Source organism: Oncorhynchus gorbuscha, linkage group LG21 (assembly GCF_021184085.1).
Source record: "Oncorhynchus gorbuscha isolate QuinsamMale2020 ecotype Even-year linkage group LG21, OgorEven_v1.0, whole genome shotgun sequence".
NCBI classification, from domain to species: Eukaryota; Metazoa; Chordata; class Actinopteri; order Salmoniformes; family Salmonidae; genus Oncorhynchus; species Oncorhynchus gorbuscha.
The window spans coordinates 16390286-16534464 of record NC_060193.1 but is presented as its reverse complement, the minus strand read 5'-3'; the positions used below and the strand labels follow the sequence as shown (position 1 = coordinate 16534464).

Sequence of the window (144179 nt, the reverse complement as noted above, 5' to 3'; positions counted from 1 at the left end):
GATCCGGGTGAGTAATGTTCATGGCTAACGATCCGGCAGGGAATGGATGTCAGGTCAGAGCTTTTGAAGGGGAGAGGTGATGATCAGGACAGGTGTGCAGATTACTGATGGGATACAGGTGCGGGTGAACATCGATCCCCCAACAAGCTAATTCGCCCGTCAACCAGACAGGGTGCGTTCCAGGACACCGGAAACACACTCCAGGACAGAAACACAGGCAAACACAGACTCAGGAAGCGGGATTCGTGACAGTACCCCCCCTCCGACGAACGGCACCGGGCGGACTACCTGGAGCGTCAGGGTGGAGGCGGTAGAAGTCACGAAGCAGGTCGTCATCAAGGATCTGACGCCAAGGAATCCAACTCCTCTCCTCTGGACCATATCCTTCCCAATCCACAAGATATTGGAAACCTAGACCCCACCGTCTGGAATCCATTATGCGGCGCACCGTGTAGGCAGGACCACCTCCGATCATCCGAGGAGGAGGAGGACGAGGAGGAGGGGGCAACAGAGGACTGAGGAGAACCGGCTTGAGGCAGGAGACATGAAAGGTGGGGTGTACTCGAAGCGTTGCCGGCAATTTGAGTCGGACCACAACAGGGTTAATGATTCTCTCCACTACAAACGGACCAATGAACTTTGGTGACAGTTTCCTCGACTCAGTCCGTAGAGGAAGATCCCGTGTAGCCAACCAAACGCTTATGGTATAAGCGGGAGCAGGAATACGGCGACAATTCGCCTGGATCTGATACCGGTCAGAAACTCTAAGGACGACCTTCCTGGCCCGATGCCAGGTCCGGTGGCAACGACGAATGTGGGCCTGGACAAAAGGAACCGAAAGATCCCTCTCCTGAGAAGGAAACAAGGGAGGTTGGTATCCGTACAGGCATTGGAAGGGGAACATCCCAGTGGCAGATGAAGGAAGGGTATTATGGGCATACTCGACCCAGTGTAATTGAGATGACCAAGAGGTGGGATCAGAGGAGACAAGACAACGCAGCGTGGACTCCATCTTCTGGTTGGCTCTCTCCGCCTGACCATTAGATTGTGGGTGAAATCCAGAAGTGAGACTGACTGTAGCTCCAATGGCCAAACAGAAGGATCTCCAGACAGCAGAGGTAAACTGAGGACCACGGTCAGAAACAATGTCAATCCATGGACCCTGAAAACATCCCTAACCAGGATCTCGGACGTCTCCGTGGCAGATGGAAGCTTGGAGAGAGGGACAAAATGAGCAAACTTGCTGAATCTGTCCACAATGGTCAGAATGACCGTGTTCCCAACAGAAGGGGGAAATCCCGTGACAAAATCCAGGGCCAGATGCGACCAAGGTCGCCGAGGAATAGGTAGGGGGTGAAGAAGCCCAGAGCTGGGCCGATTGGTACTTTTGTTCTGAGCACAAACAGGACATGCGGCAACAAACCTCCGGGTATCTTCTCCCATGGCAGGCCACCAAAATCGTCTGTGCAGTAGCGTCATAGTCCGAGCAACGCCAGGGTGACAAGCTATCTTGCTGGCGTGGGACCACTGAAGAACAGCAGAATGGACCGACACAGGCACGAACAACCGACCGGGTGGACCGTTACCGGGGCCGGGCTGCGTCCGAAGGGCCGCCATCACATCCTCCTCAATCCTCCATGTAACGGCTCCCACAACAAGGTTCTGGGGAAGAATCGTCTCAGTCTTGGCCCCACTCTCATCCGTCTTGGAGAACATCCGGGACAAGGCGTCCGCTTTGCCGTTCTTCGACCCAGGTCGGAACAAGAGTAGAAGGCGCAGGGATGGAGTTTACCGTCAGTGGAGCTACGCTGGGACCGGATGGCGCCCACCCCCACATCAGACGCGTCCACCTCAACAACAAACTTACGGGAAGTGTCAGGTTGAGAGAGAATCGGCGCGTTGGTGAATCGGCTCTTCAAGTTCAGAAATGCTCGGTCTGCCTCAGGAGTCCAACAGAAAATTCTGGTGCACGACATCAGAGCAGTTAAAGGGGCGGCCACCCGGCTGTAATCACGGATAAACCTCAGATAGAAGTTTGCAAATCCCGGGAATCTCTGGAGCTGCAATCTCGTACCGGGCCGGGCCCAATCCCGAACCGCCCGATCCTTCTCTTGGTCCATCTTGATCTCACCCCTGGAGATGATGTACCCGAGGAAGGATGTAGTGTGGGCGTGAAAATCATACTTCTCTGCCTTCACAAACAGACGGTTCTCCAATAACCGCTGCAGGACCTGCTTAACATGCTGGATGTGGCTGGAAAGCTCCTTGGAGAAAATCAGGATGTCATCCAGGTAAACGAACACAAACAGACCGATCATATCCCTCAGCACGTCATTCACCAAACTTTGGAACACTGCTGGAGCGTTGGAAAGTCCAAACGGCATCACCTGGTACTCGAAATGTCCCATAGGTGTATTGAATCCAATCAACCACTCGTCCCCCTCTTTGATCCGAACCAGATGATACGCATTGCGTAGATCAAGCTTCGTAAACACAGTAGCACCCTGTAAAGAATCGAAAGCGGAGCTCATCAAGGGCAAGGGGTACTTGTTCTTGACCGTAATATCACTCAACCCCCGATAATCAATACACGGTCGAAGAGAGCCATCCTTACTCACAAAAAAACATCCAGCTCCCAGGGGTGATGACGAGGGACGAATGAGACCTGCAGCAAGAGACTCCTTTATGTAGGTCTCCAGGGCTTCCCGCTCAGCTCGAGAAATACTGTATAACCGTCCCTTGGGAAAGGCAGCTCCAGGGAACAGCTTAATTGTACAATCATAAGGTCGGTGGGGAGGAAGTGACTGAGCTTTCTGCTTACTGAACACCTCACCCAACTCGTGATATGTTTCAGGAACCAGGGACAAATCAGGAGGAGCAAACTCACTGACCTGACTGGGGACAGCATGAGAACAGGCAGTCCTGAGGCAGTGAGCATGGCACTCAATGCTCCAACTAGTTACATTACCAGTCACCCAATCGAACAAAGGATTGTGTTCTCTTAGCCAGGGGTATCCAAGAACCAGAGGAACATGGGGGGGAAGGCAAAATGAAAAAAGAAATAACCTCTGAATGATTCCCCGACAACAACATCTTAACCGGATCAGTCCTCATAGTGATCCGTGCCAGACTACTGCCGTTCAGAGTGGTTGCTTCAATGGCTTCCGGTAATTGCTCCTTGGAAAGCCCCAGCTGTTCCACTAAGTCGGCATCAATGAAGCGGGATTCGTGACATAGATGACTTGTTTTCTGAACAATTTGCTCAACAATTAGTTGTTTGTGTGGATAATATACACATCACACCTTAAGCATTGCACTAGAATTGTATTGTTGGTCAAAATTTCATTTAACTTGTAATGAAACAGTATACCTGTTCTGCCAAGTCTGTCTCTATGCCAAACCAGACCATAGCGTCAACTCTCATACCCTATACGACATGCTCTACCAGACTGGACCATATCATATATACACTGAGTGTACAAAATATCAGGAATTCCTGCTCTTTCCAAGATATGGTAGTAAGTGCCGGGCGCACCGGTTTGTGTCAAGAACTGCAATTCTGCTGGGTTTTACATGGGCCAGCACCCCTGTGGAACGCTAGTGTAGATATACATTGCTGGGGAAAACCTACAATCACAAGTCCATCATCACCCATAGTACAACAGTGAGGCCAACACGGATGTTCTCATGATAAATGTGTGAATTGGACCACTTTCTTATTCTACTTAGCATTCGAAATGTAATGAGTACTTTTGGGTGTCAGGGAATATGTATGGAGTAAAAAGTAAATGATTTTCTTTAGAACTGTAGTGGGGTTAAAGTAAAAGTTGTCAAAAATATACAGTACCAGTCAAAACTGGTTTATTTGTACTATTTTCTACTTTGTAGAATAATGGTGAAGACATCAAAACTATGAAATAACACATATGGAGTGATGTAGTAACCAAAAAGTGTTAAATAAATAAATAAATATTTTATATTTAAGATTCTTCTTTGCCTAGATGACAGCTTTGCACACTCTTGGCATTCTCTCAGCCAGCTTCATGAGGTAGTCACCTGGAATGCATTTCAATTAACTTCTTGCGTCGAGCCATCCCGGATCCGGGATCGTGAATACAGCCTCAAGCTCATTACCATAACGCAACGTTAACTATTCATGAAAATCGCAAATGAAATGAAATTAATCTATTTGCTCTCAAGCTTGGCCTTTTGTTGACAACACTGTCATCTCAGATTTTCAAAATATGCTTCTCAACCATAGCAAACTAGCGTTTAGCGTTTTGCGTTAGCATTTAGCGTTAGCATTTAGCATTAGCATTTTGCGTTAGCATTAGCAGGCAACATTTCACAAAAACCAGCAAAAACATTCAATAAATCATTTACCTTTGAAGAACTTCGGGTGTTTTCAATGAGGAGACTCTCAGTTAGATAGCAAATGTTCAGTTTTCCTGAAAGATTAGTTGTGCAGGAGAAATTGGTCCGTTTTCTGCGTCATGTTTGGCTACCAAAAAAAAACGAAAATTCATTCATCCAAACGCCAAACTTTCTTCCACATTAACTCCATAATATCGTCTGAAACGTTGTTTAGAATCAATCCTCAAGATGTTTTTCACATATCTCTTCATGATATATCATTCCTGGAAGTCTCCTCTCTGTCTCAATCACATGGATGAATGCGAGCAGCTTGGAGATTACGCAACCATTTCAACAGAGGACACTGGGCGGACCCCTGGTAAATGTAGTCTCTTATGGCCAATCTTCCAATGATATGCCTACAAATACGTCACAATGCTGCAGACAACTTGGAGAAACGGTAGAAAGGGCAGGCTAATTTGTGGCGCTTTCACAGCCATATAAGGAGACAATGGAAAACAGAGCCTCAAAAATCCTGCTCATTTTCTGTTTGAGGTTGCATCTTGGTTTCGCCTGTAAGTTCAGTTCTGGGGCACCCACAGATAATACCTTTGCAGTTTTGAAAACTTCAGAGTGTTTTCTTTCCAAAGCTGGCAATTATATGCATAGTCGAGCATCTTTTTGTGACAAAATATTGCGCTTAAAACGGGCACGTTTTTTTATCCAATAATGAAATTAGCGCCCCCCTAGCTTCAGTTGTGTCATGTTAAAAGTTCATTTGTGGAATTTCTTTCCATCTTAATACATTTGAGCTAATCAGTTGTGTTGTGACAAGGTAGAGGTATCAGGTTTGAAGGTAAGACCCAGATACAGACTGTGTCAGAGTTACAATGTATATTACAGCAACAGGGAAGGCAAACGACAGGTCAAGGCAGGCAGATGTCAGTAATCCAGAGGTGGGGCAAAGGTACAGCACGGCAGGCAGGCTCAGGGTCAGGGGCAGGCAGAGTGGTCAGGCATGCGGGCTCAGAGACAGGACAGGCAAGGGTCAAAATCAGGAGGGCGAGAAAAAGAGAGACTGGGAAAAGCAGGAGCTGACACAAAAATGCTAGCAACAGACAAACAGAGAACACCGGTATAAATACACAGGGGATAATGGGGAAGATGGGACTGGATGGGACTGGATTGAGTGACTTCACCTGTAGTTCACCTGTAGTGTATAAAATCTTAAAATCTGTACTTTCTGGAATTAAACGCTCTTACCTGACTTTTAAGACTGGTCTCGATCTACTTCATACATAATTAATGAACTTACACCTCATTAATGAATTAGAAACGAGTGCGAATTTGGTTTTGGCTGTAAAACAATAAGGAATTTAGAAATTCCTCTATCACAGACAAACAGAGAACACCGGTATAAATACACAGGGGATAATGGGGAAGATGGGCGACACCTAGAGGGGGTGCAAATGATAAGTTCATTAGAGTTACCAGCCTCAGACATTGCAGCTCAAATAAATGCTTCACAGAGTTCAAGAAACAGAAACATCTCAACATAAACTGTTCAGAGGAGACTGTGTGAATCAGGCCTTCGTGGTCAAATTGCTGCCACTGTGTCTTTCTATTGTCTCGGCCTTAGGCCTATACATCATAGTGTCAAGGCATATGAACAAACAGGTTATAGAGCAAACAACGCAATGATCACAACACATAGGTTGTAATATGGCTTTTTTTAACCTGGCTTGTCTTCCACAGTGATTCTACCCACACACTGCTACGCTTTTAGAAACGTAAAATATAGGATAAGGCTGTCAGGATGGGTAATGTACTGAATAAGTACACAATCACTACAAATAAGTACCCTGCAAGAAACACTTCATTTTATAGCTAAATCCTGTGCAATTTAACAAATTAACCCATATGGTATGTTTTATTTTGGGGATAAGTGATAGCAACAACATTGACTGGAGATATATTTTGAACAGTGCACATTCATTGTTAAGTAATTAGAGCCTATTGAGCTTAGGCTGTAATCTCTCAGACACCCAGTGCATCCACAAAGGATCCCAACCTTTGTCACAGTTTTTAATTAATTGGCTGAAGCTGAGAAGAAGCATCACAATAAGTTGGTGAGTTTAGTGGTAACCTGCCCATTTGTAACACGTGAATTTGTTGTTACACTTTTTAAATTAATTAGTGACTTTTTAAAATGACTACATTACATGTTGTTATTACATTGTACCTATGAGTTGGGCTAACAATTAAGATGTTAGTGGTAAACTTAAGTTGTTCAAGTAAACTACAATACTTGTTACAGTGTAATTACACATGTTACTACACCGTAACAATGACCCCTTTAAAGTAAGTGATACCAAATGGCCCTTCAAATTGACTCAGATAAATGGCCCTTAAACCTTGTCTAGGACAGGAGACCAATGATGGAAAGCTACTGAAGTGGACGCAGAGTTGCAGTGAAGCTGGATAGACAGTTTAAAAACTTTTCAGAGTTTGGCTTGAATAAATGACTGTATTTCTCTTAACTATTGCTGGTTAGAGTTGGAGCTATTGTGATGGTGTGTCCATTAAAATACAAAGAGGAGGTTGCATTTAACAAGTGATAAAGGACAAGTGTGAGGAATTTTCCTACAGATACTGAAGCTACAGGTAACTGCCAAAATAAATGCATGGTATATTCAAATGTCAGACATGATACTAATCATGTCATTGCTTCATTGGATGGACATACTATAGACCAAGTCAAAGTGTACACATATTTGGAAGTGTGGGTTGATGACAAGCTGAGCTTCACTATTCATGTGGATAACTTTAATGAAGCTCAAGATGAAAATAGGTTTTTATTACCGGCATAAGGCTTGTTTTTCTCTGGAGGTTAGGAAGGAGCTGGTACGATGTACATTTAGTGATGTTATATATATGCAGGCCTCAGCCACTACACTGAGTGTACTTGACTCAGTATATCATGCGGCCCTCAGGTTCATTAACAGTGAAAACCGTCTAACACATCATTGTGATCTCTACAGAGCCGTTGGCTGGTGTCAACGGGTGTATAGAGGCGAAGTCAGGTGAAGGAGAGTGATGTAAACAGGCGCACTTGTCACGTTCTGACCTTAGTTCTTTTGCTATGTCTTTGTTTTAGTATGGTCAGGGCGTGAGTTGGGTGGGTTGTCTATGTTCCTTTTTCTATGTTTTGGAATTTCTGTGTTTGGCCTGGTATGGTTCTCAATCAGAGGCAGCTGTTCATCATTGTCCCTGATTGAGAACCATACTTAGGTAGACTGGTTTCACTTTTGAGTTGTGGGTGATTATTTTCCGTGTTAGTGTTTGTTACCACACGGGACCGTTTCGTTTGTTTCACTTTGTTATTTTGTATTTTTGTAGTGTTCCGTTTGTCTTATTAAAATGGACACTTACCACGCTGCAAATTGGTCCGACCTCTCTTACTCCTCATCAGAGGAAGACGACGAACGTTACAGCACTTTTATTTTAGTAGCAAAAAAGAGAGCAGTACATAAATCAAATGCGCTCAAAACACGGAACATACAAAAATAAAGCGCGTAATAAAACACCACAAAAACATGAAACAATTACACACAAAACATGATGGGAAACAGAGGGTTAAATACAAGTAGATTGATTGGGGAAATGAAAACCAGGTGTGTATGGAAACAAGACAAGACAAATGGATATATGAAAAATGGCGCGGCGTTGGCTGGAAAGCCGGTGACGTCGATCGCAGAACGCCAATCCGAAAAAGGAGAGGAGCCGACTTCGGCGGAAGTCGTGACAGCTGGTCGTCATTGACCTTGCGTAGGCTTAAACACAGGAACACACCGATTTAAAAGCCATCAGGGGTAAAATGGCACTTTATTATTTTTTAATCAGGCCAGTAAATAAATATAAATTACGGTCCCATTCTCATTTGTACCAAGAATTAGAACAGGTCATGGTAGAAATAGTTTTAGTTCCTCAGCTTCATGGTCCTGGGACTCTCTCCTGAACATTTTAAAATGTGATTATGTAGTCACATTGATGGAGTTTAAACACTTGATTGATGTAAATATCATAGAAGACTGTAATTGTCTTTAGGACAGCTGTTTTTTAGTTATGATATCCCTGTTGTTTTGACGTAATATATAATTGTTGCACTGTATGTGTGCTTTGTTTCATGTTGTGTTAGTGTATGTAAGTTGTTTTGTCTGAAACTTTATTCCCCCTGACGCTGTTGAACCAGGTCTCCCTTGAAAAATAGATTTTATCTCAATGAGAAAAACCTGTATAAATAAAGGTTAAATGAATGTAAAAATAAAATAAAAAGGAAGGACCAACATAAAGTGTTATGAAGTGTCTTCAATGCATCAGGGCGTAGATTCTACATGTGTCAATGAACAAGAGTGTTTCCCTGCACACAGACACACACAAACAAACGAACACATACTTCCCTAACATAAGACCCTTATCAGTTTGGCAGCTCTGACGACTTTGTTAATTAAAACCAGTTAAGCATTAGGGGGCGCTATTAAAAATTTTGGATGAAAAACGTTCCCGTTTTAAACAAGATATTTTGTCACGAAAAGATGCTCGACTATGCATATAATTGACCGCTTTGGATAGAAAACACTCTGACGTTTCCAAAACTGCAAAGATATTGTCTGTGAGTGCAACAGAACTGATGTTACAGGTGAAACCCAGATAAAAATCCAACCAGGAAGTGACGCATTTTTTGAAACCGCCTCATGCCAATGACTCCTTATATGGCTGTGAATGAGGTACGAATGAGCTTACGTTTTCCACGTATTCCCCAAGGTTGACGCCATTGTGACGTCTTTTTACGCATTTCCATTGAAGAATAGCCGTAAGGGACCATATATAGCAAGTGGTCACATGGTGTCTCCCGCAGAAAATCTTGTGTAAAATACTGAGGTAGCCATTTTTCCAATCGCTTCTTATGAGAAACCAATTGCCTCGACGGATATATTATCGAATATATATGTTAAAAACACCCTGAGGATGGATCCTAAACAACGTTTGCCATGTTTCTGTCGATATTATGGAGCTAATTTTGAAAAAAGTTCAGCGTTGTAGTGCTAGCATTTTCCGGTAGATTTCTCAGCCAAGCATGATGAACAAACGGGAGCTATTTCACCTACAAAAATAATATTTTTCAAAAAAAGGAACATTTGCTATCTAACTGGGAGTCTCCTGAGTGAAAGCATCCGAAGTTATTCAAAGGTAAATGATTTAATTTGGTTGCTTTTCTTATTTTCGTGAAAATGTTGCCTGCTGCCAGCAGAGCCTAGCATAGCACTATGCCATGATAAAGTTACACAAATGCGTGTCTAGCGTTGGCTGTAACGCATATTTTGAAAATCTGAGATGACAGTGTGATTAACAAAAGGCTAAACTTGTGTTTGAATGTATTTAATTTGCGATTGTCATGAATAGGAATAGTTTCTAGGGGTATTTATGTCCGCTGCGTTATGCTAATTCGTTTGAGGCTATGATTACGCTCCCGGATCCGGGATTGCTAGTCGCAAGATTATTAAGCCATCAAGGACAAGCATCTCAACCATTCTTGAAAGTAGTGGGTGGTTTAGTAATGCTTCCAATGAAAGACTAATAACCTATGTGTCCTTGGAAATAAGAAATATCAGTGTTATCCATAGGTATTGGCAGCAATATTGTTTGAGTCACAGAGATGTCACTGGCGGGATTTGAACCCAGGTCTCCCACAGAATCTCCCACTAACATCTTAATTGTTAGCCCAATAGGAAATATCTTATTATGAATCGCATCTGCTACAGTAACACAGTGAAATAATTTAGTGTTATAACACTCTTCCATTCATTGAACTGAGTTGGTATTTATTGAGTCACAGGGACAGTCAGTGGATTTTCCTCGCAAGGCCACACACACACAGACAGACAAATTACTTAAATTTTAGGTTGTTGGGGAGTGTTTAAACAAACCATGATTTAATAATGCCAGGGCTTTTCTTTCCGACATGGTGGAATGTGGATATTTAAAACATAGCACCCTTTGTGCAGCTGATTCATAAGTGTTTAGAAGTAGAGAACAGTGTTGCAACATATGACTCCAGAATTGTTTATTTAAACTTTATTTAATTATGTCACGCCCTGATCTGTTTCACCTGTCTTGGTGATTGTCTCCACCCACCTCTTGGTGTCTCCTATTTTTCCCCTTTAGTCCCCAGGGTATTTGTCCCAATGTTTCCTGTCTCTCTGTGCCAGTTCGTCTTGTTTGCCAATCAACCAGCTCCTATTTTTCCTAGTCTGTTTTTTCTCTAGCCCTCCTGGTTTTCACCCTTGCCTGTCCTGACGTCGAAGCCGCCTGCCTGATCACTCTGCCTGTTCTGACTTCGAGCCTGTCAATCGCCTGGTACTGTTTGAATTCTCGCCTGTCCCCGACCTGCCTTTTGCCTACCCCTTTTGATATAATAAATATTGGAGTTCAACCATCTGCCTCCTGTGTCTGCATTTGGGTCTCGCCTTGTGCCCTTATGAACTAGGCAAGTCAGTTAAGAACAAATTCTTATTTTACAATGACGCCCTACCCCGGCCAAACCCTCACCTAACCCGTATGACACTGGGACAATTGTGCGCCGCCCTATGGGACTCCCAATCACAGCCGTTTGTGATACAGCCTGGTATCGAACCAGAGTCTGTAGTGACGCCGCTAGCACTGAAATATACCGTGACGAGATCCTGAGGCTAATTGTGAGACCCATTTTTTAAGGCATCTGTCTCGTTGTGTAAATGATTGGAGACAGGCGCAGGAAGACGTAGTAGGGGGTTTTAATACTTCACCCAAAAATACAACATACCATGAAAAGGCACAGGGACGAAGCACAAAACAAGCACGTATACAAAAACACAGGTATGTAACCCAAATAAAACAGTGAGGGTAAACCTCTAATAAATAAACAGGACACGTAATAACAATTGCACAATACACACAGCTTGAAACCCGAAACAACAAAGCATAGGTACTTAGTTGGCCAACAGACATGGGAACAATGACCGACCCAGACAATGCTGAACAGAGGGCAAATATATACACTTACTAATCAGGGCTTCCAGAACTGGTGCATAGAATGAGCAGCAGAACATGGGGGAACCGTGACAGTTTCTGTGACCAACTGATGCATATCTGTATTCCCAGTCATGTCAAATCCATAGATTAAGGCCTAATAATTTATTTCAGTTGACTGCATTTCTTATATGAACTGTAACAGTAAAATCTTTGAATTTGTTGTACGTCTCGTAAATATTTTTGTTAGACTATTACATGCCTTTGCTGATTTTTTTTTTTTTACAGTTAGCAACCCATTTAGAGACCGCCACCGTTCTTTTTGCTCATGGCCTATGAAGGCATTTTCAATTAAACCGCTCTTCCATGTTCTGCAGAGGTGATGGATATTGGTTTCTGTCGTACCTGTATCAGCGACAGAATGAAATTACTGGAACGGCAGTGACAAGACTTGGATAGTTTCTATGAGCGATTTGATCAGAAATACAATGAACTGGGAAAGGCAGAACGCAAAACTCATAGTTAACAGCCGATCAGAGTAGAGTGGGGGAGAATCTACTACAACATACTGGACAATATCAATGTTCAGATGCGAGCCAGGTTTTACCACCTTGGTGAACTTCATTTCCTTGGCTTAATGGACTGCAAAAAAATGTCACAAAAGTTCAACACCAGTAAACAAGAGCCGTTCAAAATATGACATAATATAATAATAATATATGCCATTTAGCAGACGCTTTTATCCAAAGCGACTTACAGTCATGTGTGCATACATTCTACGTATGGGTGGTCCCGGGAATCGAAACCCACTACCCTGGCGTTACAAGCGCCATGCTCTGCCAACTGAGCTACTGAAGGACCAGACATGTACTTAAGGCTGGTCTTGTCGGAGTGTACAGTTCACAAATGGTACAAGACAAATCACCTGGGCAGCTCATCAGATTTTTGTTCCAGCATGACCTGACAGTGTCTGAGGCGGTACAGGGCTCAATAGAAAGTGCCTTCCCATCCTCAGACCTCAACACACGACACTGGTTCAGTGTCCATACAGGATGGAAGGAACGTGTCTCATAAAAAGGAGATTCTAACAATGAAAAGTGGTGAGTTTTTTGTGAAATTCTCTGGTAGAGAAGGGCTGCTGTTCAGACATGCATTATGTGGGAGGGGAGAGAGGGGAGGTGGGTGGGTGAACACTAATGTTACCAGATGCATGACTTGGCGTGCTTCCCCTCAACTCTGGTATGTGGTCTTTCAAGTCACTTTCACAGAGCTCAGACCATATAATATGTCTCTTTCCATGATGCAGCAGACAGAATCTAAACTGGAGACGAGAAGAGCAACTCAGCAAAGAAAACTGTTGAACTCAGAAATTCACTGCAACTGAAGAAGAAAAAGAAGAAAACTGTTGAACTCAGAAATTCACTGCAACTGAAGAAGAAAAAGAAGAAAACTGTTGAACTCAGAAATTCACTGCAACTGAAGAAGAAAAAGAAGAAAACTGCAGCTGGCTTACTGGTCTACCTTCTGATACAACAGTCACACTGCAACTACAGTCTACAGAGTCAAGATCATCATGAATACTGCAATGGCTGTTATCGTTCTTCTGGTGTGCTCAGACATCATCTGCATGATACAAGGTAACTGGCTTAAAAATCTGTCTGTAGAACTTTTGATGACAATTAGTATTATGTTTTAGTATTTAGTAGAACTTTTAACTTATACTGAGTGTACAAAACATTAAGGACACGTAGGAAGCTTTGTAGTCAAAATTGGCCAGCGTCCCTGTGGAACACTCTCAACACCACTTCCTGACAAATTGAGGCTGATCTGAGGGCAAAAAGACAATATTAGCAACGTGTCCTTAATGTTTTGTACACTCAGTGTATATCTAACTATAGAATTGTGGACTATGGATGTGAACGATGTTATTCATTTCTTGACACTTACAATAAAGCTTTAAGTCCGGGATACAATCCGTATAACATTGTCGATGTTACCTTGTTGGCTGAGATCATATTTATGGTAGAAAAAAATATAAATTGGAAATTACCTTTGAATCTCAAGCTCACTGTAACATGGTTTCAGATCTAATCCCGCCTAAAACTAGATTAGGGGATTGTTTATGAATGTAGAGGGAGACTAAAGTGTTTGTTTGACTTTCTGTTTTTTCTCTACAGGGAGAACTATACAATATCCTCGATGCCGCTGTCCTACAGTACATACAGGGGGGGGGTGAATATCAGTTTAATCAGGAAACTGACCTATTACCGTCCTCGCTCGCACTGCTCTAAGGAAGAAGTCATGTGAGTTTTTATACCATACTGTGCCGTACTGTACTGTAATGTAAGAAAATTAGATGCACGCATTCCAAATATATTTCAATTATTCATTTAATTAAACATCTCCCTCCCTCCCACCCACTCTTTTTCTTTTTCACCCCCCCCCCCCCCCTTCTCTCTCTCTCTCTCTCTCTCTCTCTCTCGCTATCAGTGTCACACTGAAAACCAGGGGTTCGCTCTGTCTCGACCCAAATGGGAATTTTGCCAAAACACTGATTGAAAGACAAATCAAAGTGTGAGTTTATGGATGTTTTATTGCACAGGCTATTTTATGAAGTCAGAATGATGTTATTATTTGGAGTGATGGTTGCTGATAATGGACCTCTGTAAGCCTATGTAGATATTCCATTCAAAATCATCCATTTCCAGCTACAATAGTCATTTACAACATTAACAATGTCTACACTGTACTGTCTACACTGTGCTTTTCTTTCAAAAACAAAGACATTTCTAAGTGACCACAAACTTCTGAATGGTGGAGTACATATATTTATCATTTTTATTTCATTTGATAAAAATGCTGGGCAGGTCCAGTTATTTTGGCTACCATGGTTATTCACCCATAGGATGACAATGCCCCCCATCACAGGGCACGACTGGTCACTGAACGGTTTGATGAGCATGAAAACGATGTAAACCATATGCCCTGGCCGTCTCAGTCACTAGATCTCAACTCATTTGAACACTTATGGGAGATTCTGGAGCGGCGCCTGAGACAGTGTTTTCACCACCATCAACAAAACACCAAATGATGGAATTTCTTGTGTAATAACGATGTTTCATCCCTCCAATAGAGTTCCAGACACTTGTATAATTTATCTCAAGGCGCGTTGAAGCTGTTCTGGCTCGCAGTGGCCCAACGCCCCATTAAGAGAAAACTATATTGTTGTTTCCTTTATTTTGTCAGTTACCTGTATTTTCCTCTAAATACATATGGTTTGAAGCTTCACAGGGTAGGGTACAGTATCGATTCTTCCATAAATAGTACACTCTCTATTCAGAAGAAAATGTATGCTTCCATAAAGCTTAACAGAGTACACTCTCTATTCTGACCAAAATGTATTCTTCCATGAAAGTTAAGAGTACACTCTCTATTCTGACCAAAATGTATTATTCCATGAAAGTTAACAGAGTACACTCTCTATTCTGACCAAAATGTATTCTTCCATGAAGCTTAAGAGTCCACTCTCTATTCTGACCAAAATATATTCTTCCATAAACCTAAACAGAGTACACTCTCTATTCTGAAGAAAATGTATTCTTCCATAAAGCTTAACAGAGTACAGGATCTATTCAGCCATAAATATAGTCTGCCATGAAGCTTATGGATTCTAACATGTATCTCAGAGGGTTAATCAGCACACCTTCTCTCCTACAGAAATCAACAGCGTCAGAATCAACGTTCCATTGAGACTCTCTCCCCACATACCACCACTAGCACTTGATCACTCTTTGTCTGGCACTGGAGGCTGTGCCAACCTGCAACCCCTCTGCTGGCTTATCTTTGAAGTGGGGTTGGCCCCAGTCAAGTCTTGAATGGGTGACCGTAACCAGAACAAGTGGTGTTGGAGTGTCAGTAGGGGGCACTGTTTCCTCTGCTCCAAAGATATGTCAATCAATGAGTCGGCACAGTGATGGGGACACTGACCTAGAAAGTGGCTGTCCTTTTAATGTGTTTATTATATGTAGGTATTTATATTTTATATTTATACAGTATAGACCTGAAGGAATAATGTAATAGTATTGTTGATATAAAACCTGTATTTGATGTATTTATAGTCATGTATTCTTTTTTCAAATAAAGCAAACATTTATGGGACATAGATTACTTGTTTTCTCAACAATCTGCTCAAAAACTAGTTGTATGTGTACTTAATAAAAAAAAATGATATATACATATCACACCTTGAGCAGTGCTCTATGGCTGTACTGTTGGTCAAGCTCATTTAATTAAACTTATAATTAATTATAACAGCATACCTGTTTTTCCAAGTCTGTCTCTGCGCCATATTATAACATATCATCAGCTTTCATACCCTATATGCCATGTTCTACTAGACTGTACCATATCATATATACACTGACTGTACAAAACATTAGGAACACATTCTTAATGTTGAGTTGGACCGCCTTTTGTCCTCATAACATACTCAATTCATCAGGGGCATGGACTCTACAAGGTTTCCAAAACTTTTCACAGGAATGCTGGCCCATGTTGACTCCAGTGGTTTCCACAGTTGTTTCAAGTTGGCTGGATGTCCTTTAGGTGGTGGACCATTCTTGATACACATTGCAAAATGGTGAGCATGAAAATCCCAGCAGCGTTGCAGTTCTTGACACACTCAAAATGGTGCGCCTGGCAAATGCTACCATAACCCGTTCAAAGGCACATAAATATTTGTCTTACCCATTCACCCTCTGAATGGCACACACACAAAATCCATGTCTCAATTGTCTCAACCCTTAAAAATCTGTCTCCTCCCCTTCATCTACACTGAAGTGGATTTAAGGGATCTTAGCTTTCACAGGGATTCACCTGGGAAGTCTATGTCATGGAAAGAGCAGGTGTTCTTAATGTGTTATACACTCAGTGTATATACCATACTACCATATCATACTATAACCCACACCACCATATCTATCATATCTCATCTTATACCAAGATGGTATAAGTCAGACGTCCTTGGTCCTAGTCTTGTCGTGTCCCGTGTATATATATATTTACATCTTTCTTTACGTTTTATATATTTTCTTTTCCAAAAACTCAACTTCAAAACACTCTCCTGCAACCCACCTCACCAATTTATTAAAAAATATATATTATTTAACTCAAATCTGAAATCCACAAAAGAAGCTAGCCATAAGCTAGCCAGTTTACTGGCTAACGTTAGTATTCAGCTAACCACGGTTTGTGGTCATCAGCCTTTAGCTCGAAAAGCTATCGCCAGTTTTGTACAACGCAACTCAGACCAGAACATACCGGACCTATTTTTCTCTCCATATCCCCAGATTTCAAGCTCTGGCCATTTACACCTGGATCTCGCAGCTAGCTAACTGCTATCCGTGTGACTATTGGCTTACCTCGATCCCGGAGCAAACATCAATTATTCCGGAGCTAGCCAGCTGAAGAGTTTCATCAGCCAATCCTGGGCTACAATCACCTATCCGGACCCGTTTTACTGCTGATGCAGAGCCCCACCGGGCCTTCACGACTGCACTACCGACGTTATCTACCCGAAGGAGTTACTGACCCCTCCGTCGTGACGTTACCTGAAAGCCCATCTGCGGCCCGCTGCTATCTGAATAGGTCTATCAGACAATTTATCTTGGGTCACTATAACTATATCTATTTTGCCAATTGGATTGGTCCCCTCTACCACACGGAACCCATTGATCTACCGACAGAAACACACGAGGTGGCTAAAAACAGACCTCCATCCTATGCTAGCTTGCTACCGATGGCCCAGCTAGGTTTCTGAATCGCCGTTACCCCACAACATTTTCCGACAAGATAGAACTGCCAAAGGGGGCGGATTTGCAATCTACTGCAGAGATAGCCTGCAGAGTTCTGTCTTACTATCCAGCTCTGTGCCCAAACAAACAAAAAATCCACATCTCCAGAAACAAGTCTCTTACCATTGCCGCTTGCTATAGACCACCGTCTGCCCCCAGCTGCGCCCTGGACACCACATACGAATTGATTGCCCCCAATCTATCTTTAGAGCTCATGCAGCTAGGCAACCTAAACTGGAACATGCTTAACACCCCAGCCACCCTACAATCTAAGCTTGATGCCCTCAATCTCACACAAATTATCAATGAACCTACCAGGTACCACCCCAAAGCCTTAAACATGGGCACCCTCATAGATATCATCCTAACCAACTTGCCCTCTAAATACTGCTGTTTTCAACCAAGATCTCAGCGATCACTGCCTCATTGCCTGCATCCGTAATGGGTCAGCGGTCAAACGACCTCCACTCATCACTGTCAAACGCTCCCTGAAACACTTCAGCGAGCAGGCCTTTCTAATTGACCTGGCCGGGGTATCCTGGTTATTAAAAAAAAAGCCTTCCTCACCATCTTAAATAAGCATGCCCCATTCAAGAAATATAGAACCAGGAACAGATATAGCCCTTGGTTGTCTCCAGACCTGACTGCCCTTAACCAACACAAAAATATCCTATGGTGTTCTGCATTAGCATCGATCAGCCCCCGTGATATTTCAGAGAAGCTAGAAACCAATATACACAGGCAGTTAGAAAAGCCAAGGCTAGCTTTTTCAAGCAGAAATTTGCATCCTGCAACATAAACTCCAAAAAGTTCTGGGACACTGTAAAGTCCATGGAGAATAATAACACCTCCTCCCAGCTACTCACTGCCCTTAGGATAGGAAACACTGTCACCACCGATAAATCCACTATAATTGAGAATTTCAATAAGCATTTTTCTACTGCTGGTCATGCTTTCCACCTGGCTACCCCGGTCAACAGCACTGCACCCCACACAACAACTCGCCAAAGATTTCCCCATAACTCCCTCTCCCGAATCCAGTCAACTGATGTTCTGAAAGAGCTGCAAAAATCACCCGGGCTAGACAATCTGGACCCTTTCTTTCTAAGATTATCTGCCGAAATTATTGCAACCCCTATTTCTAGCCTGTTCAACCTCTCTTTTGTGTCGTCTGAGATTCCCAAAGATTGGAACGCAGCTGCAGTCATTCCCCTCTTCAAAGGGGGGGACACTCTTGACCCAAACTGCTACAGACCTACAGTGGGGCAAAAAAAGTATATAGTCAGCCACCAATTGTGCAAGTTCTCCCACTTAAAAAGATGAAAGAGGCCAGGATTTGTCATCATAGGTACACTTCAACTATGACAGACAAAATGAGAAAAAGAAATCCAGAAAATCACATCGTAGGATTTTTAATGAATTTATTTGCAAATTATGGTGGAAAATAAGTATTTGCTCAATAACAAAAGTTTATCTCAATACTTTGTTATGTAACCTTTGTTGGCAATGACAGAGGTCAATAGTTTTCTGTAAGTCTTCACAAGGTTTTCACACACTGTTGCTAGTATTTTGGCCCATTACTCCATGCAGATCTCCTCTAGAGCAGTGATGTTTTGGGGCTGTTGCTGGGCAACATGGACTTTCAACTCGCTCCAAAGATTTTCTATGGGGTTGAGATCTGGAGACTGGCTAGGCCACTCCAGGACCTTGAAATGCTTCTTACGAAGCCACTCCTTCATTGCCCGGGCGGTGTGTTTGGGATCATTGTCATGCTGAAAGACCCAGCCATGTTTCATCTTCAATGCCCTTGCTGATGAAAGGAGGTTTTCACTCAAAATCTCACGATACATGGCCCCATTCATTCTTTCCTTTACACGGATCAGTCGTCCTGGTCCCTTTGCAGAAAAAGCATGATGTTTCCACCCCCATGCTTCACAGTAGGTATGGTGTTATTTGAATGCAACTCAGCATTCTTTGTCCTCCAAACAAGACGAGTTGAGTTTTTACCAAAAAGTTATATTTTGGTTTCATCTGACCATATGACATTCTCCCAATCTTCTTCTGGATCATCCAAATGCTCTCTAGCAAACTTCAGACGGGCCTGGACATGTACTGGCTCTATCTCTACTTTGCACATTCTTCCACTGCAAATCTACTATTCCAGTGTTTTACTTGCTATATTGTATTTACTTCGCCACCATGGCCTTTTTTGCCCTTACATCTCTTATCTCACCTCATTTGCTCACATTTCATATAGACTTATTTTTCTACTGTATTATTGACTGTATGTTTGTTTTACTCCATGTGTAACTCTGTGTTGTTGTATGTGTTGAACTGCTTTGCTTTATCTTGGCCAGGTCGCAATTGTAAATGAGAACTTGTTCTCAAATAAAAAATATATAAAAAAATATCATACTATATACAGTGCATTTGGAAAGTATTCTGACCCCTTCACTTTTTCCACATTTTGTTACGTTACAACCTTATTATAAAATGGATTAAATATTTTTTTTCATCATCAATTTACGCACAATACCCCGTAATGACAAAAGTGAAAAGAGCTTTTTACACGTTTTTGCAAATTTATAGAATATAAAAAAACTAAAAAAAAACAGAAATATATTATTTACATAAGTATTCAGACCTTTTGCTATGATACTCAAAATTGAGCTCAGGTGCATCCTGTTTCCAATGATCATACTTGAGATATTTCTACAACTTGATTGGAGTCCACCTGTGGTAAAATCAATTGGACATGATTTGGAAATGCACACATAAGATCCCACAGTTGACAGTGCATGTCATAGCAAAAACCAAGTCATGGTTTGGCACAGAGAGATCTTTGATGAAAACCTTATCCATATTGCTCAAGACCTAAGACTGTGGCGAAGGTTCACCTTCCAACAGAACAATGACCCTAAGAACACAGCCAAGACAATGCAGGAATGGTTTCGTGACAATTCTCTTAATGTCCATGTGCAGCCCAGCCAGAGACCGGAAATTAACCCGATCAAACATCTCTGGAGAGACCTGAAAATAGCAGTACAGTGTCACACCCCAGTGTCACACCCCATTCAACCTGACAGAGCTTGAGAGAATCTGCAGAGAATGGGAGAAACTCCCCAAATACAGGTGTGCCAAGCATGTAGCGTCATACCCAAGAAGACTTGAGGCTGTAATCTCTGCTTCAACCAGATTAATTTGTAGTTTTGCTCGTCTTGCTTACCAGATGTCTGAGTGAAGAGACGACAGTGTTGTTGCAAGGTTACTCTGCATCAGCAGCCTAATTGGTGAGACAAGTGTTTCTTTATTCTGTTCCTGAGGACCCAAATGGGTGCACATCTTAGTTTTTGAAGCTAGCACTAAAAACTAATCAAAGCTTTGATGATGATTTGATTAGTGGAATCAGGTAAGTAATGCTAGTAGTGCTGAGATGAAGGTAGACTTTAGGTGGAGTCAGAGGGGCTTAACAGGCATGATACACTAGCACAGGATGCCATGTGGTGAAATACCGCTTCCCATTAATTTCAATGGAAGGAAAGCAGTGAGAAGAGGAGAGGGCAGGGGACCTTTGGGTGGTGCAAAGGTGGTGTGGAAGGCAGTGAAACATACACTTTTCCTAACTTTATGCAAATCACCAGCAGCGACGACCAATCATATCGAGTGGTTCCCATGACAAATTTGACACTATGCGACTCAAGGCTGGAGACTTTCATTAACAAAGATGGCTGACAAAAATACTAGGATGGAAGCAAATGTAAGTGATTATAATGTCATAACGAATCATGCAAAAAATGTACATTTGACAGGAATATGTTAGTTAATGTAGAGACAAACAATTATGCATATTTTTTTATCATGATAATTAATGAAAATCACAATTTAGCAAGCTAGCTGACTAGCTAACATTACTCAGCTAGCTGGCTAGATTTATGGGTGTTGTGACATGAGTATGACATTGTCATTCTGGTTGTTTAATGTTTTAGAGACTCTTGAAACAACCAGCACACCAGGCTGTCATCTTCTGAAATAGTGGATGTAAAGAATCTAGCTAGCTAAAGCATTTACTGCAAATTGAATGTGCAATTTTGTAAGCTTGCCTTGCTGATATTTGCCATGCAATGCAGATAGATGAAATAACGTAGCTAACTGTGTTCTTGCTTATTGTGCAGTGGAAGATAAAAAATACCTGTATGCCTATGGATGTGTAGCTAGCTATCTAGCCGATCTGTGTGGACCCAAACGTTTGTTATACATATTAGTTCAGAACCTAGCTATTGACCTCAGCTATCATAGCCAATTGTATCAACTTCAAAACAGGCTGAATGACATTAATGGAGCCTATGGATTGAGTAGAATATAATATAACTGTCATGTTTGTTGTAAGGATCGGACCAAGGCGCAGTAGTGAGTAGAGTTCCACATCATTTTAATAAATCGAAACTCACTGAACAAAACAACAAACCAAAACTAAACGTGAAGCTACTGATGTGCACTAAGGCAAACTATACATAGACAAGATCCCACAACACAAATGAGGAAAATGGCTACGTAAATATGATCCCCAATCAGAGACAATGATAAACAGCTGTCTCTGATTGGGAACCATATCAGGCCAACATAGACATACAAAAACTTCTAGACATACAAAAACCATAGACATACACAAACTAGAGTACCCACCCTAGTCACACCCTGACCTAACCAAAATATATAGAAAACAGAGATATCTAAGGTCTGGGTGTGACAATAACTCTGTGCCAAGCATGAAAGTCATATATACATGTTGTTATTGCTATGCATGAGATCCCCACATTGTAGCCTGTAGCTTTAATATATTCACTGATCATGTACTCTACCTTGGCAAATAAAGGTGTGTGGAGTAAAGGTGGTCTTGAGTTTTTTTTACCTCTGGTTGCACATGTGACATGCTGGTAGAAATGAGATAAAACACATTTAAGTTTGCCTGTATTAAAGTCCCCAGCTACTAGGAGCGCCGCTTCTGGATGAGCATTTTCTTGTTTGCTTATGGCCTTATACAGCTGATTGAGTGCAGTCTAGCACAGACTGGAATATGTTCCGGGATTCATCCAATGGCATTGAGGAGTATACCACCTCAGTCATCGTGTTCATCAATAAGTGCATCGACGACGTCGTCCCCACTGTGACCGTACATACATATCCCAACTCGAAGCCATGGATTAAAGGCAACATCCGCATCGAGCTAAAATCTAGTACTGCCGCTTTCAAGGAGCGGGAGAATAATCCAAAAGCTTATAAGAAATCCCTCTATGCCCTCAGACGAACCATCACACAAGCAAAGTGTCATTACAGGATTAAGATTGAATCCTATTACACCAGCTCTACACTAGTCAGATGTGGCAGGGCTTTAAAACTATTATGGACTACAAAGGGAAACCCAGTCGTGAACTGCCTAGTGACACGAGCCTACCAACGAGCTAAATGCCTTTTATGCTCGCTTCAGGGCAAGCAACACTGAAGCATGCATGAGAACATCCGCTGTTCTGAACGAGAGTGTGATTAACGCTCTGTCATACTATCCAGGTCTGTTCCCAAACAATTTGAGCTTCTACTTTAAAAATCCACCTTTCCAGAAACGAGTCTCTCACCATTGCCGCTTGTTATAGACCCCCTTCAGCCCTCAGCTGTGCCCTAGACACCATATGTGAATTGATTGCTCCCCATCTGTCTTCAGAGTTCTTACTGTTAGGTGACCTAAACTGGGATATGCTTAAAACCTCTTCTGGATCGGACCCTTTCTAAAATTTTAGCCTGAAATGACATACCCAAATCTAACTTCCTGTAACTCAGGCAAGGATATGCATATGCTTGGTACCATTTGAAAAGAAACACTTTGAAGCTAGCGGAAATGTGAAAGGAATGTAGGAGAATATAAAACAATATATCTGGTAAAAGATAATACAAAGATAAAAACAACCGTTATTTTGTATATTTTTTGTCCATCATGTATTATTCCAGCCCAGCTGCAATTTAGATTTTGGCACCTAGATGGCAGCAGTGTATGTGTAACATTTTAGACTGATCCAATGAACGATTGCATTTATGTTCAAAATGTTGCATCAAGACTGCCCAAATCTGCCTAATGGCTTTATTAATAACTATTCATGTTCAAATCTGTGTACTCTCCTCAAACAATTGCATTCTATTATTTCACTGTAATAGCTACTGTAAATTGGACAGTGCAGTTAGATTAACACGAATTGAAGCTTTCTGCCAATATCAGATATGTCTATATCTTGGGAAATGTTCTTGTTACTTACAAGAATACATCACAATACATCAGCACAAATCAGAATGAGCAGCAGTACCGGGGGACTCCGTGACACCAATGGTGACTTTAAAACAGTTGCAGAATTTAAAGGCTATGATAGGAGAAAACTGAAGATGAATCAGCAACATTTTAGTTACTACACAATACTAACCGAATTCACAAGTGGAAACAAGAAAGCCTGTACAGAATACATATATTCCAAACATGTCCTGTTTGCAACAAAACACAAAAATTATTCTCGGGACTGAGGGGCAGCTCGGGACTGAGGGACAGCTCGGGACTGAGGCAGCTCGGGACTGAGGGGAAGCTCGGGGCTGAGGGGCAGCTCGGGACTGAGGGGCAGCTCAGGACTGAGGGGCAGCTCGGGACTGAGGGGCAGCCCGGAACTGAGGGGCAGCCCGGAACTGAGGGGCAGCCCGGAACTGAGGGGAAGCCCAATACTGAGAGAAAGCCCAGTACTGAGAGGAAGCCCAGTACTGAGAGGAAGCCCAGTACTGAGATGAAGCTCAGGCAGGTAGTAGTCTCTGGTAGATCCTGGCTGGCTGGCGGATCTGGAAGATTCTGGTTGACTAGCAGATCTGGAAGAGACTGGTTGACTGGCAGATCTGGAAGAGACTGGTTGACTGGCAGATCTGGAAGAGACTGGTTGACTGGCAGATCTGGAAGAATCTGGTTGACTGGCAGATCTAGAAGATCATGGCTGACTGGCGGATCTAGCTGGTCTATGCAGACTGACAGCTCCTTGCAGACTGATAGCTCTGGCCGCTCCATGCAGACTGACAGCTCTTTGCAGACTGACAGCTCTGGCTGCTTCATGCAGACTGACAGCTCTGGCTGCTTCGAACAGACTGACAGCTTTGACTGCTCCATGCAGACTAACAGCTCTGGCTGCGTCATGCAGACTGACAGCTCTGACTGCTCCATGCAGGCTGACAGCACCCTGCAGACTGACAGCTCTTTACAGACTGACAGCTCTGGCTGCTTCATGCAGACTGACAGCACCTTGCAGACTGACAGCTCAGGCTGCTCCGAACAGGCAGGAGGCTCCGGCAGCGCTGTAGAGGAGGAAGGCTCTGATAGCGCTGAACAGGCGGGAGACTCCGACAGCGCAGGAGGGAAGGAAGGCTCTGGCTGTGCTGAACAGGCGGGAGACTCCGACAGCGCAGGAGGGAAGGAAGGCTCTGGCTGTGCTGAACAGGCGAGGCGCACAGAAGGCCTGGTGCGTGGTGCTGGAACTGGTGCTACAGGATCGAGGACACGCACAGGAAGCTTGGTGCGGGGAGCTGCTACCAGAGGACTGGTGTGTGGAGGTGGCTCTGGATAGACCGGACCGTGCAGGCGCACTGGAGCTCTTGAGCACCGAGCCTGCCCAAGCTTACCTGGCTCGATGCCCACTCTAGCCCGGCCAATACGAAGGACTGGTATAAACCGCACCGGGCTATGCACCTGCACTGGAAACACTGTGCGCTCCATAGCATAACACGGTGTCTGCCCGGTCTCTCTAGCCCACCGGTGAGCACAGGGAGTTTGTGCAGGTCTCCTACCTGGCATAGCCATACTCCCTTTAAGTCCCCCCCCCCAATATTTTTTTGGGGCTGCTTTTCGGGCTTCCAACCGCGTCGCCGTGCTGCCTCCTCATACCAGCGCCTCTCCGCTTTAGCCGCCTCTATTTATTCCTTGGGACGGCGATATTCTCCCGGCTGCACCCAGGGTCCTTTTCCGTCTAATATCATCTCCCAAGACCAGAAATACTTATATTGCTGCTCCTCACAATTAACAGAGAGAGTACGTCTGACTCCTGACTCAGCCACTCTCTCTCTGCGCCCTCCCCCAATAAATATTTGGGGGTTACTTTCGGTTTTCGCTCTGCGCCGCCGTGTTTTTCTTTTTGACTCCATTCGCCTATAGCCCTCTTCGCACTGCTCCAGCGAATCCCAGGCGGGCTCCTGTACTCTCTCTGGGTTGGCCGCCCACCTGTCTATTTCTTCCCACGTCGTATACTCCATGCCTCTGCTGTCTATAACGTCTTCCCTTTGCTGCTGCCTGTTAACACGCTGCTCGGTCCGAGTGTGGTGGGTGATTCTGTAATGTCGTTCTTCGTTTGTCGAAAGAGAGTCGGACCGAAATGCAGCGTGGTAGTTACTCATGACTTTATTTGGAAAAAGCGACACATGAAATAACTATTACAAAATACAAAACAACAAACGGAACGTGAAACCTATTACAGCCTATCTGGTGAAACTTCACAGAGACAGGAACAATCACCCACGAAAACAAAGCGAAACTAGGCTACCTAAATACGGTTCCCAATCAGAGACAACAAGAATCACCTGACTCTGATTGAGAACTGCCTCAGGCAGCCAAGCCTATACAACACCCCTAATCAGCCGCGATCCCAAATACTACAAACCCCAATACAAAAATACAATAACATAAACCCATGTCACACCCTGGCCTGACCAAATATATAACGAAAACACAAAATACAATGACCAAGGCGTGACACACACATATTCAAGCATGGTGGTGGCTGCATCATGTTATGGTTATGCTTGTCATTGTCAAGGTCTAGGGAGTGTTTAAGGATAAAAATAAACAGAATAGAGCTAAACACGGGCAAAATCCTAAATAAAACAAGTTTGTTTCCCCTTTCAGCAGGACAATAACCTAAAACACAAGGCCAAATATACACAGGAATTGCTTATCCAAGATGACATTGAATGTTCCTGACTTGAATCAGCTTGAAAATCTATGGCAAGACTTGAAAATAGCTGTCTAGCAATGATCAACAACCAACTTGACAAAGCTTGAATAATTTAAAAAAATTAATGTAAAAAGTCAAGGGGTGTGTCACGGCTGTTGAAAGGAGAGGGCCAAGGTGCAGCGTGGTTAACGTACATTTTCCTTTTAGTAATCAAAATGACGCCGGACAAAACAGTAAACACTACAAAAACAAACTGTGAAGCTCAAAGGCTATGTGCCCTAAATAAAGTCAACCTCCCACAAAGATAGGAGGGAAAAAGGGCAACCTAAGTATGGTTCCCAATCAGAGACAACGATAGACAGCTGTCCCTGATTGAGAACCATACCTGGCCAAAACATAGAAATACAAAATCATAGATGACAAAACATAGAATGCCCACCCCAAATCACACCCTGACCAAACCAAATAGAGACATTAAAAGGCTCTCTAAGGGTCAGGGTGTGATAGTACACCCCCCCAAAGGTGGGGACTCCGGCCGCAAAACCTGAACCTATAGAGGTCTGGGTGGGTATCTATCCACGGCGGCGGCTCAGGTGGCTCACCCCTCCACCTCTGGCTCACCCCGCTTTGGTGACTCGTCTGGTGTGGGTGACCTCGCCGCCGCCCCCGGACTGGGGACACTCTCTGCGGGCCCCGGACTGGGCACCCTCGTTGTGGGCCCCGGACTGGGCACCCTCATTGCTGCAGGCCCCGGGCTGGGCACCTTCATTGCTGCGGGCCCCGGAATGGGCACCCTCATTGTGGGGCCCGGACTGGGCACCCTCGTTGCTGCGGGCCATGGACTGGGCACCCTCGTTGCTGCGGGCCCCGGACTGGGCACCCTCATTGCTGCGGGCCCCGGACTGGGCACCCTCGTTTTTGGGGCCCGGACTGGGCACCCTCGTTGCTGAGGGCCCCGGACTGGGCACCCTCGTTGCTGCGGGCCCCGGACTGGAGGAGCACGGGGAGTTGGCTCAGGTCTCCAACCTGACTCTGCCACACTCCCCGTGTAACCCCCTGAAAAAAATATTTTTTGGGGCTGCCGTGTTCCCTCATAACTTCGCCTCTCAGCTTTAGCTGCTTCCAGTTCCTTCTGTGGACTGATACTTCCCACCAGGATATCTTCCCATTTCCAAGAAAGGAGGGAAAAAGGGCTACCTAAGTATGGTTCCCAATCAGAGACAACGATAGACAGCTGTCCCTGATTGAGAACCATACCCGGCCAAAACATAGAAATACAAAATCATACATAACAAAAGATAGAAGGCCCTCCCCAAATCACACCGTGACAAAACCAAATAGAGATATTAAAAGGCTCTCTAAGGTCAGGGCGTGGCAGGGTGTGAATACTTTCTGACGGCTAATCGCATTAGCCTAAGTTAGCTCAAGGTACGCCTGAAGATACCATGGTGATCTGTACAAACAATAGTATGCAAGTATAAACACCATGGGACCACGCAGCCATCATACCGCTCAGGAAGGAGATGCGTTCTTTCTCCTAGAGGTGAACGTACTGTGGTGCGAAAAGTGCAAATCAGTCCCAGAACAACAGCAAATGACCTTGTGAAGATGCTGGGGTCAAGGGTCGATGTGCAGCAGTTGGGACGGAGTCAGGTGCAGGACACAGAGGATGAGTAATAATGGACTTTACTCAAATACGACAACAAAATAATGTCCATGCAGGGTAAACAATCTAGCTCACAAAATGTAGCGACAGCATAACACAGAACAAACATGCACAAAACCATGAGGGGAACCAGGAGGTTAAATAAGGAACATAATTATGGGAATGGAAACCAGGTGTGTACAATGAAGACAAAATAAATGGAAAATGAAAAGTGGATCGGTGGCGGCGTGGAAACCGGTGACGTCGACTGCCGAATGTCGCCCGAACAAGGAGAGGGACCAACTTCGGCGGAAGTCGTGACAGCTGGAGAAAACAGGTACAAAAGTATCTATATCCACAGTAAAACGAGTCCTATGTCGACATAACCTGAAAGACCGCTCAGCAAGGAAGAAGCCACTGCTCCAAAACCGCCATAAAAAAGCCATACTACAGTTTGCAACTGCACATGGGGACAAAGATCATACTTCTTGGAGAAATGTCATTTGGTCTGATGAAACAAAAATAGAACTGTTTGGCCATAATGACCATTGTTATGTTTGGAGGAGAAGGGGGAAGCTTGCAAGCCAAAGAACACCATCCCAACCGTGAAGCACGGGGTTGGCAGCAACATGTTGTGGGAGTGATTTGCTGCACGAGGGGCTGGTGCACTTCACAAAATAGATGGCATCATGAGGGAGGGAAAATTACGTGGATATATTGAGGCAACGTCTCAAGACATCAGTTAGGAAGTTAAAACTTGGTCGCAAATGGGTCTTTCAAATGGACAATGACCCCAAGCATACTACCAAAGTTGTGGGAAAATGGCTTAAGGACGACAAAGTCAAGGTATCAGGTACAAAGCCCTGATCTCAATCCTATAGAACATTTGTGGGCAGAACTGAAAAAGCGTGTGTGAGCAAGGAGGCCTATAAACCTGACTCAGTTACACCAGCTCTGTCAGGAGGAATGGGCCAAAATTCACCCAACTTATTGTGGGAAGCTTATGGAAGGCTACTCTCTACTATTATTTTTCAGATTTTAAAAAAGTGGTGATCCTAACTGACCCAAGACAGGGAATTTTTACTAGGTTTAAATGTCAGGAATTGTGAAAACTGAGTTTAAATGTATTTGGCTAAGGTGTATGTAATCTTCCATCTTCAACTCTATATTCGACTGTATATGTGTTTACATGAAAATTTACAATACCTTCAATTTTGGCTTTCGAGCGGAAATCGCTCAGTTCTGGCTCAAGTATAAGACGCATCTCAATAAACATCAACCTGTCAGTAAAACAGCAATGCCAACACTAAGCTAAAGAGACAAACAAACCCAATCTGACAGTTAGATCCATTTGTAGTGTTGCTTGCCTCACTTGCCAGAGGATGTCTGAGTGAAGAGATTTTATGGTTGCTGATTTCAGGGTCACAATGGTTTGACCAACATGATCGCACAACGAACGCTCACATCAGTCGAAAATCACAGCCAGAGAAAATATATTTTTTTTAATCATATTTTCCCTGACAAGCTGGTCTCTACTTCAGACAAGCCCTTCAACTTGACTCAGAGAAATGTTCCTGCAATGTTTTCCAGGACACGAGACGAACCATGGAAAGCTACTGAAGTGGGCACAAAGTATATACTTCATTGGCGGGGAAGTTTCAGGTTACGTCCAAAATGGCACACTATTCCACACTAAATGAAAATTCCACTCTCTGTATTCTGAAAGGCACTAAGTGCACTACTTTTGACCAGGGTCCATCAGAGAAAAAGCAGCCACCCACTTATATCTGTCTATGGAGAGAGAGAGAGAGAGAGAGAGAGAGAGAGAGAGAGAGAGAGAGAGAGAGAGAGAGAGAGAGAGAGAGAGAGAGAGAGACAGAGAGAGAGAGAGAAGAGACAGATACAGGGACAGAGAGAGAGAGAGAGAGAAGCAGCAGCTCTCTCTTCTATTTGCTAAAACACATGATTACCAGAAAAACCAGGGCACCCACATCCGACAACAGAATCATCATTGGAGACCCATAGTACAGCAGCCTCCCACAGTGCTGCATGTAAAAGGATATCACCATGAACACTGCAAACATAACCATTGTTCTGCTCACCCTCCTGGCAATCTTCTCAGCAACTGAAGGTAAATAATCATCCATTTATCACTTAATATTGTATACGTAATTAACAATTCATTACTGCTATTTTACTATTTTTATACTAGTGCATGATAGTTTATTACTTTGTTGAATTTATAACCTGGTTACTTTCATTTGAAGTTTTCGCAACTGACTCTTTACATGACAGTGTTCTTATGTATGTGTTATTATCATGTGTATACAGTGTAATAACTATTGTAACTACTACTCATTATTACACTGTATATACAGCAGTAACCCTTAACCTAACTCTAACTTTTGATATCATCATACATCATTCAAGATAAAAAAAAAGTGAAATCTAAATAAGAAATGTAAGACAAACCCATTGTGCTTTCCACCCTACCTCTCTATAGGGAAAAGACAGCCACGGGTTCTACACTGCCTTTGCCCCAACGTGCAGACTGGTCGTATTCCGTTCAGGAATCTGAAGAGAGTGCTGCATCTCCCTCCTCGTCCGCACTGCTCAAAGACTGAAGTCATGTGAATAACTCCCTCAACTTATAAATCAACATAATTGAACATTTATAATCAATAATGTGTTTGATTATTAATCGTTTTTTTTCTCAGAATAAGTAAAAAGTACAAAATACATTTTTTAAAGTTTTGGAGTCAGTCCCTCAGCTATGGAACGTCGTTTGGATCGTTGCGTGTCAAAAAAGACAAGTCAAATAACACTATTCGACATGTCAAATAAGCTTGTTGACCAATCAGGACACATCACATAATCATTTAAAGCATTCATATTTTTTTACGTAGTTATTATACATTGATTACACTAGCACTCGTATTTCATATATCACAACGATTCATTGATACGTATGCTATGATGCTGGTATAGTTGTCTCGCGCACCTACAGTGCTGGTCATTTAAAAAAGAAAGCTAGCTCGCTCATGGATGCAAACAATGTTCTTCCCCAAAAACATAGCAAAACGACATAATCTGTTTCAGTAGGTATAGTTAGCTAGCTAACTATATAGCTAGGTGTCATCATCTAAAATAACTAAATTCATAAGACAGTTCTTATTTGATTAATGGTGGTCGGACCATCTATGTGAAGCTAGCCACAATAAGGATTAGCTACAATGTTGACTTTGTGGTTTGCCTACAAACTAAAGGTTTGTCACTGACAGTGATGCAAATGAAAACAAATAGTAGAATTATGCCATTATTGAGTAGATCCTGATAAATGAGGTTGGAATGTTGTTCAATAAAATCAACAAAAGACAATAATTTGTTAATTTAACAAAAATCTGTTGAAATAACACTGGATGTATTATACTTTAGAATTGCATTAGGGGCATACTTATTTCACTGTACAGCCTTACCTATGGATTGTGGATCAATGACATGGGTTATCAGTCTACTCAGTGACACCCAGAGAACATTAGCGTCATAGCTCTTATTACGGGACTCTGAAACAACTGAATTCAGCCACATTTATTGTCAACCCATGTGTATTGAACACTATTCCCAAGTAAAAACCATACTGTGTGGATGTTTTGGAGTCTGATAACTCTGAGGAGGAAGTTGGGAAAAAATATCTTGGGTAGAATGATATCCCATTTCATTGATCCCCAATCCTTAGGTAAAGCTGTACAGTGCAAAATGAATGTCAATACACACAATAGGCTGACTGGGGAGGGGATTTCACACAGTCACAGTCCCGCGACAAGAGGTACAATGCTAGTATTTGTATAAACCCTTCCCAGATGTGTTCTGTGGGTGTCACTGAGACGGATACCCCATTTCATTGCTTCACATTCGAACCTTTTCAACATTATCTACTCTAAATATGGCAAGATTCCAACAATTAACTTTTATTTTGAAGGCATTCAAAATTCCATTACTGTTCCTAATCCTTATTGCAGATAGCTTCATAACACATACCACAGTCCGGTCGAACGTCATTAGCCAGATGAAGCTAGCTGGCTGCTTATAAAGTTGGGCAACAGGGTTAAGTAGCTGGCTAGCTATTTATTTTCATTAACTGAAGTTCAATTTCAATAGGCGAACAACAAGTGGCAATCTAGCTAATACTTACTCAAAAGGATTCCTAAATCATTGCTAAGAATAATGAAAATGACTGCAGTTGTAGGCTGGTTGTGTGGTGCTAGCTAGGTACCAAGCTAAAGCTAGGTAGCTAAGCTACCTTAGGAATTGCGGTCGAACAAATAGTTAATGCTTTATTACCAACGCGGTATTGTAAACACATAGTTTGTGGCCGGTGTTTGCTTGTTTGCAGACCTTTTTTGTACAGCTTTGACAGTGCTACTGGTAGTAGTGGTGCCGCTTGGCAAATTCAGAACACACAACATTCCATAATATAACTGATATTTGAGTGTCAAATTAAAAGCTTATTTAACAGGTCAAATAGTGTTATTCGACACATCAAAAAAGTGTTATTTGATGGGGAATTTTTTGACACGCAGGGACCCAAACAGTGTTCCATACTCAACAGATAAATCAACACATTGATAGTTGACCATCAGGTTAACTAAGTGTTGAAAACATGAAAAGTAACTTACAATTTTAAAAAAGGTGGAGGTTTAAGAATTTGCTCACAGGAACACAGAACAAAGGTACTGGTGCATTCCTTACCTTGAAAGAAGTCTCTGGAGTACAAACAATCTCCCTTTAATTATTTTAGTATCACACTCAAAAATGGACGTCAACTCTGCCTGGACCCAAATGACCGCCCGGTGAAGATTCTGGTGGCGAGATCAACCAAAAGGTAATAGATAGCAATCCAAACAAACTTCTGCTATTGCCTTTTCTTAGCGAGATCATTCATTTGTCCCAGATCTGTTTGTTTTTATGCCAAGAAAGCAAAACAGCACAAACTGATCTGGGACAAGGCTAGACAGATCATGGTTAATGATCAACATTTAAGAGAGACAGTCTACTTCATGAGTGTCAAACATACGGCCGGCAGGATTGTTTTTCTCAAATGTTTTTGTTTTTGTAGCTTGTTTGAGCAGGTTAGTGTTTTTTTGTCATGAATCTTGTTCTGGAGGCAGCTCTGCAGAGGCCACTGGGCACACACTGGTTGAATCAACGTTGTTTCCATGTCATTTCAATGAAATTGCGTTGAACGAACGTGGAATAGATGTTGAATTGACATCTGTGCCCATCTAGTGGGAGGTCACTAGATGGCATAGCCACAACGTCATTAAATCTGATGTTAATCCTTACCTTAACCCTAAATTTAAATTAAGACTAAAATCAACAAAAAAACGTAATGCATTTTACAACTGTTAGGTTCTGAACAAAGAGAGTAAATACTCAAATGCATATATTTATAACCTTCTAATAGGCACGGTCAACTCCTTACATGTCTAGACAGCCAATACATCTCTGAACTTAACCCCTCTAGGGTCAACATCCAGTGAGATTGCAGAGCGCCAAATTCAAATACAGAAATACTCGTGAAAAAATTCAGAAAACAAAACATATTTTACATAGGTTTAAAGATTAACTTCTTGTGAATCCAACCAAGGTGTCAGATTTTTAAAATGCTTTACAGAGAAAGCATACCTTGCGATTATTTGAGAACATAGCCCAGCAGACAAATCATTACAAACAGTAACCAGCCAAGTTGAAGAGTTACACAAGTCAGAAATAGAGATAAAAATGTATCCCTTACCTTTGATGATCTTCATATGGTGGCACTCAGAAGACATTAATTTACTCAATACATTTTCCTTTTGTTCGATAAAGTCTCTTTATATTCAAAAACCTGTTTTGTTTGCGCGTTTTCTTCAGTCATCCACAGGCTCAAACGCAGTCAAAACAGGCAGACAAAAAAATCCAAATTGTATCTGTAAAGTTCATAGAAACATGTCAAACAATGTTTATATTCAATCCTCCGGTTGTTTTTAGATGATCTATAATAAATGATTTATGATATTTCAACCGGACAATAACGTCGTCAATATAAAAGGTAAACAAGAAAGCCACTCTCTCGGGATTGCGCATGAAAAAGCTCTGTGACAAGGTACGGTCCACTCATTCAGACAGGTCTTACTCCCTCATTTATCAGAATACAAGCCTGAAACCATTTTTAAAGACTGTTGACATCTAGTGGAAGGCGGCTTAGGAACTGAAATTTGAGTCCTAAGTCAATGGATACTGTAATGGCATTGAATAGAAAACTACAAAACCCCAAAAACACTTCTTCCTGAATGGATTCTTCTCAGGTTTTCGCCCGCAAAATCAGTTCTGTTATACTTACAGACACTATTTTAACGGTTTTGGAAACTTTAGAGTGTTTCCTATCCAAATCTACCAGTTATATGCATATCATCTCTTCTGGGCCCGAGTAGCAGGCCGTTTAATTTGGGCAGGCCTTTCATCCAAAATTCCGAATGCTACCTCCTACCCTAGAGAAGTTCATTTGTTCCTCTCACTGGTGTAGTCATAGCCCTGCCGTATGCTAGAACCTTTGTGGGCGTGGAAGTGTGTGAGATAGGACTATAGTAGGAGAGTCGTAGGGGTGGGCCCCTCTCCCAGAGGTTTCTTCTCACTTTATCTGTCAACTTGACCTCGAGATGGATTCCTCGCTCCTCCCTAGTTCCGCAGCTGGCATCCCTTATCAAGAGACTATCGCCCTTCACCTCCCTCCTTAGAAACATGGAACAGAATCCAAATCCCTATCAACCCTTCATTGACCCCAACAAATACATTCCTTATACATGTAAAGTAATCAATATGTTCTAGTATGGTAACATGAATAGGTATATTTCAAGCTAGAATCCAACACAAAGACAATTTTCACTTTGCAGCTGGCCTATCTTAGGGGAAATCGTTCAGTTCTGCCTAGTTTGACTTGTCTGTCTTTTCTCTTTCCCAGAATGCAGGAAAGTAAACATTCTAAAGAGGTTGGAAGCACTACTCATACCCCGTAACACTTGTTAACAAAATGGTGAACGTGATTCAACAACCTGTGTCTTGGACTGCCGGCCCAGCGCTCCCTTCTGATACAATTCATTGCATTGTAGGGGATGTATGGGCATTTTGCTCTGCGAAAGCTTTCACTAGACAACTTGCTTCTTATGAGCGGAAGTGTACAATGTAGCACATTTTATATCTATTGCTTGTTTTTATTATATGTTTATTACATATGTTATAATACACATATGTTTATTATATGTTTACCTGTGAAGGACCCAGGAAGGGTCAGAGGGATGAGTCCTTAGAAGAGAGCTGCATACAGTAGGTAAATGAAAAGAGTTCCTTATAAGAGGACTTTTAGACCTTAGATCAAAGTGTTTGTCCATGTTATATTTATGCTTTCACTTCATTTCCAAGCAAGCAAATAAAAGCAACATATTCATATGTGTTGACTGTATTGGTATATTTATGCTATTTCTATTTAACCTTTATTTAACCAGTAAAAACCTGTTGAGACACAGTCTCTTTTTCAAGTTAGACCTGGTCAAGAAAGCAAGCAATCAACACAACATTACAAAATGTAAAACATATAACACAAACAGCACACCAGCACCACACTTATATAATGTTACATTTTCAGTGAAACCTTTGGAGTCCAGAATATAAGCTCCATACTAAAGATAATGGCAGTGTAGTGTAGTCTCAAATGGAACCGTATTACATTTATAGTGCACTACACAAACAATGATTGGCTAAAAACAGGTCAATGATGGTATTCCGCTGTGGCCTGCTCGCTCCGGGCGTAGATCTATATCTTTGGTCTTTTCTCCGTGCCTCTTCTTTTTTGGGGTTCTTGGTTCTGGTCTGATTCTGGAGCGGGAAAAGTGTATAGGAGGAAGGGAGATGGATGGGGGTGGAGGAAGATATGTCCATCGGGCTGGTGCTGGAGGGGGAGCGATGTGGCGGCAAGGCTGGACAATGGAGGCTGGAAAACGGAACAAAGGTCCCGGGGATCGAACCCACTACCCTGGCGTTACAAGCGCCATGCTCTACCAACTGAGCTACAGAAGGACCTACTAATTTTGTACATAATGTTGCTGCTACTGTTTCTAATGAACGAAAATAACTTCTGGACATCAGAACAGCGATTACTCAACTCGAACTGGAAGAATAATTTTTCATTAACAAGTCCGACACAAAGGATATACTGCTTTCTCAGGTACAGGCCCAAATCCCCGTAATTTGCGTGAAGAAAATATGGAAAAAAAGGGGGTGGAGGTCAGACTACCTTCTGAGAATTCGTAGGTGAGTGAGTAAACTCCCACTGCCATCCGTTCTATTGGCCAATGTGCAATCATTGGAAAATAAAATGGATGACCTACAATCAAGATTATACTTCCAACAGGACATTAAAAATGAATATCCTATGTTTCACAGAGTCGTGGCTGAACGACGACATCCTTCTACGCTGGCTCAGACGCTTGTAGGATGTGGCAAGGCTTGAAAACTATTACGAACTACAAAGGGAAACACAGCCGCAAGCTGTTGTTGTTGTGAGCCTACCAGATGAGCTAAATGCCTTTTATGCTCACTTCGAGACAAGCAACGGTGAAGCATGCATGAGAGCACCAGCTGTTCTGGACTGTGTGATAATGCTCTCGGAAGGCGATGTGAGCAAGTCCTTTAAACAGGTCAACATTCACAAACCCCTGGGGTCAGATGGATTACCAGGATGTGTACTCAAAGCATGCAAAGACCAACTGGCAAGTGTCTTCACTGACATTTTCAACCTCTCCCTGACCGAATCTGTAATACCTACATGTTTCAAGCAGACCACCATAGTCCAAGTTCCCAAGGAAGTGAAAGTAACCTGCCTAAATGATTACCACCCGTAGCAGTCACGTCGGTAGCCATGAAGTGCTTTGAAAGGCTGGTCATGGCTCACATCAACAGCATCCTCCCTGATACCCTAGACCCAATCCAATCCACATACCGCCCCAACAGATCCACAATCTCACTCCACACTGCCCTTTCCCATCTGATCAAAAGGAACACCTATGTGAGAATGCTGTTCATTGACTACAGCTCAGCGTTCAACACCATAGTGCCCACAAAACCAATCACTAAGCTAAGGACCCTGGGACTAAACACCTCCCTCTGCAACTGGATCCTCGACTTCCTGACGGGCCACCCCCGTCAGGAAGCAACAACATGTCTGCTACGCTGATCCTCAACACTGGGGCCCCTCAGGGGTATGTGCTTAGTCCCCTCCTGTATTCCCTGTTCACCCACGACTGCGTAACCAAACACGACTCCAACACCATCATTAAGTTTCCTGACAGCACAACAGTGGTAGGCCTAATCAGCGACAACGATGAGACAGCCTATCGGCAGGAGGTCAGAGACCTGGCCATGTGGTGCTAGGACAACAACCTCTCTCTCAATGTGAGCAAGACAAAGGATCTGATCGTGGACGACAGGAAAAGGCAGGCCGAACAGGCCCCCATTATCATCGACGGGGCTGTAGTGCAGCCGGTCGAGAGTTTCAAGTTCCTTGGTGTCCACATCACCAACAAACTATCATGGTCCAAACACATCAAGTCAGTATTGAAGTGGGCACAACAACACCTCTTCCCCCTCAGGAGACGGAACAGATTGGGCATGGATCCTCAGATCCTCAAAAAGTTCTACAGCTGCACAATCGAGAGCATGGTTTCATCACCGCCTGCTTTTGTAACTGCTCGGCATCTGACCGTAAGGCGCTACAGAGTGTAGTGCGTACGGCCAAGTACATCACTGGGGCCAAGTATCCTGCCATCCAGGACCTATATACTAGGTGGTGTCAGAGGAATGCCCTAAAAAATTGTCAAAGACTCAAGTCACCCAAGTCATAGACTGTTTTCTCAAGTCATAGAATGTTTTCTACCGCACGGCAAGCGGTCCTGGAGCACCAAGTCTAGGACCAAAAGTCTCCTTAACAGCTTCTACCCCCAAGCTGTAAGACTGCTGAACATTTAAACAAATTATTTACAGTAACCCCCCCCCCCCCCCCCCCCACCGCCATTTGTTTTTTACACTTGTGCTACTCGTTGTTTATAATCGATGCATAGTCACTTCACCTCTACCTACATGTACAAATTACCTCGACTAACCTGTACTCCTGCACATTGACTCGGTACCTCTACCCCCTGTATATACCCTCATTATTGTTATTTTATTGTGTAACTTTGTAATATTTTTTACTTTAGTTTATTTAGTTTATTTATTTACTTCTTAACTCTTTCTTGAACTGCACTGTTGGGTTAAGGGCTTGTAAATGTGCATTTCACGGCAAGGTCTACACATGTTGTATTCAGCACGTCACAAATCAAATTTGATTGGATTTGATGAACAGGAACGACATACCTCTGATCTGACCAGCTGGGTCATATCTCATTTACCCAGGACCAATAACCCAGCACAATAGGCAGGGTTGTGGAGTAACGGATTACAAAAAAATATATATATATATATAATACATTACGTTACCAGCTAAAATATTGTAATCAGATTACAGATACTTTTGAAAAACAAGATGATGACGTTGATGATAAGTCAGAGACCACTATGATGACACACAAACTGTGTTTGATGGATCGCAGGAAAAGAGCAGGAATAGGCTTTTGCAGGCTACAGTCCAAGCTATGTCTTCCAATGGTGCGACTGCTGTCGGTATCCAAATATTATCCAACTTGAATAAAGGCTTGGAGGTAAGGATGACATCAGTGGTGTCGTCCACGGTGACACAGATATCACTTATTATTGATATCTACATAGCGCATTAATGTGAATCACACTGCTGCTCTCTTATTTAGCTATTTGCGCCTTACGTGTTGTGGTTGTTGTGGATGGTGGTTCACAAATCGAAGTGTGTATTTCAACCCAATAATGGTTGAATTCAAGCAATTTAAGATGCTAATCAATCATTGTTTTTGAAACCAGTGGACAGCCAGTGAAAAATGTGTCCTTGCAACAGCTGCAGAGTGCGGATCCAAGCCTATGGAATAAAAGTAGGGCTTTTGATGCTCAATCTAATTCAAGCTGATAAAAAATCATATTTATAGGCCTAATGGACACATGCTCAAACTTGCACACTTTTGATAAACTTAAAGTGGCAATCTGTAGTTTTTTATGTATTTATTTTTTATTTAACCTTTACTTAACCAGGTAGGCCAGTTGCGAACAAGTTCTCATTTACAACTGCGACCTAAACAAGATAAAGCAAAGCAGTGCGACACAAGCAACAACACAGAGTTACACATAGAATAAGCAAACCCATAGCCAATAACACAATATAAAAAAATCAATATACAGTGTGTGGAAATACATCCATTTTTGGATTTATAAATTATATATTTATGTATCCATTGATTCTTGAAGAATATAACTTATAAATGCCTCGTGAGCTTAGTTCAACTGTCACACTCCATGAGAATCCAGAATATAAGCTTGTTTTACTCCAATCTTCGTTAACATTGTGTAGCCTCATAACATGGTTAAAACAAGACTTTTTATATAATAGATGGTCAGTCCTTGCATCCATAGCTCTGTCTATTAATCGGAGAGTGGTTACATTTCTCCAAGACCATCCCTCAGCTTTTTTTTACCAAAACAGGCGGGGTGTCCGTTTTGTTATTGTTTCATCTGTGAATTTGCCCGTTAAACAACTGCATATTATCAAGATATCAAAGTGTCACCAACAAAAAGGTCAACAAAAGGCCTATAGCAAATTGCAGCATATGGAATTCATTATTCACAAGAGCGCAGCATTTAGTTTTCAACTCAAATCAATGAGCCCAATCAGTCCTCCATGACAACATTATAATAAACAACAGAGTAGGGGTGGCTAATAAGTCCTTAGTTTTGGGGTCATGCTCAGGTTAAACAACTTGGCTAATCTATACTTCCATATTTGAGGCCTTGACCTGTGAAGACAATGTCTCACACAATACCCGTAGCAGCAGCAGAAGCATGTGGTTTACTGTTTATGGTCATGACTAAAGACAATTAGGAAAATTCATCACACATTGTATCCTCATTTGTATTTTTTTTACATTGTATTTTGTTATATTATTTTGATATTGAATACTGCAATGTTGGCTTGCAAGTTAAGCATTTCACTGTACTTTGTGCATGCACAAGCATTTCTCTACTCCTGCAATAACAACTGCTAAACATGTACTTTATTTGACCAAAATAAAACATTTCCCAAAACACATAGGTCTTGGAATGTTACCATATGTCTTTCCCAAGAACAAGACTCACTGTGAGAACATTGATGTACTGTAGAATGAGCCAAGAATTACTTATTTTAGTGTTGTGAGAAGGACATGCAGAGATCAAAGCTTAGGGCCAGCTGTTCATACACAGATTCATTCATTTAGCCTAGTCCAAGATTAAAAAGTTATTTAAATTGAGATTCTCCATTAATTTAAGCCATGCTTTATAGCCCCAGACTAGGTTTAGGCTTCATCTGTCTGGGAAACGAGCCCTGTATGTTTTACCCTTTATGTCTCTATATTCAAAACATACTGCAGAAAGTGTAACAGAATAATCTCGTAAAAAGTAAGGACATGACCCAACTGTCTCCCCAGTTTAACGAAGTTTAGGTTCCTCTTTTTAATAAATGTTTTATAAATATTTGCACATTAGTTTATTTGATCTGACACCTTGTTTATGACTGCAACAGTTTTGGTGTGCTGTGTTTTTCTGCACCTTTTATATCATGTGTAGCATACACTACTACTGCTTAGTGTCTCCAAACCTAAAAATGTCCGCTGCTCTTTCCACAACCTCCCTGCCTTGCAGGTACACGAGACATACCAGTTCATGACTACATTCCGGTAAACATGATGTGAACAAACACAAATGAAAACCACACACACACACACACACACACACACACACACACACACACACACACACACACACACACACACACACACACACACACACACACACACACACACACACACACACACACACACACACACACACACATGCTTGTGACAGGCACTTATTTTTTTCTATTTAAAAAGTTTCATTTAGGTTTTCTTGTTTTTCAAATCAACAAACAAACATTTCACATTCAATACAGAGTCAATGTGCGGGGGAATAGTATGTACATGTAGGTAGAGTTATTAAAGTAACTATGCATAGATGACAACATAGAGTAGCAGTGGTGTAAAGAGGGGGTGGGGGGCCCTAGTCTGGGTAGCCATTTGACGAGATGTTCAGGAGTCTTATGGCTTGAGGGTAGAAGCTGTTTAAAAGCCTCTTGGACCTAGACTTGGTTCTCCAGTACCGCTTGTCATGTGGTAGCAGAGAGAACAGTCTATGACTAGGGTGGCTGGAGTCTTTGACAATTTTTAGAACCTTCCGCTGACACTGCCTGGATGGCAGGAAGCTTTGCCCCAGTGATGTACAAGGCTGTACGTACTACCCTCTGTAGTGACTTGCGGTCGGAGGCCGAGCAGTTGCCATGCCAGGCAGTGATACAACCAGTCAAGATGCTCTCGACGTTGCAGCTGTAGTACCTTTTGAGGATCTGAGGACCCATGCCAAATATTTTCAGTCTCCTGATGGGGAATAGGTTTTGTTGTCCCCTCTTCAAGACTGTCTTGGTGTGCTTGGACCATGTTGGTTGTTGGTGATGTGGACACCAAGGAACTTGAAGCTCTCAACCTGCTCCACTACAGCTCCGTCGATGAGAATGGGGGTGTGCTCGGTCCTCCTTTTCCTGTTGTCCACAATCATCTCCTTTGTCTTGATCACATTGAGAGAGGTTGTCCTGGCATCACACGGCCAGGTCTCTGTGTGAAGGTTAGTACCTTTTAGGTAGGGAGCTAATGATCAACCATGTATGACATTCCTGGGAATGTGTAAACTTACATTTTTTATTACCATATCATTTTTGTATGTTCTCTATAGTTATGCACTTGGGAATGTATTAATTGACCAATTCAGCCACTTGGATACATTTGGGCAAACTTGTGAGGGACACCTGAAGACTTGAGTCAAAATATTATGTAGATTTCTCAGTCTGAAACTTGACACACACAATGTGTAACGGCTTTCTTTCTGGGAAGGAGAGGAGGACCAAAACGCAGCGTGGTTGAAGTTCATGGTTCTTTAATAAGAGACACTTAACATGAACAAACTACAAAACAATAAATGTGGCAAAACCGAAACAGTCCTATCTGGTGCAGAAAACACAAAGACAGGAAACAACCACCCATAAAACCCAACACAAAACAGGCTACCTAAATATGGTTCCCAATCAGAGACAATGACTAACACCTGCCTCTGATTGAGAACCATATCAGGCCAAATATAGAAATTAGACAAACCAGACACACAACATAGAATGCCCACCCAGCTCACGTCCTGACCAACACTAAAACAAGGAAAACACAAAAGAACTATGGTCAGAACGTGACACAAAACGCTTGTGGACAACAACTAAATTACTCCAAGCTTCCGATTTTAATATAATTTAATATTTTGCAAAAAAAAAGAGATTGTTTTATCTTTTACCAGATCTAATGTGTTATATTCTCCTACATTAATTTCACATCTCCACACACTTCAAAGATTTTTCTTTCCAAATAGAATCAAGAATATCCATATCCCAGCTTCAGGTCCTGAGCTACAGGCATTTGGGTATGTTATTTTAGGCAGAAATTGAGACGAAGGGCCCGATCTAAAACGCTTTCTCCTCAAGGGTTTTTACATGACATATTCTACTCTGATTTAGCCACTGTCTCCTCTATTCCTGAAACTGAGTTGTCTCTTGAACAATTCTCCTCCATATTTATTCCTCTGGCAGATAAACATTCCCCTTTTAAACAATTCAGAGTCGAAAGGTAGATCTAACCCTTGGTTTTCCTCGAAGCTATCTGAGTTCATTCAGATGACAATTCATGCCTGGGCCAAAGCAAGGAAAACTCTGTAGTTGACTAGAAATCTTTTGCATAAATGAGAAACATTTGTACTATCTCCATTAAGAAATATAAATCAAGCTACTTTTAAGCTCTATCTCTGACTGCTGGTGATCCTTAAACATTTTGTAAAACAGTAAATGCACTGAAGAGTAGAATTCCTCTTCTTCCTTTCCTAAGCAAGTTTTGTCTGACTCTGGCATCATAACTGAGAAGAATGGTATAAGTGATGCTTTTAATCATAATTTTACCTCTGCTGGCTTTTTATTTGAGAGAAACGGTGGTTTAATTCAGGGGTTAAAAACAAAATGTTCACTCGGTCACCCCTTCCAGCTTTGGGGGGACATCCCTGCTCCGTATCTATTTCTATGGGCACAAGCACTGTTCATGACACAAACTGTTCACACCCCTCTTGTTGGCGGATACTTTGTTTTCCAGGTTTTAAAGCTTATTTCCTGCAAATCTACACATTTTGTCATGAGGTGCAGAGAAAACCTTCCCATTTTAAAGCTAATTTTCTTGCAATGCTATACATTTTGCCGTGTCTATTGTGTATTCCTGTGATATTTAAGTGACATTACAACAAAATCTATGGGCTATAATGTTAAAAAACATTATCTAACATGGGCTAGTTGACAGTTCACTAAGGCAGCGGTCTCCAACCTTTTCTAGCATGAGAGCAACCTTTTTTTTTATCTTTATTTAACTAGGCAAGTCAGTTAAGAACAAATTCTTAATTTCAATGATGGCCTAGGAACAGTGGGTTACCTGCCTGTTCAGGGGCAGAATGACAGATTTGCACCTTGTCAGCTCAGGGATTTGAACTTGCAACCTTTCGGTTACTAGTCCAACGCTCTAACCACTAGGCTACCCTGCCGCCCCAAATGCTAACAGTTGCGAGCAAAAACATAATATATAGCTTTCAAACAGACATATTGATCTCTTTTCCTCTCCACTGGTGCTGTAGTGCACTATGTCTGTTTTCTGTTTTCCCAAATTCAGTTTTCTCAGGGTTTTTTTCTCCTGGTTTTAGATTTTTTCATTTTTCACTCTCAAAATTACAATTGCTTATAGAGAAACGGTGAAATTGGATGTTCTGAGTCCATGTCAATGCTTAAATCACATCTGAATGCCATTTTGGGGGTCTGGAAGAAAACAAACAAATTCAGATACCACTTTAATTGCGCATCTGGCCCTTTAATTGTGAATCTAGCAAGTGAGGAATGTGCTGTAAGGCCTACCTTCAAACTCAGTGCCTCTTTGCTTGACATCATGGGAAAATCAAAGGAAATCAGCCAAGACCTCAGAAAAAAAACATTTGACCTCCACAAGTATGTTTCATCCTTGGGAGCAATTACCAAATGCCTGAAGGTACCACGTTCATCTGTACAAACGATAGTACGCAAGTTTAAACACCATGGGACCACGCAGCCGTCATATCGCTCTGGAAGGAGACGTGTTCTGTCTCCTAGAGATGAGTGTACTTTGGTGGGAAGAGTGCGAATCAATCCCAGAACAACAGCAAAGGACCTTGTGAAGATTATGGTGGAAACAGGTACAAAAGTATCTGTATCCACAGTAAAATTAGTTCTATATCGACATAACCTGAAAGGCCCCTCAGCAAGGAAGAAGCCACTGCTCCAAAACGCCATAGAAAAGCCACACTACGGTTTACAACTGCACATGAGGAAAAAGATTGTACCTTTTGGAGAAATGTCATTTGGTCTGATGAAACAAAAATAGAACTGTTTGGCCATAATGACCATCCTTATGTTTGGAGTAAAAAGGCGGAGGCTTGCAAGCCAAAGAACACCATCCCAACCGTGAAAAACGGGGGTGGCAGCATCATGTTGTGGGGGTGCTTTGCTGCACGAGGGACTGATGCACTTTACAAAATAGATGGCATCATGAGGGGGGAAAATGATGTGGACATATTGAAGCAACATCTCAAGACATCAGTCAGGAAGTTAAAGCTTGGTCGCAAATAGGTCTTCCAAATGGACAATGACCCCAAGCATACTTCCAACGTTGTGGCAAAATGGCTTAAGAACAACAAGTCAAGGTATTAGAGTGGCCATCACAAAGCTCTGACCTCAATCCTATGGAACATTTGTGGGCAGCACTGAAAAAGCGTGTGCGAGCAAGGAGGCCTACAAACCTGACTCAGTTACATCGGCTCTGTCAGGGGGAATGGGCCAGAATTCACCCAACTTATTGTGGGAAGCTTGTTAAAGGCTACCCAAAACGTTTGACCCAAGTTAAACAATTTAAAGGCAATGCTACCAAATACTAATTGAGTGTATGTAGGTCGCTCTGGATAAGAGCGTCTGCTAAATGACTTAAATGTAAATGTAAATGTGATGGCAATCACATTTGGAAACACCCGCTTTAGCTACAGAAAGTCAACATACGAGAATACCCCTAGAGTCTGCGAGAGCGGGGGAGGAAGATGACTCATCGGCTGACAACATGGTAACGACTGGACCGGAAACGACTCCGGTACATGGAGGTTCCACTGGATTTGTGATACAGTGTATGATTGTCACGACTTCCCCCCGAAGTCGGTCCCTCTCCTTGTTCGGGCGACGTTCGGCGTTCGACGTCACCGGTCTTCTAGCCATCGCCGATCCACCTTTAATTTTCCATTTGTTTTGTCTTGTCTTCCCACACACCTGGTTTCAATTCCATCAATTACATTTTGTGTATTTAAGCCTCTGTTCCCCACATGTCCTTGTCCGGTATTGTTGTATTGTAAGTGCCTGTGCACGTTATGTCTGATGTGCGTTGAGTTTTGTACCCATTTATTGATTGTTCTGTTTTCCGGTGGTTTTTATTATTAAACTGCTCCATTGGAAACCCAGTATTTTCTCTCTCCTGCATCTGACTTCTCTGCCGCCAGTACGCACCCCTTACATACATGACAAGTGAAATAATCTGTCTGAAAACAATTGTTGGAAAAGTGACTTGTGTCATGCACAAAGTAGATGCCCTAAACAACTTGCCAAAACAATAGTTTGTTAACAAGAAATTTGAGGAGTGGTTGAAAAATTAACCTAAGTGTATGTAAACTTCCGACTTCAACTGTATCTCAATGTCAGAAAAGGCTTTCTCTGTCTCTTATATTTTTCCGTGTCACTGAATCAATAAACAGTTCATCAGCATTTGACATTGATTTCATCTTCACTCTGTGCGTGTACTGTTTTTTCTCTGCACACTTTTGCAAAGTGATTCCATTTTCCACATTTAGTACAATGTTTGCCTTTAGCTGGGCAGTTACCCTGTTCGCCATTCACTTTGTATCCACAGTTTGGGTTGTTTTGAGTCTGTCGCTCTGTCTCTCTCTGTTCTGAAGCTGCTCTCTGGTCACCTGGAGGTGTGCTTTGATGTCTGCCTGACTGCATGCACTGCTTGTTCATGTGATGCGCTTGTGCTGCTGCCCGAAATGGTTTTCATCTGAACATGTGTTAGATCTTGAGATCTGGCTCAATAGCTGTCAATGTCAATAGCTTTTTCCAGCGTTACCTCAGGCCCAACATTCAAAAGTTTCTCTCTCCCTCGCGGTGAGTGTATTCCAAAAACAATACGGTCCCTGACCATCTCATCCTTGTTTTCGTGAACACAGTCTTTCACAGTCAGACACAGCTCTGTCACAAACTGTTCAAACGATTCATTAGCTCCCTGTACTTTCTCATGGAATTTGTACCTAGCGAAAATCATATTGGTCTTCGGCACAACATAAGCTTCAAAACGATCGTAGTGCGTTTTCACTTTTGTGTAAGTGTCCATGCGTTGTAAATATCTTACCCTTTTCACCGATCCAGAGGAGCAGTCGGCTGCACCTTTCCTCTTCTTCTCTGTCCTTCAGAGGACCCGTGAACATTAGTTCCAAATGCTGTTTGAACTTACTCCATGCATTTGGTAAGTTTGTAGACTCCCAGACATTCGAGGTGAAGGAACTCCAGCAAAATCCATCTTTTAGTCCTTTTACTCTGACACCATATCTTGTTTTGCATGCTTAGTACAAAATAATAAAATGCAGTACGACAGGATATTTCTAAAGTAACTCTTTATTAGCCAGCTATAACAGGCATGTTCACGTGTCTCATACCATGATCAACTGACCATGACCTGACCACCTGGGAGGTCTTAAACAATCATAGTGCAGTATGATACGGAGGTAAAATGCATCCAATTACAATTCAGTATGTTTACACACTCGCTCCAACTTCCGGGTTGGAGCGAGTGGTCGCATCGGCACTTCGCTCCCGCGGGTAGTATAACTTTTTCATTACACTTCATTATATTTCATTATAGCACAACGGTTTGATTTGTCTAATCTTAGCAATTTCTTCTCAGCTAGCTACATAGCCGTCTTTGTATCAAAGATAATTGCGTAATTATCGTATTTCGCCGTCCTAACGTAGTCTTCACTAGCCAGCTAGCTAACGTCCACTGATTAGCTGCACTGGGAAAACTATTACACTCAACTGAACGACTTGATTAGTGTAGTGTTAGCTAGCTACATAGCTGTCTTTGCTGTCTTCGTATCTTCGTATCCAAGATAATTTTGTTGTTTAGGTTTAGAGTGTGTAGTCTTAGAGTGATTATCTTAATTTACCGAGGTTAGCTAGCCAGCTATTTGTCGTCCTTAACGTAGGAGACTCTGCTAGCTAGCCAACGCTAGCCAACGTCTTCTGAATAGAACTCAACAACCCGGTCGCATTCACAGGTAGTATCACATTTTCACTTCATTTCATTACAGTACAACGGTTTGATTTGTTTGATCGTAGCTAGCTACATAGCTAGCTACATAGCCGTCTTTGTATCAAAGATAATTGTGTAGTCTAGAGCGATTTTCTAGGTTAGCTAGCCAGCTATTGTCGTTCTTTTAACGCAACGTAACGTAAACAACACTGCTAGCTAGCCAGCTAGCCCCGAATAGCAACACTGCAGAAACTATTACACTCAACGGAACGACTTGATTAGTGTAGTGTCAACAACGCACCCACTGCCAGCTAGCCTACTTCAGCAGTACTGTATCATTTTAATCATTTTAGTCAATAAGATTCTTGCTACGTAGCTTAACTTTCTGAACATTCGAGACGTGTAGTCCACTTGTCATTCCAATCTCCTTTGCATTAGCGTAGCCTCTTCTGTAGCCTGTCAACTATGTGTCTGTTTATCCCTGTTCTCTCCTCTCTGCACAGACCATACAAACGCTCCACACCGCGTGGCCGCGGCCACCCTACTCTGGTGGTCCCAGCGCGCACGACCCACGTGGAGTTCCAGGTCTCCGGTAGCCTCTGGAACTGCCAATCTGCGGTCAACAAGGCAGAGTTCATCTCAGCCTATGCCTCCCTCCAGTCCCTCGACTTCTTGGCACTGACGGAAACATGGATCACCACAGACAACACTGCTACTCCTACTGCTCTCTCTTCGTCCGCCCACGTGTTCTCGCACACTCCGAGAGCTTCTGGTCAGCGGGGTGGTGGCACCGGGATCCTCATCTCTCCCAAGTGGTCATTCTCTCTTTCTCCCCTTACCCATCTGTCTATCGCCTCCTTTGAATTCCATGCTGTCACAGTTACCAGCCCTTTCAAGCTTAACATCCTTATCATTTATCGCCCTCCAGGTTCCCTCGGAGAGTTCATCAATGAGCTTGATGCCTTGATAAGCTCCTTTCCTGAGGACGGCTCACCTCTCACAGTTCTGGGCGACTTTAACCTCCCCACGTCTACCTTTGACTCTTTCCTCTCTGCCTCCTTCTTTCCACTCCTCTCCTCTTTTGACCTCACCCTCTCACCTTCCCCCCTACTCACAAGGCAGGCAATACGCTCGACCTCATCTTTACTAGATGCTGTTCTTCCACTAACCTCATTGCAACTCCCCTCCAAGTCTCCGACCACTACCTTGTATACTTTTCCCTCTCGCTCTCATCCAACACCTCCCACACTGCCCCTACTCGGATGGTATCGCGCCGTCCCAACCTTCGCTCTCTCTCCCCCGCTACTCTCTCCTCTTCCATCCTATCATCTCTTCCCTCCGCTCAAACCTTCTCCAACCTATCTCCTGATTCTGCCTCCTCAACCCTCCTCTCCTCCCTCTCTGCATCCTTTGACTCTCTATGTCCCCTATCCTCCAGGCCGGCTCGGTCCTCCCCTCCCGCTCCGTGGCTCGATGACTCATTGCGAGCTCACAGAACAGGGCTCCGGGCAGCCGAGCGGAAATGGAGGAAAACTCGCCTCCCTGCGGACCTGGCATCCTTTCACTCCCTCCTCTCTACATTTTCCTCCTCTGTCTCTGCTGCTAAAGCCACTTTCTACCACTCTAAATTCCAAGCATCTGCCTCTAACCCTAGGAAGCTCTTTGCCACCTTCTCCTCCCTCCCGAATCCTCCTCTCCCTCCCCCCCTCCTCCCTCTCTGCAGATGACTTCGTCAACCATTTTGAAAAGAAGGTCGACGACATCCGATCCTCGTTTGCTAAGTCAAACGACACCGCTGGTTCTGCTCACACTGCCCTACCCTGTGCTCTGACCTCTTTCTCCCCTCTCTCTCCAGATGAAATCTCGCGTCTTGTGACGGCCGGCCGCCCAACAACCTGCCCGCTTGACCCTATCCCCTCCTCTCTTCTCCAGACCATTTCCGGAGACCTTCTCCCTTACCTCACCTCGCTCATCAACTCATCCCTGACCGCTGGCTACGTCCCTTCCGTCTTCAAGAGAGTGAGAGTTGCACCCCTTCTGAAAAAACCTACACTCGATCCCTCCGATGTCAACAATTACAGACCAGTATCCCTTCTTTCTTTTCTCTCCAAAACTCTTGAACGTGCCGTCCTTGGCCAGCTCTCCCGCTATCTCTCTCTGAATGACCTTCTTGATCCAAATCAGTCAGGTTTCAAGACTAGTCATTCAACTGAGACTGCTCTCCTCTGTATCACGGAGGCGCTCCGCACTGCTAAAGCTAACTCTCTCTCCTCTGCTCTCATCCTTCTAGATCTATCGGCTGCCTTCGATACTGTGAACCATCAGATCCTCCTCTCCACCCTCTCCAAGTTGGGCATCTCCGGCGCGGCCCACGCTTGGATTGCGTCCTACCTGACAGGTCGCTCCTACCAGGTGGCGTGGCGAGAATCTGTCTCCTCACCACGCGCTCTCACCACTGGTGTCCCCCAGGGCTCTGTTCTTGGCCCTCTCCTATTCTCGCTATACACCAAGTCACTTGGCTCTGTCATAACCTCACATGGTCTCTCTTATCATTGCTATGCAGACGACACACAATTAATCTTCTCCTTTCCCCCTTCTGATGACCAGGTGGCGAATCGCATCTCTGCATGTCTGGCAGACATATCAGTGTGGATGACGGATCACCACCTCAAGCTGAACCTCGGCAAGACGGAGCTGCTCTTCCTCCCGGGGAAGGACTGCCCGTTCCATGATCTCGCCATCACGGTTGACAACTCCATTGTGTCCTCCTCCCAGAGCGCCAAGAACCTTGGCGTGATCCTGGACAACACCCTGTCGTTCTCAACCAACATCAAGGCGGTGGCCCGTTCCTGTAGGTTCATGCTCTACAACATCCGCAGAGTACGACCCTGCCTCACACAGGAAGCGACGCAGGTCCTAATCCAGGCACTTGTCATCTCCCGTCTGGATTACTGCAACTCACTGTTGGCTGGGCTCCCTGCCTGTGCCATTAAACCCCTTCAACTCATCCAGAACGCCGCAGCCCGTCTGGTGTTCAACCTTCCCAAGTTCTCTCACGTCACCCCGCTCCTCCGTTCTCTCCACTGGCTTCCAGTTGAAGCTCGCATCCGCTACAAGACCATGGTGCTTGCCTACGGAGCTGTGAGGGGAACGGCACCTCAGTACCTCCAGGCTCTGATCAGGCCCTACACCCAAACAAGGGCACTGCGTTCATCCACCTCTGGCCTGCTCGCCTCCCTACCACTGAGGAAGTACAGCTCCCGCTCAGCCCAGTCAAAACTGTTCGCTGCTCTGGCCCCCCAATGGTGGAACAAACTCCCTCACGACGCCAGGACAGCGGAGTCAATCACCACCTTCCGGAGACACCTGAAACCCCACCTCTTTAAGGAATACCTAGGATAGGATAAGTAATCCCCCTCACCCCCCTTTAAGATTTAGATGCACTATTGTAAAGTGACTGTTCCACTGGATGTCATAAGGTGAATGCACCAATTTGTAAGTCGCTCTGGATAAGAGCGTCTGCCAAATGACTTAAATGTAAATGTGAATGTGAATATTACAGACACCATACACGCTGTCTGTCATCTGCCCAGTACTGTTGAAACCAGGATTCATCCGTAAAGAGCACACTTCTCCAGGCCATCAAATACGAGCATTTGCCCACTGAAGTCGGTTACGAGGTATAACTGCAATTAGATCAAGACCCTGGTGAGGATGACGAGCACGCAGATGAGCTTCTCTGAGACAGTTTCTGACAGCTTGTTTTTTTTTTAAATGGTTTTGCAAACCCACAGTTTCATCAGCTGTCCGGATGGCTGGTCTCATACGGTCCCACAGGTGAAGAAGCCCAAAAAAACAGTTTTTGCTTTTGTCGTTATGGGTATTGTGTCTAGATTGATGAAGAAGAAAAAACGATTTAATCCATTTTAAATAAGGTTGTAAAGTAATCAAATGTGGAAAAAGTCAAGGGGTATGAATACTTTCAGAATGCAATGAATATTAGAGAGTGTGTCTTTAAGCGATCAGACACTGGCCAAGAGGTTAAGATTGGGGCTGAGATTATATCCAAGTAAATTATAACAATGTGGAGTTGATTTCCTGGTGTTTTTACTGTCTTTTATGTCCTACAATGAAAATGTTTAAAAAAACATTTGTATTTATTATTTTTCTACTTGAAAACTTTGTGAGCCAAATGAAACCACACGTGGGGAAAATTAAACCCAAAGGCTGACAGTTGGGAAACGTTGACCTACTCCTTGTGTACTTGGGTAGACCTGAGAGTATTAGACAGCTGTAAGAACTATTGCAACAAAATCACATGGCCCATCGGAAGAAAAGATGGATCAAAAAGAAAAAAGCCCATTTCCTGTTTGGAGTGAAAACAGTATGAACATCCAAAAGATTATCCACCTTCAACTTCCTAAGAAACTGATTCACATGGGTTTCCAAAAGATCGGACTGATTTGATATTAATGTGCCAGACAAAGCAGCTCTAATACCACCTGGAGAGTAATCACGAGCCGACAAACCCCTGTTTGTAACTTTATGGCTTTTCTGCTCTGACAAGCAGTGTTGGAGAAATGTAACCACTCTCAAATTCACGAACAGAGCTATGGATGCAACAACTTTTATTTGATTTATTTCAACTTTATTAAACCAGGTAAGCTAGTTGATAACAAGTTCTCATTTACAACTGCGACCTGGCCAAGATAAAGCAAAGCAGTGCGACACAAACAACAACACAGAGTTACACATGGAATAAACAAACATACAGTCAATAATACAATAGAGAAAGTATATATATATACAGTGTGTAAAATGAGGTAGGATAAGGGGGGTGAGGCAATAAATAGGCCATAGTGGCAAAATGATTACAGTATGGCAAATTAAACACTGGGGTGATAGATGTGCAGAAGATGAGTGTGCAAGTAGAGATACTGGGGTGCAAAATACATCAAATAAATAACAATATGGTGATGAGGTAGTTGGATGGGCTATTTACAGACTGGCTATGTACAGGTGCATTGACCTGTGTGTCACAACTTCCGCCGAAGTCGGTCCCTCTCCTTGTTCGGGTTGTGTTCGGCGGTCGACGTCTTCGACCTTCTAGCGATCATTGATCCATTTTTCATTTTCCATTGGTTTTGTCTTGTCTTCCTACACACCTGGTTCCAATCACATTCATTACATGTTGTGCATTTAACCCTCTGTTTCCCATCAAGTCCTTGTCAGAGATTGTTTGTTTGTATGTTCGTGTATTATGTATTGGTGCGCGACAGGTTTTTGTACCCACTTATATTTATATTGTATTTTGGTTTTGGAGTTTTTGTTAAGTTTATTAAACGACTCCATTTATACCAAGTTCGATTCTCCTGGGTATTTGTAGTTGTCCACATATTCTAAGTCAGAACCATCCAGAGTTGTGATGCTGGACGGGTGGGTAGGTGTGGGCAGCGATCGTTTGAAGAGCATGCATTTAGTTTTGCTTGCGTTTAAGAGCAGTTGGAGGCCACGGAAGGAGAGTTGTATGGCATTGACTCGTCTGGAGGTTAGTTAAGACAGTGTCCAAAGAAGGGCCAGAAGTATACCGAATGGCGTCGTCTGCGTAGAGGTGGATGAGAGAATCACCAACAGCAAGAGCAACATCATTGACGTATACAGAGAAAAGAATCAGCCTAGGGATTGAACCCTGTGGCACCACAATAGAGACTGCCAGAGGTCCAGACAACAGGCCCTCCGATTTGACACACTGAACTCTGTCATAGAAGTAGTTGGTGGACCAGACTAGGCAGTCATTTGAGAAACCCAGGCTGTTGAGTATGCCGATAAGAATATGGTGATTGACAGAGTCGAAAGCCTTGGCCAGGTCGATGAATACAGGTGCACAGTATTGTCTCATATTGATGGCGGTTATGATATCATTTAGGACCTTGAGCGTGGCTGAGGTGCACCCGTGACCAGCTCGGAAACAAGATTGCATAGCGGAGAAGGTACGGTGGGATTCCAAATTGTTGGTAATCTGTTTGTTAACTTGACTTTCGAAGACCTTAGATAGCCAGGATAGGATAAATATAGGTCTGTGGTAGTTTGGGTCTAGAGTGTCTCCCCCTTTGAATAGGGGGATGACCGCGGCAGCTTTCCAAAGTTTGGGGATGTCAAACAACACGAAAGAGAGGTTGAACAAGCTAGTAATAGGGATTGCAACAATTTCGGCAGATAATTTTAGGAAGAGAGGGTCCAGATTGTCTAGCACTGCTGATTTGTAGGGGTCCAGAATTTGCAGCTCTTTCAGAACATCAGCTGGATTTGAGTGAAGGAGACATGGGAAGGCTTGGGCGAGTTGCAGTGAAGGGTGCATGGCTGTTGGTCAGGGTAGCCAGGTGGAAAGCATGGCCAGCCGTAGAACAATGCTTGTTGAAATTCTCAATTATTGTGGATCTATCGGTGGTGACAATGTTTCCTAGCCTCAGTGCAGTGGGCAGCTGGGAGGAGGTGTTCTTATTCTCCATGGACTTTACAGTGTCCCAGAACTTTTTGGAGTTAGTGTTACAGGATGCAAACTTCTGTTTGAAAAAGCTATCCTTTGCTTTCCTAACTGCCTGTGTTGGTTCCTAACTTCCCAGAAAATGTGCATATCGCGGGGGCTATTCGATGCTAATGCAGTACGCCACAGGATGTTTTTGTGCTGGTCAAGGGCAGTCAGGTCTGGAGTGAACCAAGGGATATATCTGTTCCTGGTTCAACATTTTTTGAATGGAGCATGCTTATTTAAGATGGTGAGGAAAGCACTTTTAAAGAACAACCAGGCATCCTCTACTGACGGAATGAGGTCAATATCCTTACAGGATACCCCGGCCAGGTCGATTAGAAAGGCCTGCTCGCTGAAGTGTGTTTTCCCCATTGTGCATTGTGGGATCTTGTTTTTGTGTCGTGCCTGTGAGCACTCCAGACGTCACGTTTCATGCTTGCTCTTTATTTATTTTTGGTGAGTTACATTTAAATAAACATGTGGAACTCTATGTACGCTGCACCTTGGTGTGTTAAAAATTCTTGATGCACCCATCCCGTTAGCGGGATCATTTACGTCAATGTTCGCTGAATTGCAGCGTGCCAAATTCAAATTAAATTACTAAAAATATTAAATTTTCATGAAATCACAAGTGCAATATAGCAAAACACAGCTTAGCTTGTTGTTAATCCACCTGGCGTGTCAGATTTCAATAAAGCCTTTCGGCGAAAGCATACCAAGCGTTTATGTAAGAACATCTCTCTCAGTAGACAAAATATTATAAACAGCTAGCAGCCAAGTAGATTGGTCACGAAAGTCAGAAAAGCAATAAATTAAATCGTTTAACTTTGATGATCTTTGGATCTTTGCACCCAAGAGACTCCCAGTTACACAATAAATATTATTTTTGTTCCATAAAGATTATTTTTATATCCAAAATACCTCCATTTGTTTGGTGCATTATGTTCAGAAATCCACAGGCTCGAGCGGTCACGACATCGCAGACAAAATTTTAAAATAGTATCCGTAATGTTCACAGAAAAATGGCAAACATTTTTCATAATCAATCCTCAGGTTGTTTTTTCAATATATAATTGAAAAAACTTTAGCTTCTTCAATAGGAGAGAGAGAGACAATGGCTAATTGAAGCTGCTGCGCAAGCAAAACTCTGGGGACACCCAGCTATACACTTTCTTGCTCATTTTTCAAAATAAAATAATAATAATAATAATTTATGCAATTTCTCAGACGCTTTTATCCAAAGCGACTTACAGTCATGTGTGCATACATTCTACGTATGGGTGGTCCCGGGGATCGAACCCACTACCCTGGCGTTACAAGCGCCATGCTCTACCAACTGAGCCTGAAACTATGTCTAAAGACTGTTCACAACATGGGGAAGCCATAGGAAAATGAATCTGGTTGATATCCCTTTAAATGGAGGGAAGGCATTCAATGGAACATGGAGCTTTCAAAATAGAGGCCACTTCCTGGTTGAATTTTCCTCAGGTTTTCGCCTGCAATATCAGTTCTGTTATACTCACAGACAATATTTTGACAGTTTTGGAAACTTTAGAGTTTTCTATACTAATCTGACAATTACATTAATATTCTAGATTCTGGGCCTGAGAAATAGGCAGTTAAATTTGGGTACGTTTTTCATCCAAAAATCAAAATACTGCCCCCCACACTCAACAGGTTAATTCAACACACGATCGTGACCAGTGGAATAGATTAAAGGCATAATATACAGACAAGGGTATGGTAAGATGTGAATACAGTAGGGGTAAACCTGTGCATAGAGTGACGATGAAAGAGATATTGTCTCTAGAAATATAATTTAAACCAGGTGATGTCACCGCATGTGTGGGAGGTGGAACTAAAGCGTTAACTAAGGCATATTGAGTAGGGCTAGAGGCTATTTTTTTAACCTCTATTTTACTAGGCAAGTCAGTTAAGAACAAATTCTTATTTTAAATGACGGCCTAGGAACAGCGGGTTAACTTTGATCTCGTCCCGAGATGGCATAGCAGTTCAGACGTCTTTTGTCCTCGTCTTGTCGTGTCCTGTATATATATATATTTACAACTTTTTTCACGTACATTTTATTTTTATTTTTACATCAACTCATCTTCAAAACACTCTCGTGCAACCCGCCTCACCAATTTATATTTATAAATAAGTATTATTTACCTCAAATCTGCAATCCTCCAAGATGCTAGCCAGAAGCTAGCCAGAAACTCCAAGAAGCTAGCCAGAAGCTAGCCAGAAGCCAGCCAGAAACTAGCCAGAAGCTAGCCAGGAGCTAGCCAGAAGCTAATCAGAAGCTAGTTCAGAAGCTAGTTAGCTTCTTTACTGGCAAATCGTTAGTATTCAGCTAACCACGGTTTGTGGTCATCAGCTATCGTTTAGCTCGAAAATCTATCGCCAGTTTTGTACGGCGCAGCGCGGCTCGGAACGGAACATACCGGACCAATTTTTCTCTCCATGTCCTTGGATTTCAACTGCTCTCTGGACATTCATTCCCGGATCTCACAGCTAGCTAGCTGCTATCCGTGTGTCTATCTACTTTCGTCGATTCCGGAGCAAACATCAATTACTCCGGAGCTAGCCAGCTCCGTCAATCACTCCTGAGCTCCGTCATTTACATTTACATTTAAGTCATTTAGCAGACGCTCTTATCCAGAGCGACTTACAAATTGGTGCATTCACCTTATGACATCCAGTGGAACAGTCACTTACAATAGTGCATCTAAATCTTAAAGGGGGGAGAGGGAATACTTATCCTATCCTAGGTATTCCTTAAAGAGGTGGGGTTTCAGGTGTCTCCGGAAGGTGGTGATTGACTCCGCTGTCCTGGCGTCGTGAGGGAGTTTGTTCCACCATTGGGGGGCCAGAGCAGCGAACAGTATTGACTGGGCTGAGCGGGAGCTGTACTTCCTCAGTGGTAGGGAGGCGAGCAGGCCAGAGGTGGATGAACGCAGTGCCCTTGTTTGGGTGTAGGGCCTGATCAGAGCCTGGAGGTACTGAGGTGCCGTTCCCCTCACAGCTCCGTAGGCAAGCACCATGGTCTTGTAGCGGATGCGAGCTTCGACTGGAAGCCAGTGGAGAGAACGGAGGAGCGGGGTGACGTGAGAGAACTTGGGAAGGTTGAACACCAGACGGGCTGCGGCGTTCTGGATGAGTTGAAGGGGTTTAATGGCACAGGCATGGAGCCCAGCCAACAGCGATTTGCAGTAATCCGTCAATCACTCCTGGGCTGCAGTCACCTATCCGGACCCGTTTTACTGCCTACGCGGAGCCCCACTGGGCCTTCACAACTTGACTGCCGACGTTATCTACCCGAAGGAGATCCGGCTGGCTCCTCCGTCGCGACGTTACCTGAACGCCCATCTGCGGCCTGCTAACCGTTAGCTGTCTTACCGGCTGCTCTCAGAATAGACAATCGGACAATTTATTTATTTTTATTATTATTATGTTTCTTCTTGGGCCTCTATAACTATATCTATTGTTTTTTTTTGTTTTTTTGTGTGATTTGGACTAATCCCCTCTACCACACGGAACCCCACTAATCTACTGACGGAACGCAAGAGGTGGCTAACAACAGACCTCCATCCTATGCTAGCTTGCTACCGATGTCCTGGCTAGCTGTCTAAATCGCCGTGACCCCCAAACCAACCCCTCCACTCACTGGACCCTTTTGATCACTCGACTAAGGATGCCTCTCCTTAATGTCAATATGTCTTGTCCATTGCTGTTCTGGTTAGTGTTTATTGGCTTATTTCACTGTAGAGCCTCTAGTCCTGCTCACTATACCTTATCCAATTTATTAGTTCCACCACCCACACATGCAATGACATCTCCTGGTTTCAATGATGTTTCTAGAGACAATATCTCTCTCTTCATCACTCTTCATCACATACCTAGGTTTACCTCCACTGTATTCACATCCTACCATACCTTTGTCTTTACATTATACCTTGATGCTATTTTATCGCCCCCAGAAACCTCGTTTTACTCTCTGTTCCAGACGTTCTAGACGACCAATTCTTATTGCTTTTAGCCGTACCCTTATTCTTCTCCTCCTATGTTCCTCTAGCGATGTAGAGGTGAATCCAGGCCCTGCAGTGCCTAGCTCCACTCCTATTCCCCAGGCTCTCTCTTTTAATGACTTCTGTAACCGTAATAGCCTTGGTTTCATGCATGTTAACATTAGAAGCCTCCTCCCTGAGTTTGTTCTATTCACTGCTTTAGCACACTCTGCCAACCCGGATGTTCTAGCTGTGTCTGAATCCTGGCTTAGGAAGACCACCAAAAATTCAGAAATTTTTATTCCAAACTACAACATTTTCAGACAAGATAGAACTGCCAAAGGGGGCGGTGTTGCAATCTACTGCAAAGATAGCCTGCAGAGTTCTGTCCTACTATCCAGGTCTGTACCCAAACAATTTGAACTTCTACTTTTAAAAATCCACCTCTCTAAAAACAAGTCTCTCACCGTTGCCGCCTGCTATAGACCACCCTCTGCCCCCAGCTGTGCTCTGGACACCATATGTGAACTGATTTCCCCCCATCTATCTTCAGAGCTCGTGCTGCTAGGCGACCTAAACTGGAACATGCTTAACACCCCAGCCATCCTACAATCTAAACTTGATGCCCTCAATCTCACACAAATTATCAATGAACCTACCAGGTACCCCCCCAAAGCCTTAAACACGGGCACCCTCATAGATATCATCCTAACCAACTTCCCCTCTAAATACACCTCTGCTGTTTTCAACCAAGATCTCAGCGATCACTGCCTCATTGCCTGCATCCGTAATGGGTCAGCGGTCAAACGACCTCCACTCATCACTGTAAAACGCTCCCTGAAACACTTCAGCGAGCAGGCCTTTCTAATCGACCTGGCCGGGGTATCCTGGAAGGATATTGATCTCATCCCGTCAGTAGAGGATGCCTGGATATTTTTTTTAAATGCCTTCCTAACCATCTTAAATAAACATGCCCCATTCAAGAAATTTAGAACCAGGAACAGATATAGCCCTTGGTTCTCCCCTGACCTGACTGCCCTTAACCAACACAAAAACATCCTATGGCGTTCTGCATTAGCATCGAACAGCCCCCGTGATATGCAGCTGTTCAGGGAAGCTTGAAACCGTTATACACAGGCAGTTAGAAAAGCCAAGGCTAGCTTTTTCAAGCAGAAATTTGCTTCCTGCAACACTAACTCAAAATAGTTCTGGGACACTGTAAAGTCCATGCAGCTGCCCACTGCACTGAAGATAGGAAACACTGTCACCACTGATAAATCCACCATAATTGAGAATTTCAATAAGCATTTTTCTACGGCTGGCCATGCTTTCCACCTGGCTACTCCTACCCTGGTCAACAGCACTGCACCCCCAACAGCAACTCGCCCAAGCCTTCCCCATTTCTCCTTCTCCCAAATCCATTCAGCTGATGTTCTGAAAAATCTGGACCCCTACAAATCAGCCGGGCTAGACAATCTGGACCCTTTCTTTCTAAAATTATCTGCCGAAATTGTTGCCACCCCTATTACTAGCCTGTTCAACTTCTCTTTCGTGTCGTCTGAGATTCCCAAAGATTGGAAAGCAGCTGAGGTCATCCCCCTCTTCAAAGGGGGGGACACTCTTGACCCAAACTGCTACAGACCTATATCTATCCTACCATGCCTTTCTAAGGTCTTCGAAAGCCAAGTCAACAAACAGATTACCGACCATTTCGAATCTCACCATACCTTCTCTGCTATGCAATCTGGTTTCAGAGCTGGTCATGGGTGCACCTCAGCCACGCTCAAGGTCCTAAACGATATCTTAACCGCCATCGATAAGAAACATTACTGTGCAGCCGTATTCATTGATCTGGCCAAGGCTTTCGACTCTGTCAACCACCACATCCTCATCGGCAGACTCAACAGCCTTGGTTTCTCAAATGATTGCCTCGCCTGGTTCACCAACTACTTCTCTGATAGAGTTCAGTGTGTCAAATCGGAGGGTCTGCTGTCCGGACCTCTGGCAGTCTCTATGGGGGTGCCACAGGGTTCAATTCTTGGACCGACTCTCTTCTCTGTATACATCAATGAGGTCGCTCTTGCTGCTGGTGAGTCTCTGATCCACCTCTACGCAGACGACACCATTCTGTATACTTCCGGCCCTTCTTTGGACACTGTGTTAACAACCCTCCAGGCAAGCTTCAATGCCATACAACTCTCCTTCCGTGGCCTCCAATTGCTCTTAAATACAAGTAAAACTAAATGCATGCTCTTCAACCGATCGCTACCTGCACCTACCCGCCTGTCCAACATCACTACTCTGGACGGCTCTGACTTAGAATACGTGGACAACTACAAATACTTAGGTGTCTGGTTAGACTGTAAACTCTCCTTCCAGACCCATATCAAACATCTCCAATCCAAAGTTAAATCTAGAATTGGCTTCCTATTTCGCAACAAAGCATCCTTCACTCATGCTGCCAAACATACCCTTGTAAAACTGACCATCCTACCAATCCTCAACTTTGGCGATGTCATTTACAAAATAGCCTCCAATACCCTACTCAACAAATTGGATGCAGTCTATCACAGTACAATCCGTTTTGTCACCAAAGCCCCATATACTACCCACCATTGCGACCTGTACGCTCTCGTTGGCTGGCCCTCTCTTCATACTCGTCGCCAAACACACTGGCTCCAGGCCATCTACAAGTCTCTGCTAGGTAAAGCCCCACGTTATCTCAGCTCACTGGTCACCATAGCAGCACCCACCCGTAGCACGCACTCCAGCAGGTACATCTCACTAGTCACCCCCAAAGCCAATTCCTCCTTTGGCCGCCTTTCCTTCCAGTTCTCTGCTCCCAATGACTGGAACGAACTACAAAAATCTCTGAAACTGGAAACACTTATCTCCCTCACTAGGTTTAAGCACCAGCTGTCAGATCAGCTCACATATCACTGCACCTGTACATAGCCCATCCAACTACCTCATCCCCATAGGGTATTTATTTATTTATCTTGCTCCCTTGCACATTCATCTTCTGCACATCAATCACTCCAGTGTTTAATTGGTATATTGTAATTACTTCGCCACCATGGCCTCTTTATTGCCTTACCTCCCTTATCTTACCGTACACACTGAAAATATACTTTTTTCCACTGTACTATTGACTGTATTTGTGTTTATTCCATGTGCAACTCTGTGTTGTTGTATGTGTCAAACTGCTTTGCTTTAGTCTTGGCCAGGTCGCAGTTGTAAATGAGAATGTGTTCTCAACTAGCCTACCTGGTTAAATAAAGGTGAAATATATATTTTTTAAAGGCTGAGTATAGCCCACGAAGATCTCCTCCACCACACGAGGACAAGGGGGGTGCAAAACCAGACAGGAGGATCACGTCTGTGACTCAACCCACTCAAGTGAAGCACCCCTCCTAAGTAAGGCATGGAAGAGCACTAGTAAGCCAGTTACACAGCCCCTGTAATAGGGTCAGAGGCAGACAATCCGAGTGGAGAGAGGGGAGCCGGCCAGGCAGAGGCAGCAAGGGCAGTTCGTTGCTCCAGTGCCTTGCCGTTTACCTTCGCACCCCTGGGCCAGACTACACTCAATGGTAGGACCAACTGAAGAGATGAGTCTTCAGTAATGACTTAAACGTTGAGACAGAGTCTGCATCTCTCACATGGATAGGCAGACCATGCCATAAAAATTGAGCTCTATAGGAGAAAGCCCTGCCTCCAGCTGTTTGCTTAGTAATTCTAGGGACAATAAGGAGGCCTGAGTCTTGTGACCGTAGCTGTCACGATCATTGGAAGGATACTCGGACCAACGTGCAGCCTGATCTGGGTTCCACATCTTTATTTATTGAAAGTAAGTGAACCACATAACAAAACAATAAAGAAACGTGACGACAATGGAGTGCTGACGTACAACTACACATAAACAATATCCCACAAAACACAGGTGGAAAAAAGCTACCTAAATATGATCCCCAATTAGAGACAACAATTACTGTACCAGCTGCCTCTAATTGGGAATCATACAAAATCACCAACATTGAAAACAAAACTAGGTCCCCACATAGAAATAATAAACTAGACTAACCCCCCAGTCACGCTCTGCCCTACTCCACCATAGAAAATAAGGACTCTCTATGGTCAGGACGTGACAGTAGCGTACATGTAGGTATGTACAGAAGGACCAAATCGGAGATACATGTAGGAGCAAGCCCGTGTAATGCTTTGTAGGTTTGCAGTAAAACCTTGAAATCAGCCCTAGCTGGTTTATTTAGTATTTATTTAGTGCTTAATCCGTTTATTTAGTGCTTTATCCCAGTATCCAGAGAGTAGAGCATTGCAGTAGACTAATCTAGAAGTGACAAAATGTCACGCCTTGGTCTTAGTATTTTGTGTTTTCTTTAATTATTTGGTCAGGCCAGGGTGTGACATGGGTTTATGTTGTTGTATTTCGTATTGGGGTTTTTGTATTATTGGGATTGCGGCTGAGTAGGGGTGTTGTATGGGCTTGGCTGCCTGAGGCGGTTCTCAATCAGAGTCAGGTGATTCTCGTTGTCTCTGATTGGGAACCGTATTTAGGTAGCCTGGCTGTGTATTTCGTGGGTGATTGTTCCTGTCTCTGTGTAGATTCACCAGATAGGCTGGAATTAGGTTTCACGTTCCGTTTGTTGTTTTGTATTTTGTATAGTTATTTCATGTGTCACTTTTTTTATTAAAGTCATGAGTAACCACTACGCTGCATTTTGGTCCGACTCTCTTTCTACAAACGAAGAACGACGTTACACAAAAGCATGGATTATAGACGTCTATGTTTGGTTCAGATTTTGTTCGGTCTGGACCAGCCTTTATTTGGCCCAAACATAGACGTCTATAAATCACTTAATTTCAAATGTCTTTCAGAAACAAAAATTGGCCTGATTTCAACATTATGAAAATACGTATTTTTAAAATCCGTAAAATATTCAGATACAACGTCCTGGAAAATATGTATTTTATATATACGGAAAATACCTTTTGACAATTTCATTCAGAACCTAAATTGAACCTAACTGCAATGTCTGTAAATAAGTATTTTAGACGTCATTTCAACGTCATTTTGCTTACTGGGAATATTCTAGTTTTGCCGGGGGTGACAACTTTTGTTCTCGCCTATTGCGGACCTGTACAGGAGCAAGTGGAACAGAAAATAATCTCGTACAAAATAAGGGGAAGAATAACAGATTGGTTGTAGATACATAACTGTACTCCAGTACATACCTCAGATATTACCCTTCTCCGCAGGAACAAAGGCATGCTAAACAGTGCATTCGGAAAGTATTGTTTTTTCCACATTTTATTACGTTACTGCCTTATTCTAAAATATATATTTTTTAAATCCCTCATCAATCTACACACTATGCTCCATAATGACAAAGTAAAAACAGGTTTAAAGAAAATTCAGCACATTTATAAAAATACAAAAACGGAGATATCACATTTACATAAGTATTCAGACACTTTACTCAGTACTTTGTTGAAGCACCTTTGGCAGCGATTACAGCCACAAGTCTTCTTGGGTATGATGCTACAAGCTCGAAGTTTCTCCCAATCTTCTCTGCAGATCCTCTCAAGCTCTGTCAGGTTGGATTGGGAGCGTCGCTGCACAGCTATTTTCAGGTCTCTCCAGAGTAGTTTGACCGGGTTCAAGTCCGGGCTCTGACTGGGCCACTCAAGGACATTCAGAGACTTGTCCAGAAGCCACTGCTGCATTGTCTTGGCTGTGTGCTCAGGGTCGTTGTCCTTTTGGAAGGTGAACCTTCACCCCAGTCTGAGGTCATTAGCGCTCTGGACCAGGTTTTCATAAAGGATCTCTATGTACTTTGCTCCATTCATATTTCCCTTGATCCTGACTAGTATGCCAGTCCCTGCCACTGAAAAACATCCCTGATGCTGCCACCACCAAGCTTCACTGTAGGGATGGTGCTAGGTTTCCTCCAGACGTGATGCTTGGCATTCAGGCCAAAGAGTTCAATCTTGATTTCATCAGAACAGAAAATCTTGTTCCTCATGATCAGAGAGTCCTTTAGGTGCCTTTTGGAATACTCTAAGCTGGCTGTCATGCGCCTTTTACTGAGGAGTGGCTTCCGTCTGGCCACTCTACCATAAAGACATGATTAGTGGAGTGCTGCGTAGATGGTTCTCCTTCTGGAAGTTTCTCCAATCTCCAAAGAGGAACTCTGGAGCTCTGTCAGATTGACCATCAGGTTCATGGTCACTTCCCTGACCAAGGCCCTTCTTTCTTGGTGGTTCCTAACTTCTTCCATTTAAGAATATTGGAGGCCACTGTGTTTTTGAGGACCTTCAATGCTGGCAAAATGTTTTGGTACCCTTCCTCAGATCTATGCCTCGACACAATCCTGTCTCAGAGCTCTACGGAAAATTCCTTTAACCTCATGGCTTGGTTTTTGCTCTGACATACATTGTCATCTGTGGGACCTTATATAGATAAGTCCCTCTGTAGCCATTGATTTAGCTTATTCTGGGTTTTTTTTAATAAGAGGGTTAACATTTAGTAAGCCTCTAGACTTCTGATCCTTTGTAATGGTTATGCCTAAATATGTCAGTTCTTCTTTTACTGTAACGGTTTTCTTCTATCTCCTCCTCTGACGAAGAGGTGTAGCAAGGATCGGACCAAAATGCAGCGTGATGATGATTCATTATATTTTAATGAAGGAAAAAACTATGCATGAAGAAACTACAAAACAATGAAATGTGAAAACCGAAACAGCCCTATCTGGTGCAAACACAAAGACAGGAACAATCACCCACAAAACACTCAAAGAATATGGCTGCCTAAATATGGTTCCCAATCAGAGACAACGATAAACACCTGCCTCTGATTGAGAACCACTCCAGACAGCCATAGACTTTGCTAGAGACCCACACTAAGCCACACACCCAATACCCAACAAAACCCCAAGACAAAACACACCACAATAAACCCATGTCACACCCTGGCCTGACCAAATAAATAAAGACAAACACAATATACTTCGACCAGGGCGTGACAAATACCATAATATGAAGGTGTCACACAATCTTTGACAGCTATGAGTTCACATTTATTCATGTTAAGATATAGACCAGACGCTCTGGAAAAGGATTGTATCACATTGATCGATATGGGAATTTGGTTAGCATCTTTCAGAAAAAGTGCAGTATCATCAGCCAGCTGGCTTATAATAATTTATTTACCAGCTATGGAAATACCTTGTACATGACTATTATTTAAAGAATTTGCAAGAAGTTGGGTGATTAATCAAAACAGGTACGGAGAGATAGGACTGATGTATGTATGTATTCTGATGTAATTCCATCAACACCTGGTGATATATTGTTCTTTAGATGTTTGATAGACTCTATAATCTCTTCAACTTTGATGGGTGCATCACACTGTTTAGATTCTATATCACTGATAGAGTGAACATTATTCAGTGAGTTAAAAAACATATCTGTGGATTCCTGACAATACGTAGACCTATACAATTTTCTGTAAAAATTGCTGCAGTATTTAGCTATTCATTTTTGGTCATCTGTAATAACACCATCAATGTTTAACTTATGGATAGTGTTATTTTTAAAGTGACATTTCTCAAGTCTAAAGAAATAGGATGAATTCTCTTCTCCCTCCTCAATCATTTTTTTCCTAGATCTAATACAGGCTCCTTCTGCTTTTAATTTATATATGTTATCCAGTTTATTTTGTAACTCAATTAGTTCCATCTTCTCCTCCCCCTAGAGGTCAGCTGGGGACCTTTGAGAAAGGGAAGTTATCTTAATGATCACCTTTTCCTCCTCAGCTCTTCTGGTCTTAGCAAGATCACTACCATATTTTATAAGGTATTTGGACACCTCAAATTTAAAGAGCTCCCAGTTCTTGCAATAAGATTTTTCTTCACAAGCCCTTTCCCAAAAGTGTGAGAGCAGATCTTTAACCTCAAATTTAACTATATCACTATTTAATAATGAGCTATTTAGCTTCCAGTAGGATGCTCTACCAAGGTTAGTATCAGGGGTAAATATTTTGATATCAATCAGCCCTATGGTCTGTGAGGGGAGTAGTACAAATATTTGTAGTAACACACTTAAAATCAATACATTTGGATATAAGCCAAAAATCTGTTCTGGATTGTCTGGAACCTGTTTTGTTACTCCAAGTGAATGATCTGTCGGCCAGAAACCTCTCTCTCCATATATCAGTAAGATCAAACTTTTCCATAAAAGGTATTAAACCCACATTCTGATTGGTTGGCCTACCTGGGGGCCATCTATCAGTTGAATTATCTATTGTAATGTTAATGTCCCCTCCTATCAATAATAACGATTTGGGAAATTTAGATAACCAATGAAGTATATGTTTCTCTATAGATTCAAGCAACTCATCATTCTCATGTTTGGTGTTGTACCCGTAGAAGTTTACAGTAATGAGCGTAATGTCATTGTAACTCATCATTCTCATGTTTGGTGTTGTACCCGTAGAAGTTTACAGTAATGAGCGTAATGTCATTGTAACTCATCATTCTCATGTTTGGTGTTGTACCCGTAGAAGTTTACAGTAATGAGCGTAATGTCATTGTAACTCATCATTATCATGTTTGGTGTTGTACCCGTAGAAGTTTACAGTAATGAGCGTAATGTCATTGTAACTCATCATTCTCATGTTTGGTGTTGTACCCGTAGAAGTTTACAGTAATGAGTGTAATGTCATTGTAACTGATCATTCTCATGTTTGGTGTTGTACCCATAGAAGTCTACAGTAATGAGTGTAATGTCATTGTAACTGATCACAAGACAAATAAAGTGACCAAAGGGGTCATATTCCGAGTGTAGAATATTACCACCAAAGGTATTTTCCATTGTAGTGACACCAGCGGAGCGTTCAGATCCATGGGAAAGCCAAATATCGTTGCCCCACTGTGACCTCCAAAAGTTGGCATCAGCCGAAATTGAGTGAGGCTCTTGAAAAAAGCAAAAATCTGTTCGAAATTGTTTAGCAAATAAAAATAAGGCCTTGCGCTTCACATTGTTTCGTAACCACCTAGCATTAAGAGAAACTATAGACAAAGACAAAAAAACAAAGATTATATAAAAGTATAAACTGTAGTAGGATGTGTCCAAGATGTAGGAGCACTGAACGTAAACGATAAGGAATCGAGATCTGCACCATTTAAGTGAAAATAGCTTATTCCATAACCTTTGAGCTCGACGTTATCTGGCTTTGAAATTCAACTCAACTGAAAATTATGTTCAAGACCAAACCAAGGGTTCTTGTAGTAAGAGAGACTAAAAACCCTCTTTAGTGTAATCAGGAACTATTCTGAAAAATACAACAACAAATAATAATTTAAATAAAAGCGTACCTACTATGTTAAGTACATATGAAAACTGATCATAAAATAATTTAATAAAAAATGTTTTACATATAAACGTTCCAAAGACCTTTTTTGGAAATAAGTATTAATAACTAAATAGAGCAATAACCGTGTACAGTCAGAGCAGACCTGTATGCCCTTTAAAACAGTATCTTAGTTACGTTATACATACTTTACAAACTTCGTAAGTTTGTAAACAAAATAGGTATTCTGGTCATACAAGAACAAACTAATGAATTGAAATACCTGAGTATTCCTGAAAAAAGAGTCACCTGATGCCTGTTAGGTAAACAACATAAGGAAAATGAGAATACCATGGCTGAAACCATCAACCTGTTCCTTCTGGTGAGATTTTAGGGGGGAATGTGGATTTCTGAACCGTTGATGAAACCTCGTCTTCCGACGAAATAAGCAGCCTTTCCCTCATTTCGTGCTATCTTGATCGTTGGCCACAACTTGTTCCTTCTTTCTATGTCCTCCGGGCTGAGATGCTCGTTGAAACGCATACCATTGATCTGAAGGAAGGCGTTCTTCTCTTCCTAGCAGCTTTCCAGACACCATCCCTGTAGAATCTGGCAGCGAAGAGGATGATGATACCCCTGGGTCTTGAATCGTTTTGCTGTTGCTTCTTGCCGAGGTGATGCACAACGTCAATGGTATCACCAACTTTGTTTACCTCTGCAGGCAAAACTTCTTGGCAGATGCGGATAGCCTCTCCTCGCACATCTTCATTCTCCACCTCTGGCAAGCCGTAGAGTCTCAGGTTCCATTTTCTTGTGTATTGTTCCAGATCATTGAGAAGTCTATGGTTTCAAACGCCCCGTGCCGAGACACACACCCCCACCCTCCTTTGTTTTTGAAACACACACACACATACAAGCCTGCACACGCATACACACACGCGCACGAGCACGTCTTTTCCCGAAAGCCTTTTTCTCTGGGACAGGCATGTTAATAGGGCAAAAAGACAGAACCCCTTCGTTAAAGGTGAGATACCTCATTAAATTCCTTTATTTAATTCTAAATCTTTAGTACAAACCTTTTGAAAACATCTTATAATTCATCAAAAACTATTTTACTGCGTAATACTGAAATATGCACAAATGTTTTATTAATAAACATTGTTGTACAACAGTTATACAGTGGGGCAAAAAAGTATTTAGTCAGACACCAATTGTGCAAGTTCTCCCACTTAAAAAGATGAGAGAGGCCTGTAATTTTCATCATAGGTACACTTCGACTATGACAGACAAAATGAGAAAAAGAAATCCAGAAAATCCCATTGTAGGATTTCTTATGAATTTATTTGCAAATTATGGTGGAAAATAAGTGTGACGTGGTGGCTTCCCATGTCTCCTCCGAGTGCCGGAACCAGTCGTCCACCGCAGGAGCCTCGGTCTGACTCTGATGCCATGGCGCCAGAACCGGTTAGTACCCCAGGCCGAAACCTGCCCACCTGCCCATTACTCTCCGGGTGAAAACCTGAGGTAAGGCTGATCGAGACCCCCAGATGTTCCATGAACGCCCTCCAGACTCTCAAAGTGAACTGGGGACCTCAATCAGACACTATATCCTCAGGCACCCCGTAGTGCCGGAAGACGTGTGTAAACAAGGCCCCGCAGTCTATAGGGCCATAGCGAGACCGGGCAGAGGGAGGAGACGACAGGACAAAAGAAACGAGCCACAACGACCAGGATGTTTGGTGTTTCCCTGTGAGGGAGGAAGATCGGTTAGAAAATCCACCGACAGGTGTGACCAAGGCCGTTGTGGAACGGGTAAGGGATGTAGCTTACCTCTGGGCAGGTGTCTAGGAGCCTTATACTGGGTGCACACTGAGCAGGAGTGAACATAAACCCTCACGTCCTTTGCCCAGGTAGGCCACCAGTACTTCCTACTCAGACAGCGCAACGTCCGACCGATCCCCGGATGACCAGAGGAGGGTGACGTGTAGATCAACTGGTCACGGGCAGCAGACGGAACGTACAGATGCCCAATGGGACACTGGAGGGGAGCGGGCTCTGTACGCAATGTCTGCTCAATGTCCACGTCTAGCTCCCACATGACCGGCGCTACCAGGCAGGAGGCCGGGAGTATAGGAGTCTGATCCATGGGCCACTCCTCTGTGTCATACAGCTGGGACAGTGCGTCTGCCTTAACATTCTGAGAACTTGGTCTGTAGGACAGGGTGAACACAAAACGGGTTAAAAAAAACAGGCCCCACCTTGCCTGACGAGGATTCAGTCTCCTCGCTGCCCAGATGTACTCTAGGTTGTGGTGGTCAGTCCAGACGAGGAAAGGGTGTTTAGCCCCCTCAAGCCAATGTCTCCACGCCTTCAAAGCTTTAACCACAGCCAACAGCTCCCGGTCCCCCACATCATAGTTCCGCTTCGTCGGGCTGAGCTTCTTCGAGAAGAAGGCAAAGGGGCGAAGCTTCGGTGGCGTGCCCGAGCGCTGAGAGAGCACGGCTCCTATCCCAGCCTCGGACGCGTCCACCTCCACTATGAACGTCAAAGAGGGATCCAGATGGGCCAGCACAGGAGCCGAGGTAAACAGAGCCCTTAGGTGCGCAAAAGCACTGTCCGCCTCAGCCGACCACTGCAAACGTACAGGACCCCCCTTCAGCAGTAAGGTAATTGGAGCAGCCACCTGGCCAAAACCCAGGATACATCTCTGGTAGTAATTGGCAAACACTAAAATCCGCTGCACCTCCTTTACCAATTACGCACGGCTGAGATGCGGTCACTCTCCATCTCCACCCCTGATGTGGAAATGCGATACCCTAGGAAGGAGATGGCTTGCTGGAAGAACAGGCATTTCTCAGCGTTGACGTACAGGACATGCTCCAACAGTCATCCAAGTACCTTGCACACCAAGGACACATGCTCGGCGCGTGTAGTGGAGCATATCAGAATGTCATCAATATACACCACCACACCCTGCCCGTGCAGATCCCTGAAAATCTTGTCTACAAAGGATTGGAAGACTGATGGAGCATTCATCAACCCGTACGGCATGACGAGGTATTCATAATGCCCTGAGGTGGTACTGAACGCAGTCTTCCACTCGTCCCCCTCCCAGATACGCACCAGGTTGTAAGCGCTCCTGAGATCCAGTTTAGTGAAGAAGCACACCCGTGCATTGACTCAATCGCCGTGGCGATGAGAGGTAGCGGGCAACTGTACCTCACCGTGATTTGATTGAGACCTGGATAGTAAATGCACGGGCGCAGACCTCCCTCCTTCTTATTCATGAAAAAGTAACTTGAGGAGGCGGGTGAAATGGAGGGCCGAATGTACCCCTGACACAGAGATTCAGAGACATATGTCTCCATAGCCGCCGTCTCCGCTTGCGACAGGGGATACACGTGACTCCTGGGAAGTGTAGCATCTACCAGGAGATTTATCGCACAATCTCCCCGTCAATGGGGTGGTAATTGAGCCAAATTGGCATATTCTGGGGGGATGAGCACGGTGGAGACCTGGTCTGGACTTTCCACCATGGTAGCACCAACGGAAACCCCTACACACCTCCCTGAGCACTTTCGCGACCATCCCGTGAGAGCCCTCTGTTGCCATGAAATGGTGGGGTCAAGATTAGCCAACCAGGGAAGGCCTAGTACCACGAGAAAAGCAGGACAGTCAATGAGGAAGAGGCTGATTCTCTCCTCGTGACTTCCCTGCGTCACCATGGCCAGGGAGATGGTGGACTCCCTGATTTGCCCGGACCCTAATGGTCGACTATCCAGAGCGTGTCCCGGGAAAGGTCTAACCACAGGAACAATGGGAATCCCTAAACTAAGGGCGAATGCTCTGTCGATAGAATTCCCACTGAGAGACTTGAAGGAATCTTAGATACTCACAAGTGCATTGTTCCAAGTATTTCACAAAATAAACATAGAACTGCGGTCATCCGGCAAACCCTCTTCAGTTATTTATTGAACCAAAACTTACACTAAGTAGGTCATAGTGGCTTTTTAGTAACACCATGTGCTTACAGAAGAAGTCCCTGCATGTTAACCACTGATATAGGAACAGATATACACTGAGAGTACAAAACATTAGGAACACCCCCTTTTGCCCTCAGAACAGCCTCAGTTCATCGGGGCATGGACACTACAAGGTGTCAAAAGTGTTCCGCAGGGATGCTAGCCCATGTTGACTCCAATGTTTCCTACAGTTGTGTCAAGTTGTCTGAGTGTCCTTTGGTTAGACACCAATCTTGATACACAAAGGAAACTGTTGAGTGTGAAAGAAACAGCAGCGTTGCAGTTCTTGAAACACTCAAACCGGTGCACCTGGCACCTACAACCATTCCCCGTTCAAAGGCCTTTAAATATTCTGTCTTGCCTATTTACCCTCTGAATGACACACATACACGAGCCATGTGTCAATTGTCTTAAAAACCCTTATTTAACCTGTGTCCCCCCTTTATCTACATTGACTCAAGTGGCATCAATAAGGGGTCATAGCTTTCACCTGGATTCACCTGGTCTGTCTATGTCATGTTTTGTACAATCAATTTCCCACCCCCCTAGTGGTTAAGGGTATAATTGGATCCTAGACCTGTGGTTATGGGAAACTAACTCCTATATCTCAAGCATGGGACCTACTGTGAGATCACAGTTGAACAATACCTAACCTCTACATTTTATTTAACCAGGCAAGTCAGTTAAGAACAAATTCTTATTTACAATGGCAGCCTAGGAACAGTGGGTTAACTGCCTTGTTCAGGTGCAGAACAATAGGCTTTTACCTTGTCAGCTCAGGGATTCAATCCAGCAATCTTTCAGTTACTGGCCCAACGCTCTAACCACTCGGCTACCTGCCGCCCCTAAATCCCAGAGGTTTGTTTGAGTTATCTCTCTGGGTGCATCACCATTGGCACCCTATTCCCAATACAGTTTGTTTGGTCAAAAGTAGTGCACTATATAGGGAACAAGGTGACATTTGGGATGCATGCCCAGTATTTTCGCATGAGGTCCTCTGCCTGTCCAGCAGGTAAACAAAAATGGACACTTCTGCCACCGTGTGGACGATTCATGCAATGTACGATACCAACAACTGTCCTTCCTAATCCTACTGGTTCAGAAACCCTCTTTAGAACGGAGGTTAATGGATTGATTGTATATATATATATATTTTTTATATTTTTATTTTTATATTTTTATATATTTTATATTTTTTTACAGAAATAATACAGATCCTGCTTCTGTTGCCTGTTTGAGTGTTTGTTTAATAGCCTACAGATTCCGTGAGCTCGAAGCCTCACACAACCACATGTCAGATAAATAATTTCGCAAATGTGGCTGTTTTAATTCTTTGTTTTACTGCAATAAAGGCTTTACACTTTTTTTTCGTTAGAACAGCCTCTCTGGTATTACTTATGATAGATTTAGTGTTGTTTACACTGTTACAAATTGTCAACAAACAAAAAAATATTCATAATAACAATAATAATAATCGTCCATTTTCTTGATCTCCTTCTTATTGTTTTTATTATGATTATCATCATTATAATGAGAAGTAACGTCATTATCATTATTAGGCTTAGTATGGCAGCCTTGTAAAGCCACCATCGAGATGTAGGCCGAAGAGCGCATCCGGTTCAGTCTTAATACCGTAACTTACTTACCAATATTTCAATAGTTTTATAGGCTACTGTATCAATCAATCATTCATTCGTCCATGTCATCATGTTTTAGTTTTTGCTGTAATAAAGGTTTTACAACAACAACAATCTAACTTACAACAGACTCTCTAGTAGCCTTATCATTTATGTAGTGTTGTTTACATTGTCTAAAGGGTCAGACAAATTATATTGTAATTTAACAGCGCCTGTTTAGCTCCTTACCTTCTATTTCTTGATATCCAGAGTTTCCTAAAACTAGTCAAATTTATTCCATTCACACGCTTAGATTTTATTTGTTACGTCCTCTGCATCCGTTTTGCTGTCACGTGTGTTACAGTGTTCGGAGTTTGTCATAACCAATTTATTAATGCGATTATGATATGCTAGAGGTCAGGCCCTATTGGTCACGTGTATGTAATGCATACAGTATGTCATGTAATGAGAGCAAGGTTTGAGGGAATAGGGAATGTTTTTCCTAAACAAATTAGGTATTTTGGTAAAATACCTATTCAGTCAGAAATGGCTGTAATTATGATGCAGCTTCAGCAACATGGTTGGTCGCTGCAGCAGGGTGGAGACCGAGACAATGGGTGCTAGTCACACAGTCACTTGCTGTCTTTTTCTTTTTATACAGTCTGAGCCCGGCAAGGCACAATCAAATCCATTGTGGCGGACACTAATAATTTACATGTCTTAATTATTTCATCAAACAGTGCGCTTAAAGCATCAGACAAGCGTAATGCATATAGTTTGATTAGAACACGAAAGAACAGTCACCAATATATTTTTGAGGTCACCAATATTTTTTTGTGGTTCGGGACAGCCCTATTGTGTTTTCAGTATAGTTAATTATTTTTTTGTTGTTGCCATGTAACAGTGTAGCTAATTATTGGAACTACACAACTTTTTTTAGAAATGTTTGCAAATGTATTGGGGAAAAACACACATACGTTTTTACACCCTGGAGTAAATACTTTGTAGAATTACCTTTGGCAGTGATTACAGCTGTGATTCTTTCAGGGTAAGTCTCTAAGAGCTTTCCACACCTGGATTGTGCAACATTTGGCCATTATTATTTTTAAAATTCTTCAAGCACTCACAAATTGGTTGTTGATCATTGCTAGACAAACAATTTCAGGTCTTGTCATAGATTTGCAAGTAGATTTAAGTCAACACTGTAACTCGGCCACTCATGAACATTCACTGTTGGTAAGCAACTCCAGTGTAGATTTGGCCTTGTGTTTAGGTTATTGTCCTGCTGAAAGGTGAAATAATCTCCCAGTGTCTGGTGGAAAGCAGACTGAACCAGGTTTTTCTCTAGGATTTTGCCTGTACTTAGCTCCATAACTTTTATTTTCAATCCCGAAGAAACTCCCCGGTATTTAACGATTACTAGAATACCCATAACATGATGCAGTCACCACTGTGCTTGACAATATGGAGATTGGTATTCACTAATGTGTTGTATTGGATTTGCTCCAAACAAGATGTATGTTTTGTAATATTTATATTCTGTACAAGCTTCCTTCTTTTAACTCTGAAGATGGATCAACAACATTGTAGTTACTCCACAATACTAACCTAAATGACAGTTTTCTCCTCTCACAGACAATAAATGTTGTAACAGTTTTATAGTCATAATTGTCCTCATGGTGAAATCCCTAAGCTGTTTCCTTCCTCTACGGCAACTGAATTAGGATGGACGCATGTACAGTTGAGGTCGTAAGTTTACATACACGTTAGCCAAATACATTTAAACTCAGTTTTTCACAATTCCTGACATTTAATCCTAGTAAAAATTCCCTGTCTTAGGTCAGTTAAGATCACCACCTTATTTTAAGAATGTGAAATGTCAGAAAAATAGTAGAGAGAATTATTTATTTCAGCTTTTACTTCTTTCATCACATTCCCAGTGGGTCAGATGTTTAAATACACTCAATTAGTATTTGGTATCATTGCCTTTAAACTGTTTAACTTGGGTCAAAGTTTCGGGTAACCTTCCACAACCTTTCCACAATAAGTTGGGTGAATTTTGACCCATTCCTCCTGTCATAGCTGGTGTAACTGAGTCAGGTTTGTAGGCCTCCTTGCTCGCACACGCCTTTTCAGTTCTGCCCACAAATGTTCTATAGGATTGAGGTTAGGGCTTTGTGATGGCCACTCCAATACCTTGACTTTGTTGTCCTTAAGCCATTGTGCCACAACTTTGGAAGTATGCTTGGAGTCATTGTCCATTTGGAATACCCAATTATGAATAAGCTTTAACTTCCTGACTGATGTCTTGAGATGTTGCTTCGATATATCCAAATAATTTTTCTCCTCATGATGCCATCTATTTTGTGAAGTGCACCAGACCCTCCTGCAGCAAAGCACCCCCACAACATGATGTTGCCACCCCCGTGCTTCATGGTTGGGATGGTGTTCTTCTACTTGCAAGCCTCCCCCTTTTCCCTACAAATAGAACTATGGTCATTATGGCCAAACAGTTCTATTTTTGTTTCATCAGACCAGAGGACATTTCTCCAAAACGTACGATCTTTGTCCCCATTTGCAGTTGCAAACCATAGTCTGGCTTTTTTATGCCGGTTTTGGAGACGTTTGCTGAGCGGCCTTTCAGGTTATGTCGATACAGGACTCGTTTTACTGTGGATATATATACTTTTGTACTCGTTTCCTCCAGCATCTTCACAAGGTCCTTTGCTGTTGTTTTGGGATTGATTTGCACTTTTCACACCAAAGTACATTCATCTCTAGGAGACAGAACATGTCTCCTTCCTGAGCGGTACGACGGCTGCGTGGTCCCGTAGTGTTTATATTTGCGAACTATTGTTTGTACAGATTAACGTGGTACCTTCAGGCATTTGGAAATTGCTCCCAGGGATGAACCAGACTTGAACCAGACTTGTCTTGGCTGATTTCTTTTGATTTTCCCTTGATGTCAAGCAAATAGGCACTGAGTTTGAAGGTAGGCCTTGAAATACATCCACAGGTACACCTCCAATTGACTCAAATGATGTCAATTAGCCTATCAGAAGATTCTAAAGCTATGGCATAATTTTCTGGAATTGTGTATTGATATACCATCCAAAGTGTAATTAACAACTTCACCATGCTCAAAGGGATATTCAATATGTGCTCTTTTTATTTTTACCCATCTATCAATAGGTGCTCTTCCTTGCAAGGCATTGGAAAACGTCCCTGTTCTTTGTGGATGAATCTGTGTTTGAAACTCACTGCTCAACTGAGGGACCTTACAGATAATTGTATGTGTGGGGTACAGAGATGAAGTAGTGATTCAAAAATATTGTCAAACACTATTATAGCACATAGAGTGAGTCCATGCAACTTATTACATTTTTACTCCTGAACTTATTGAGGCTTGCCCTAACAAAGGGGTTGAATTGACTCAAGACATTTCAGATTTTAATTTTAAATTAATTTGTAAACATTTCTAAAAACATAATTCCACTTTGATATTATGGGTTATTGTGTGTAGGCCAGTGACAAAACAAATCTCTATTTAAACCATTTTAAATTCATGTTGTAACACATCAAAATGTGGAAAAAGTCAATGGGTGTGAAAAATTTCTGAATGCACTTTAACCATCATCTTGGAGTCATGCAATGATGTGGCGTGTGGTCCTCCCACTACCCCTCGGGAAACCATGCAGTTTATTAGGATACAGAATAAATCAATGATGATGAACTTCACAGGGTGGTGAAAGTGCACGGTGATGAGCTTGATGCTCCTTTCCAATAAATATTGAGGGTCTGGTGACATGATGATCGATGCTTGACTGCCATTTGACAAATAAAAATATGATCTTATCTTTAATGTCATCATGTAGACTAGCCTACCCGTTGTATCTGTGAGCTGTTGGCTAGAGCACACTTGTCAAGATCAGAGTAGGTACATCTGTTACTTAAAAGCAAAGACAATTGTGACAAAACTATCAGTAGGGTTGAAAATGCGATGGAAACACTTTGAACTTTCAATTTTTGTTTGGTATATGAAACCTTAAGCGAAAAAGTACATTTTGTGTGCACAGTATTCAATTTTAATCCGCAACAAGTCAATTTGGTGGAAACCCACTACTGGTGGGAAAATGTGCATATTTTCTTAATGTGGATTTGAGAATAGTCACATCTATCTTATGACATTTCAGATAGATATGATTATTTATCACCAAGTAGTTTGAATGTAGTGAACTTCTTTTTCAAAGTAACTTTAGTTAAGTAAACTATATTTTTCTTAAGGTTAGCTTTAGTTTAGCTTTAGTTTAGCTGAACTTCTTCCCGTGTGAAAACTATATTTTCAGAGTACCTTCCCCAACACTGATGATGCCATTCAAACAGTTGCATTTCAAACATTGAGTACATTTGACTTACTATATAGCTAATTTTGTGAAGTTTTGTTGCAGTCTGACAATTTTGACAGACACAGGAGGTATCTGAAATATCACAAAATGTAACTTCAAAGACAGTACAGTATGAAGATAGGTTAAAACGGCTTCTGCAATAGAAGTCCCCGATCACACTTGTAGGCGACCGTTTTTTAATTTATTATTACAATACAATAACAAAAGAAACATAGGAGAGCACTAGATGTATATTTTCTCTAAAGAAACATAAAATAACAAAGTAAAAAAATACAATAAAAATCACTACACATGAATTGAGTTTCAAAAGTTAAAGTCCCTATAATAAAATAAGGTCAGGGGTTACAATTGTATAAACCTGTGATAGAGTTGTAGGAATAGTGTTTTTTTGTTTTGTTATTGACTAATTCTAGAGATTTTATTAAATATTGGATTTCAAGTAAAAAATATATTGCATTTGGGGACAGATTTCAACTATTTGTTTTTGTGTATATAACATTTACCAGAGAGAATAAAGAAATTCACAACTAATTCTGTTGTTTTGTTTTCATTTGAATAATAACATATTACATCTTTCACTGTAAATACAAGGGTCTTATTAATTCAATAAAAAAATTAACTACTTAACTCGCTCCAAAATAACTTCACAGAGTCACACTCGTAAAAAAATGAGTTACAATAAGAATTTCCCTTCTTTATCACAGAAAAGGCATATGTCATCCAAGACAACAAGTTATTGCAAGAGTGTATTTTGTGCAAGTTAAAGTTAAAGTTAATTTATTTTACTTTATTTGATATACCAAATTTGGGAGGGAGAAACCAAGCTTTGATCCTTCTATTCAATTTCAGTACATATGCATTCCAAGAAGAATGTCCCTCTAGGAGAGTTCTTGTTCTTGGAGTTAAATATGTAATTTAATAAGAATGTATTATTACATTTCTTACCCAGCAGGGGGAAACCTTCCAACATAAATTGTGCATCTATCTTGACATGTTCTCCAAACACAAATGAGATTTAATTAATTGAATAAATCCTGAAGGTATTTTTTTGCTTATAGTATTACATCATTTCTAACGCATTGGGAAGTTCTATGTTTGTAAGAACTTTCTATAAGATAGTATATTCCATTCTTTATCAAATAAAACAAGCACAAATATAATATTTCTTTCAAACCACTTAGGGAACACCAAAGACTTGTTTTCAACAACAATGTCTTTGTTGTTCCACAGAAGGGCTTTGTGTAGGGAGAAGTTGTGGACATAACATAGTTGCCAGACTAAAAGGGCTGTACATTACATTTGGACAGTTTGATGGGTAATTTTAATGGAGAATAGTTGCACTTCCAAAAAAAATTGAAGACCACAGAAATTCATGAAAATGTGACAGGGAATTAAGTACCATATAGATTTAGAGCTAAGCATACGTCTTGTTATCCAATTTCCTTTAATTGTATTGTTGATATCAATTAAATCTAGTACTTCAAAGCCCACCATCAAGTCTTTAGTTTGATATTACATACTTCTTAAATTTGTGTTGTTTATTTTTCCATATAAAGTCTAGGAAAATTATGTTGATAATCTCTGAGAGAAATTGAGATGTTGACGGACAGAATGATTTTTCGCCATTGCTGACAAACTAATCTCCGGGCTAACGTTAGTCTCACACTGAACTGCGCGTGTGCAGTTGTCAAAATCAACGGCACTTCTTCGATATAAAATAGTACTTGACAAAAATGAAAACGTATCAGTTTCACACTTTCACGAGATTGGAGTAAAAATGTGTTCACCTCCTTATGACATTGGCTCTAATCTAAATTGTGCCTTTTGATTTCGAAAAAAATAACAACTAAGGAAGAACTTTTCACTTCTTTCATTGACTTCTCAAACTCTAAATCCCGGCCATTTCAGTTTGGTCAGTTCGCAAGCGTTACCAGAAGTCTTGCGATGTTGCGCCTCTGGGGTTAGAAACTCTGTGGTAACGTGGTCGACCACACGCTCCCGCAAAGTACCTGGCAGCATGCACAAACAAATCTACGAACGCCATGATACCAAAGAAGAACATCTCCCGTTTCAAGCCGGACACGTTTAATATACATACATACACCTGTTTCAGCTTCTTCTGTTTTTAACTAGGCAACTATTACCTCAGTGTGAGCTCATGCTTTTCGCTAACAAACTTCAAATGTAATTTCCCCATCTCTTTATGAAAAAGTACTATTGGTTAAGGATATTCATTTTGAAGTATGCAGCAACCTTATGACTGAGCCATCCGAGCCACATTTAGCTTCACTCCCAACAAGGACCTAACGACCATGCTGCCTACCAGCATTGTCAACAGTGCTCAGTAACCATTGAACGTATTGTGCGTTGTGGTTATTTGAAAAATGTGACTTTTATCCTTAATGTAGTGAGTAATTTTGATGTTTTTTCGGAGGAAAAATAACAAAACGTTTTTTTCAGTGTCTTACTCTATGTGTACTGCTCAGAGTTGGTGTTGTCACCATGACTGAAAAGAGTATGCTCGTGGTACAAGAGCTGGTGCAAAAGGGTTTATACAGTAATACTATATTTTCAGGGATCTTTTCTATAGTTTTGTACTTGGAAATTGTGTTTATAAATTGAGTGGTCTCGCCATCCACGATGATGAGATTTGATACTCTTTTCTGAGCGCCAAGCGGGCAGAGGTTGAAGAGTTAATTCTTCTGATCACTGCTTTTGATGACGTTCCATGTCTTCTCTGGGGATATGGAGGAAGTATGATCAGAGGAGTAGGGTAGCCTTGTATATTTGAGAAAGTCAAATATATATATATTTTTTTACAAAATATATGAGACTCAAATAAGGTGTAAATCCTACAACAAAGCTTGTATAGTATATTCGTAGCTACACAGAGATGTGTCTGGTTAGACTGTAAACTCTCCTTCCACACTCACATTAAGCATCTCCAATCCAAAATTAAAGCATCCTTCACTCATGCTGCCAAACATACCCCCATAAAACGGACTATCCTATCGATCCTTGACTTCGGCGATGTCATTTACAAAATAGCCTCCCAACACTCTATTCAGTAAATTGGATGAAGTCTATCACAGTGCCATCCGTTTGGATGTTTTTTTGCAGCCGATGTGAGTTAGACCTTTAAACCGGTCAACATTCACTTGGCCGCAGGGCCAGACGGATTACCAGGACCTGTACTGCGAGCATGCGATGACCAACTGGCAAGTGTCTTCACTGACATTTTCAACCTCTCCCTGTCCGAGTCTGTAAAACAACATATTTTAAGTAGACCTCCATAGTCCCTGTGCCCAAGAACAGTAAGGTAACCTGCCTAAATGACAACTGACCCGTAGAACTCACGTCTGTAGCCCTGAAGTGCTTTGAAAGGCTGGTCATGGCTCACATCAACACCATTATCCCATAAACCCTAGATGCACTCCAATTTGCATACCGCCCTAACAAATCCACAGATGATGCAATCTCTATTGCACTTCACACGGCCTTTTCCCACCTGGACAAAAGGAACACATATGTGAGAATGCTATTCACTGACTACAGCTCAGCGTTCAACACCATAGTGCCCTCAAAGCTCATCAATAAGCTAAGAACCCTGGGACTAAACACCTCCCTCTGCAACTGGATCCTGGACTTCCTGACGGGCTGTCCCCAGGTGGTAAGGGTAGGTAACAACAAGTCCACCATGCTGATCCTCAACACAGGGGCCCCTCAGGAGTGAGTGCTCAGTCCCCTCCTGTACTCCCTGTTCACTCATGACTGCACGGCCAGGCACAACTCCAACAACATCATTAAGTTTGCCAATGACATGCATTGGGTGGTTGATCTGCTTCTTTTCTGTGGGGGGGAATATGTGCTCTTTTCAAAGGACGGATCCCGGACTCTCCGTGGCTATGGGATCTGGGGGTTTGGGGTTGGTCTGCCGGGCATTGGGATGACAACCCAACTCAGGTTGAGGAGGTCTTTTAGCGGGTGGAATAGCTGGGACCAATTGGAGGTTTACTTAGTAGCAATGCAAATATCATGGTACAGCTACAGTATATAGACACTCAATCAAATATCATGGTACAGCTACAGTATATAGACACTCAATCAAATATCATGGTACAGCTACATAGACACTCAATCAAATATCATGGTACAGCTACAGTATATAGACACTCAATCAAATATCATGGTACAGCTACAGTATATAGACACTCAATCAAATATCATGGTACAGCTACATAGACACTCAATCAAATATCATGGTACAGCTACAGTATATAGACACTCAATCATCATGTTACTTTTTTATGATATGTTTACAAACATATATTTTGATAAATAGAGTTGAAACTTGTGTCTCATTATGGTAAGTGGTGAAATAAGAACACACAGTTATAATTGTAATGGCTTAGCAGATAATAAGAAAAGACGATCAGTATTTACCTGGCTAAAAGAGAAGGAATATAATATCTATTGTTTACAGGAAACTCATTCAACAATTTTAGATGAAGTTTTGTGGAAAAAGGACTGGGGGGGGGCAAAATATATTTTGAACATGGGCAAAGAAATTCAAAAGGGGAGATGATATTAGTTAACAGTCATTTTGATCCAAATGTGCAAATTGGCTGAATAGATCAGCAAGGTAGATGGATTATTTTAAATATGTTATTGGGCAATAAACAGATATGGTTTATTTACCTATATGGTCCAAATAATGATGATCCAAGCTTCTTTGAAAATATATGTAAGAATTTATCAACTCTACAAGCAACACTAGACTCTATTATTATGGTGGGGGGTTTTAATACGGTTTTAAATACCTCAATGGATCGTAAAGGAAATAACACTACAAACTATCACCCTCAGGCACTAAGGAAATCATGAATGTCTTGGATATATTGGAGCAAGTGGATATATGGAGACTCAAATACCCTGACCTAGTGAGATATACATGGCGGGGGCTTAATCATGCTGGTCGTCTTGATTACTTTCTTATGTCATTGTCTCTGGCACCAAAACTTAAAAAGGGGTTGACAGGGGACAGAATGCGGTCAGATCATCACATAATTGGCATATATATAACTCTTACAGAATTTCCACGTGGGCGAGGATATTGGAAATGCAATCAAAGCCTACGTCATGACAATTTCTATATAACTTGGAGAGAAGAACTTATAACTGACTTTTTCGACATAACATAGGTACAGCAAATCTCCTTATTGTATGGGACACTTTTAAATGTGCCAATAGAGGCCATGCAGTTCAGTACTCTTCTATAAAACAAAAGCAATTTAGATCAAAATTGTCCATATTAACAAAGGAAATGAATAACTCTACCTACATGTAGTGATTACCTCAATTACGTCCACTAACCTCCATTGGCTCTGTACGCTATTGTTATATTACTGCTGCTCTGTAATTACGTGTTCCTTTAATTTCTTATTCTTATTCGTATTTTTTAAACTGCCTTGTTGTTTAGGGGCTTGTAAGTAAGCATTTCACTGTAAGGTTGTAATCGACGCATGTGACTAATACTATTGGATTTGATTTGATCTATTGAGCAAAAGAGGCGGCATTTTACGCCACCTGCCAAGTACACCCGCTAGACCAGAAGCGGTTCAACTCGTGCATGTGTTGCCCTGCGCTCGCTTACCGACTGGAGTCTGGAGAAGTATTCAGGACGGCTTTCTTTTCGTTTTCAAACGCATCCGCAGGCGAACTGCGTATCCTTGACTCAGTGATTGACGTGAGAAATCGTGAGGAGAAGTTTCGAATTTTTGTTAGGATCGACAGCAGCATTAGGTTTTCATTCGGACTAGGGAAAGGATTCTACATTCACCACCGGACCAAGACATAGGATTTAAACATGTAAACTGCATTTAAACATGTAGAAAACGCCTGCTGGCAGACGACTGGTCCAAAACGGCACTATTCATCCCAAACCGTGAGACATGACTTTTTGTCCGGAATGGAAATGTTTTATCGGAAAGCCTTGATGATCTGTGCTGAACTCACCCTATCCGTTAAAACATGAAACATAAATGATGTTTAATATTGCTACAGATAGGGGAACGTCCAGGTCGTTCTCTAATAATTTTGAGGATTTTGATTCCATACGCAGGGTGCTTCTATACAGGTCAGTATATTGATACATGCTATGCTACGGCAACGACGAAGAGAGTTGATATGAAAATGTGAAGTAAACTATTTGCACTTTCTTTGTGTTTCTTCTCGCATTCATTGCACTTTTGTTTGACTGTTGTTGCTTTGTCCAAAGTCCAAAGCACTCTGAATGCCATATTAGATTTTAAAGGGAATTTAAAGATCTGGTGCAGTTCGTGGGGAGGGGGCGAACTAAACATAATTGGTGCTCTTGCCCATCTATTCAGCGAGAGATAGCTTGTTAAAATGTCGCAATATTTTTTGATTTAGCTGCGTTTGTGATTTTATTAGATACTTTGCACATTTGAGATACATTTGTATCTCATATTTCCAGAGCGTTTCAGACAAATGTTTCGCTTAGTTTAGGCATAGTCAAGAATAGTTTAACCGTAGTTTACATTTTTGTTACTATTAACGTTGTTACACTGAAACATTTATTCAGTCAACCTCTATTGCACGCCTATTGTCTGTTTCTACCCTGCTGACGGAAAGCTTCCATGTTGTCAGGGAAACGTGAACATCAGCCAACCACACTGAGACCATTTGCGTCACGTGGCATAGTTGAAGAGCCCGTATGCAGACAACATGGCGATAGACTGCCGATGCTCACAAAGTAGAAAGTAGCTCAAACGTATTAGCTTTACGTTTAGAGTTATGACCGGTATCATCTTGTCGAACATATTTAACGAATGGAATTATGACTACTAAAGATTATAGCGGGATGCTCGAGCCCCATGCAGCTGCGTGTAAGCACCCGAGACGGGAGGGCGACGACAGGGAGGAACTGCATGACAACGGGAATGATAGTGAATCAACATCAAGTTACAGTCAGTCCGACTACTCCGAGTAAGATAACCCTGTACATTATTGCTTGTTGCTTCCAAAAAGAAACCCTATTTTTGATAGGGCTATGGTATTGAAGGGCTGCCTGACTGTTTGCAAAATACAAATCATATCAAATTTTATTGGTCACATACGCATGGTTAGCAGATGTTAATGCAAGCGAAATGCTTGTGCTTCTAGTTCCGACAGTGCAGTAATATCTTACAAGTAATCTAACAATTCCCCAACAACTACATAATACACACACATCTAAAGGGGTGAATGTTTTGTTGACATTGAGTGAGATGTTATTTTCCTGACACCACACTCCGAGTGCCCTCACCTCCTCCCTGTAGGCTGTCTCGTCGTTGTTGGTAATCAAGCCCACTACTGTTGCGTCGTCTGCAAACTTGATGATTGAGTTGGATGCGTGCATGGCCACGCAGTCATGGGTGAACAGGGAGTACAGGAGGGGGCTGAGCACACACCCATGTGGGGCCCCAGTGTTGAGGATCAGCGAAGTGGAGATGTTGTTTCCTACCTTCACCACCTGGGGGCGGCACATCAGAAAGTCCAGGACCCAATTGCACAGGGTGGGGTTGAAATCCAGGACCCCCAGCTTGATGATGAGCTTGGAGGGTACTGTGGTGTTGAATGCTGAGCTATAATCAAAGAACAGCATTCTTACATAGGTATTGCTCTTGTCCAGATGGGACAGGGTAGGGTGCAGTGTGATGGCGATTGCATTGTCTGTGGACCTGTTGGGGCGGTAAGCAAACTGAAGTGGGTCTAGGGTAGCCGGTAAGGTGGAGGTGATAGGATCCTTGACTAGTCTCTCAAAGCACTTCATGATGACAGAAGTGAGTGCTACGGGGCGGTAATCATTTAGTTCCGTTATCATTGCTATCTCAAGAACAGGAACAATGGTGGCTATCTTGAAGCATGTGGGGACTGCAGCATGTGGGGACAGCAGACTGGGATAGGGAGCGATTGAATATGTCAGTAAATACACCAACCAGCTGGTCTGCGCATGCTCTTAGGACGCGGCTAGGGATGCCGTCTGGGCCCTTGCGAGGTTTAACACGTTTAAATATTTTACTCATGTTGGCCACGGAGAAGGAGAAGGGGGGGGGGCAGTCCTTGTTTGCAACCTCCGCTGTCTAGTCATCTTCATCAGTTGCCACCTCAACTTTATAACTTATGCACCAATTTGTAAGTCGCTCTGGATAAGAGCGTCTGCTAAATGACTTAAATGTAAATGTAAATAACTTGACAACCGAGGCAGCTCACTGGAAGCGACTTGGCAGGTGAAGTAGGATGCACACTGACTGTAAAGTGGTCTAGAGGTGGCTTACTGGCTACTATTATTCTTCACCAATGTGTGGATGGCTTTGCAGTATCAACATCTGTTTCATTAAGCTCATGGCATGCATTCCTATAATAAAGCAAGGTAGGCCTATGCTCAAATCAAATTTATTTATATAGCCCTTCGTACATCAGCTGATATCACAAAGTGCTGTACAGAAACCCAGCCTAAAACCCCAAACAGCAAGCAATGCAGGTGTAAAAGCACGGTGGCTAGGAAAAACTCCCTAGAAAGGCCAAAACCTAGGAAGAAACCTAGAGAGGAACCAGGCTATGTGGGGTGGCCAGTCTTCTTCTGGTTGTGCCGGGTGGAGATTATAACAGAACATGGCCAAGATGTTCAAATGTTCATAAATGACCAGCATGGTCGAATAATAATAAGGCAGAACAGTTGAAACTGGAGCAGCAGCACGGTCAGGTGGACTGGGGACAGCAAGGAGTCATCATGTCAGGTAGTCCTGGGGCATGGTCCTAGGGCTCAGGTGCTCTGAGAGAGAGAGAGAAAGAAAGAGAGAGAGAATTAGAGAACGCACACTTAGATTCACACAGGACACCGAATAGGACAGGAGAAGTACTCCAGATATAATAAACTGACCCTAGCCCCCCGACACAAACTACTGCCTCATAAATACTTATACTATGCTAAGTTCACCTAACAAAGTCTGTGTAGTATATGGATTCTATGAGATAAATGATAAACTTTTAAATTAATTACATTTCTATAGCGCTTTTCATAGAATCTCAAAATGCTTCAAGAGCAAAAAACAAACAAGCAATATATCCTGACAGATCAATCAATAGAGGCCAAGTCTTTGAAAGCTGCATGGTTGATGATGGTGATGGAGTCTGCTGATGATCTTGTACATTTACATTACATTTAAGTCATTTAGCAGACGCTCTTATCCAGAGCAGCTACTGGACTTCTCTTCCATTCTGTGTAGCAGACACTTGGCTGATGCTTCATCAGGTCTGGGCGCCAGAAAGATCACCACTCACAGTTCAGAATAGTAGCCAGTCGTCCTCACTACGTGCCCTCTGCCGTAGCACTGCTGTAGTCCTCTTTCTTAGGCTTCAAGCGACTCTTTCAAACAAAAAGCTAGCCAAGCCAAAACGTGTTAACCTGTCAGTCAATATGGAAATCCGTGGCTCAAAAACAGCAGAGACAGTATATATACAATAAAAACTCTTATGTTAACAAAAACAAAAGAGCTGATTCAAATTATATAATCAAAAACACCTAAAATATAACTAAATATGTAGCTACACATTTACAGGAGCTCTGTGCTTAGGCTGCTTTTAGGGCGCCATGGCAACTATGTTTAAATGTTGTGTTCACCGTATCCAAAGAGCCTCTCAGAGTATGAGTACTGATGTAGGATCAGTTTAGCCTTTTAGATCATCATGAATGACACTATATGGACTGGTTTGGACCTGATCCTAGATTAGTACTCCTACTCTGAGATGTTTTGAAGATAAGGGACCAGAGCTCTATCTGCACTGCAGCACTGGTATGAACAGATAACTAACTATCTCTGCTATCCTATCTGGCCATGTCACCTTTCAAAGAAGGTCGTCATCTGTACTCAATTAATGTAGAACTCAACTGTAAGCCATGGAATGCGTCCAAATGGCACCCTTTTCCCTAGAATCCTATGTGCCCTGATTAAATGGAGTGCACTATGTAGTGAATAGGGTGCCATTGGGGATGCAGACGTGGTATTGAAACAGAAGAGATGGATGAGGCAAAAGTAAAAGGAACCATAAGTGTAGTTGCACTATTCTGGGCCTAGTATACTACTCTCCTCCTCTTTTCTATCAAAGTTTGATAGAACTCAAAATGTATTCCAATTTAGAAACTTAACCTACATAAATAATTATATGCTATTTACCATCCTTAGTGAATTTATGGATGTGTTTTCCAAGAGTCTACCACAGAGGCAGCACAGCTTCATTTAGAGGGAGACCGACCGACAGAAAAAAATGCCTGGCTGAATTTTTTTTAGGTTTTCATTTTGCCGAGTTAGGGCATTTTCTCTCTCGGGGCGGTGATGTGGGTTTCCCTTTTCCTTGTCTCTGCCTGTCTCAAAAAAATGCCATTTCTAGTCTTTCTCCAGGCGTGTTGTTTTCTTTCTCCCCCAAATGCCACACGATAAATTAGAACAGAAATGCACTCCCCTGGGAATGAGTGAGAGAGAAGATTAGGGGATAATAAAACGTCTTGTAAATGTAGTTGTTTTGAAGTATTATTAAATTAAAACAACAATGTATACATACATACAACTTTACACCTGTAGTGTCTTGCAAATGTGCCTTTCAGTCATCGCTCTCTCCTTGACTGGAGTTCTACACTGACCCAGAACACAATACAAGATGGGCTATCAGACTTTCTGGCTGTTTGACAGAGTTTCACTTGTTACACTGTAGTGTAATTGTGTTACTAACCCATTTGAATAGCATCATACAAGACTCCTGTTTAGATGGGGATTGAAGTCGACAAGGGCTAATCTGACATATTGTGATGAAAGCCAATGTGCTCTAAACTGATTAGAATATATGCACTTTTAATCCTCAAGTGAGCCTTACGCCTCTACACTGTAGTTCTTAACCTGACAGTCCCTATCAGATGGGTTTACTGGGCAGGCAAACCATCACTTTTGACTCTGCTCTCAAACAGTTTCACTCAGTCTATGCTTTTTGTCTGTTCATTCCCAGCGACCTAGAGCCAGAATGGCTGGACGACGTCCAGAAGAACGGCGAGCTCTTCTACCTGGAGCTGAGCGAGGGCGAGGAGGAGGCGGCATTAGCTCAGGCCGCCGCCAATAATGGCCTCCCCACCAATCACGTGCACTTCAGTGAGAAGGAGGCGGAGATCATCAGCGAGGAGTGCAGGAAGCGTTCTGATGGCACTCCAACCAAAGGAGAGCCCAAGCTGAAAAGACTTGCCAGGATCCTACGGAGGAAGAGGCGGCCATCCCAGCGGAGTGGGCCCGACGGAGGAGCCAAAGACTCATCATCGCTTCCGACGTCCATCTTGAAAAACCAGGCGGGGCAGAGGGCGGGGCTGGTGGTCCAGCAGCAGCATCTGAAAGAGGTGTGTGTCTACCTGAACCCCAAACGGCTGGGCAGCTGCTCACCTCCTCCCCCGGAGAGAGGGGGTCTACTGGAGGCTCTGCTGGGGGTGGTGCATCGCCCGTCCTGGGGCCAGGGAGACCCTGCCGGGGGGAGAGGGGAGAGGATCACCGTCCACGGCCTGGTGCCCAACAGCCCCGCCATCAAGAGTACACAGATACTGATTGGTGAGTGTTCAAAACCTCACTGTGGGGATGTCCGAAATGGTACCCTATTCCCTATATAGCCAACTGATTTTGACCATAATCGCCCTGGTCAAAAGTAGTGCTCTTTAAAGGGAATAAGGGTGCCATTTCAGACTCACCTAATGTGCCTGTCATATACACATTGCCAGACTTTGGAAGGGCACTGGCAGAAATCCCAGAAAGACTGCAAGACATTTTTTATTGACATGATATTAAGTACTTATAAAGTTGTTTTACAGCAAACTGTTTCTTATGTTTGTGGAGACTGACGTCGACACAGTTGCTTTGGGCAGACCAAGGAATGCAAAGAAACTCCACATGAGTTAGTGTTTAAAGTCATGCCTTTCATGTAGCCTACCATTCCATGCTAAAACAATTAGCCTAGACTCGTTAAATACCTGAAATAATTGAGGTGAAGTCTTTGTTAAGGAGATAAGAATGGATAGAGGTCTGCACAGGGGCAGGTGAAACTCCTTGATATACAAAACGAAACAGCACGTTTGGCTCTTTTTATATCTGTGGACTATATCTCCAGACTGTGCTCCTCCACTAAAACCATACTATTTGGAAAACAGATGACACAATACTTTTTCGCCGTACCAACCAAAGTTGTTAGGAATTCGACTTGCAGCTCATTAAAAACAGTGCAGCTCATTGAAAACAGGGTCAAAAAGATACACGCATACATACAGTTGAAGTCGGAAGTTTACACCTTAGCCAAATACATTTAAACTCAATTTTTACAAATTCCTAGTAACAATTCCCTGTCTTTGGTCATTTAGGATCACCACTTTATTTTAAGAATGTGAACTGTCAGAATAATAGAACAGAGAATTATTTTTTTCAGCATTTCTTTCATCACATTCCCAGTGGTTCAGAAGTTTACATACACTCAATTACTATTTGGTAGCATTGCGTTTAAATTGTTTAACTTCTTGGCGCACCCATCCCGTTAGTGGGATCATTTTCGTCAACATCCACTGAATTGCAGAGCGCCAAATTCAAATTAAATTACTAAAAATATTTAATTTTCATGAAATCACAAGTGCAATATAGCAAAACACAGCTTAGCTTGTTGTTAATCCATCTGGCATGTCAGATTTCAAAAAAGCTTTTCGGTGAAAGCTATCCAAGCGTTTATGTCAGGACATCTCTCTCAGCAGACAAAATATTACAAACAGCTAGCAGCAAAGTAGATTGGTCACGAAAGTCAGAAAAGCAATAAAATTAATCGCTTACCTTTGATGATCTTCGGATGTTTGCACTCACGAGACTCCCAGTTACGACAATTCCAAATAGTATCCGTAACATTTTCTATAGGAGTGAGAGAGAAAATGTCTGCTCCAAGCTGCTCAGGCGTGCAAAACTCTGCTGGCACCTAGCCATCCAGTGACGCGATGTGATCATTCTCGCTCATTTTTTCAGAATAAAAGCCTGAACCTATGTCTAAAGACTGTTCACACCATGTGGAAGCCATCGGAAAAGGAATCTGGTTGATATCCCTTTAAATGCAGGGAAGGAATGCAATGGAACAGAGAGGTTTCAGGAAAAACAGCACTTCCTGGTTGGATTTTCCTCAGGTTTTCACATGCAATATCAGTTCTCTTATACTCACAGACAATATTTTTGACAGTTTTGGAAACTTTAGAGTGTTTTATATCCTAATCTGACAATTATATGCATATTCTAGATTCTGGGCCTGAGAAATAGGCAGTTTCACTTGGGTATATTTTTCATCCAAACATCAAAATACTGCCCCCTACACTCAAGAGGTTAACTTGGATCAAATGTTTCGGGTAGCCTTCCAATAATAAGTTGGGTGAATTTTGGCCCATTCCTCCTGACAGAGCTGGTGTAACGGAGTCAGGTTTGTAGGCCTCCTTGCCCACACATGTTTTTTCTGTTCTGCCCACATATTTTGTATTTTTTTTTTATGGTAGTTTTGGAGCAGTGGCGTCTTCCTTGCTGAGCAGCCTTTCAGGTTATGTCGATATAGGACTCTTTTTACTGTAGATACTTTTAGCACTCGTTAAAACTCAAACGTTCATTAAAATACACATGCAGGGTACTGAATTAAAGCTACACTCGTTGTGAATCCAGGCAACAAGTCAGATTTTTAAAATGCTTTTCGGCGAAAGCATGAGAAGCTATTATCTGATAGCATGTAACACCCCAAAAGACCCGCAGGGGACGTAAACAAAATAATTAGCATAGTCGGCGCTACACAAAACGCACAAATAAAATATAAAACATTCATTGCCTTTGACCATCTTCTTTGTTGGCACTCCTAGATGTCCCATAAACATCACTATTGGGTCTTTTTTAAATTAAATCGGTCCATATATAGCCTAGATATCGATCTATGAAGACTGTGATCAACGAAAAAAATAGCATTTTATAACGTAACGGCATTTTTTAAAATTAAAAAAGTCGACGATAAACTTTCACAAAACACTTCAAAATACTTTTGTAATGCAACTTTAGGTATTAGTAAACGTTAATAAGCGATCAAATTGATCACGATGGCGATGTATATTCTATAGCTGTACGTCTGGAAATAATGTCCGGGTAAATCTCAACCAAAATATCCGGTCAGAGACCGGAAGAACTGCGCTGCCTTGTGTCTGTTTGACCAAGAAACAAATCGTAGGCAAATGACAAGACTGTTGACATCATGTGGACGCTGTAGGTATTGCAACCTCTGCCCCATTTAATGTGGTTCACGTTTAACAATGGGTTGAAGTGGCGCATGGATATATTTTCCCATTTTCAGTGATCAGATTTTCCTGCACTTTTCGATGAAACGCACGTTCTGTTATAGTCACAGCCGTGATTTAACCAGTTTTATAAACGTCTGAGTGTTTTCTATCCACACATACTAATCATATGCATATACTATATTCCTGGCATGAGTAGCAGGGCGCTGAAATGTTGCACGATTTTTAACAGAATGTTCGAAAAAGTAGGGGGTAGGAGTAACAGGTTAACCGACTTGCCAAAAATATAGTTTGTTAACAATACATTTGTGGCGTGGTTTAAAAATTAGTTTTAATGACTCCAACCTAAGTGTATGTAAACTCCCGACTTCAACTGTACATTCATTTGCTTAGCCTACAGTACAGACTCGATAGAGTGCATTTGCAGAAATATCACTATTGACGCTTGTTTTTTGCTATCTACTTTAATAACATGCTGCTGTTATGCATTGACTTCCTTTTTCTCCTCCTCAGGTGACGACCTAGTGGCAGTGGACGATGTGGATGTTACCACAGAGAACATTGAGAGGGTTCTCTCCTGCATTCCTGGGCCTACACAGGTGTGTGTGTTTCCAAGACCACCCACCCCACTCATTACTGCCATATTAAAAGAACAGTAGTTAGAGGGAAGTATGCGCTGTTGTGTGTTGTGTTTGAGGTAAGTGTATTATTAGCTGTAATGCTGCTTCCACAATGCGAAAACATGCCAAAGACCAGATTAGATGTTGTTTGTTGAGCCGTATTCACATGATTTGACCTCCATGATCATGTATCTTTCTCAGCTCTTGGTTTTCTTCATGAAAAGACCACATAAAACATACACGTCTCTGTGCGCCAAATGGCACCCGGCGCCGATCAAAAGTATTGCCCTATGTAGGGATTAGGGTGCAATTTGGGACGTAGCCTCTGAAACAGCAACAGCAGCCAAAGAAAGGGAAGTCCTCCACATGAACTCAATTACAGACAAACTCCTTTTTTCGAACCAACACGTCTGCTCTGCTCAAAAGTGTTAGAAGCTGGTTTCTACACACTCATGGCAGGCAGGTGCACACAAGGCAGACACACACACTAATACGCAAGGTAGACACATACACAGACACACAAGGCAGACTAAGACTGTGTGTCAGGATCATTCCACTGCCCCACACTTTAAAAGTGAGGGCTAGGATGTTAGCATAAACCCAATGGATGCTATACTGTAGCTCTGACCAAAGTAGAATGCCTTGAGTTGTCCTGATTCAGAGCTGAGATAAGTGAGCTAAATCATTAATTGACCTCAATGAGAGAGGTGCTTGAAATTTCAAGATAAAGTGTGTGATCTGAAGTACGAATACCAGATACTTATCTTGCTTTGCACAATGAATCAATGAACAAAACCAAGCTAAGTGTACAGTGCCTTCAGAAAGTATTCACAACCTTTGACTTTCTCCAGATTTTGTTGTGCTACAGCCTGAGTTTAAAATATTGTGGTAAACCGTGGGGTGTTGGGTTGAGCGGGCAGAGATTGACACAGAGACGGGGAGGTTTTAGTCCGCAAAACAACTTTACTAAGACAGAAAATAAACATAACAAAGAAAATCACTTCGGTTTGGCTCGGTCCTTCTCTACTGTGGCTTGGTGTTGGCCTCTCCTCGTTCTCTCTCGCGGTGTGCCACCGTGCTCCTTTTATTTGGCCTCCACGGATGGTTGGCACGTTCCTCTAATTACCTCCACTTAGAGCTGTCCGTGTCGGGGTGCCCAGCTCTCGTATTCCCAGCAGAGGGAGCCAACGTCGCCTCACGTACCTCCCCTCTATTACCATCCCCCGGAGTAGACCTCCGTTCATCGCACCATCCGGGGTAGTTGTGCCTTTAAGTCTGTGGGGAGAAGCTATTGTGGCAAAATTAGTAGTACCATGCTAAACCTCAGGAATAAATTCACCTGCCTCTTGGTTCAGGGGACCTGCCATCCCCTAATGGCAACGTTTTTTTTCTTCGGGTTTCACATTTCCCCTCCCGATCTGATAGCCCAGGTACTCTACCTCGGCATAGCCCAGCTGGCACTTGAGGTGGTTCGCGGTCAGTCCTGCACCACTTAGCGCATCCACCACGGCCTGTAACCTACAAAGATGCGACTCCCAACTGTCACTGTGCACAATTATGTCGTCCAGATAAGCAGTGGCGTACTCACTGTGCGGCCGCAGGACGCGGTCCATGAGTCGCTGAAAGGTCGCTGGTGCCCTGTGGAGCCCGAAAGGCAGAACCCGGTAGTGGTATAGCCCCCCACTGCCAGTGGCACCTGCCAGTACCCCTTCGTCAGGTCCAAGGTGCTGACGTATCTCACCATCCCCAAGCGGTCGTTCAGTTCGTCCACACGGGGCACGGGGTAGGCATCGAACTTACTGACCTTGATCAGGCTCCGGAAGTCATTACAGAAGCGGACGGTTTCGGAACCAGCACTATGGGGCTAGACCACTCACTGTGTGACTCCTCCAGTACCCCCATTTCTAGCATTGTCGCCACTTCCCGCTGGACCGCCACCCTCTGGGTTTCCGGTATCTGTAATGGCTGTTTACGCACTTTTTCTCCTGTACGGGTGTGGATATGATGTTCCACGAGATCCGTACGCCCCGGCACCTCAGGGAACACGGCCGTATTCCACTGGACCAACTCTCTGAGCTCTTGTTGTTGGGTCGGGTCTCCCCCCCATTGCAACTTCGACCGAGGGCGGGCCCTGCTGTGGCCGGGTCCATGTTACGCACAGCGTGCGTGCCATTTCTTCAGTAAAGTCACATAGTAAAGCTGGAGGGGTTTTCTCCGCCCCGGTTGGTGGACCTTATATTTGCCGTCGCCAACCCGCTCAACGATGTCGTAGGGCCCATGCCATGTAGCCAGGAATTTACTCTCTGTTGTAGGGATCAGCATCAAGACTTTCTCACCTGGTTGGAATTCTCGTTGTTGGGCCCCCCGGTTGTAGACACGCTCCTGGGCATATTGCGCCTGGGCCATGTGCTCTCTCACCCTTGGCCAAATCGCCATCATCCTCTCCCTCATCTTCTCCACATGTTCTACTATGCTGCGATGGGGGGTCGGCTGCTCTTCCCAGACCTCCTTGGCTAGGTCCAGCAGCCCGAGGGGCCGATGACCATACAGGAGCTCAAAGGGGGAGAACCCAGTGGATGCTTGGGGTACGTCGCGCACTGAAAACATTCGGTGGGGCAGCAGCTAGTCCCAGTTCCTCCCTTCTCTCTCGGCGACCTTCTAGGCATCTGTTTTGCAGTTTTGTTGAAGCGTTCCACCAGCCTGTCGTGGGCTGGATGGTACACACTGGTGCTCACCTGTTTTATTCGTAACAGATTGCAGACATCTTTCATCACCCGAGGCATGAACGCGGTGCTCTGGTCCGTCAGGATTTCCTGCGGAATACCCACCCGGCTAAATAAATGGAAGAGCCCCCGTGCGATACCTTTTGCTGCCGCCATGCATAGCGGGATTGCCTCAGGATACCGCGTGGCGTAATCCACGATGACCAGGATGTATTGGTGTCCCCTCATGGTCTTCACCAACAGACCCACCAGATCCATTTCCACCCACTTGAATGGCACTCCTATAATGGGAATGGAAACCAAAGGGTTTCGATAATGCATCCTCGGAGCTGTGATCTGGCACTCCAGGCAACTACAGCAGTAGTCCTGCACGGCGCGCTTGACGCCGGGCCAATGGAACTTGTTCCCGATCCGCTCCCTGGTTTTCTCCATCCCCAGGTGTGCCCCAAGCAGGTGGGTGAGGGCAAGCTGCAACACAGTCCTAACATACTGGCTGGGTATGAGTAACAAGTCTTGTCTCCCCATTATGCTTTACTACCTGATACAATAAATTATGCTTGATTGCGAAATGGGGGTAGCGCCAAGCACTTATCCCAGGTAACAGTACGCCATCCACCGCAATCACCTGGCCCCTAGCATTCTGGAGATTGGGGTCTTCTAACTGGGCCATCCCAAACTGACCCGTGAGGATTCTAGTGTCGGGAGGTCCATCTAGGGCCTCCACCTCCATAAAGGGTAGCCTGAGATCTTCGTCGCACAGTGGCTCGCTTGACGGAGTGGGGTTGTCTCCGTCCTCTGGGTCCTACTCGGGCCCAGTGGACACCTCTCGTGGCGGGGGTTGCACAGGCCACCGTCCTTTTTCCTATTTTCACACCACCCGTGCTCTCCTCCCCAGGTCCCTCCTCCACAGGTTCTGGAAGAGAGGGCAGTCTTGACCGAGGAGAATGGACACAGGTAGGTTAGGGACAGCTCCCATGCGTATCTGGCACTCCCCCCTTGGGGTGGTTATCCTCACTGGCACCGTTGGGTACCTCTTAATGTCCCTGTGTACACAGGACACCGTCACCTCCTCGTCCCCCGGTTTCTCCTTCCCCTCTCATGTGAGCCACTGCGGGTGGGCCAGGGTCACCATGCTGCCGTAGTCCAGCAGAGTGCTGGTGTCGATGCCATCGATTTGAACAGGAACCATCGGAGTGGCTGTCTCGGTGTGCGCCCAACAGGAGGTGACGTAACTCGACATCCGGGTTACCCCAGAGCTGGGGGTGCCCCAGCTCACCGCCCCCCTCACCGCGTCTCCTCTCCGCTCGGGCCTCTCAGCAGGTCCTGGGTGTTCTGGTGAATTTCCACCGGGTCAGCAATTCCTCCAGGCTCTGGGGGTTCTGCATGCTCACCGTCTTCGTCATCTCTTATGGCAGGTTCTGAAGGTATTTATCCAGGATGAGCATCTGGAGGGACGGTACTTTAGTCAGTAGACAGCCATTGGTCAGGCACACCAGGTCGCTCATCTGAGCACAGGGGGAAAGGGTGGGGTCAAAGGCCCAGCCGTGAACCAGTTGTGCACGGTGTGCGAGATTGAACCCATAAAGGCTCAATATCTCCCGTTTGAGTCCCTCATAATTTTCGGCCTGGTCAGTGTTCAAATCAAAGTAGGCCTTCTGGGCCTTCCCAGAGAGGTAGGGTGCCAACAGGCTGGGCCACTTGGGCTGGGTCCATCCTTCCCGCTGTGCCGTCCTCTCGAAGGTGCACAAATGAGACTCCACGTCATCTTCCTCCCTTAACGGAACCAGGAACTGATTCGGGCCAGACTCCTGAGCCCTCCCAACCTTCAACTGGGCTACCTCCGCTACCAGTTTCCGGTTTTGTTGGTGCTGCTCCTCCAGCGCTTGCTCCTGGAGAGCCTGTTGCTTCTGCTGGCTGAGGATGAACTGAGCCACCAGCTCCTCCATGGTAATCTCTGTACGCTCGACCCCACGGCACCCAAAGCTACTGAGATACCCGCATTCTCCACCATATGTTGTAAACTGTGGGGTGTTGGGTTGAGCGGGCAGAGATAGACACAGAGACTGGGAGGTTTTAGTCCGCAAAAACAACTTTACTAGGACAGAAAATAAACATAACAAAGAAAATCACTTAGGTTTGGCTTGGTCCCTCTCCCCGTTCTCTGTCGCGGTGTGCTCCTTTTATTTGCCTCCATGGCTGGTTGGCACTTTCCTCTAATTACCTCCACATAAAGCTGTCCGTGTCGGGGTGCCCAGCTCCCGTATTCCCAGCAGAGGGAGCCAACGTCGCCTCACGTACCTCCCCTCTATTACCATCCCCCGGGGTAGACCTCCTGGGATACCACAATATATTAAAACAAGATTTTGTGTCACTGGTCTACACACAATACCCAATAATGTCAAGGTTGAATTATATTTTTGGAAATGTTAACAAATTATTTCAATATTAAAGCTGAAATGTATTCAGTCAAGTATTCAACCCCTTTGTTATGGCAAGCCTAAATAAGTTCAGGAGTAAAAATGTGCTTAACAAGTCACATAAGTTGCATGGACTCATTCTGTGTGCAATAATCGTGTTTAACATGAAAAAAAGCAGACATTGAATATCCCTTTGAGCATGGTTAAGTTATTAATTCCACTTTTAAGATGATGTCTCAATACACCCAGTCACTACAAAGATACAGGCGATTTGACCATGAGGCCAATGGTGACATTAACTTCTTATGGTATAGGGGACGCTTGCGTCCCACTTGGCCAAAAGCCAGGGAAAATGCAGCGCGGCAAATTCAAATAAATTTACATAAAAATCTAACTTTCATTAAATCATACATGTAAGATACTAAATTAAAGCTACACTCGTAGCTACACTCGTACACAACAGTAAACAAAGAGGGTAGCATATTTCAACCCTGCAGGCGCTACACAAAACGCAGAAATAAAATATAAAACATGCCTTACCTTTGACGAGCTTCTTTTGTTGGCACTTCAATATGTCCCATAAACATCATAATTGGTCCTTGTGTTCAATTAATTCCGTCCATATATACAAAATGTCCATTTATTTGGCGCGTTTGATCCAGAAAAAAAATGCTTCCAAATTGCGCAGCGTCACTACAAAATATTTCAAAAGTTGCTTGTAAACTTTGCCAAAACATTTCAAACTACTTTTGTAATACAACTTTAGGTATTTTAAAACGTTAATAATCGATCTAATTGAAGACAGGTTTATCTGTGTTCAATACAGGAAGACAACAAACCAAGCTACTTTTCAAGTCTTGCGCAACACTCAACAGTGTTATGCAGTTCCTAGATGGCCGTACTTCTTCATTGCACAAATGAATAACCTCAACCAAATTCCAAAGACTGGTGACATCCAGTGGAAGCGGTAGGAACTGAAAACAAGTTCCTAAGAAATATCGTTTCCCAATGAGAACCCAGTGAACAGACAGAGACCTAAAAGAAAAAAAAACTTCTGAACGGTTAGTCCTCAGGGTTTTGCCTGCTACATAAGTTCTGTTATACTCACAGACATGATTCAAACAGTTTTAGAAACTTCAGAGTGTTTTCTATCCAAATCTACTAATAATATGCATATCTTATATTCTTGGCATGAGTAGCAGGAAGTTGAAATTGGGCACGCTATTTATCCAAAAGTGAAAATGCTGCCCCCTATACCTTAAGTTAAAACAGTTAGAGTTTAATGGCTGTGATAGGAGAATACAGAGGATGGATCAACAACATTGTAGTCAGTCCACAATATTAATTTAAATGACAGAGTGAAAAGAAGGATGCATGTACAGAATAGAAAATGTTCCAAAACATGAATCCTGTTTGCAATAAGCCTCTAAAGTAAACCTGCAAAAAAATGTGGCAAAGAAATTCACTTTATGTCCTGAATACAAAGTGTTATGTTTGGGGCAAATCCAACACAACACTGAGTACCACTATTCATATTTTCAAGCATGGCGGTGGCTGCATCAAGTTATGGGTATGCTTGTCATCGACAAGGACTAGGGAGTTTTTTGGGGATGAAAAGAAATGGAATACAGCTAAGCACAGGCAAAATCTCAGGCGAAACCAGGTTCAGTCTGCTTTTCAACAGACACTGGGACACAAATTCACCTTTCAGCAGGACATTAACCTGAAACACAAGGCCAAATATATACTAGAGTTGCTTACCAAGACGACATTGAATGTACCTGAGTAGCCTAGTTACAGTTTTGACTTAAATCAGCTTGAAAATCTATGGCAAGAATTGAAAATGGCTGTCTATTAATGATCAACAACCAACTTGACAGAGCTTGAAGAATACATTTATTTTTTTACGTGAAAATATTGTACAATCCAGGTCTGCAAAGACTTTCCCAGAAAGACTCAGCTGTAAATACTGCCAAAGGTGATGCTAGCATGTATTGACTCGGGTGGTTGAATACTTATCTAATCGAGCTATGTTAGTGTTTTATTTTTTTATAATTATAACATTTAAGAAAATGATCTTCCACTTTGTCATTACAGAGTATTTTGTGTTTATTGTTGACAAAAAAAGGACAATTAAATCAATTTTAATCCCACCTTGTAACACAACAAAATGTGGAAAAAGTCTAGGGGTGTGAATACTTGCTGAAGGCACTGTATCTATAATCTCTGTGTGTGACTGTTTTAGGAATTTTATGTTTGTCCATATTTAATTTGCTCCCTTGATCAAAGATGTCTTTAAGTCTCTGTAAATCCATTGTAGGAGGAATGGTTGAGTGGAATGGCGCTCACCACTGAGTACAGACATCTTCTCCCATTCCATTTGGCTTCGATCAGCTGTCAAAACCTATATAGTAGGTAACAATCTCCACCTTTTTACATGAGGAAAACTATCCAATTCTGAGATATGGTGCTTTGATCGCCATTCAGGAAACTGCTCAAGCTTTTTGCTCATTTGTCTCCCCACACGGTCAAAACAGGGCCTCGAGAAGGAGGAATTTGTAAATGACAGTGTGTCTGGGGAGTGATGGCGTTTGCAACGAGAGAGGGAGACAGAGACAGAGGTAGAGGTAGTTGTTTGGGATAACCACAGGAAAACGACCATTACGCTGTGGTCACTGAGAGAACCGCTGTTTAGAAGACTCGGACAGATAGCAAATTACACTGTAGAGAAGAGAGGAGAAGAATAGATGAGAGGAGAAGAGATGAGAGGAGAAAAAACAACAAGGCCTCTTGTCGGTCCGTCGCGGCTTAGGACGGAGCTACTGTAGAACTGGCATACTCCGAGGAAACTTAAACTTTGGTGGTGGTTCTCTCTGTGTGCATATGTGTGTTTTTCTGTGAGTGTGGCTTCATGCGCAGCTGGCCAGCTGTATGTATGTTGGCACTTTTGCGTGTGTGAACGTCCGACCACCCAGGTAGAGCATGGTAGACAGTAGCTACAAACTGTAGCAGCAGTTTGTATAAAGGTTTGGACCACCATGCCCTCTGCCTACCCTCATAGTAAAGTATTACTGATGATACTGTACTCTCTCTCTCTCTCTATCAATTCAATTACATTCAAAGGGCTTTATTGGCATGGGAAACATATGTTTACATTGCCACAGCAAGTGAAATAGACAATAAACAAAAGGGAAATATACAATCAGAAATGAATAGTAAACATTACTCACAAAAGTTTCAAAAGAATAGAGATATTTCAAATGTTATTGTTATGTACAGTGTTCACCCTACGGTGAAGCATGATGTTGGCAGCATCATGCTGTGGGGATGTTTTTCAGGGGCAGGGACTGGGGGACTAGTCAGGATCGAGGCAAAGATGAATGGAGCAAAGTACAGAGATATCTTTGATGAAAACCTGCTCCAGAGTGCTCGGGACCTCAGACTGAGGCAAAGGTTCACCTTTTCTACAGGACAGTAACGCTAAGCACACAGCCAAGATGATGCAGGAGTGGCTTCGGGACAAGTCTCTTAATGTCCTTCAGTGGCCCAGCCAGAGCCCGGACTTGAACCCGATCGAACATCTCTGGAGAGACCTGGAAATAGCTGTGCAGCAATGTTTCCCAGCCAACCTGACAAAGCATGAGATGATCTGCAGAGAAGAATGGGAGAAACTCTCCAAATACAGATGTGACAAGCTTGTAGCATCATACCCAAGAAGACTCAATGCTGTAATCACTGCCAAAGGTGCTTCAACAAAGTACTGAGTAAAGGGTCTGAATACTTATGTGAATTTGATTTTTCCGTATTATTTTAATATATTAGCAAAAAAATGTGAAGTTTTTGCTTTGTCATTATGGGGTATTGTGTGTACAGTCGTGGCCAAAAGTTTTGAGAATGACACAAATATTAATTTCCACAAAGTTTGCTGCTTCAGTGTCTTTCGATATTTTTGTCAGATGTTACTATGGAATACTGAAGTATAATTACAAGTATTTCATAAGTGTCAAGCTTTTATTGACAATTACATGAAGTTGATGCAAAGAGTCAATATTTGCAGTGTTGACCATTCTTTTTCAAGACCTCTGCAATCCGCCCTGGTATTTAACTTCTGGGCCACATCCTGACTGATGGCAGCCCATTTTTGCATAATCAATGCTTGGAGCTTGTCAGAGTTTGTGGGTTTTTGTTTGTCCACCCGCCTCTTGAGGATTGACCACAAGTTCTCAATGGGATTAAGGTCTGGGGAGTTTCCTGGTCATGGACCCAAAATATTGATGTTTTGTTCCCCGAGCTACTCAGTTATCACTTTTGCCTTATGGCAAGGTGCTCCATCATGCTGGAAAAGGCATTGTTCGTCACCAAACTATTCCTGGATGGTTGGGAGAAGTTACTCTCGGGGATGTGTTGGTACCATTCTTTATTCATATACTGTGTTCTTAGGCAAAATTGTGAGTGAGCCCATTCGCTTGGCTGAGCAGCAACCCCACACATGAATAGTCTCAGGATGCTTTACTGTTGGCATGACACAGGACTGATGATGGCGCTCACCTTGTCTTCTCCGGACAATATTTTTTTCCAGGACTTTACCCCAGTCCTCAGCAGTCCAATCCCTGTACCTTTTGCAGAATATCAGTCTGTCCCTGATGTTTTTCCTGGAGAGAAGTGGCCTATTTGCTGCCCTTCTTGACACCAGGCCATCTTCCAAAAGTCTTCGCCTCACTGTGCGTGCAGATGCACTCACACCTGACCGCTCTCATTTTTGAGAAAGCTCTGTACTGGTGGTGCCCGATCCCGCAGCTGAATCAACTTTAGGAGACGTCCTGGTGCTGGATGTTCTTGGGTGCCCTGAAGCCTTCTTCACAACAATTGAACCGCTGTCCTTGAAGTTCTTGATGATCCAACAAATGGTTGATTTAGGTGCAATCTTACTGGCAGCAATATCCTTGCCTGTGAAGCCCTTTTTGTGCAAAGCAATGACTGCATGTGTTTCCTTGCAGGTAACCATGGTTGACAGAGGAAGAACAATGATTCCAAGCACCACCCTCTTTTTGAAGCTTCCAGTCTCGTATTCAAACTCAATCAGCATGACAAGTGATCTCCAGCCTTGTCCTCGTCAACACTCACACCTGTGTTAACGAGAGAATCAATGACATGATGTCAGCTGGTCCTTTTGTGGCAGGGCTGAAATGTAATGGAAATGTTTTTGGGTGATTCAGTTCATTTGCATGGCAAAGAGGGACTTTGCAATTCATCTGATCACGCTTTATAACATTCTGGAGTATATGCAAATTGCCATCATACAAACTGAGGCAGCTGACTTTGAAAATTAATATTTGTGTCATTTTCAAAACTTTTGGCCACGACTGTAGATTGATGAGGGGAAAAAAACGATTTAATACATTTTTCGAATAAGGCTATATCATAACAAAATGTGGAAAAAGTCAAGGTGACTGAATCTGTAGTTTAAGTATGAAAGAGAATGAATAAACAGATAAATGTAGTTTTATTTAAAATGGTGTTTGTGCTCCACTGGGTTCTTGTGGCACAGGTCATACATCTTGCTGCTGAGGTGGCACACTGTGGTATTTCACTTAATAGATATGAGAGTTGATCAAAATGTGATTCTTTGTGAGTGTGTGTAATCTGAGGGAAATATGTGTGTCTATTATATTACATTTGGCAGGTGGTTGGAAACTGCGGTTTCGGTTTCCACCTTGTTTTGTGGGCAGTGGCCATATAGTCTGTCTTCTCTTGAGAGCCGGATCTGCCTATGGCAGCCTCTTTCAATAGCATGGCCATGCTCACGGAGTCTGTACATAGTCAAAGCTTTTCAACGTTTGGGTCAGTCAGTGATCAGGTATTCTGCTACTGTGTACTCTCTGTTTAGGGCCAAATAGCATTTTTGTTAATTCTTTCCAATGTGTCAAGTTTTTTGTTTTCTTTTTGTTTTTGTTTTCCTTTTTGTTTTCTCATGATTTGGCTGGTTCTAATTGTGTTGCTGTCCTGGGGCTTTGTGGGGTCTGTGAGTGTTAATGAACAGAGTTCCAGTACCAGCGGGCTAAAGGGACTCTTCTCTAGGTCCATCTCTCTGTAAGTGATGGCTTTGTTATTGAAGGTTGGAGAATCCCTTCCTTTTAGATGCTTGTAGAATTGAATTGCTTTTTCTCTGGATTTTGATCATTAGTGGGAATCCTCCTAATTTTCCTCTGCATGCATTCTTATTTACGTTGTACACAAGGATGTTTTTGCAAATTTCAGCATGCTGTCTCAATTTGGTGTTTGTCTCATTTTGTGAATTCCTAGTTGGTAAGTGGACCCCGGACGTCAGCAATGGGTTCTATAACTGATTCAAGTATTTTTTGACAGACCTTAATTGGGACGTAAAATGTTATTTTTCTTTTGATTGCGTAGAAGGCCCTCTCAGATCGTTCACAGCTTTGTGGAAGTTAACTGTCGTGCTGATGTTTAGACCGAGGTAGGTATAGTTTTTTGAGTGCTCTTGGGAAACAGAGTCTAGGTGGAATTTGTATTTGTGGTCCTGGCAACTGGAGCTTTTTTGGAACACCATTATGTTTGGCTTACTGAGATTTACTGTCAGGGCCCAGTTCTGAAGATCTGAAGATCTAGGTGCTGCTGTAGGCCCTCCTTGGTCAGGGACAGAAGCACCAGATCATCAGCAAACGGTAGACATTTGACTTCATGGTGCACAAGACACATCTGATTCTGTTATGGAGGCCATAGGGATGGTACAGTCCATCACTCTTAAATGTGATACTGAAATTGTATATGGTTATATTATGTAAAAAATAATGGTGCAACACTTATAAATCAAATATTATTTTATAACATGCGCTTTCTGCAGGGTTGGATACGGTCGCTGTCTGCGGTTCTGGAACAATCTTCAGTGCGTCGTAGAATTGGCGCCTTTTCCTATGTTGCTATCCTGTTTGGGCTCGGCGTCCCGCTGGCGGGACAACTTCCGTTGAAACTGGAGGGCGCGCAATTCAAATAAATAATCATAAACATTATGGATATTAAACATTTAGGTACATGCAAGTGTCTTATATTGGTTGAAAGCTTAAATTCTTGTTAATCTAACTGCACTGTCCAATTTACAGTAGCCATTACAGTGAAAGCATGCCATGCGATTGTTTCGAGGACGGCGCCCCATATTAAAATATTTTTCCACCAACACGGGTTTCATAAATTCACAAATGGCAATTAAATATTCACTTATTTTTTGAAAATCCTCCTCTGGTTTGTCATCCAAACCGTCCCAGCTATAACATGTAGTGTTGTTTTGTTAGATAAAAATCCTTCCTTATATCCCAAAAAGTCTGTTTAGTTGGCGCCATCGATTTGAGTAATCCACTCGTTCAACATGGAGAGAAAGGAATCTGAAAACCTACCACTTTGTTTCAACAAGTCAAACTACGTTTCTATTAACTCCTCAGATACCCTAAAATGTAATCAAACTATAATATTTCTTACAGAAAGAAGTATGTTCAATAGGAAACCGATTTTAGCAGGTGTGTCTTCATCGCTCGCCCAAACACAAATTTCCAAGACTGTGTCCCTGTTCTAAAACTCATATTTCTTATTCGTTTTGGAAGTTACAGGCCTGAAACGTTGAACATAGACTGCCGACAGCATGTGGAAGCCATAGGAATTGCATCCTGGGAGCTAGAATTCAGTATGCCCCTATACTTTCCATTGTAAGAGCATGGACTCTCAAAATAGAAATTCTGGTTGGTTTTTCTTTCTACCATATCTATTGTGTTATAGTCTCCTACATTATTTTTAACATTTCTACAAACTTCAAAGTGTTTTCTTTCCAATGGTACCAATTACATGCATATCCTGGCTTTAGGGCCTGAGCAACATGCAGTTTACTTTGGGCACGTCAGTCAGGCGGAAATTGAGAAGAAAAAAAGGGCCTAGCCCTTGTTCTTAACTGACTTCCATAGTTAAATAAAGGTTCAATTAAAAACAGACATCCCTGTGTTTTGAGAGAAATGTCTGAGTTTGACAGGTGTTGTTCACGGTTTGAGCAAGAAAACAATAACTGATTCGATAAATTGAATGAAGTTGCGCATAGTGCTATCGGAAATTATTCAGACCCCTTGACTTTGACGTTTTTGCAAATGTATTGAAAATAAAAAAACATACCTTATTTAAATTCAGTACCAGTCAAAAGTTTGGACACAGCTACTTATTCAAGGGTTTTTATTTATTTTTACTATTTTCTAGTAAATAGTGAAGACATCAAAACTATGAAATAACACATATGGAATCATCTAGTAACAAAAGTTTTTTTTTTTACATGGTTTTATATTTGAGATTCTTCAAAGTAGCCACCCTTTGCCTTGATGACAGCTTTGCACACTCTTGGAATTCTCTCAACTAGCCTCACAAGGTAGTCACCTGGAATGCATTTCATTTAACAGGTGTGTATTGTTAAGTTCATTTTTGGAATTTCTTTACGTCTTAATGCGTTTGAGTCAATCAGTTGTGTTGTGACAAGGTAGGGGGTATACAGAAGATGGCCCTATTTGGTAAAAGACTACGTCCATATTATGGCTAGAACCGCTCAAATAAGCAAAGAGAAACAACAGTCCATCATTACTTGAAGACATGGTCATTCAGTTCGGAAAATTTCAAGAACTTTGAAAGATTCTTCAAGTGCAGTCGCAAAAACCATCAAGCTCTATGATGAAACTGGCTCTCATGAGGGCCGCCTCAGGAAAGGAAGACCCAGAGTTGCCTGTACCAGCTGAGACACAGGGGTAACCTACTATACTATGCTATGCTATGCATGCTAAGAGTCGAGGAAAGACTGACCACATCGCTTCTTGTTTTTGTAAGAAACAATCATGTGTTAGAAATTCCAAATTGTTTGCATAGTCAACTTACACACAGCAAGGACACACACACACTTACCCCACCAGACATGCCACCAGGGGTCGTTTCACAGTCCCCAGGTCTAAAGCAAATTCAAGGAAACGTACAGCATTAAACCGAGCCATGATTGCATAGAACTCCCTTCCATCTCATATAGTGCAAGCGAACAGCAAACCTGGTTTCAAAAAAACAAATAAAGGAACACCTCTTTTTGTGTGTACGTACTGACATGTACGTGTAACTGCTAGATGCACACACACTACATGTTCATGTTTTTAAATGTATGTCAATTGTAAAGTATTTTGTCTGTAATGTAATTTCCCGTTATGTCGGACCCCAGTAAGACCAGCTGTTGCCATTGGCGACGGCTAAGTGGGATCCTAACAAAATGAAAAACTACGCAAATCAACAATGTTGGATTGATGTAAGCATGGACTTTCTACCATTTTTCTGACACCAGTCCATTCATTTGTGATCCATTAGGGCAGTGAACAGTTCTTGGAGAGATAATCAGACCATTGTCAGTGTTGAAGACGCATACGCACACACACACACACACACATCTGGTCTCTGGTCCTGATTTGTCTTGATTAAAGTCAACCAGAAATCCTTAGCAGACCTCTCAAGTGGTGACTTCCCAGAGCCAGCCCGGTGCGTATGTGCATCTAGTGTGTGTGTGTGTGTGTCTACACAATTATTTTCGGCATTTGTACAGTGTGTTGGAGTTTTGAGGCTGCGTGTATGTAGGCCATAGTATTTAGGGTCTGTGTTGAAATGTGAGAATGACAGACATTAATATTCATCTATAAATTTGTCAAGCATGAATCTCCACCATACTGTTTCTGTATGTGTTTCCATTTGTGTGTGTGTGTGTGTGTGTGTGTGTGTGTGTGTGTGTGTGTGTGTGTGTGTGTGTGTGTGTGTGTGTGTGTGTGTGTGTGTGTGTGTGTGTGTGTGTGTGTGTGTGTGTGTGTGTGTGTGTGTGTTGTACAGTGTGGAATGAGCTCTGAGAATTACAGAGAGTTGTGCAGCTCTATGTTCTTCTGTCACTGTTCTGGGGCCTGCCTTGTGGTGGGATCTGTTTCTGATTCACACAAACCCATGTCGCCTCACTTTCAGTGGTCAGGAGGAATATAATCTCTCTCTCTGACAATCAACATTATTCTGTTTACGCTCCTTCCTCTTTTCCTAAGTAAATCACATCACTGATGGCTCTGTATACGGGATTTAACTGAACCCTTTCCTGTAGTGCCAGGCCAAACCATGAAATGGGGAGCACATGAGTTAAGCTGCAGCCCTAATGGACAGGATAAAATGCTGTTTATGACCATATTATGATCACAGTGTAGTTCCCATGCTGATTCTTGCCAACAGTGATTCTTCAGACTCGTACAAACTCACTGCTGGCTTATGTTCTGTAGCCAAACCCACAACGGGTCTTTTTTAAAGTGTTCAGAAAGGAAAAACTACGTAGAATGTGGTGGAAATATGATGATGATCTCTTTGGATAGCTAACTTGCTTTGTCTCTCTCTCCCTTCTCTCTCTTTCTTTCTGCCTCTTTCTTTCTTTTCCAATTCCCCCCACTCTCCCTCTCTCTCGCTCTCCCTCTCTCTCGCTCTCTCTCTCTCTCGCCCTCTCCCTCTCTCTCGCCCTCCCTCTCTCTCTCGCTCTCTCTCGCCCTCCCTCTCTCTCTCGCCCTCTCTCTCTCTCTCGCCCTCTCTCTCTCTCTCGCCCTCTCTCTCTCGCCCTCTCTCTCTCCCTCTCTCTCGCCCTCCCTCTCTCTCTCGCTCTCTCTCGCCCTCTCTCTCTCTCTCGCCCTCTCTCTCTCTCTCGCCCTCTCGCCCTCTCTCGCCCTCTCTCTCTCGCCCTCTCTCTCTCGCCCTCTCTCTCTCGCCCTCCCTCTCTCTCTCTCTCTCTCGCCCTCTCTCTCTATCTCTCTCTCTCGCTCTCTCTCTCTCTCGCCCTCTCTCTCGCCCTCTCTCTCTTCTCTCGCCCTCTCTCTCTCTCGCCCTCTCTCTCTCTCTCTCGCTCCCTCTCTCTCTCTCTCGCCCTCTCCTCTCTCTCGCCCTCTCTCTCTCCCTCTCGCCCTCTCTCTCTCTCGCCCTCTCTCTCTCTCGCCCTCTCTCGCCCTCTCTCGCTCTCCCGCCCTCTCTATCTCTCTCGCCCTCTCTCTCGCCCTCTCTCTCGCCCTCTCTCTCGCCCTCTCTCTCGCCCTCTCTCTCTCTCTCTCTCTCTCTCTCTCTCTCTCTCTCTCTCTCTCTCTCGCCCAGGTGAAACTGACCCTGGTGACAACCAGTGCAGGAGGACCAGGGCAGGGGGGTGTGGACGTGTCCTCTGCCCCCAGGCTCAGGCCCTCTCCCCCGGTCAGCCAGCTGGTGCGTCTGCTGTGGGGCGAGGACACGGCGGAGCTCCAGATGTCTATAGGACACATCCCTCACATCGTCATGTACCTGTCACTCAAACTGGACTCCGACTCCCCCCTGGAAGAGGTCAGTTCAGTAGGTCTCAGAAATGCACCCTGTTCCCTATATAGTGTACTGCTTGGTACGAACACATTCGACCAAGAAGCAAAACCCGAAATGAAATATAAAACGTATTGTGCATCTAACTGTAGTTCAATGTCAGCTAAGTGCTTTCTTCAGGCCCAGTGAAAAGCACCTCATGGATGCAGTTCATTTTATACAATCAATAAATGAGTACTTGACTGCATTAAGAGTCATTAAATGTAAAAAAAAATATATATATATGAAAAAATACCCATGTAGGAAATTCCTTAGCTCACACCTCATAGATACAGTGGGGCAAAAAAGTATTTAGTCAGCCACCAATTGTGCAAGTTCTCCCACTTAAAAAGATGAGAGGCCTTTAATTTGCATCATAGGTACACTTCAACTATGACAGACAAAATCAGGGAAAAAATCCAGAAAATCACATTGTAGGATTTTTAATGAATGTATTTGCAAATTATGGTGGAAACTTGATGTCTCAAGTTTTGAGGGAGCGTGCAATTGGCATGCTGACTGCAGGAATGTCCACCAGAGCTGTTGCCAAATAATTGAATGTTAAGCCGACTCCAAACTTGTTTTAGAGAATTTGGCTGTACGTACAACTGGCCTTACATCCACAGACAACGTGTATGTTGTTGTGTGGACGAGCGGTTTGGGAATACAGATGCATATCTGTATTCCCAGTCATATAATTTATTCATTTCAATTGACTGATTTCCTCATGCAGTGGCTTGTGAATGTTTTCACCCCCCTTGGCATTTTTCCTATTTTGTATCCTTTAAACCTGGAATTAAAATGTATATATTTTTTTGGGGGGGGGGGTGGTATCATTTGATTTACACAACATGCCTACCAGTTTTAAGATGCAAAATATTTTAAAATAATAAAACAAGAAAAAAAACTGAATTTGAGCGTGCATAACTATTCACCCCCCAACGTCAATACTTTGTAGAGACACCTTTATCAGCATTTACAGCTGCAAGTCTCTTGGGGTATGTCTCTTTATGCTTGGCACATCTAGCCACTGGGATTTTTTCCCATTCTTCAAGGCAAAACTGCTCCAGCTCCTTCAAGATGGCTGGCTTCCGCTGCTGTACAGCAATCTTTAAGTCATACCACAGAGTCTCAATTGGATTGAGGTTTGGGCTTTGACTAGGCCATTCCAAGACATTTTAATGTTTCCCCTTAAGCCACTCGTGTTGCTTTAGTAGTATGCTTAGGGTCATTGTCCTGTTGGAAGGTGAACCGCCGTCCCAGTCTCAAATCTCAGGAAGACTGAAACAGGTTGAAACAAGAAATTACCTGTATTTAGCGCCACCCATCATTACTTCGATTCCAGTTTCCCAGTCCCTGCCGATGGAAAAACATCCCACAGCATGATGCTGCCACCACCATGCTTCACTGTGGGGATGGTGTTCTCGGGGTGATGGGAGGTGTTGGGTTTGCGCCAGACATAGCGTTTTCCTTTATGGCCAAAACACTCATTTTTAGTCTCATCTGACCAGAGTATGTTCTTCCATCAGTTTGGGATTCTCCCACATGCCTTTTGGCGAACACCAAACGTGTATGCTTGTTTTTGTCTTGAAGCAATGGGATTTTCCTGGCCACTCTTCCGTAAAGCCCAGCTCTGTGAAGTGTACGGCTTAAAAAGTGGTCCTTTTGGACAGATATTCCAATCTCCGCTGTGGAGCTTTGCAGCTCCTTCAGTGTTATCTCTGGTATCTTGGTTGCGCCTCTGATTAATGCCCTCCTTGCCTGGTCTGTGAGTTTTGGTGGGCGTCCCTCTCTTGGCAGGTTTGTTGTGGTGCCATATTCTTTCCATTTTTTAATAATGGATTTAATGGTGCTCTGTGGGATGTTCAAAGTTTCTGATATTTTTTATACCCCAACCCTGATCTGAACTTCTCCACAACTTTGTCCCTGACCTGTTTGGAGAGCTCCTTGGTCTTCATGGTGCCGCTTGCTTGGTGGTGCCCCTTGCTTAGTGGTGTTGCAGACAGTGGGGCCTTTTAGAACAGGTGTATATATACTGAGATCATGTGACGGATCACGTGACACGTACATTGCACACAGTTGTACTTTATTTAACTAATTATGTGACTTCTGATGGTAATTGATTGCACTAGATCTTATGTTATGGACTTCATAGCAAACGGGTGAATACATATGCACACACTACTTTTCTGTTTTTTATTTTTATTTTTTGAAACATTTTAATTTTTTTAATTTCACTTCACCAATTTTTACTATTTTGTGTTTGTCCAGTACATGAAATCAAAATTAAAAATACATTTAAATTACAGGTTGTAATCCAACAAAATAGGAAAAACGCCAAGGGGGATGAATACTTTTGCAAGGCACTGTATGAATTGTAACTCAATAATTTAATTTAAAATAAATTCAGTATAGTAGCCACACTTAATTTCAGACGCTCTCTCTCTTCTCTCTTTCTCTATCTCTCTCAAAATTCAAGTTCAAATTCAGATTGGTTCAGTTCATTTCAGTAGTAGTAATAATAGTACATTTGAAGTCAGACGTTTACATACACCTTAGCCAAATACATTTAAACTCAGTTTTTCACAATTCCTGACATTTAATCCTAGTAAAAAGTCCCTGTTTTAGGTCAGTTAGGATCACCACTTTATTTTAAGATTGTGAAATGTCAGAATAATAGTAGAGAGAATTATTTATTTCAGCTTTTATTTCTTTCATCACATTACCAGTGGGTCAGAAGTTTACATACACTCAATTAGTAAGCCATTTTGCCACAACTTTGGAAGTATGCTTCGGGTCATTGTCCATTTGGAAGACCCATTTGCGACCAAGCATGTCTTGAGATGTTGCCTCAATATATCCACATCATTTTCCTTTCTCTCATGATGCCATCTATTTTGTGAAGTGCACCAGTCCCTCCTGCAGCAAAGCACCCCCACAACATGATGCTGCCACCCCAGTGCTTCACGGTTGGAATGTTCTTCAGCTGTACTTCGGCTTGCAAGCCTCTATTTTCCCCCAAACATAACGATGGTCATTATGGCCAAACAGTTCTATTTTTGTTTCATCAGACCAGAGGACATTTCTCCAAAACTTACGCTCTTTGCCCCCATGTGCAGTTGCAAACCATAGTCTGGCTTTTTTATGGCGGTTTTGGAGCAGTGGCTTCTTCCTTGCTGAGCGGCCTTTCAGATTATGTTGATATAGGACTCGTTTTACTGTGGATATAGATACTTTTGTACCTGTTTCCTCTAGAATCTTCACAAGGTCCTTTGCTGTTGTTCTGGGATTGATTTGCACTTTTCTCACCAAAGTACACTCATCTCTGGGGAGACAGAACGCGTCTCCTTCCTGAGCGGTATGACGGCTGCGTGGTCCCATGGTGTTTATACTTGCATACTATTGTTTGTACAGATGAAGGTGGTACCTTCAGGCGTTTGGAAATTGCTCCCAAGGATGAACCAAACTTGTGGAGTTCTATAATTTATTTTCTGATTCCTTGGCAGATTTATTTAGATTTTCCCATGATGTCAAGCAAAGAGGCACTGAGTTTGAAGGTAGGCCTTGAAATACATTTACATTTACATTTACATTTAAGTCATTTAGCAGACGCTCTTATCCAGAGCGACTTACAAATTGGTGCATTCACCTTATGACATCCAGTGGGACAGTCACTTAACAATAGTGCATCTAAAACTTAGGGGGGGGGGGTGGGGTGAGAGGGATTACTTAACCTATCCTAGGTATTCCTTAAAGAGGTGGGGTTTCAGGTGTCTCCGGAAGGTGGTGATTGACTCCGCTGTCCTGGCGTCGTGAGGGAGTTTGTTCCACCATTGGGGGGCCAGGGCAGCGAACAGTTTTGACTGGGCTGAGCGGGAGCTGTACTTCCTCAGTGGTAGGGAGGCGAGCAGGCCAGAGGTGGATGAACGCAGTGCCCTTGTTTGGGTGTAGGGCCTGATCAGAGCCTGGAGGTACTGAGGTGCCGTTCCCCTCACAGCTCCGTAGGCAAGCACCATGGTCTTGTAGCGGATGCGAGCTTCAACTGGAAGCCAGTGGAGAGAACGGAGGAGCGGGGTGACGTGAGAGAACTTGGGAAGGTTGAACACCAGACGGGCTGCGGCGTTCTGGATGAGTTGAAGGGGTTTAATGGCACAGGCAGGGAGCCCAGCCAACAGCGAGTTGCAGTAATCCAGACGGGAGATGACAAGTGCCTGGATTAGGACCTGCGCCGCTTCCTGTGTGAGGCAGGGTCGTACTCTGCGGATGTTGTAGAGCATGAACCTACAGGAACGGGCCACCGCCTTGATGTTAGTTGAGAACGACAGGGTGTTGTCCAGGATCACGCCAAGGTTCTTGGCGCTCTGGGAGGAGGACACAATGGAGTTGTCGACCGTGATGGCGAGATCATGGAACGGGCAGTCCTTCCCCGGGAGGAAGAGCAGCTCCGTCTTGCCGAGGTTCAGCTTGAGGTGGTGATCCGTCATCCACACTGATATGTCTGCCAGACATGCAGAGATGCGATTCGCCACCTGGTCATCAGAAGGGGAAAGGAGAAGATTAATTGTGTGTCGTCTGCATAGCAATGATAAGAGAGACCATGTGAGGTTATGACAGAGCCAAGTGACTTGGTGTATAGCGAGAATAGGAGAGGGCCAAGAACAGAGCCCTGGGGGACACCAGTGGTGAGAGCGCGTGGTGAGGAGACAGATTCTCGCCACGCCACCTGGTAGGAGCGACCTGTCAGGTAGGACGCAACCAAGCGTGGGCCGCGCCGGAGATGCCCAACTCGGAGAGGGTGGAGAGGAGGATCTGATGGTTCACAGTATCGAAGGCAGCCGATAGATCTAGAAGGATGAGAGCAGAGGAGAGAGAGTTAGCTTTAGCAGTGCGGAGCGCTCCGTGATACAGAGGAGAGCAGTCTCAGTTGAATGACTAGTCTTGAAACCTGACTGATTTGGATCAAGAAGGTCATTCAGAGAGAGATAGCGGGAGAGCTGGCCAAGGACGGCACGTTCAAGAGTTTTGGAGAGAAAAGAAAGAAGGGATACTGGTCTGTAATTGTTGACATCGGAGGGATCGAGTGTAGGTTTTTTCAGAAGGGGTGCAACTCTCGCTCTCTTGAAGACGGAAGGGACGTAGCCAACGGTCAGGGATGAGTTGATGAGCGAGGTGAGGTAAGGGAGAAGGTCTCCGGAAATGGTCTGGAGAAGAGAGGAGGGGATAGGGTCAAGCGGGCAGGTTGTTGGGCGGCCGGCCGTCACAAGACGCGAGATTTCATCTGGAGAGAGAGGGGAGAAAGAGGTCAGAGCACAGGGTAGGGCAGTGTGAGCAGAACCAGCGGTGTCGTTTGACTTAGCAAACGAGGATCGGATGTCGTCGACCTTCTTTTCAAAATGGTTGACGAAGTCATCTGCAGAGAGGGAGGAGGGGGGAGGGGGCGGAGGATTCAGGAGGGAGGAGAAGGTGGCAAAGAGCTTCCTAGGGTTAGAGGCAGATGCTTGGAATTTAGCGTGGTAGAAAGTGGCTTTAGCAGCAGAGACAGAGGAGGAAAATGTAGAGAGGAGGGAGTGAAAGGATGCCAGGTCCGCAGGGAGGCGAGTTTTCCTCCATTTCCGCTCGGCTGCCCGGAGCCCTGTTCTGTGAGCTCGCAATGAGTCATCGAGCCACGGAGCGGGAGGGGAGGACCGAGCCGGCCTGGAGGATAGGGGACATAGAGAGTCAAGGGATGCAGAGAGGGAGGAGAGGAGGGTTGAGGAGGCAGAATCAGGAGATAGGTGGGAGAAGGTTTGAGCGGAGGGAAGAGATGATAGGATGGAAGAGGAGAGAGTAGAGGGGGGAGAGAGAGCGAAGGTTGGGACGGCGCGATACCATCCGAGTAGGGGCAGTGTGGGAGGTGTTGGATGAGAGCAAGAGGGAAAAGGATACAAGGCAGTGGTCGGAGACTTGGAGGGGAGTTGCAGTGAGGTTAGTGGAAGAACAGCATCTAGTAAAGATGAGGTCGAGCGTATTGCCTGCCTTGTGAGTAGGGGGGAAGGTGAGAGGGTGAGGTCAAAAGAGGAGAGGAGTGGAAAGAAGGAGGCAGAGAGGAAAGAGTCAAAGGTAGACGTGGGGAGGTTAAAGTCGCCCAGAACTGTGAGAGGTGAGCCGTCCTCAGGAAAGGAGCTTATCAAGGCATCAAGCTCATTGATGAACTCTCCGAGGGAACCTGGAGGGCGATAAATGATAAGGATGTTAAGCTTGAAAGGGCTAGTAACTGTGACAGCATGGAATTCAAAGGAGGCGATAGACAGATGGGTAAGGGGAGAAAGAGAGAATGACCACTTGGGAGAGATGAGGATCCCGGTGCCACCACCCCGCTGACCAGACGCTCTCGGGGTGTGCGAGAACACGTGGGCGGACGAAGAGAGAGCAGTAGGAGTAGCAGTGTTGTCTGTGGTGATCCATGTTTCCGTCAGTGCCAAGAAGTCGAGGGACTGGAGGGAGGCATAGGCTGAGATGAACTCTGCCTTGTTGACCGCAGATTGGCAGTTCCAGAGGCTACCGGAGACCTGGAACTCCACGTGGGTCGTGCGCTGGGACCACCAGAGTAGGGTGGCCGCGGCCACGTGGTGAGGAGCGTTTGTATGGTCTGTGCAGAGAGGAGAGAACAGGGATAAACAGACACATAGTTGACAGGCTACAGAAGAGGCTACGCTAATGCAAAGGAGATTGGAATGACAAGTGGACTACACGTCTCGAATGTTCAGAAAGTTAAGCTACGTAGCAAGAATCTTATTGACTAAAATGATTAAAATGATACAGTACTGCTGAAGTAGGCCAGCTGGCAGTGGGTGCGTTGTTGACACTACACTAATCAAGTCATTCCGTTGAGTGTAATAGTTTCTGCAGTGTTGCTATTCGGGGCTAGCAGGCTAGCTAGCAGTGTTGTTTACGTTACGTTGCGTTAAAAGAACGACAATAGATGGCTAGCGAACCTAGAAAATCGCTCTAGACTACACAATTATCTTTGATACAAAGACGGCTATGTAGCTAGCTAAGTAGCTAGCTACGATCAAACAAATCAAACCGTTGTACTGTAATGAAATGAAGTGAAAATGTGATACAACCTGTGAATGCGACCGGGTAGTTGAGTTCTATACAGAAGACGTTGGCTAGCGTTGGCTAGCTAGCAGAGTCACCTACGTTAAGGACGACAAATAGCTGGCTAGCTAACCTCGGTAAATTAAGATAATTAAGATAATTAAGATAATCACTCTAAGACTACACACTCTAAACCTAAACAACACAATTATCACCTCCAATTGACTCAGGCTAATTGACATAATTTATCAGAAGCTTCTAAAGCCATGGCATAATTTTCTGGAATTTTCCAAGCTGTTTGAAAGCACAGTCAACTTTATTGTATGTGAACTTTTGACCCACTGGAATTTTGATGCAGTGAGTTAAAAGTCAAATAATCTGTCTGTAAACAATTGTTGGAAAAATGACTTGTGTCATGCACAAAGTAGATGTCCTAACCAACTTGCCAAAACTATAGTTTGTTAACAATAAATTTGTGGCATGGTTGAAAAACGAGTTTTAATGACTCCAACTTAAATGTATGTAAACTTCCGATTTCAACTGTACATACTGTGTAATCATGTATACAGGTACAACACTACTGTTGTTGTATGGTGGAATCTTCGGTTTATTACATTTAATTAAATAAAAACAGAATGGCTAGTAAATCAACAACAACACATAAATGGATGATTGTTACACTATGTATTACTGCCAGTTATATAGAATGTCAACTCTTCATGGGATTAATTCTCTCTCTCTCTACACCAGTACTCTCTCTCTCTACACCAGTACTCTCTCTCTCTCTACACCAGTACTCTCTCTCTCTCTCTACACCAGTACTCTCTCTCTCTACACCAGTTCTCTCTCTCTCTCTCTCTCTCTCTCTCTCTCTCTCTCTCTCTCTCTCTCTCTCTCTCTCTCTCTCTCTCTCTCTCTCTCTCTCTCTCTCTCTCTCTACACCAGTTCTCTCTCTCTCTCTCTCTCTCTACACCAGTTCTCTCTCTCTCTCTCTCTCCAGTCTCTCTCTCTCTCTACACCTCTCTCTCTCTCTCTCTCTCTCTCTCTCTACACCAGTTCTCTCTCTCTCTCTCTCTCACCAGTTCTCTCTCTCTCTACACCAGTCTCTCTCTCTTCTCTCTCTCTCTCTCTCTCTCTCTCTACACCAGTTCTCTCTCTCTCTCTCTCTCTCTACACCAGTACTCTCTCTCTCTCTCTCTCTCTCCAGTTCTCTCTCTCTCTCTCACCAGTCTCTCTCTCTCTCTCTCTCTACACCAGTCTCTCTCTCTCTCTCTCTCTCTCTCACCAGTTCTCTCTCTCTCTCTCTCTCTACACCAGTTCTCTCTCTCTCTCTCTCTCTCTCTCTACACCAGTTCTCTCTCTCTCTCTCTCTCTCTCTCTCTCTCCAGTTCTCTCTCTCTCTCTCTCTACACCAGTTCTCTCTCTCTCTCTCTCTCTCTCTCTCTCTACACCAGTCTCTCTCTCTCTCTCTCTCTCTCTCTCTCTCTCTCTCTCTCTACACCAGTTCTCTCTCTCTCTCTCTCTCTCTCTCTCTCTCTCTCTCTACACCAGTTCTCTCTCTCTCTCTCTCTCTCTCTCTCTCTCTCTCTCTCTCTCTCACCAGTTCTCTCTCTCTACACCAGTTCTCTCTCTCTCTCTCTCCAGTTCTCTCTCTCTCTCTCTCTCTCTCTCTCTCTCTCTCTCTCTCTCTCTCTCTCTCTCTACACCAGTTCTCTCTCTCTCTCTCTCTACACTCTCTCTCTCTCACCAGTTCTCTCTCTCTCTCTCTCTCACCAGTTCTCTCTCTCTCTCTCTCTCTACACCAGTTCTCTCTCTCTCTCTCTACACCAGTTCTCTCTCTCTCTCTACACCAGTTCTCTCTCTCTCCAGTCTCTCTCACCAGTTCTCTCTCTCTCTCTCTCTCTTCTCTCTCTCTCTCTCTCTACACCAGTTCTCTCTCTCTCTCTCTCTACACCAGTACTCTCTCTCTCTCTCTCTCTACACCAGTACTCTCTCTCTCTCTCTACTCTCTCTCTCTCTCTCTCTCTACACCAGTTCTCTCTCTCTCTCTACACCAGTTCTCTCTCTCTCTCTCTCTCTACACCAGTTCTCTCTCTCTCTCTACACCAGTTCTCTCTCTCTCTCTCTCTCTCTCTCTACACCAGTTCTCTCTCTCTCTCTACACCAGTTCTCTCTCTCTCTCTCTCTCTCTCTCTCTCTCTCTCTCTCTCTCTCTCACACCAGTACTCTCTCTCTCTCTCTCTCTACACCAGTACTCTCTCTCTCTCTCTCTACACCAGTACTCTCTCTCTCTCTCTTCTCTCTCTACACCAGTACTCTCTCTCTCTCTACACCAGTTCTCTCTCTCTCTCTCACCAGTTCTCTCTCTCTCTCTCACCAGTCTCTCTACACCAGTTCTCTCTCTCTCTACACCAGTTCTCTCTCTCTCTCACCAGTTCCAGTCTCTCTCTCTCTCTACACCAGTACTCCAGTTCTCTCTCTCTCTCTCTCTACACCAGTACTCTCTCTCTCTCTCTACACCAGTACTCTCTCTCTCTCTCTCTCTACACCAGTACTCTCTCTCTCTCTCTCTACACCAGTACTCTCTCTCTCTCTCCACCAGTCTCTCTCTCTCTCTACACCAGTACTCTCTCTCTCTCTCTCTCTCTCTCTACACCAGTTCTCTCTCTCTCTCTCTCTCTCTCTACACCAGTTCTCTCTCTCTCTCTACACCAGTTCTCTACTCTCTACACCAGTTCTCTCTCTCTCTACACACACCAGTCTCTCTCTCTCTCTACACCAGTACTACTCTCTCTCTCTCTCTCTCTACACCAGTACTCTCTCTCTCTCTACACCAGTACTCTCTCTCTCTCTCTCTACACCAGTACTCTCTCTCTCTCTCTCTCTCTCTACACCAGTACTCTCTCTCTCTCTCTCTACACCAGTACTCTCTCTCTCTCTCTACACCAGTACTCTCTCTCTCTCTCTACACCAGTTCTCTCTCTCTCTCTCTCTCTCTACACCAGTTCTCTCTCTCTCTCTCTACACCAGTTCTCTCTCTCTCTCTCTCTACACCAGTTCTCTCTCTCTCTCTCTCTCTACACCAGTTCTCTCTCTCTCTCTCTCTCTCACCAGTTCTCTCTCTCTCTCTCTACACCAGTTCTCTCTCTCTCTCTCTACACCAGTTCTCTCTCTCTCTCTCTCTCTCTACACCAGTTCTCTCTCTCTCTCTCTCACTCTCTCTACACCAGTTCTCACCTCTCTCTCTCTACACCAGTCTCTCTCTCTCTACACCAGTTCTCTCTCTCTCTACACCAGTACTCTCTCTCTCTCTCTACACCAGTTCTCTCTCTCTCTCTCTCTCTACACCAGTTCTCTCTCTCTCTCTCTCTCTCTACACCAGTTCTCTCTCTCTCTCTCTCTCTCTACACCAGTTCTCTCTCTCTCTCTCTCTCTACACCTCTCTCTCTCTCTCTCTCTACACCAGTTCTCTCTCTCTACACCAGTACTCTCTCTCTCTCTCTACACCAGTACTCTCTCTCTCTCTCTCAGTTCTCTCACTCTCTTCTCTCTCTCTCTCTCTCTCTCTCTACACCACCAGTCTCTCTCTCTCTCTCTCTCTACACCAGTTCTCTCTCTCTCTCTCTCTACACCAGTTCTCTCTCTCTCTCTCTCTCTACACCAGTTCTCTCTCTCTCTCTACACCAGTTCTCTCTCTCTCTCTACACCAGTTCTCTCTCTCTCTCTCTCTACACCAGTTCTCTCTCTCTCTCTCTCTCTACACCAGTTCTCTCTCTCTCTCTCTCTACACCAGTTCTCTCTCTCTCTCTCTACACCAGTTCTCTCTCTCTCTCTCTACACCAGTTCTCTCTCTCTCTCTCTCTCTCACCAGTTCTCTCTCTCTCTCTCTACACCAGTTCTCTCTCTCTCTCTCTACTCTCTCTCTCTCTCTCTCTACACCAGTACTCTCTCTCTCTCTCTCTACACCAGTACTCTCTCTCTCTCTCTCTCTACACCAGTACTCTCTCTCTCTCTCTCTCTACACCAGTACTCTCTCTCTCTCTCTCTCTCTACACCAGTACTCTCTCTCTCTCTCCAGTCTCTCTCTCTCTCTCTCTCTCTCTCTCTCTCTCTCTCTACACCAGTTCTCTCTCTCTCTCTCTCTCTCTACACCAGTTCTCTCTCTCTCTCTCTCTCTCTCCAGTCTCTCTCTCTCTCTCTCTCTACACCAGTACTCTCTCTCTCTCTCTACACCAGTACTCTCTCTCTCTCTCTCTACACCAGTTCTCTCTCTCTCTCTTTCTCTCTCTCTCTCTACACCAGTTCTCTCTCTCTCTCTACACCAGTTCTCTCTCTCTCTCAGAACTTGGAATTCGAAAACACATCAGCTTGTCCGCCGATTATAGAGTAGGAGAAATGACAGAAGTTGTTGTGTGTAGCCTGTGTGTGTGCATTTTGAAATCTGTGTTTCTGTGGGTACACACACAGTGTGAGTGTTTTTATATTTATTTTGATGGAAAAAGGAGGACTTGACAGACTTGACAGGTGGAAGCAATATGGTGGAAGCTGATTGTTAGGTCAGAACATTAAGATGCATCTTGAAGACTGTGCTGGATAGAAATGTTTATTACTAGGAAACCAATCATAGTTTCAGTGCCTGAGGTGTATACTACATAGCAGGATGGAGGAGTTAGCCAGCTAACGTGCCTGAATATAACTTTGTCTGTGGTACAAGTGTTGGTGTTGTTGACCCAGAGGTGAATGTCTGGCATTTTTAAGGATTCTCCCAGCTTTTGTCCTTGTTTGCTTTTGTCCTATGAGGCCCTACTCCTCATTTACCCTCCCCTCAGCCAATGTCCAAAGTGGTCGACCCAAACTCCCCCCGGCCCTCTCCTGAAGTAGTCGGCTCAGACAATACAGGGGAGCCTGCCCCGTGCTCTGTCTTCTCTAACAGAATGTCTGTCTGTGTACTTTCTCAGCAAGAGATCCTGTACCAGTACCCTGTTTCTGAGGCGTCCAGCCAGCTGAAGGGAGTCCGAGGGATCTTCCTCACTTTGTGTGACATGCTGGAGAATGTCACCGGGGGACAGATAGTCAGGTAAACAAAGTCTGTACAATCATATACATATTGTGGGAGCTCAGTAAGAATTCCAATGAAATAAGAAAATGTCCACTTCCTGTTTGCCGTGGCCTCCAGAAATACTGAAGAAGTTTATTGGGAACAGCAAATAGAGGGTTAGGTTAGTCAGGTAAGACTGCCACAGAGGTAGTGAATATACAAAGCCCCAATTAAATATACGAACTACTAAAAATGGAAATTCCTGCCATGGTTATATTTCTTCTCTATCTTTTCTCCTGCACCGGTTCTTCCTCTCGCTTTCCTCTCCTCCTCTCCCCCTCTTTCTTTTCTGTGCTCTAACCTTCTGCCTTCTCCTCCCCCTCCTCTCCTCTTCTGTCTTATTCCCCCTCTTTTTTTTTGTCTGCACTCTACCCGTCTTCTCTTTTTCTTTCTCCTCCTCCCCTCCATCCCCCTCATCAGCTCGTCTCTCCTGCTCCGTAAACAGCTGGTCCATGTGGGCTACTGGAAGGAGAGCAACAACCTGCTGGTGATCGGCCTGCCTGCTGAGAGGTACCGACCAGTGGAGGCTGCAGAGGGGAGGATGGCTCATAATAATGTCTGGAATGGAGTAAATGGAATGGCATCAAACACATGGAAACCATGTGGAAACCATGTGGAAACCATGTGGAAACCATGTGGAAACCATGTGGAAACCATGTGGAAACCATGAGGAAACCATGAGGAAACCATGTGGAAACCATGACGAAACCATGTGGAAACCATGTGGAAACCATGTGGAAACCATGTGGAAACCATGTGGAAACCATGTGGAAACCATGTGGAAACCATGTGGAAACCATGTGGAAACCATGAGGAAACCATGTGTTTGATGTATTTGAAACCATTCCACTTATTCGGCTCCAGCCATTACCAAGAGCCCGTCCTTCCCAATTAAGGTGCCACCAACCTCCTGTGGTATCAACACATCAAAGTCATCCGAAGTCAATCATAGCATCAAATACATACTTCCATATTCAATACACCGTCTCACTCAATCACATGTCAGCTAAATGTTATAGCTTTTCTTGACCATGTGCCCTATTAATATTTTTGATCTCCTCCTCCTCGTTGACTGTGTGTTATGTTCTCTTGTTTTCTTCAGGGTTCCTCTGCTCTCTCTGCAGACGGTAGTGGGAGGTGTGGTCAGGACTCTCAACGTGATGTATGGATCTCTGGGCAGGTCTGTTGACGGTCTCCAGTCCTGGTCATTGACTAGGGATGCATCCTAAATTTGACCAAAAGTAGTGCACTATGTAGGGAATAGGGTGCCATTTCGGATGCTGGTTTGATTTCCCGGTTCAAGCAGTTCCAGTTTTTCTGGCTTCCCATTTGATGCTGTTATATTACATCAAACCTAAATAAGCTTTTTTTCCCTCTACCTCTTCCCATCCTCCATCTCTCCCTCCATCTTTTCATCCTCTCCTTCTCAGTGCATTTTGCCAGGTGGACCATGCCCCCAGACTGGACCATTTCTTCTGCCTGTTCTTCCAGCAGCTGATCCACCCCTCCAGGTTGAGTGGCAGCTCCGTGCCCACGCCCCCTGATGTCTCGGAGACTCTCTTCCTGGACGGACTGCCGGCGGTCCGATGGCTCACCCTGCCTCCTGAGATAAAGGTCTGCATGGGCCACAGCTTCGGGCCATGGTTGTGATGAAGCACTTCCTGTTCATTTTTGTCTTCACCATTTGGTGTTTGTGCTTTCTCATGCTTTAACTACCTTTCTTGTCCTATGAAAAGTGTTTTAGACTCGCATGTCAGTGATAAGTTTAGGAATTTGCTCTTGCTATAATATGACTGGGCTTTTTTTGCAATCTTGATCAGGGATGGGCAACTACGTCCTCTGGGGCTGGAGTGGTGTCACTCTTTCCCCCCATCCCTAGCAAAACACAGCTGATTAAACTAATTGCATTCTAATCTGAAGATCATGATTAGTTGATTATTGGAGTCAGGTGTGTTAGCTGGGACTGGGGCAAAAGTGTGACACCAATCAGGCCCTGAGGACTGGAGTTGCCCATCCATGATCTTGGATGTCTTTATTGATTTATTATGTCTCGTCTTTGCTGCCCTCTGCTGTCTGGCGGTAAAAATGACAAGGGATCCTGCCAACCAGTTTTCTGCTCAGACTCTTTTCCAATGCGAGATGCTCCAGAGCATGGTTGACTCTGCAGCCATTGTTAATGCAGAAATAACTCACTACATCTGTGCTGTAAAATTACAATTGTATGTCAGAATTCTATTGATCGTCTGTCTATTCACAGATGGAGGTTGACACTGTTCTCTCAGACTTTGAATCGTCAGATTTTGGAGAAATGGTAAGTCAAATCGTTACATAGGACTCTGGTCAAATCGGTGCACTTTATAGGGAGTAGGGTGCCATTTCATTAAACAGAGCCACCAGCTGTCTCCTTCCCTCTGTTGGGCCTAGTAGTGAGAGGAGAAGGTGAGTCTATTTCTGGACCTGCCTGTGGATATTTAATGAGCCAGTGAGTGAGTGAAAGAGAGAGAGCAGCAGGCTACTTAATCATTCATGTCTGACCTTCTGAAACTGATAATGAAGATAGTCCTCTCTCTCTCTCAGTCAGAAGACTTCTATGGCATGAGGCGTCTCTACGTGACGCTGGGCTCCTGTCTGTTCTACAAGGTGGGTGACACACACACACACACCTGACACCTGTCTGCTGGATCGCTGGTCCTTTCCACACACACTTGACACCTGGGCCCACGGTGAAGTCCAACACCTCACAGACACCCTTGGATGGATAGGAAGAAAGAGCCAGTTAAATGTGATTATATAGATAGCATAATATCACCCAGGATAACACACTGTACTACTTCATTCCCTGGATGTCACACCATCAGCCTAACAACTAATGCTTGCATATGAATGATGTGTAGAAGAAGTAGGTCGTTCAGTAGACTCCAGTCTCCATCACCATCACCTTAAGTGTAGAGAAGGTGTGGCTCTTTAATAAGATCAGGCAACCTGTGTTACTAAAAATATGAACACTGTTTTATATTTATTGTGTGATCTGTGTGTGTGCGCGTGTGTGCGTTCTTTTGTTCCTGTGTGTGTGTTCTGTTTGTCTACGTGTGTGTGTTTGTTCCTGTGGGTGTGTGTTCTCTGTCTCTCTACAGGGCTACCTGATAGCCAACCACCTCCCCAAGGAAGACCTGCTGGATGTTTGTCTGTACTGCCAGCACTACTGTCTCCTCCCCCTGGCAGCAGAGCAGCGCGTGGGCCAGCTGGTCATCTGGAGAGAGGTGTTCCCACAACATCGCACCCAGAACCCCCAGACACAGACCAATAACAACCACTGTACCAGGCCCGGCTACTGCCAGCCACAGGGACGCTACTTCCTGCTCATAGTGGGACTGGTAAGATTGTAGTATTAAATAGAACACTAAAGGATGGCCATCTTGGTCTGGAAAGCTTTCATTTTAGAAACACATTATTTTCTTCTGCATTACTAAAAAGAAGAAATGCATCTTAATCCAGTTAGACTTGATCCCTGACCAAGATGGCTGCCATTATCAACTTAGACACCTATCAACCTTTTCCATCTAGTGAGTTGACCCTTTTCCTCCCAGACACTTCTGTGAACCCACACATTCTCTCTCCTTCTCCCCCAGAGGCATTTCATGCAGTGCGTCCTCCTGGAGGCAGGGGGCTGTGCGTCCCCTGCCCTGGGGGCCCCGGGACCTGACTGTGTGTACGTGGACCAGGTCAAGGCCACCCTCCTGCAGCTGGAGGGGCTGGACGTAGGGATGGAGGAACGCCTGGCCGCCCCGCCCGCACCCTGCCTCTCTTGTGCTGACTGGTTCCTCCCCTCCTCTGCCCGGGACAGGTTAGTTTTAGTTTAGCAGTTAAGTTAAATACTTTACAACAAATTAACCTTAGTTTAGTAGTAAAACACACATACACATTTAGGATCTTAATTTAAGCCAGTTTGCTACACCTGGAAAATAAGTTTGCAGCAACAGGAAATGTGAATTATAATTAATGTACATTTTTGTAGGGGTTGATACCTTTTTCGTAATGGAAAATCAAGTCTGAAATTTCAAAGTGGAAATGACAAACTTCAGAAGCCTTTTTAAACCTTGAATACAGAGTTTTCAGAAAGTATTCAGACTCCTTCACTTTTTCCGCTTAGTTACATTAAAGCCTTATTCTAAAATTGATTAAATACTTTTCCCCCTCATCAATCCACAAACAATACCCCATAATGACAAAGCAAAAACTTGTTTTTAGACATTTTGCAAATGTATTAAACATAAAAAACAGATACCTTATTTACATAGCTATTCAGACCCTTTGCTATGAGACTCAAAATTGAGCACAGGTGCATCCTGTTTCCATTGATCATCCATGAGATGTTTGTACAACTTGATTGGAGTCCACCTGTGGTAAACCCACAGTTGACAGTGCATGTCAGAGCCAAACCAAGCCATGAGGTCGAAGGAATTTCCCGTAGAGCTCCAAGACAGGATTGTGTTGAGGCACAGATCTGGGGAAGGGTACCAAAAGACACAGTGGCCTCCATCATTCTTAAATGGATTAAGTTTGGAACCACCAAGAAATTGAGCTATCGGGGGAGAATGGCCTTGGTCAAGGAGGTGACCAAGAACCCGATGGTCACTCTCTAACAGAGCTCCAGAGTTCCTCTGAGGAGATGGGAGAACCTTCTAGAAGGACAACCATCTCTGCAGTACTCCACTAATCAGGCCTTAATAGTAGTGGCCAGACAGTAGCCACTCCACTTGGAGTTTGCCAGAAGGCACCTAAAGGACTCTGACCATGAGAAAAAAGATGATCTAGTCTGATGAAACCAAGATTGAACTATTTGGCCAGAATTGTGTCACGTCTGGAGGAAAACAGGCACCGCTCATCACCTGGCCAATACTATCCCTATGGTGAAGCATTGTGGTGGCAGCATCATGCTGTGGGGATGTTTTTCAGCGGCAGGGACTGGCAGACTGGTCAGGATCGAGGGAAGGATGAACCGAGGAAATTACAGAGAGATCCTTGATGAAACCCTGCTCCGGAATGCTCAGGACCTCAAACTGGGGCGACGGTTCACCTTCCAACAGGACAACGGCCCTAAGCACACAGCCAAGACAACGCAGGAGTGGCAGCAACGCTTCCCATCCAACCTTGAGAGGATCTGCAGAGAGGAATGGGAGAAACTCCCCAAATACAGGTGTGCCAAGCTTGTAGCGTCATACCCAAGAAGACTCGAGGCTATAATCGCTGCCATAGGTGCTTCAACAAAGTACTGAGTAAGGGGTCTGAATACTTGTGTAAATGTGATATTTCAGTAGTTTTTTTTGCAAAATAAATGGAAAAAAACGTGTTTTTGATTTGTTATTATCGAGTATTGTGTTTAGATTGTAACGTAACAAAATGTGAAAAAAGTGAATGGGTCTGAATACATTCCAAATGCACTGTACACTAAAGGTTTTACATTTCCTGCATTGCAGGGAAGTTATACTGCAAAAGGGTGATCAAATTAAGATCTGACATTGGTATAAAATCCTCCAGGATGAGACAAAGTGGTCAGAATACTTACTTCCATTGTGGTCCTCAGGTTGGACACCATGGCTGCATCGTCCCCTGTCCTCAGTAAGCTGGCTGGGGCTGTGAAGCCACCGTCCTCCACCCAGGGAGGGGGGAAGGGAGTGGGCAGGAGCCTCTTCGGAGGGGGTGCCCGGAGACCTAGCCCCCAGAGGAGTCAGTCGGACAGTGGGAGCGAGGGACAGCCGGAGGGGGGTGTAGGAGGGCAGACAGGGCTCAGTCCACACTCCACCCCGGACTCAGCCCGGAAGCTGGACGGGCGGAGAGACTCGCTGGGTTCGGGTGGATCTGATGGGAGTGGAGCCAGTGGAAGTATTTTCAAGGTATCGTCATAACCTTCCCCCTTGCTAAGGTTCCATCAGCTGTATTGACTTTGATACCTTACATTTGTTAGACACGCATACACAACTAGGAGAAAATAGAGTTTTTAGTGAGCACAGTATGCATGGGAATCTATGGCTTTTGTCATTTACCAATGGACATTTTGTTTTCTATTTGTTCCCCTAGATTCCCAAGATGAAGCACCCTAACCCATTCTACCTGGGCACCCTGAAGAAGAGTCTGACAGAGAGAGAAACAGAGGAGATGTACCACACCATTAAGTGAGTGAAACAGGCCAGCAATGTTAGACCATTATTACAACAAGGATAAACTAACTTCTAACACCCCATTCTATTCCATTCCATTATTTTCTATTCCATCCAATCTATTCCATTCGTTTCTATTCCATCCATTCTCTACTATTCTATCCCATTCCACTCTCTCTGTGCTGTGTTCCCAGGTTGACATCTGGGGCAGAGAACACTCTGTTCCACTATGTGCTGATGGAGACAGTACAGGGCATCTTCATAGCTCCTACACACAGGGAGCTGGCCCAGCTCAGCGGCTCCATCCACCCTCAGCTCATACGTAACTTCCACCACTGCTGCCTCTCCATACGGGCCACGTTCCAGCAGAGTCTACCGTCCAGGGTGAGATACGAAACACACACACATGGGTGTGTACATGCACGCACATACCCAGACACACACACACACACACTCTCTCTCTCTCTCTCTCTCTCTCTCTCTCTCTCTCTCTCTCTCTCTCTCTCTCTCTCTCTCTCTCTCTCTCTCTCTCTCTCTCTCTCTCTCTCTCTCTCTCTCTCTCTCTCTCTCTCTCTCTCTCTCTCTCTCTCTCTCTCTCTCTCTCTCTCTCTCTCTCTCTCTCTCTCTCTCTCTCTCTCTCTCTCTCTCTCTCTCTCTCTCTCTCTCTCTCTCTCTCTCTCTCTCTCTCTCTCTCTCTCTCTCTCTCTCTCTCTCTCTCTCTCTCTCTCTCTCTCTCTCTCTCTCTCTCTCTCTCTCTCTCTCTCTCTCTCTCTCTCTCTCTCTCTCTCTCTCTCTCTCTCTCTCTCTCTCTCTCTCTCTCTCTCTCTCTCTCTCTCACACACACTCTCATATGTAACAATGTGTCTGAGTTGTAATAGCCTCGTTGCGAACTAGGCTTCCCTAAAATGGGAAGCCTGGGGATGTTCCATGGCAGAAATCTAGAGGGGTCGGAACCCGTTGTAAATCAGTGACGCCTTGCAACACGTCAAACCAATCAAATTAGTGACGTAGGGACAACATTTTCTCTGTTATTTCGAGATGTGCTAAAGCTGCAGCAAGAGGGGAGAAATGGCCTACAATGCTGACCTGAGGGAAAGCATGAGGGACAATAAATAGCTAGCCACAATGTGGTTTGTTTTGATAAAGTCAGCTAACCTTGTAAGCTACCTAGGTAGTTAGATTTCTCTCAACATTATAAAGCCTACACATTGTTTTTATAAAAACAGCATATTATTGACCTAAAAGGTCAGCTGTATTCGTCCAGTCGCTAGCTTATCCAGGGTCAGTGATACCATGTGCTGTCTATCTATGGGAACAACTGCAATCATTTTGCATGTAACATTCCTAAAATGAATGAATGACTGCAGTGCCGAGGCGCCACTCCAACCTGGGTTTTGATCCCAGGCTGTTTCACAACCGGCTGTGACCAGGAGCCCCATAGGATGGCCCAGCGCAGTCCGGGGCAGGGGAGGGTTTCGCCGGTGGGGATTTTCTTGGCACATCGTTCTCTAGCGACTCCTTGTGACAGGGCAGGGCGCCTGCAAGCTGAACCCGGACATCAGTCGAACAGTGTTTCCTCTGACACATTGTTGCGGCTGTAGGCTAACTCAACTGAGCTGCTATCTAGTTAACTTTTCACACTGTTAAACTAAGTTAATTCAATGTCATCAGCTAGCTAACTTCCTATTAGATCGCTGCGGGTTAAGCGAGCAGGGTGATAAGAAGTAGCAGAACACACCTGTTCAGGGCCTGGTTAGTACTGGGATGGGAGACCGCATGGGAATACCAGGTGCCGTAAGTCAGAAATGTATATAAAAAATACAATACTACCCGTAATGCGCATCCCCTATACTACCGTTGACCAACCTTGCTCCACTGATCCCTGATCCACTGGGTGAGCAGACTTCTATTTGAACCCAGCAATAGCACACTTGATTATCATCTCATTAGATTTGATATGTTGAATCAGGTGTATTATTGCTGGGCTGAAACAAAACCCTGCACACCCAGCAGACCTCTAGCAGGATTGCCCTGCTCCAATTCTAATAGGTTTATACATTGTGTGTGATTTTTAACTGTATTTTGTATACAACATTTGCTAACATATAGGATATACCCTTAGTCTCTTGGGATATTCATTGGGACCTCTATTAATCTGCAAACATGCTTTCACAGCTTCCCATATCTGTGGACAGAAAACATCACAAAGAAACAGGCTTCAGAATACTCCAATTAGACAGCACTGAATATTATGTTGCTATTATCTCTCTCCTCAAAGTTGTCCTCTCTAGGGACTGGAACGGGAGAATATTTTCAGAATGTCCTCCCACAAAATGACCTGCCCTGTCCAGTAGCCTTTACTGACAGCTGATTACATCAAGATAGAGATCTAATAGGAATTTAGCCAGCTGATGACATTTGATTAACTTAGCTAAACAGTGTGCAAAGTTAGCTAGATGACAGCTCAGTCGAGTTAGCCTGCAAAGTGTCCTACTATAGCAGGCTAGCTAGCGTATAATACATTGTTTTTAACATTTAAAAACTGTATTTACTTACTTGAATAGGTTCTCCCGTTGCATGTTTTTTTGGTTCTTACAAAAACAAAATAATGGACAATCTTTACGATATTTTCGGTTGTAGCACGCTGCGGTCTAAGGCACTGCATCTCAGTGCTAGAGGCGTCACTACAGACCCTGGTTCGATCCCGGTTTAGAAGGTGCTAGGACGTTTGACTTTACCAGCGTAATCCACTCTCAATTTCAATATATATAAATCGCAGACTGTCGGCCACACTTGATAACTTAAAAAATAGCACTTGAAACTAGCATAGGGAACAACTACCCAGACGGAAAACAGTGATGCACAGAACACACAGCACCCCTTCTATGGGTGTGTGGGGGGGGGGGGTTCTTGAAATCTAACATCCTATCAAAATCTTGCAGTTGAGGAATAACAGGGCATTATCTGTGTCATATTTTGATGCTTGTTAAATTGTAAAAAAATATATTAAAAAATGCCAATAAATATATTGTACAAAAAAAAACATCTTGCCGTTGGGAGCCAGCAAACAATTCAAAACGTTCTTGCAATACAAATTTCCAAGGGAGGTATGACAACGATGATTTTTGGGATGTATGGCAATGCGAGACTAGAGTTGGAACAACAAAGGTAGTGTTTATGTATAACATCATAGACTTCTCGGTCTATATAAATGTGTTTTTATCTCTGTTAGCAGGGTAGGCGGGGTACAGACAGACCCCAGAGGACCCATGGGCTGGGCCCAGTGAAGGAACACGGGGTTCTGTTCCAGTGTAAACCTGAGAACTGGACCGACCAGAGGAAGCCTGCTCCCACCATGACCTACTGGGTGATAGGGTATATGACAGTGCAAAATACTAAATGGTACCCTGTTCCCTATGTAGTGCACAATTTAGAGACCTAGCCAATATAATATATGAGGAAACATTTTGTCTTCTCACGTACCCTATTCTCGATATGCTGTAGACTAGATTTGACCAGAGCGGCTCAGTGTACTATATGGGGAATAGGGTGCCAAATTAAGACTAAGCCAACTGTGTCTGTGCTTACATAGTGTGGCAGCCCACCCAACTCCACTGTATATGATTGAGTCTCCTATTATATTTATTTAGCCTCTGTTGCTATACAGGGTCAGTGTTATGAATTATGGCTTTGTGTGCGTTGGCAGCATTATGAGTGATGTCTGTAATGAATGTAGGGTTTGTAGTGTAGGGATGGTGGTCTGTCCTTGTAGAAATGACTGATGGCACTTTGGTTCTGTCTCGGGCTGTTGATTTTGGACGCCCTCGTGTGTGTGTGTGTGTGTGTGTGTGTGTGTGTGTGTGTGTGTGTGTGTGACTACAGGTGGCCCTCGGGGGGAGAGGTCTGTCTGAGTGGTAAAGAAGGGAAGTAAAACTGTCTGGGTGGTAGAGTAAAGAAGGGAAGTAAAACTGTCTGGGTGGTAGAGTAAAGAAGGGAAGTAAAACTGTCTGGGTGGTAGAGTAAAGAAGGGAAGTAAAACTGTCTGGGTGGTAGAGTAAAGAAGGGAAGTAAAACTGTCTGGGTGGTAGAGTAAAGAAGGGAAGTAAAACTGTCTGGGTGGTAGAGTAAAGAAGGGAAGTAAAACTGTCTGGGTGGTAGAGTAAAGAAGGGAAGTAAAACTGTCTGGGTGGTAGAGTAAAGAAGGGAAGTAAAACTGTCTGGGTGGTAGAGTAAAGAAGGGAAGTAAAACTGTCTGGGTGGTAGAGTAAAGAAGGGAAGTAAAACTGTCTGGGTGGTAGAGTAAAGAAGGGAAGTAAAACTGTCTGGGTGGTAGAGTAAAGAAGGGAAGTAAAACTGTCTGGGTGGTAGAGTAAAGAAGGGAAGTAAAACTGTCTGGGTGGTAGAGTAAAGAAGGGAAGTAAAACTGTCTGGGTGGTAGAGTAAAGAAGGGAAGTAAAACTGTCTGGGTGGTAGAGTAAAGAAGGGAAGTAAAAACACTGGAGTTAACTTTGAGTGAGAGGCTTGGAGTAGCAGACCACCATGAAACAGCTGGGTTTCAGTGGCAGTTAGACGCATACTGGGCAGAGAGCTCTTAATTTATCAAGGTGGTCCTGTATTGCCTACTCTCCTGACCTCTAGGGCTTTTTGTTCAATTTTTTTAATCACTTCGCAATTATGTCCTGCCTACCCATGCTCCTCTGCCTTGGGTGCGGCCCAATAATATCTCCTTTCTCCTGAAATGTGCACTCGTTCACTATTCCCCACAAAATGAAAATAATTGGATTGGTGGAGGCATGGGCTAGAGAGCGTTTCCATATACCAGTCAATTCCTTTAAAATCCATGAAGGGAAGTGAACAAATGCACACTTCAGGAGAATGTAGATATTATTAGGATGCCCCAGAAACCCACTCTTGCCATTTTCCTCCTCTTTCTCACTTTGAAGCTCTGTTGTCTCTCTGTGTTCCAGCCGGATGCTTCTAGAACCCGTCCCTCAGGAATTCTATGTGTGTTTTCATGACTCCGTGGCAGAGGTTCCCGTGGAGATGGCCTTCCGCCTATCTTTCGGCCTGGCCTTGTGACGAGCCGTCTGCCTACAGTCTCTTAATGAACTCTGATAACACTACTACCTACAGACAGCGGTGCACAACCCTGGGTTCTTTTCATTAGGCATCAAATGGGAGAAAACTGATAGAAACCGGGAGGGGCTACCTGAACTCCAATGAGAACCGCTTGTTTGTTTCCCCGTCACAAAATATTTTACAACAGTACACCCTAATGAACACGACCCTGGTCTTCAACGTTTCATAGTCGACCTCAACGCCTGCTTACTGTCTGTCTGAGATATTGCGGGAACTAAGACTTGTCTTGTTCCAGACAGACATTGATCACCTGACAGCAGATAAAAGGAAAGACCAAGGTTGTTCTCTGTTAGACTTGGACCAGCTCCAGTGGAACAGCAGGGGACAACGCTGTGGAACATTCAGATAGAAATATATTAAATAGAAAAAAACATGCCTGATATGTAGAATATTATTGTAAGGAATCACATCAGCTCTATTCATTGCATTTCTATCTGTAACGTCTCTCTACACTTGCCTACTGAACGATGCCCTGGGTTTACTGGATGCAACAATTTTGTGTCCGAAATGGCACCCTACTCTGTATTGAGTGCACAGCTTTTGAATCTGGTCAAAAGTAGTGCACTATGTAGGGAATAGTGTGCCATGTAGGACAAGCCACTAAACTCAATAATACCTCAGAAAACAGGCTGCAGGGAAAGCATTTTGCTGCTGTTCTGACTGTAGAAATATAATCTCATTCTAGTTCAGTGGTTCTGACATTGCTGTTCACTTATAGGTGCTACACATAGGATTTTTACTTTTTAATTTCTGAAAATGTCCATAATATATCTGCAGTAATAGTGGAATGACAGTGTTTCACAGTGCTACTTACCCACCAGTGTTATGATTGGCTGTGATATTTGCCTATTGATTTTGGCCCGCCAGAGCAGCATCTGACTTTGGCTTTGTTATCTAGTGGAAATCGCTCTGTCATTTCCTGGTTGTAAAAATTCTACACTGTTCGCGTGAAAACAAGCACTGGATAGTGTAGGGAATCATTGTACAATCTAAATTGCTGTGAAATATTTTGCAATTCACCTAGCATAAGGCTGCATTCAAAACAAAACTCCCCCTCATCCCATTTCCCTGTAACATGGCAGAGAATTGCACTTGAGCCTTTACTTTGGGTTTTGGTCCACCAGCTCAAACATCTGACTGCTGAAATTGCAGTGCAAAAATCCTATGTGTAGCACCTTTTAAGTGTGCCTGACCAAATAATGTGACTGTTCTTGCTTGCTAGCCTCTCCACATTGGCATGGCAACCGCCTTAAGTGGAGTTAAATTCCTATATGTTGTTGAGTGTGGGGGGGTATTGTATTTAAGATGTACAGTATTTTGCATAGAAGTCAAATCATTTGTGATACAAATGCACCTTTGAGTCTGTTGATTAAAATAAAAACCTGTTTTGGTTTCCTGGGGTAATTTTCTCAATTTATCAAACAGTGTGTAACATGTTAACATGATGCTATACGGTGCTTTACAGCTTCCTAAATGAATACAAAACCATTAACGATATATTTACACAAATGAAAGTCCTTCATGATCAACAGGCAAAAGAGCACTGTAATTTTAGGAAAAAGCTGATTTACTTCAGCTGATTCATTTCACAAAACAAGGTTACCTTGTTAAATTGTTATACAATCTACATCACGTGGATTTCCACAAACAGAGGATCTAGAAATGAAATACAAACTGGCTAATGTGGCTGTAGCCTCCATTATTATGATGAGTGTTATCAGGGCTAAATTTGACTGACTGACTGATGCATTGATTTGAACAACATTCATCTCTTTTGTAAGTACACATAATTATGTCATTAGTTTGCCACCAGAAATGCAGAGGAAATGACCAATTACTGGACATATCAAGAAAAAAAAAGAAAGCATTTTTATAATCTGCTAAATAAAAAATATCCACCTTGTCCTTTGATTTAGCCCTAGAGTCTGTATGGCCAGCAAGCCAAAACCTTCCAAAGAGGTCAAGTTCAAGTGGCTCTCTCCACAACAAGGACCAGATTCTTCTTGTAGCACTCCAGACTACAGAGCGGGATCCCCGTCTTGGAGCACGAGTACCTCTTCAGATTACTGCACCCGTTTACTCCGCACCCTACCGGTGCCGGTGGAGGGGGGCACGGGGGGAGCAGGGGTGGGGGCTAGCACCCCCTTGGGAAAGGAAATCCCCATTCCCTGGGCCGAGTCACAGTAGCGGACCATGGGACACTGGGCCTGCTTGGACTTGCGTTCCCTCATGCTCTTGATCTTGGCCTTCGAGGTCTTGGTGAGCCTCTCAATGGTCTGGTTCTTGTTCTCCTCTGCCTTCTTGGCAGCCTGCAGGCGCCTCTTGCGGGCACGCTCCTCCCTCTTCTGCATCATCTCAGCGGTCATCTCCTTCTCCTTGTAGCCCATGGGCAGCTCCAGGAGAGGCTGGTTCTGTTGCTTATGCAGGAGGGCTTTCTGTAAGACAGAAGCAAGCACACACACACAGTCAGGTACAGTAGAATGTAGACCTAAATCTATAGGGTTAGGGCATTTCTGTAACCTAAGTTTATAACCACTAGCAATTTCTCAGGTCATATCGTAACCTTAAATCACATGGTGGAGGGAAAAGTCAGAAATCTACATGTCAGACTAGCCTAGGCCTGTCTGGACCCTGTTACCTGTCTGGCTGTGAGCAGTGACTCATCGACCTCCTTCTTCAGCTCTCCGTTGTCGTCCAGCTCTCCTTTCTCCAGGGCGTCCAGCCACTTCTCCTCCTCGTCCACCGGCCCCCCCAGTCCCCCCAGGGAGTCAGAGTCCATGTCTGGCAGAGGAGACGGGTCCAGGTTACTGTCCTCATCTAGAGACAAGAAACAGACAAGTGCATGGTCAAGATATTACAATGACATGGCTGCGATCCAAAGTTTTACAAATTAATTAAAAATAAAGCTGAAATATCTTCAGTCAATAAGTATTCAACTCCTTTGTTAAAGCAAGCCTAAATAAGTTCAGAGGTAAAAATGTGTTTAAGTATCACAATAAGTTGCATGGACTTATTGGACTCTGTGTGCAATAAGTGTTTAACATGATTTTTGAATGACTACCTCATCTCTGTACCCCACACAGAATTATCTGTAAGGTCCCTCAGTCCAGCAGTGAATTTCAAACAGATTCAACCACAAAGACCAGGGAGGTTTTACAATGCCTCGCTAAGAAGGGCACCCATTGGTAAATGGGTTAAAAAAAAAATCTAAGCAGACATTGAATATCCCTTTGAGCATGGCGAAGTTATTCATTATACTTTTATATCAATACACCCAGTCAATACAAATATACAGGTGTCCTTCCTAACTGAGTTGCCAGAAAGGAAGGAAACCGCTCAGGGATTTCACCTTGAGGCCAATGGTTAATTTAAAACAGTTACAGAGTTTAATGGCTGTGATAGGAGAAAACTGAGGCTGGATCAACAATGTTGTAATTACTCCACAATACTAACCTAATTGACAGAATGAAAAGAAAGAAGCCTGTACAGAATAAAGAATATTCCAAAACATGCATCTTGTTTGCAAAAAAAGTAATACTGAAAAAATGTGGCAAAGCAATTAACTTTTTGTCCTGAATGCAATATTATGTTTTTGGGCAAATCCAATACAACAAATTACTGAGTACCACTCTCCATATTTTCTAGCATAGTGGTGGTTGCATCATGTTATGGATATGCTTGTAATCTCTAAGGACTGGGCAGTTTTTCAGGATAGAAAAAATAAATGGAATGGAGCTAAGCATAGACAAAATCCTAGAGGAAAACCTGGTTCAGTAAGAATTCCAACAGACACTGGGAGATGAATTCACCTTTTAGAAGGACAATAACCTAAAACACAAATCTACACTGGAGTTGCTTACCAAGAAGACAGTGAATGTTCCTGAGTGGTCGAGTTACAGTTTAGACTTAAATCTGCTTGAAAATCTATGGCACGATCCGGTGGTTGTCTAGCAATGATCAACAACCAGGTGTAGAAAGCTCTTAGACACTTAACCAGAAAGACTCACAATAATCACTGCCAAATGTGTTTCTAACATTTATTGACTCAGGGGTATGAATACTTATGTTTCTTAAAACATGTTTTCACTTTGTCATTATTGGGTAGATGGGTGAGTTTTATTTTTATACATTTTGAATTCCGGCTGTAACACAACAAAATGTGGAATAAGTCAAGTGGTGTGAACACTTTCTAAAGGCACTGTGTATAGTAAAGTAATAAGTTTAAACAGGAAATGACTTTTATATTGATTGGACATGATGAGAGTAAGAGACAGACCTTGGCACTCACCAAGCCAGGCCCGGTACTGCTCGAGTGGGACACCCTCAGAAGGCTCCTCATCGTCATCATCATCCGAGTCGTCATCATCGTCCACGATCATCAGAGGAGACGGGGAGCGGGCTACACCAGGGACCACACTGAATGTTGGCACACTGGTTCATTAAGAAAAAGGAGAGATAACGAGAAGGGGGTTAGAGTTTCAGGTCACGTGAACGCTGGACCTATATTTTGCATCAGAAGTCAATAGGAACTGATCAGGGCCCGGGTGAGTTTCTCCAAAATATAAAGAATATCTTTAGCACTAAAACCATGTTAAAACCATTGGTAGACAATGGGCAAACCATGATATTTATGTTTTCTGAGAAACCCTTGTTAAGCTCAGTAGTCTCTGTGTCACTTAAAATAGAAGCCAGCGAGGTCTCACCTTTTGGTCCCCAGCGTTTGGCCTCCCAGTTTGATCTTGAGTCGAAGCTGTGTGGGGGGCTTGAGTCGGAGCTGCGTGGGTGGCTTGAGTCGGAGCTGCGTGGGGGGCTTGAGTCGGAGCTGCGTGGGGGGCTTGATCAGGATGCCAGAAGATGACTCCAGGGCCTCTGAGTAGGAGCTGTGCCCGTCGTCACGGTGATGCTTCTTCTTGTGCTTCTTATGCTTCTTGTGTTTCCTCCTATGGAGGCTGTGTAACCCCAGGTGGTCTCCATCACCTGTAGTCACAGATAACCAATAAATATGTAGACAAAATAGACAAAGACAATCAGGCCTATTTAGAAGTGTTGTTCATAGGTTGGTGGTATCTTAATCGGGGAGAACAGGATCGAGGTAATGGCTCGAGCAGAAAAGGTGGAATGGTATCAAATACATCAAACACATGGTTTCAGTCCGTTCCAGCCATTATTATGAGTCCTCAGCAGCCTCCACTGGTGTATGGGCTCGGGCTCGGTTGTTTTTTTCTTCATATATAGACACACCCTATGTGTTTGAATAAATCAACTATATGCACTGAGCTTGTCTGATGCTTTAAGCGCAGTGTGTGATGAAATAACTAAGACACACAAATGACTCAAGGGAGAGTCCAATGGCCAAAAATACCTAATTTGTTTAGGAACATCATTCCCTATTCCCTCAACCCCTACTCTCTTTATGTAAAACATGTATGCATTATATGAACTTGACTAATAGGGCCTGACCTATCATAATCACATTAATAAATTGGTTATAACCAACTCCAAACACCGTAACACACCACGGGTACCAAACAGGTGCTTTTAGATCACAATATTATTATTTTTTCTTACCATTTGGAACAGTGTAAATTACACTAAATAAAGTATAAATGTACCAGTCTATATCTATTACAGCAGACTATAAACAGTTGCATGCATTCGTGAATTGCGGTTTATTTATTGTTTCGCTCCTTTTTTATTTAATTTTAAAACTAAAATGCTAAATTGCATTTCAAAGCGTGAATGACTCGTATGATGACATGAGCGAACGATTCATTGATTGATACGGTAGCCTTTTTATTGAAATAAGCCTAAGTAAGTTACAGTACTAAGACTAAAGAGGACAAGAGACCAACTAATGATAATGACATTACCTATTATAATGATGATCATAACAATAATTGTAATAGGAGAAGAAGATCAAGAAAAGGGCAGGCATAGGAGCGAGAGCTGCGTGCATATTATGTGAGACAAGCAGGTGCTGTTAGATTACAAAATGTGTTTTCTGCTCGTTTGGAACAGTGTAAACAACATGATATAAATGATAAGTAAAATCAGAGACCTCAACCCAATTGAGATGGTTTGGGATGAGTTGGACCCCAGAGTGAAGGAAAAGCTGTTCAACAAGTGCTCAGCATATGTGGGAACTCCTTCAAGACTGTTGGAAAAGCATTCCAGCTGACTACCTCATGAAGCTGGTTGAGAGAATGCGAAGCTGTCATCAAGGCAACGGGTGGCTACTTTGAAGAATCTCAAATATAATATTTATTTTGATTTGTTTAACACTTTTTTGGTTACTACATGATTCCATGTTATTTCATAGTTTTGATGTTTTCACTATTATTCTATAATGTAGAAAATAATACAAATAAAGAAAAACCCTGGAATGAGTAGTTGTGTCCAAACTTTTAACTGGTACTGTAGGTCATATAGGGAAAGGCGCCAATTCAACAGTACACTGAACATTAAGTTTCAGAACCGCTGACAGCAAACGTGATGCAACGCAGGACAAAAGCGCATTTGTTACACCATTATTCTTACATAATATAACAATTTACAATTTTAGTAGCACATGTCTAAAAGGCTCTACATGGTCAGTCCAACATCTGCAGTGGCTGTACAGCATTTACTGCGATGCGGCCTCCGTAGAAGTCAGAGCAAATATACTTTTTGCACTTCGTGGAGCAGAGGTGTTGGGAAGGAAGTTGTCAAGGAAGTGAGTTTGTGTTTATACAGGACCTCCTGACCCCACCTACCGTCAACCAATAATGTCAATGAGGAGCAATACGGAGCTCTCCACATTGTTACAAAATTTGAGAGGCATAGAGCAATGCAGTACAGAGCTTGATTTGACCTCTGCATGGCTCCGCAATTGCGTCACACTCTCCAAACGAAGCCTCTGATCACATCACAGATCAAGCATAAATTGGCTTTAAAAGCCCCTGCATGGTCAATCCGAAATCTGCATTGGCCGTGCAACATTTACGGTGATACGGCCTCAACAGAAGTCAGGACATTCATGCTTCGCGGAGCAGTGCAGAGCTTTTGTGATGGAAGTCAATTTGTGTTTATACATTTACATTTACGTCATTTAGCAGACGCTCTTATCCAGAGCGACTTACCCCGCAATTGCGTCACACCATCAATATGGCGCCTCCGACCACATTTTCGGATCAAGCATAAATGTTCTCTTAGAGTGATGGACTGTGCCATCCCCATGACCTCCGCAATGGATTAGTCCACTGAGTTAAGTGTCTTGTGCACCATGGAGTTTTTTTGAGAATGCTTGACTAAGGAAATCTCAGTTTATTGACCAGTCGACTAAGCAGGGTCAGCCCTACCGCATGACTGTTAGTGGCTTTGGATAAAAGTGTCTGCTAAATGGCATATATTATTATAATAATGCCATGTATGACTCAAAATAATGACAAGTGGCTTATGGACTGTTCCTAATGGCTTCTTATGGCAAGTGAATATGATGGTGTCAAATCTACAATTCACAACCAACCAGGCATTCGTATCCAGATGATTACAGGTTAGATCAGTAACAGAGAGGGGGGGGGGACTAAAAGAAAAACAGCCACGCTTGAGTCGTGGGAGCATAACATCAACAGTCAAATAAAATAAAAACTCACCTAAAAGAAACCTTGGGTGGATCATGTCTTTTCTTTTCCCCATTAAAACGACTATATGTAAATCAAAACAAGCAAAGGTGTCCTGCAAGTTTACATCACAGCAAGGTCGTTGGCCTTGATCTAGCTATATGCGGAAAAGTCGTGTTATCAAACGCGATAGCTTCTCGACGCACGAGCAACCTACTCGAGAGTTTTCACACGATTTGATAGCCTGGTAAATTGAAAATCATCTACTTTGCTAGCTAACGCAGTTGCAAGCACGTTTGACGTGACAAATAACAACTGACTAGCTAGATGGAATGATTAGCTATCTACTGTAGCTAACATTAGCCTTTAGATAAATTAGTTGCTCACAAATCAATGATTCACGGTGCGGATGCAGCTGCTTTCCTTCGGTTAAGTTCCTAGTTATTTGTACAAACGGAACAGTAATGATTATTATTCTGATTGTTATTATTTAAAAATACACAAGCCAGAGAAATCAAAACAAATAGCTAGCTAGCTACGTGCTAGCAGCAATGGAATATTTTCCTCGCGGGTTTCAATATGATTATTTACGTGTATTCGGGTACGCTGCCGCCACCCACCGGTGCGGCGGTGGAAGTACTGTCTAGCCTTGACTGTTACGTTGATCTGGTTCAGTATTCAATTATCGGAGATCATTTGTTACGATTTTATTATCAGGGATTCTTTTTTTTTGCATCATGCAGTTAGTTGATATACGTATAATTACTTGTACAGTAATCTCAAAATGATATACTTATTTTGCCCCCTGGGTAATGTAGGGCTTGAAAGTAAACATTTTACTGTAAGATCTACACCTGTTGTCTTCGGGGCATGTGACAAATAACATTTGATTTGGTTTGACTCCAGTGGACTATTGTAGTGAAAACTACATTATCCAGTGGCCACTGTACGTTTAATTGTCAAATGATTAAGGTCAGTCATGAAACAAACGTGGTTGTATACATAAATCTGTTGTTCGTCTGCTCAAATGTATTCCTATTATATGATTTGTGTGCACTATATTTCAGGTTTAATCCGTGCATTATGTTCTTTATTTTAATTTATATATATTTTTGTTGTTGTTGGGAGGGTAGATCCTCTTTAATATTGCAGATAGATTGCGGCTTCAATCAATTTAATGGTCTGCATCATTTCCAATCCCCCATATATATTATTTGTAAATATTTTATATATATTTTCCTATATTATTATTTTCCCCTAACCCTACCACCCCGCCCCTAATTGGAGTAAACTAATAGTGAGCAACTCTTAGGCTTCTACTTCCAGCTTATACATACTATGTACATTTTACGGACACAGAATATTTTAGATAGTTATCTTTTGTTTGTTTTTAGTCCCATCCTTCAGCTCGACTCCCCGTCCATCTATCTCTGAACACCATCCAGTCCCATCCTTCAGCTCGACTCAACCCCGTCCATCTATCTCTGAACACCATCCAGTCCCATCCTTCAGCTCGACTCAACCCCGTCCATCTATCTCTGAACACCATCCAGTCCCATCCTTCAGCTCGACTCAACCCCGTCCATCTATCTCTGAACACCATCCAGTCCCATCCTTCAGCTCGACTCAACCCCGTCCATCTATCTCTGAACACCATCCAGTCCCATCCTTCAGCTCGACTCAACCCCGTCCATCTATCTCTGAACACCATCCAGTCCCATCCTTCAGCTCGACTCAACCCCGTCCATCTATCTCTGAACACCATCCAGTCCCATCCTTCAGCTCGACTCAACCCCGTCCATCTATCTCTGAACACCATCCAGTTTATATTTCTATTTGCCATATATTTTTCAACTGTCCTGTGATGTTTCACAAAAGAGCCGAACCTTTCTATTCTCATAGATTCTACATATTGTAAATATTTTTTTTTGCTAAGAGTTGTTTTATACTGTTGATCGATTGACTAAGACTTTTTAAATCACCCAGCAGTGCTATTTGCAGAGTTAGCTCCAAATAAATGTTGCAATTCTTCAGCCATTCCCGATCTTGCAACCAAAAGCAAGGTACATATGGACAGTACCAAAACAAATGATCTAATGATTATGTCTCTTTGCAGCAAAATCTGCAGAGCTGGGATGGTTGTATCCCCATATACATATAAAACATTCCTAAAACCCGAAAATAAGTTACCTCTGGTTCGTTCAGCCATTCCTGTGTGAAAAATGAATGGGGAAGGAAAAGGGTTTTGGGATAAATGCTGAAAATAAGGTCTGAGGTTCACACAGGTTTAGGAGATTTTATATGTTTTCTTCTATGAGATCCTATCAGTCAGTTAACATGATCTTTATGAATTATGAAGTCTGTGCTTTCTGTGTCTTTTTATTATTACATAAATTCTAGTGTCGTTTGCTGATGAAGATTATCTCATCAGTGAAGGCTCCTCAGAGGAGGAAGGGGAGGACCATGCTCCTCAGTGAATTTCATAAAAATTGAAATTGTCAAAGATTTTAAAAGTTATCCTTTTTCGATAAAACTATATTAAATATATTCACGTCACCAAATAACTGATTGAAACACACGATTTAGCAAAGAAGGTCTACAGTAGCCTCAACAGCACTCTGTAGGGTAGCACCCTGGTGTAGCCAGAAGACATCTAGCTTCCATCCTCCTCTGGGTACATTGGCTTCCTTACAAAACCTAGGAGGCTCATGATTCTCACCCCCTTCCATAGACTTCCATAGTAATTATGACAACTTCCGGAGGACGTCCTCCAGCCTGTCAGAGCTCTTGCAACATGAACTGACACGTTGTCCACCCAATCAAGGGATCAGATCATTTATCTAGTACAGAAAGCATAAACTACAGCTAGCTAACACTGCGGTGTATAAAATGTGGTGAGTAGTTGACTCAAAGATTAACTATACTGACTATGAGGTTACTTGAGCTAATATGGGGACAACGATGTAAACTGTTTATAGAGGTTTGGCTTGGAAAGGTTTTCTTGCCTGGTCACATGCAGCTGATTTGTTGTGCATTGAAGTCCACAAGCAGCATAAGATGAGTGACACAAACCAGCCTGCACATGTCCTCTATTATTATTGTTATTGTTCAGCGTTTGGTTATTTTGACCCTTGATTATTGTTGTTACTGTTGTCCCGTTGACAACATTGATTTTTATCATTTTTATAATGTTAATATTGCAAATCTCCAAAGTAAGCTTTGGAAATATTTACATTGTTACATCATGCCAATAAAGCAAATTGAATTGAAATGATTACAACGTTGCTGTTATGAGAGTGAACTCTGTTTACCCGTGATCAGGTTTATTCATTTTGCCGATTCTGTTGAAAAACGTTTCTTAAACGGAAGCAAATGGAACAAAACCGAGATAAACATACCTGTTTGCAACTGATGGACTAATGATTACACCCTATTTCAGCTAGATGCAGGCAAGAGTGCCTTGCATTTGTCTCTCGGCCTGTGTGCGCACCAACATTGTAAACTTTCATTCATAGGCTAGGTTGCAGCAACCTCATAGGGAACATTTGAGAATCATGTAGTAGCCTAAACCTATCACTATTACATTGAACTGGGTGATTGGAATATGAATGAGAGTCATCCGATATGCTCTAATAGAAATAAAACCAGGCCCATGAAAAGAAAATGGTCCTGTAACTGTATCTCACAGAACAAAACTCTCCTCAGCCTGTGTTCACCACAGACCTTGTTTCTGGCATTTATCGAAAACCCCTACAAAAACGCCATTCAATTTCCCATAGGCTTTGCCCAACCAACCATGGCAGAGTTAGTGCCTACAAAAATACTCCAATACTATTGCTCTCTATTCGCGCTGCCTTTATTGCAAGATAATCCACTCCAGTGCTGCTGTATGCAGGAGCAGGACAACATAGTAACCTTATCTACTTAGGAGTTTAGTTCACAACCTACTACTGT

The 144179-nt window shown here is 43.3% G+C and overlaps 3 protein-coding genes and 1 non-coding gene across 8 annotated transcripts; 3 read left to right on the top strand and 1 right to left on the bottom strand.

The window, feature by feature from the left end:
* The first annotated feature begins 29868 nt into the window (after positions 1 to 29868).
* Positions 29869 to 35387, top strand: LOC124007720 (growth-regulated alpha protein-like). The gene is made up of 4 exons (XM_046318445.1): positions 29869 to 30066; positions 30439 to 30565; positions 32734 to 32817; positions 34936 to 35387. The coding sequence occupies exons 1-4, from the start codon at positions 30003 to 30005 to the stop codon at positions 34988 to 34990; spliced, it is 330 nt and encodes a 109-aa protein (XP_046174401.1). The 5' UTR covers positions 29869 to 30002; the 3' UTR covers positions 34991 to 35387.
* Positions 35388 to 80168: 44781 nt separating this feature from the next.
* LOC124008985 lies at positions 80169 to 80377 on the top strand. The gene has a single exon (XR_006834216.1). It is a non-coding gene; the product is annotated as a small nucleolar RNA U3 (small nucleolar RNA).
* Positions 80378 to 83200: 2823 nt separating this feature from the next.
* intu (inturned planar cell polarity protein) lies at positions 83201 to 134031 on the top strand. Of its 5 annotated transcripts, none has more exons than XM_046319029.1 (17): positions 83201 to 83745; positions 88671 to 89254; positions 92503 to 92588; positions 108922 to 109140; positions 121191 to 121309; positions 121751 to 121840; positions 122433 to 122510; positions 122761 to 122944; positions 123588 to 123641; positions 123908 to 123970; positions 124465 to 124704; positions 124960 to 125174; positions 126915 to 127224; positions 127409 to 127503; positions 127683 to 127872; positions 130724 to 130863; positions 132456 to 134031. In XM_046319029.1, exons 1-17 carry the CDS (start codon positions 83651 to 83653, stop codon positions 132565 to 132567), a joined length of 2874 nt encoding a protein of 957 aa, XP_046174985.1. In that variant the 5' UTR covers positions 83201 to 83650; the 3' UTR covers positions 132568 to 134031. The 5 variants fall into 5 exon arrangements, with proteins under 5 accessions (XP_046174985.1, XP_046174983.1, XP_046174982.1 ...); XM_046319027.1 differs by having other exon boundaries at positions 130721 to 130863; XM_046319026.1 differs by lacking the exon at positions 83201 to 83745 and adding an exon at positions 84331 to 84617.
* ino80b (INO80 complex subunit B) lies at positions 134013 to 140824 on the bottom strand. The gene is given in 6 exon segments (XM_046319030.1): positions 134013 to 134728; positions 134730 to 135062; positions 135266 to 135444; positions 136916 to 137058; positions 137331 to 137604; positions 140259 to 140824. Coding segments are annotated over 6 exon segments (1107 nt in total). The 5' UTR covers positions 140302 to 140824; the 3' UTR covers positions 134013 to 134593.
* Between the last annotated feature and the right edge of the window lie 3355 nt (positions 140825 to 144179).

Coding starts and splice junctions, on each gene's coding strand:
- LOC124007720 (XM_046318445.1), top strand. CDS start 30,003: ATGAACACTGCAAACATAACCATTGTTCTGCTCACCCTCCTGGCAATC. Junction 30,566..32,733: donor TGCTCAAAGACTGAAGTCAT/GTGAATAACTCC, acceptor TAATTATTTTAG/TATCACACTCAAAAATGGAC. Junction 32,818..34,935: donor GTGGCGAGATCAACCAAAAG/GTAATAGATAGC, acceptor TCTCTTTCCCAG/AATGCAGGAAAGTAAACATT.
- intu (XM_046319025.1), top strand. CDS start 84,469: ATGACTACTAAAGATTATAGCGGGATGCTCGAGCCCCATGCAGCTGCG. Junction 84,618..88,670: donor AGTCAGTCCGACTACTCCGA/GTAAGATAACCC, acceptor GTTCATTCCCAG/CGACCTAGAGCCAGAATGGC. Junction 109,141..121,190: donor CCGACTCCCCCCTGGAAGAG/GTCAGTTCAGTA, acceptor GTACTTTCTCAG/CAAGAGATCCTGTACCAGTA.